Source organism: Mytilus edulis, chromosome 1 (assembly GCF_963676685.1).
Source record: "Mytilus edulis chromosome 1, xbMytEdul2.2, whole genome shotgun sequence".
Taxonomy (NCBI): Eukaryota; Metazoa; Mollusca; class Bivalvia; order Mytilida; family Mytilidae; genus Mytilus; species Mytilus edulis.
The window spans coordinates 58,654,971-58,774,619 of NC_092344.1; the positions used below are offsets into that span (position 1 = coordinate 58,654,971).

At 34.5% G+C, this 119,649-nt stretch overlaps 1 protein-coding gene across 1 annotated transcript; it reads left to right on the top strand.

Moving 5' to 3' along the window:
• The first annotated feature begins 36,651 nt into the window (after window positions 1–36,651).
• On the top strand, window positions 36,652–114,107 carry LOC139514511 (plexin-B2-like). Its single transcript, XM_071303869.1, has 33 exons — window positions 36,652–36,703; window positions 37,022–37,130; window positions 39,064–39,288; window positions 61,132–61,368; window positions 62,294–62,476; window positions 62,759–62,932; window positions 63,746–63,943; window positions 64,311–64,445; window positions 65,980–66,047; window positions 69,436–69,578; window positions 78,354–78,459; window positions 82,368–82,513; window positions 88,001–88,189; window positions 88,981–89,050; window positions 92,059–92,262; window positions 92,850–93,014; window positions 93,655–93,880; window positions 94,593–94,741; window positions 99,175–99,305; window positions 99,714–99,773; window positions 100,920–100,991; window positions 101,150–101,216; window positions 101,675–101,821; window positions 102,323–102,479; window positions 104,075–104,239; window positions 104,914–105,020; window positions 105,560–105,571; window positions 109,433–109,513; window positions 109,930–110,084; window positions 110,926–111,073; window positions 111,356–111,487; window positions 111,906–111,989; window positions 112,642–114,107. The coding sequence occupies exons 2-33, from the start codon at window positions 37,076–37,078 to the stop codon at window positions 112,744–112,746; spliced, it is 4,296 nt and encodes a 1,431-aa protein (XP_071159970.1). The 5' UTR covers window positions 36,652–36,703; window positions 37,022–37,075; the 3' UTR covers window positions 112,747–114,107.
• Window positions 114,108–119,649: the final 5,542 nt, after the last annotated feature.

Below are 119,649 nucleotides of genomic sequence, written 5' to 3' on the forward strand. Positions count from 1 at the left end.
GTAGAAAGAACTAATAATAACTAAATTACCTGCCAAGTGCGGGATTCGAACTTAAAAAACATGTCAAGTTTTGACAGGCTAGTGATACAGTAGTTCAACTTCTCAAACCACTCGGCTAGAGTCCCCGCTTCCCCCTCCCTTAAAAAAAGGCATACAAGGAGATATGGGATGCACTTCAACTTGGTGCATTACATTTACGTGCATCTTTAGATTATGGTTTCATGCACTTATTTTGCAGCTTCAATTAGATGATTATGGATGGAAGCTTGACGTCCAGAGGCTAATTGATATGCATATTCGTACTAGAACATGTTGATGCGATATGAATATCAACCCTGCTTTTATTAGACCGACATCCCGAGCCTGATTTTTAACAGTCTATCTTCAACTTTTTACCTTTTTTGCTCTATACTTATTTTGATCTGAGCGTCACTGGTGAGTCTTATGTAGACGAAACGCGCGTCTGGCGTATTAAATTATAATCCTGGTACCTTTGATAACTTTTTACACCACTGGGTCGATGCCACTGCTGGTGGACGTTTCGTCCATGAGGGTATCTCCAGCCCAGTAGTCAGCACTTCGGTGTTGACATGAATATCAATTATACGGTCATTTTATAAATTTCCTGTTACATGTACAAAACTTTTAATTTTTCGAAAATCTAAGGATTTTCTTATCCCAGGAATAGATTTATACCTTAGCCGTATTTGGTACAACTTATGGAATTTTGGTCCTCAACGCTCTTCAACTTTTTATCTTTTTTGCTCTATACTTATTTTGATCTGGGCGTCACTGATGAGTCTTATGTAGACGAAACGCGCGTCTGGCGTATTAAATTATAATCCTGGTACCTTTGATAACTTTTTACACCACTGGGTCGATGACACTGCTGGTGGACATTTCGTCACTAGTGTGGATCTAGCCGGCGTTAATATTCATGAGGTTAGCCGTCAATAATATTCATGAGATCAAAACCGCGTTCGATGAAATGTTTTGGGTAGTTATTAGATTGTGACAATAAAATAAATTTTGCTGTCAATATCCATTATGGTTATGCTATTTATAGCAATATAAAGTAATTAAGAAATATTAAGCCAATAGGTGTCTTCTGTAAGGTCCGCGTCATTTAAAATGAAAGTAAATGAAAAGTTTAATTGCATTGCCTCGCACAACACAAAACAATTATGATCATTAAAATGTTGTTATTATTGAATCAATGTAAACTTTAGTAATTAAAACAAGATGATTTAATAGAGGGTAATTAAATGGAATTAATTGTCATATGGACATTCCATAATCTGTTCGTTGTCTACAAATATAGTCCAATTCTAAAACTAAAATATACAATACATATGATAGTATCACACAAATAAAAAGATCAGAAAAACAAGAAACATATTTAATTGAAGACATATAATAAACAGAAAAATAGAAACTGTCAATTACTATTTCAATGACATAATTCTTCAAAATTACGGAGATCAATAAGAGTCTTTTATCTTTAATTCATTCCATATTATTGCCTCTAAAATGGCCCATAGCACTTATGCCCTAGACCCGTACGAGTTAGTCAGAAAAGGATAAGGGGTGGGGGGGGGGGGGGGTACCCCGGTATATCACAAATTCGAAAATGAACTATTGCCGGCTGGCCAAACGAAGAGATTCTCCACGAGGGCAATGATACCAGAGGAAGAGGTACTTATTGCCTTTAAAATGGCCCATAGCACTTATATCCTAGACCCGTACAAGTTTGTCAGTAGAGGGTTCAAAGGGGGGATATGGAATCCAAGATACAACGAATTCGAACTGAACTATTGCCGGCTGGCCAAACTAAGAGATTCTCCACACCGACCATTATACCAGAGGTAGAGGTTGGTATTGCCTCTAAAATGGGCCATAGCACTTATGCCCTAGACCCGTACGAGTTTGTCAGTAGAGGGTTCAAAGGGGGGATATGGAATCCAAGATACAACGAATTCGAACTGAACTATTGCCGGCTGGCCAAACTAAGAGATTCTCCACACCGACCATTATACCAGAGGTAGAGGTTGGTATTGCCTCTAAAATGGCCCATAGCACTTATGCCCTAGACCCGTACGAGTTAGTCAGAAAAGGATAAGGGGGGGGGGGGGTACCCTGGTATATCACAAATTCGAAAATGAACTATTGCCGGCTGGCCAAACGAAGAGATTCTCCACATGGGCAATGATACCAGAGGAAGAGGTACTTATTGCCTTTAAAATGGCCCATAGCACGTATACCCTAGACCCGTACGAGTTTGTCAGTAGAGGGTTCAAAGCGGGGATATGGAATCCAAGATACAACGAATTCGAACTGAACTATTGCCGGCTGGCCAAACTAAGAGATTCTCCACACCGACCATTATACCAGAGGTAGAGGTTGGTATTGCCTTTAAAATGGTCCATAGCACTTATACCCTAGACCCGTACGAGTTTGTCAGTAGAGGGTTCAAAGGGGGGATATGGAATTCAAGATACAATGAATTCGTACTGAACTATTGCCGGCTGGCCAAGCTAAGAGATTCTCCACATCGACCATTATACAAGAGGTAGAGGTTGGTATTGCCTCTAAAATGGCCCATAGCACTTATGCCCTAGACCCGTACGAGTTAGTCAGAAAAGGATAAGGGGGGGGGGGGGTACCCTGGTATATCATATATTCGAAAATGAATTATTGCCGGCTGGCCAAACGAAGAGATTCTCCACTAGGGCAATGATACCAGAGGAAGAGGTACTTATTGCATTTAAAATGGCCCATAGCACTTATACCCTAGACCCGTACGAGTTTGTCAGTAGAGGGTTCAAAGGGGGGATATGGAATCCAAGATACAACGAATTCGAACTGAACTATTGCCGGCTGACCAAACTAAGAGATTCTCCACATCGACCATTATACCAGAGGTAGAAGTTGGTATTGCCTCTAAAATGGCCCAGAGCACTTATGCCCTAGACCCGTACGAGTTAGTCAGAAAAGGATAAGGGGGGTACCCTGGTATATCACAAATTCGAAAATGAACTATTGCCGGCTGGCCAAACGAAGAGATTCTCCACGTGGGCAATGATACCAGAGGAAGAGGTACTTATTGCCTTTAAAATGGCCCATAGCACTTATACCCTAGACCCGTACGAGTTTGTCAGTATAGGGTTCAAAGGGGGGATATGGAATCCAAGACACAACGAATTCGAACTGAACTATTGCCGGCTGGCCAAACTAAGAGATTCTCCACACCGACCATTATACCAGAGGTAGAGGTGAGTATCGCCTCTAAAATGGCCCATAGCACTTATGCCCTAGACCCGTACGAGTTAGTCAGAAAAGGATTAGGGGGGGTACCCTGGTATATCACAAATTCGAAAATGAACTATTGCCGGCTGGCCATACGAAGAGATTCTTCACGTGGGCAATGATACCAGAGGAAGAGGTACTTATTGCCTTAAAAATGGCCCATAGCACTTATACCCTAGACCCGTACGAGTTTGTCAGTAGAGGGTTCAAAGGGGGGATATGGAATCCAAGATACAACGAATTCGAACTGAACTATTGCCGGCTGGCCAAACTAAGAGATTCTCCACACCGACCATTATACCAGAGGTAGAGGTTGGTATTGCCTCTAAAATGGGTCATAGCACTTATGCCCTAGACCCGAACGAGTTAGTCAGAAAAGGATAAGGGGGGGTACCCTGGTATATCACAAATTCGAAAATGAACTATTGCCGGCTGGCCAAACGAAGAGATTCTCCACGTGGGCAATGATACCAGAGGAAAAAGTACTTATTGCATTTAAAATGGCCCATAGCACTTATACCCTAGACCCGTACGAGTTTGTCAGTAGAGGGTTCAAAGGGGGGATATGGAATCCAAGATACAACGAATTCGAACTGAACTATTGCCGGCTGGCCAAACTAAGAGATTCTCCACACCGACCATTATACCAGAGGTAGAGGTGGGTATTGCCTCTAAAATGGCCCATAGCACTTATGCCCTAGACCCGTACGAGTTAGTCAGAAAAGGATAAGGGGGGGTACCCTGGTACATCACAAATTCGAAAATGAACTATTGCCGGCTGGCCAAACGAAGAGATTCTCCACGAGGGCAATGATACCAGAGGAAGAGGTACTCATTGCCTTTAAAATGACCCATAGCACTTATACCCTAGACCCGTACGAGTTTGTCAGTAGAGGGTTCAAAGGGGGGATATGGAATTCTAGATACAACGAATTCGAACTGAACTATTGCCGGCTGGCCAAACTAAGAGATTCTCCACACCGACCATTATACCAGAGGTAGAGGTGGGTATTGCCTCTAAAATGGCCTATAGCAATTATGCCCTAGACCTGTACGAGTTTGTCAGAAAAGGATAAGGGGGGTACCCTGGTATATCACAAATTCGAAAATGAACTATTGCCGGCTGGCCAAACGAAGAGATTCTCCACGTGGGCAATGATACCAGAGGAAGAGGTACTTATTGCATTTAAAATGGCCCATAGCACTTATACCCTAGACCCGTACGAGTTTGTCAGTAGAGGGTTCAAAGGGGGGATATGGAATCCAAGATACAACGAATTCGAAAATGAACTATTGCCGGCTGGCCAAACTAAGAGATTCTCCACATCGACCATTATACCAGAGGTAGAGGTTGGTATTGCCTCTAAAATGGCCCATAGCACTTATGCCCTAGACTCGTACGAGTTAGACAGAAAAGGATAAGGGGGATACCTTGGTATATCACAAATTCGAAAATGAACTATTGCCGGCTGGCCAAACGAAGAGATTCTCCACGTAGGCAATGATACCAGAGGAAGAGGTACTTATTGCCTTAAAAATGGCTCATAGCACTTATACCCTAGACCCGTACGAGTTTGTCAGTAGAGGGTTCAAAGGGGGGATATGGAATCCAAGATACAACGAATTCGAACTGAACTATTGCCGGCTGGCCAAACTAAGAGATTCTCCACATCGACCATTATACCAGAGGTAGAGGTTGGTATTGCCTCTAAAATGGCCCATAGCACTTATGCCCTAGACCCGTACGAGTTTGTCAGAAAAGGATAAGGGGGGGGGTACCCTGGTATATCACAAATTCGAAAATGAACTATTGCCGGCTGGCCAAACGAAGAGATTCTCCACGTGGGCAATGATACCAGAGGAAGAGGTACTTATTGCCTTTAAAATGGCCCATAGCACTTATACCCTAGACCCGTACGAGTTTGTCAGTAGAGGGTTCAAAGGGGGGATATGGAATCCAAGATACAACGAATTCGAACTGAACTATTGCCGGCTGGCCAAACTAAGAGATTCTCCACACCGACCATTATACCAGAGGTAGAGGTGGGTATTGCCTCTAAAATGGCCCATAGCACTTATGCCCTAGACCCGTACGAGTTAGTCAGAAAAGGATTAGGGGGGGTACCCTGGTATATCACAAATTCGAAAATGAACTATTGCCGGCTGGCCAAACGAAGAGATTCTCCACGTGGGCAATGATACCAGAGGAAGAGGTACTTATTGCCTTTAAAATGGTCCATAGCACTTGTACCCTAGTCCCGTACGAGTTTGTCAGTAGAGGGTTCAAAGGGGGGATATGGAATCCAAGATACAACGAATTCGAACTGAACTATTGCCGGCTGGCCAAACTAAGAGATTCTCCACACCGACCATTATACCAGAGGTAGAGGTGGGTATTGCCTCTAAAATGGCCCATAGCACTTATACCCTAGACCCGTACGAGTTAGTCAGAAAAGGATAAGGGGGGGGGGGTACCCTGGTATATCACAAATTCGAAAATGAACTATTGCCGGCTGGCCAAACGAAGAGATTCTCCACGTGGGCAATGATACCAGAGGAAGAAGTACTTATTGCCTTTAAAATGGCCCATAGCACTTATACCCTAGACCCGTACGAGTTTGTCAGTAGAGGGTTCAAAGGGGGGGGGGGGTATGGAATCCAAGATACAACGAATTCGAACTGAACTATTGCCGGCTGGCCAAACTAAAAGATTCTCCACACCGACCATTATACCAGAGGTAGAGGTTGGTATTGCCTTTAAAATGGCCCATACCACTTATACCCTAGACCCGTACGAGTTTGTCAGTAGAGGGTTCAAAGGGGGGATATGGAATCCAAGATACAACGAATTCGAACTGAACTATTGCCGGCTGGCCAAACTAAGAAATTCTCCACATCGACCATTATACCAGAGGTAGATGTTGGTATTGCCTCTAAAATGGCCCATAGCACTTATGCCCTAGACCCGTACGAGTTAGTCAGAAAAGGAAAAGGGGGGGGGGTACCCTGGTATATCACAAATTCGAAAATGAACTATTGCCGGCTGGCCAAACGAAGAGATTCTCCACGTGGGCAATGATACCACAGGAAGATGTACTTATTGCCTTAAAAATGGCCCATAGCACTTATACCCTAGACCCGTACGAGTTTGTCAGTAGAGGATTAAAAGGGGGGATATGGTATCCCTCTATACAACGAATTCGAACTGAACTATTGCCGGCTGGCCAAACTAAGAGATTCTCCACACCGACCATTATACCAGAGGTAGAGGTGGGTATTGCATCTAAAATGGGCCATAGCACTTATCCCATAGACCCGTATGAGTTAGTCAGGAAAGGGTAAGGTGGATACCCTGGTATATCACAAATTCGAAATGAACTATTGCCGGCTGGACAGACTAAGAGATTCTCCACATTGGCCATTATACCATACGTAGAGGTGGGTATTTCCTCTAAAATGGTTCATATCACTTATCCGCTAGACCCGTACGAGTTAGTCAGGAAAGGGTAAGGTGGGTACCCTGGTATATCACAAATTCGAAATGAACTATTGCCGGCTTGACAAACGAAGAGATTCTCTACGTGGGCAATGATACCGGAGGTAGAGGTACTTATTGCCTTTAAAATGGTGTATAGCACTTATACCCTAGACCCGTGCGAGTTTGTCAGCATAGGGTTAAAAGGGGGATATGGTATCCTGGTTAACAACGGATTCTCCATGTAGGCCATTATACCAGAGGTAGAGGTGGGCATTGACTCTAAAATGGCATATTGCACTTATGCCCTAGAACCGTACGAGTCAGTCATCAAAGAGAAAGGGGTTTACCCTGGTATATCACTAAGTCGAATTGAACTATTGCCGACTGGCAAAACTAAAAGATACAAACCTTTTTTATGTACTACTTTTGGATATATTATATAGATTAGATGTCTTTAAAAACCTTACTTCCGGTAGAATCCAATATGGTGGACATTGACGTAAATAAGCTTATTTTTTAGGGAGGGTGATTGAAATGTGTTTTAACGTATTGTTACTATTATTAATTTGTGCAGGAACCTTTCTTTGATGCTTCTAAGGGATACAATGTATAGGACATATGTCTTAAAAACCCTTTTTTCCGGTAATATTCAAAATGGCGGACATAAATATATCATTTTTTTATTTTGATATTTAACTTCTTTTCAAAGAGTGAAGAAAGTGGTTTTTTTTGTGGTGGTCATTAACCATATGCTTTAATTTATCCTCTAAACCACTAATCATATTCTGTAGTTGATATTTGAATACAAAGATAACACTTCCGGTAAAAAAAACAATATGGCGTAAAGGTCAAAGATGAGTACTCAATCTATATCTTCGATGTAGAGTTTTGGATAGATTGATTTAAACAAAGAAAATCACTTAAGTACTAAAACATTTTAAAAACTACTACTATTTGGCCAAAAAAATATGTGTATTCCCAGTTACCACCACATGCACACGACGCAGGGCACGGGAGACCTGATTTGTCACATTTACAACAACCGCGGCACCTTTCTTACATCCACAATGTGCAAGCTTCTGACAACATGATGAGGCCTCAGAAAGTTTTTTTTTTTAAAGTGATCCTCTTTGTCCCGTCGTCATCCATTAGCGCCTGGACTTGGTAGCATAAGAGCCAATTTCAGGCTCGTCCCCTTGACACGTGTCTTAGTATATTGTACGTTTTGCATGCTGGAAAAGACTAGACTAAGTTGATAGCCTCAATTAACCTACCCTTTTGCGTAAATAGATATTTCTTGCTTTGTTAACCATGCTAACCCCATATGATAAGTTTGTGCTATCTTACAGTAAACACCGGTGATTGAGGGGGATCAATTATTATTCTTTATGTGAAAGTCACATCTGCAAATGCAATGTCTCCCAAGCAGTCTTTTTTTTCCCTTTTCAAGAAAACAGAGAACCGTATCACAACCGGAAAATATATGGATCACAATATTTGTGTGTGATCACTCATCGCTAGTGCATTTGGAAGGTCATTAATATATATTTATCCAAAGCTTTTCCTCCTCCTAAACACAATCCATAGTTTGTCTACCCCTATCTAACGGAATAGCGAAACAGTAATGACAGCATCATCAGAAACGACTGTTCGAATAATGACTTGTTTAAGTTCGTGTTTCACTGCATCAGACACATGCACCATGATTCTAGTGTCAGCCTTTTAATATGAATATGGTGTTTAACTTGAAATGCATCGTGTGGTGGTAAAGATAGAATATCCTGAACATTTGTTGCTACAACTGTCATATGCATTTAAGACTTCATCATAATAGTTTCATGTTTTTTTTAAGGTAAGGGCATAATGCCCTATCAGCATACTCGTTATGAAACAACTTGAAACTGTAAACAACAGTGGATGAATGCGTATATAGAAAATACCGGTAGTTTGAAGGCTGCCACAAGAAAAAAGAGCTACATTTAGGGGTAAGGGAATACATAGACGAATCCAGAGTCAAAACAAATCTCAAAATTGGTAAAGTTTTCTGAGAGATGACGACATTAAGAAAGAACTTTTTAGTTTTTATTCTCAGGAGCTTGCTCAATAGATTTTGAGGGAGAGTAAGTTGTAGCAACAAATGCTCATGATGTTCTGTGTTATTCACCACATGATGGTGTTTCAAGTTTAGCCCCATGTTAAAATGAAGAGGCTTATACTATAGAATCAATATACATGTGTCTGATGCAGTGATACACAGACTTAACTGAGTCATGACTTGAACAGTCGATTCTGATGCTGCTGTCATTGCTGTTTCGATATATACTTCGTTATTCCGTGACAAAGGGGCAGACGAACTTTGGCTTGTATTTGGAAGTGGGAAAAGCTTTAGATATAATATATCCATGACCTTTCAAATGCACTTTTACTTGAAAGGGAACTTCGTTGTTGACATGGATGTCGTTTGAAGATGTGACTTTATGATTTAGAATGATGATTGATCAGCCAACATCACCAGATATGGATTTGATAATGTCATTGATAAAATGATACGTGGTTTTGTAGTAAGATCGAACAAACTTATCAGATGGGGTTTATGAAGCAAGAAAACATGTTTTTGGAAGTGGAAAGACTTATTGATGCTATTTGAACGACTCGGTCTAGTGTTTTTCAGCATGTAAAACGTGCAATATACCATAGCGGGTGTGGATGAGTAACAAGCTTGGGATTGGTTTCTATGCTTACTATTCCAGACGCTTATGTATGGCGAAAGGAAAAATATGAACCATTGGAACCCTTTTGGACAACTCTTTGTGAGGCCTCTTCACCTTATCAGGAGCTTATACATTATTAATGTAAGAAACAATACCGCTGTCTTTTTAAAGGAGGAAAATCAGCTCTCCAATTGTGAATATTTGCGGCCATTACTCCGTAACTTTAAAGATGTTTTAGTACTAAAGTGATTTTATTTTATTTTCATCAATCTATCCAAAACTCTACATCGAAGATATGGACTGAGGACTCATCTTTAAAATTTACGCAAAATTGGTTTTATTTACCGGAAGTGTTAATTTTGTATTTAATCATTATCTATAGAATAGAATAAGTGGTTTAGAGGAGAACTTAAAGCCAAATCCAAATGTTTACTGACCAGCACAAAAAAAAAACCAGTTTTTTTCATTTTGAAATAAAGTTGAATATCAAAATAAAATAATGATATTTTATGTCCGCCAGTTTGAATATAACCAGAAGTAATGATTTTAAAGACATATCTCTTATTTATTATATCCATTAGCAGCATCAAAGAAAGGTTCCTGAACAATTTAATGATAGTAGCAATACGTCAAAACACGTTTCAATCACCCTCCCTAAAAAATAAGCTTATTTTAGTACAATGTCCGCCATGTTGGATTTTACCGAAAGTAGGGTTTTAAAGACATCTCATCTATATAATATATCCAAAAGTAGTACATAACAAAGGTTTGTACCAAATATTATTATAGCAGCATGATAAAAACCGCTTTTCACACACTAGCCTCTGATATTTGGATGATTTAAGTATGATGTCGGCCATTTTGGATTTTTACCGGAAGTGAGACATTTTTTTTCAAATGCCTCCTTATCTGAAATAAAAGAGTAATAGCTGAGGAAGGTCTATGCCAAATTTTATTCTTGTAGCAGGATTTGCACAATTTTTCACAAAGCTGCCGTATTAATTTCTGGTACATCAGATCATCGAATCAGCTATTCCATAACATACCAAGTACTTTTGTGTTTTGTCCGCATATAGTACTTTTTCTGTCTTAGCTAGCTTACGTATATCCACACTGTTTGACGTCCAGGATCGTAGATATAATCCAGTTTCCTCCATCATCGTTCTCCCTTCCTTATAGTTAGCACACCCTCGTTCTGTAAACTTAACAGAATGTTGTCCACATACAAATCTCTTTCCATCAATGTAGCTGATATAGTGTTATTACGTTGTAAATGTTAAATATCGTGGCGTTTGGTATAAACGGCGAACAAGTCGCTCCGAACAGAACGGATTTGAACTTCTAAGTCTGTAAATAACTTGTTGGGTCGGATGGGTATCTTAGTCACCAGAAACGTGTATCGTCTCGATCACCTTTTTTTTGTAATCCTTCATGTAAAAAGGCTTTTTTAAATATCCGTTGTTATGGCGACAGAATTGTCTGTAAATCTCATCAGAATTTTTTTCAGGTCGTTTAGCTTCGGCGGTGTATCCAAAAGGCAGTCATTTAAACTTGGCGAATTATGCGACTGTCGACAACTGCAGTCGTAAACAATTCTGATAGGCATAGTGCTTGATTCCTTCTGTACAGGATGATTAGGAATGTAGTGATATTTTTCTTAAGTTCAGCTGTTTCATCTACCTTCTCTTTGAATCCTCTTCGTTCCTGTTCTTGTATAATGTTTCCGTACTTCTTTAATATATCTGAGTTTTTAGTAAGTCTTTGAAGGACGTTTTCAGTCGTTCTGTTCGTGACTGCTTAATTTATAGGCAATTCATCATGTTTCCAAGGTAACCTAGCGAAATATTTAGTTTCTCAGAACTCAATTGATCTGTCCTGATAGACTTTAATATATGCATTGTCGTCTTCGTCTACCTCCCTGCTTTTTATTCCTATTGAATCTAAATTCCAAAATCTCTTTAGATTGTATTCTTCAACTTTGTGTGATATTAGAACATTAAACATACTAGTCTTCGACGTGTTTGTTTTCGTACCGTATGTAAGTACCGAAAGCATATATCCGATCTTGGATTTCACGGCGGTCGGATCGTTTCCACGTACTATATAATCGTTAACAATGTCCCCGTAGTGGTATGCGCCTACAAGCAACGATATCTCGAATGAATCATGCTTTTTTCACCGTGTGCGCTAACTTTAAACCACGCAAATAACCGTTCTGTGTATCAATGTTACGTATGTAATTCTGTAGAGGCATGCCGATCAACATGCCGATCATCTGTACTTTGATTGACAAGACGTGTCCTGCAACGGTTTTCAGATAGATTGTTGACTTTTTTATGTGTCTCGCGTTTTTCTCTGCACCTCCAAATGCCGATAAATATATTATTTCTGTTCCCGCTATCTGTAAATTAAGTTAAGTTCTGCGTTAAAAAAGATGTTTGCGCTCCTTCGTCAAAAAGAATATTCGTATCGATAAAGTACTGATTTGAGCCTACTTGTGCTACGGCAGTTTACAAAATTACATTGATTGCAATTCTCTCGATTGAGAATACAAACTAGTAGCATCATGTTCCGTATTACGAATGTCATTCACGAGTTGAACGTTGGTCGAATTCGAAGATAGTGGGCTTAACGGGTTGCTGCTCTGATTTCCTTTTGCGCGAAAATTAGTATGCGCTGAGTTACTACCCTTGTTTCTATGGCTAACCTCATTCCCTTGTTTTAATAAAATTATATTGTTTCTTGGAAGTGCATTACATTAGTTTGTATGGTGTTTCTCATTACAATGTGTAAATGTGTGTTTAGATTTACATTCGTTTAGTCTGTGTATAACAAGGCAGTTAAAGAATAACTAAGCTGTTCATACGGGATTCTGTGTCGGCTATTTTACTGCAACGAGTTGGTGCGTGTATTTCGTGACAGAAAACGCTAGGTCTAGTCTCAATATTCTTGTAAGATTTAGATTTCATCAATTTCGGGTGTCGACTCTATTGTCCTGTGTCCAGTATAACGATCTCATCTTATATGCTTTTACGGAGGTCCCGTAATACCAAGGTTTCTATTCTATGTTCTCGCGCGAGATATTTTCTGACTTCCACGGGTAATTTGTTCACAATAATGGGAACAAGTAGCGTGCCGTATGTTTCATGTGTCTGACCCAAAATTTCTAGACCCTGACTACCTTCAATTTGATCGTAAAAACTTCGTAAGCATGTAAACTGATTTATAGGCGAAGGAATTTCTAAACCTAGTGCTTCGTGTTCTAGCTCATGAGCTTTCAAGCAGTTACACTTTTGTATATTTGTAAGTGACAGGTTCAGATGTGAGGCCGACTCATATGAGTCCCAGAAGGTTTGCCATTCTAAAATGGTGCCTTTGAAAGTTGGAAGCGTAAGTTTTGTAGGCCGTGACTCTGATTAATAGCTGCAGAAAATGTACTTTGTTGCGTGTTGATTGTGAGACTAGCTTGGGCAAACTGGTTTTCAAACGACTGTGTGTTGTGTGGGTTGGCTATGTTGTGCGTTGAAACAAACGGTATAGTTTCTGGATTTAAAGTGTGCGTTTTAGTACTTAAGTATTTGATTCAATATGACGGGACTGCAGGGTTTTGGACATTTTGAATGAACTTACGTACGTGTTGAATCTTCGTTACCATATTAACCGAAAATTCATCTGAATCAAATAATCTAATTTACCACATCGTAACATTCCGTTAACTTTAGAATTTGTTCATTCAAGTCCTAAAAAATGTTTGTTTTTGCACAAGTTTTCCGAGTGTTGCAATGACTTCTACTTCATCGAAATTTGTATTCTCCTTTGCTTCATCAAATCTTCGGAATACCTTGAACTACACGTATTTTGCGACTGCATATCTGAACAACGGAACCGAAACTACGTTAGTGATTGCAAAAAGCAGATTAGAGCAAGTGAAAAACCTAACATAACCACAACTAGAACTTATGGCCGCCGTTATTGGAACTAGACTAGCTTTTCATGTAAAATCGACCTTTGAATGTAAAAACGTGTTTTTTTGGTCGGATAGTTGTATAGTATTGCACTGGTTAAAATCATCGAAACCATTTAAACGATTTATTGTGAATCGAGCGCGAGGAATAACAAAATCTACAAAATCAACATTAATAGAGATATTGCCCGAAAGAATGCAACCCAACCGATCTCTTAACACGAGGAATTGATGTCGATCAATACATCAATAGTGTCATTAAAAAAAGACCGACTTAGTTAAAGGTATTGACAATTACAGAAGAAAACGAAGACGAGGAATTTCTAAACAATGAAGTTCATACTGATCACTATGGTATCAGTAACGTTATAGACAATTCGAAATATGGAACTTTCAGGAAAGTGATTCGAGTAACTGCTTACGTTCAGTGGTTCATATCCAACTACCAATATACCGATATACCAAACATCTGAGATAAAACACAAGGAAATATCCTAGCATTAGACAAGTAGGACTCTTCATAGATGACGGTGGTTTTGTGAGATGCAATTGAAGGATTCACACCGCAACGATTTCAGAGAATATCAAATTTCCGTATTTATTACCTGCGAATCATTTACTTACCAAACTGATAGTGACAGACGCACACGAGCGTTCACTTCATTTTGGACTCAGTGCTACGCTTACTTACGTACTACAATCGTATTGGATACCGATACTTAAACAATTTGTTAAGGAGTAATTGATCAAGTTTTCGCTCCTGTTAATCATTGTTATGTTACCTAAGTGTGACGTGTTGACATTAGAGTCCGAATAGATATACATACATTCTATTCGCTTTTGTTATTGTTAGCTATATAGTTGCCCGATGTATCCACTTAACGATATTGGTGTCAAGTGACCAGGATGAATTTGAAGCTGAAATCGATACTAGCAGGACATAGAAGCGCCGTTTTCAGAATATTCCAGAAATTAGACGAAAATGGGGAGAGCGGAACAGAACTTGTTGATTCCGATGAACTTTCGAAACAGAAATCGTTGACTCTGATGTGTATTTATTTAATTTAGAAACAAAAATACGTTAAATAGCAAAATGTATCTAAGTACAAACATCAACGCTAAACACAAAGTTCACAACATCACACAAAAGTACATGAATGCATTATTTTACCTACCTTCATATAAGAGCTGACGTTATTTTTTACGAGAAAATTGAAACATATGTACGTGGTTTAGAATCTGTTGGTCAGACAGAGAATACATATGGCCCATTATTGGTCCCTGTCATATTAAAAAGTTACCGGGGGACGTACGCATAAATCTAACAAGACACCATGAATCAAATAGTTGGCAATTAAATGAACTACTACAAATACTATCTCACGAACTCTACATAATGGAGGAAGGCAATTCCTCTGCATGATCATACGGAAACGTATACCGCTACAGCAGCATTTCACACCAATGCAAAGGTACGTACAAAATAAATCAACAGACAAATAAACGTAAAACCATGTGTACTTTTGTAACGAATCACATGTCCCCGTTAACTGCACTAAGATAATTGATCACACAGCAATTATTTCTATTGTTAAACGGGATAGTTTATGTTTTAACTGTCTTTGACCTCCCAATATAAATGATTGCAAATCACACCAAAGTTGCAGGAAATGTAAAATATGACACCATACTAGTTTATGCAAAGACGCGGTTGAAAAAGATGAAAAACAGAGTAACACTTATGTAAATATTAACACAATTCAGGAAACACAACACAACGCGAAGAAAACAGGCACAGTTCTTCACTCACAGACACAGAATAAAAACTGCTGTAGCGCAAGTAAGTTCGGGCATTCAATGTAATAACACAAACACATTATTTGACAAGGGCGCACAGATGTCCTTTATCACAGAAAAATTAGCGACAGAGCTTGATTTGACAATTACCAGACAGGAGACCATAAACTTGTCAGGATTTTGTGACACAAGTGAGGGCAAAACAGTTCGACATCAAAATAATGGTACCATTTACTTACTTACAGACAACGGAAAATTACCTATCAACGTTTTGGTTGTACCAGAAATAGCTGTACCAATGAAAACTTATGTACATAATATTACAAATTTAAAGTATTTGTTTGGCTTGAAATTAGCCCATCCGCTCTCACATGACCCAATGGTTGAAGTTTCTCTATTGAATTCTATCTAAATCGATTATTACTGGTCAATTGTCGATGATAGAATAGTATGAGGAGCAGGACCTACTACCGTCAAGTCGGAAATCCGTAACCTTCTGTCCGGCACAATCAATTGAATACCTGCAAATCCAGATCACACACTTACGTCAATGATGAACATATTAGTAGGTCACAAATTTGAAGAGCATATATTGGAGAAATTTTGAGAAGTTGAAGCTGCTAGTATAAATAATACTGACAACAAATCTGAAAACAGACCATTCCAAGATGTATATGAATCAAATAGTAGAGGTTACCATATGGAAACAGAAAGATATATTGCTAAGTTACCTTGTAAGGAGGAACACCACACCTTACTAGACAACAGAAGTGTTGCACAACGGAGAACAGATAATGTCAATAAGCGTCTTAGTCGTGAACTTTAATACATTTTTATAGAACAGCGGAAAAATTATAAATGAACAAGAAAAACGTGGATTTATCGAGAGAGTTGATGAACGATCAACCAAAACAAATGTTCATTCCATACCGCACCATCATACTGTAAAAGTCGTCAACCACGCCCATCAGAATTGTATTTGACTGCAGCTGCAAACCTTCACCTGTTAGTCTAAGATTAAATGATTGTTTGATGGATCTTTGGCCAAACTTTAATGATTTAACCGGAATTTTTCTCCGATTTAGAATGCACAAATACGCCGTGTCGTCAGATATAGAAAAAAGCCTTTCTTAATATGGGTTGGATGAAGAGGATCGTGATGTTACCAGATTCTTTGAACCTAGTAACCCGGATGACCCAAATAGTCAACTAACCGCAAACAGATTCAAGTCAGTATAATTTGGAGCAACTTTCTCTCCGTTTATCCAAAATGCTGTTATACGTAAACATTTGACTGCAATTCCACAGACTTGACAACAATTTTAAAGAAAGACTTTTATGTCGACAATAATATTTCGAGCTTTGATCAACAAAGAGCTTTGTTAGACTTCTTTCATGCATCCCGTTGAGTATTTGTAAATGATTTGTATGATGCGGGAGCATAAGAAATTGAACATTTATCAAAATCATCATATGGAACCGAGAAGCTTAATTCTTATGGAACAATTTTGTTCGGCGGATGGTGGGAGAGATTGAGATGAATAACGAAAAACTGCATTAAAAAAGTATAAGGACGAGCACTTATGGACAATAAAACACTCAACACGATAATTACTGAAGTAGAAAGTTTACTCAGTGATCGCCCACTAACATACGTTTCATCGGATCAAACGGACGACGAACCCCTTAGTCCGTCACGTTCATTACATTGAAAACGGACCAGGACGCTACTGTATAACGGACTTAAAGACTGTAGTTTACAACCAGGAACCAAAGACACTACGCATGAATCAGTAACTGGCTAGACAATCGAAGTTTCTTTCATTAAAACTCGTAAAAAACACATAAAAAGCTGGAAGCAGGAATACATAAATTCGCTTAGGGAACATTACCGATACACAGATCGAAACACATAGAACATTAAAGTCGGAGATGTAGTTCAGATTCAGGACTATGTATCAAGAGTAAATTAGATCATTGACAAATTATTTTACGGCAAAGATGGACTTACACGATCAGTCTTAATCGAACAAAAACTGGTTTGATATCTAGACCAATTATCAAACTTTATCTGTAAGAACTGAATTCTTTGGAACTTGAAAATAGAGCAGCTCAGAGTGAGGCAAAGACGAAAATAAAAACTTGGACTAACATGTGTTAAATGTAAATTGTGAAAAGTAAAATGATAATGTGTGATTAGCATATGGACATTAAAATGAATATAAAAAGTGGGCTGCTAAATATTTTACATATAAACTTTCAAGTTTTAATTTATTTTATTAGAACTTTAATAATTAAAGTTGTGATCACTTTCATTTATTGTAAAGTAATTCATGTGCGGCCCAAGCATGTTGGGAGCAAAATCACAAACGTAACGTTCTCGCTGCCGCTATTCATTGTAATGTCACCTAAGTGTGACATGTTGACATTAGAGCTTGAATAGAGAGATTTGTTATTGTTAGCCATATAGTTGCCCGATTTATCCACTAAACGATAGCCTAGACCCGTACGAGTTTGTCAGCTGTAGGTTAAAAGGGTAGTAACCCGGTTTAACACGAAGTCGAAATAAACTATTACTGGTTGGCCAAACGAAGAGATTTTCCACACGAGCCATTATATCAGAGGGAGAGGTATCCATTGCCTCTAACATGACCCAAATCATTAATGCCCTAGACTCGTACGACTTAGCCAGGAAAGGATAAGGTTGGTACCTTTATATATCTCAAAGTCGACATGAACTATTGCCAGCTGGCCAAACCAAGACATTTTCCACATGGGTCATGACACCAGAGGTAGATGTAGTAGTTGTGTAATGGCCCATATAGTACTTATGCCCTAGACCTGTACGAGTTTGTCAGTAGAGGGTAAAAAGGGGGATGTGGTACTCCGATTCATCACGAAGTCAAAACAAACTATTGCCGGGTGGCCAAACTAAGAAATTCTCCACGTGGGTCATTATATCAGAGGAAGAAGTAGGCATTGCCTCTAAAATGACCCATATTACTTCTTCCCTAGACCCGTACGACTTAGTAAGCAAAGAGAAAGGTAGGTACCTTTATATATCTCAAAGTCGAATTGAACTATTGACGACTTGTCAAACTAAAAGATTCTCCTCATGGACCATGATACAGAGGATAAGGTAATAATTGCCTTTACAATGGCCAGCAAGTAAAAGTATGTTTGAATATTTTGATATACAAGAGTACTTCCCTTACCCTTTTCCTACCAATACGTACGGATCTATGACATACGATATATGGGCCTTTTTAGAGAAAACAAGTACGTTAATCTTTTTAATAGTCCACAAGGAGAATCTCTTATTTTGGTCTTTGTGATATACAAGAGTCCTACTTTCCCTTTGCTGTCCAACAGGTACGAGTCTAGGAGATAAAAACCATGCGTAATTTTCGAGGCAATATTATTCTCTACATCTGATATAATGGACAACGCCATCAGGGTTAGTGCTATGGCAATGACTACCTCTACCTCTGCTAAAATGGTCCACGTTTAGAATATCTTAGTCAGTCAGCTGACAATATTTCATTTCGACTTCGTTGTACACCGGGATATCATATCCGCCTTTAAACCGTCTGCTGTCAAATTTGTACGGATCTAGGGTATAAGTGTCATGGGCCATTTTGGAGGCAATGCCCACTTCTACCACTGGTATAATGGCCCACATGGAGAATTCCTTAGTTTGGCCAGTCGACAATAGTTTATTTCGACTTCGTTGTAAACAGAGGTACCACCTCCCCCTTTTAACCCCTTGCTAACAAAATCGTACGGGTCTAGGGTATAAGTGCTATATGCCATTTTAAAGGCTGGGTCCACTTCTATCTCTGGTATAATGATCCACGTGGAGAATCTCTTAGTTTGGCCAGCCGGCAACAGTTCATTTCGACTTTGTGATATTCGAGAGTACCCCTTTACCCTTTGCTGACTAATTCGTACGGATCTAGGGCATAAGTGTTATGGGCCATTTTAGAGGCAATGCCCACCTCTACCACTGGTATTATGGCCCACGTGGAGAATCCCTTAGTGTGGCCAGCCGGCAATAGTTTATTTCGACTTCGTTGTTAACATAGGTATCACCTCCCCCTTTTAACCTCTTGCTGACAAAATCGGACGAGTCGAGGGCATAAGTGCTATAGGCCATTTTAAAGGCTAGGTCCACCTCTCTCTCTGGTATAAAGGTCCACGTGGAAAATCTCTCAGCTTGGCTAGCCGCCAATAGTTTATTTCGACTTTGTTGTAAACATAGGTACCACCTCCCCCTTTTAACCCCTTGCTGACAAAATCGTACGGGTCTAGGGTATAAGTGCTTTTGACAATTTTAAAGGCAATAATTACCTCTTCCTCTGGTATCATTGCCCACGTGGAGAATCTCTTCGTTTGGCCAGCCGGCAATAGTTCATTCTCGAATTTGTGATATACCAGGGTACCCCCCCTTATCCTTTTCTGACTAACTCGTACGGGTCTAGGGCATAAGTGCTATGGGCCATTTTAGAGGCAATACCCACCTCTACCTCTGGTATAATGGTCGGTGTGGAGAATCTCTTAGTTTGGCCAGCCGGCAATAGTTCAGTTCGAATTCGTTGTATCTTGGATTCCATATCCCCCCTTTGAACCCTCTACTGACAAACTCGTACGGGTCTAGGGTATAAGTGCTATGGGCCATTTTAAAGGCAATAAGTACCTCTTCCTCTGGTATCATTGCCCACGTGGAGAATCTCTTCGTTTGGCCAGCCGGCAATAGTTCATTTTCGAATTTGTGATATACCAGGGTACCCCCCTTATCCTTTTCTGACTAACTCGTACGGGTCTAGGGCATAAGTGTCATGGGCCATTTTGGAGGCAATGCCCACTCCTACCACTGGTATAATGGCCCACATGGAGAATTCCTTAGTTTGGCCAGTCGGCAATAGTTTATTTCGACTTCGTTGTAAACAGAGGTACCACCTCCCCCTTTTAACCCCTTGCTAACAAAATCGTACGGGTCTAGGGCATAAGTGCTCTATGCCATTTTAAAGGCTGGGTCCACTTCTTTCTCTGGTATAATGATCCACGTGGAGAATCTCTTAGTTTGGCCAGCCGGCAACAGTTCATTTCGACTTTGTGATATTCGAGAGTACCCCTTTACCCTTTGCTGACTTATTCGTACGGATCTAGGGCATAAGTGTTATGGGCCATTTAAGAGGCAATGCCCACCTCTACCACTGGTATTATGGCCCACGTGGAGAATCCCTTAGTGTGGCCAGCCGGCAATAGTTTATTTCGACTTCGTTGTAAACATAGGTATCACCTCCCCCTTTTAACCTCTTGCTGACAAAATCGGACGAGTCGAGAGCATAAGTGCTATAGGCCATTTTAAAGGCTAGGTCCACCTCTCTCTCTGGTATAAAGGTCCACGTGGAAAATCTCTCAGTTTGGCTAGCCGCCAATAGTTTATTTCGACTTTGTTGTAAACATAGGTACCACCTCCCCCTTTTAACCCCTTGCTGACAAAATCGTACGGGTCTAGGGTATAAGTGCTTTTGACAATTTTAAAGGCAATAATCATTGCCCACGTGGAGAATCTCTTCGTTTGGCCAGCCGGCAATAGTTCATTCTCGAATTTGTGATATACCAGGGTACCCCCCCTTATCCTTTTCTGACTAACTCGTACGGGTCTAGGGCATAAGTGCTATGGGCCATAATAGAGGCAATACCCACCTCTACCTCTGGTATAATGGTCGGTGTGGAGAATCTCTTAGTTTGGCCAGCCGGCAATAGTTCAGTTCGAATTCGTTGTATCTTGGATTCCATATCCCCCCCTTTGAACCCTCTACTGACAAACTCGTACGGGTCTAGGGTATAAGTGCTATGGGCCATTTTAAAGGCTATAAGTACCTCTTCCTCTGGTATCATTGCCCACGTGGAGAATCTCTTCGTTTGGCCAGCCGGCAATAGTTCATTTTCGAATTTGTGATGTAACAGGGTACCCCCCCCCCCCCCTTATCCTTTTCTGACTAACTCGTACGGGTCTAGGGCATAAGTCCTCTGAGCCATTTTAGAGGCAATACCAACCTCTACCTCTGGTATAATGGTCGGTGTGGAGAATCTCTTAGTTTGGCCAGCCGGCAATAGTTCAGTTCGAATTCGTTGTATCTTGGATTCTATATCCCCCCTTTGAACCCTCTACTGACAAACTCGTACGGGTCTAGGGTATAAGTGCTATGGGCCATTTTAAAGGCAATAAGTACCTCTTCCTCTGGTATCATTGCCCACGTGGAAAATCTCTTCGTTTGGCCAGCCGGCAATAGTTCATTTTCGAATTTGTGATATACCAGGGTACCCCCCCCCCCCCTCCCCTTATCCTTTTCTGACTAACTCGTACGGGTCTAGGGGATAAGTCCTCTGAGCCATTTTAGAGGCACTACCAACCTCTACCTCTGGTATAATGGTCGGTGTGGAGAATCTCTTAGTTTGGCCAGCCGGCAATAGTTCAGTTCGAATTCGTTGTATCTTGGATTCCATATCCCCTTTTGAACCCTCTACTGACAAAATCGTACGGGTCTAGGGTATATGTGCTATGGGCCATTTTAAAGGCAATAAGTACATCTTCCTCTGGTATCATTGCCCACGTGGAGAATCTCTTCGTTTGGCCAGCCGGCAATAGTTCATTTTCGAATTTGTGATATACCAGGGTACCCCCCCTTATCCTTTTCTGACTAACTCGTACGGGTCTAGGGCATAAGTGCTCTGGGCCATTTTAGAGGCAATACCCACTTCTACCTCTGGTATAATGGTCGATGTGGAGAATCTCTTAGTTTGGCCAGCCGGCAATAGTTCAGTTCGAATTCGTTGTATCTTGGATTCCATATCCCCCCTTTGAACCCTCTACTGACAAACTCGTACGGGTCTAGGGTATACGTGCTATGGGCCATTTTAAAGGCAATAAGTACCTCTTCCTCTGGTATCATTGCCCACGTGGAGAATCTCTTTGTTTGACCAGCCGGCAATAGTTCATTTTCGAATTTGTGATATACCAGGGTACCCCCCCCCCCCTTATCCTTTTCTGACTAACTCGTACGGGTCTAGGGCATAAGTCCTCTGAGCCATTTTAGAGGCAATACCAACCTCTACCTCTGGTATAATGGTCGGTGTGGAGAATCTCTTAGTTTGGCCAGCCGGCAATAGTTCAGTTCGAATTCGTTGTATCTTGGATTCTATATCCCCCCTTTGAACCCTCTACTGACAAAATCGTACGGGTCTAGGGTATAAGTGCTATGGGCCATTTTAAAGGCAATAAAAACATCTTCCTCTGGTATCATTGCCCACGTGGAGAATCTCTTCGTTTGGCCAGCCGGCAATAGTTCATTTTCGAATTTGTGATATACCAGGGTACCCCCCTTATCCTTTTCTGACTAACTCGTACGGGTCTAGGGCATAAGTGCTCTGGGCCATTTTAGAGGCAATACCCACTTCTACCTCTGGTATAATGGTCGATGTGGAGAATCTCTTAGTTTGGCCAGCCGGCAATAGTTCAGTTCGAATTCGTTGTATCTTGGATTCCATATCCCCCCTTTGAACCCTCTACTGACAAACTCGTACGGGTCTAGGGTATAAGTGCTATGGGCCATTTTAAAGGCAATAAGTACCTCTTCCTCTGGTATCATTGCCCACGTGGAGAATCTCTTCGTTTGGCCAGCCGGCAATAGTTCATTTTCGAATTTGTGATATACCAGGGTACCCCCCCTTATCCTTTTCTGACTAACTCGTACGGGTCTAGGGCATAAGTGCTATAGGCCATTTTAGAGGCAATACCAACCTCTACCTCTAGTATAATAGTCGGTATGGAGAATCTCTTAGTTTGGCCAGCCGGCAATAGTTCAGTTCGAATTCGTTGTATCTTGGATTCTATATCCCCCCTTTGAACCCTCTACTGACAAACTCGTACGGGTCTAGGGTATAAGTGCTATGGGCCATTTTAAAGGCAATAAGTACATCTTTCTCTGGTATCATTGCCCACGTGGAGAATCTCTTCGTTTGGCCAGCCGGCAATAGTTCATTTTCGAATTTGTGATATACCAGGGTACCCCCCCTTATCCTTTTCTGACTAACTCGTACGGGTCTAGGGCATAAGTGCTATGGGCCATTTTAGAGGCAATACCCACTTCTACCTCTGGTATAATGGTCGGTGTGGAGAATCTCTTAGTTTGGCCACCCGGCAATAGTTCATTTTCGAATTCGTTGTATCTTGGATTCCATATACCCCCTTTTGAACCCTCTACTGACAAACTCGTACGGGTCTAGGGTATAAGTGCTATGGGCCATTTTAAAGGCAATAAGTACCTCTTCCTCTGGTATCATTGCCCACGTGGAGAATCTCTTCGTTTGGTCAGCCGGCAATAGTTCATTTTCGAATTTGTGATATACCAGGGTACCCCCCCCCCCCCCCTTATCCTTTTCTGACTAACTCGTACGGGTCTAGGGCATAAGGGCTATGGGCCATTTTAGAGGCAATACCAACCTCTACCTCTGGTATAATGGTCGGTGTGGAGAATCTCTTAGTTTGGCCAGCCGGCAATAATTCAGTTCGAATTCGTTGTATCTTGGATTCTATATCCCCCCTTTGAACCCTCTACTGACAAACTCGTACGGGTCTAGGGTATAAGTGCTCTGGGCCATTTTAAAGGCAAAAAGTACCTCTTCCTCTGGTATCATTGCCCACGTGGAGAATCTCTTCGTTTGGTCAGCCGGCAATAGTTCATTTTCGAATTGGTGATATACCAGGGTACCCCCCCCCCCCCGCTTATCCTTTTCTGACTAACTCGTACGGGTCTAGGGCATAAGTCCTCTGAGCCATTTTAGAGGCAATACCAACCTCTACCTCTGGTATAATGGGCGGTGTGGAGAATCTCTTAGTTTGGCCAGCCGGCAATAGTTCAGTTCGAATTCGTTGTATCTTGGATTCCATATCCCCCTTTGAACCCTCTACTGACAAAATCGTACGGGTCTAGGGTATAAGTGCTATGGGCCATGTTAAAGGCAATAAGTACCTCTTCCTCTGGTAGCATTGCCCACGTGGAGAATCTCTTCGTTTGGCCAGCCGGCAATAGTTCATTTTCGAATTTGTGATATACCAGGGTACCCCCCCCCCCCTTATCCTTTTCTGACTAACTCGTACGGGTCTAGGGCATAAGTGCTATAGGCCATTTTAGAGGCAATACCAACCTCTACCTCTAGTATAATAGTCGGTATGGAGAATCTCTTAGTTTGGCCAGCCGGCAATAGTTCAGTTCGAATTCGTTGTATCTTGGATTCTATATCCCCCCTTTGAACCCTCTACTGACAAACTCGTACGGGTCTAGGGTATAAGTGCTATGGGCCATTTTAAAGGCAATAAGTACATCTTTCTCTGGTATCATTGCCCACGTGGAGAATCTCTTCGTTTGGCCAGCCGGCAATAGTTCATTTTCGAATTTGTGATATACCAGGGTACCCCCCCCTTATCCTTTTCTGACTAACTCGTACGGGTCTAGGGCATAAGTGCTATGGGCCATTTTAGAGGCAATACCCACTTCTACCTCTGGTATAATGGTCGGTGTGGAGAATCTCTTAGTTTGGCCACCCGGCAATAGTTCATTTTCGAATTCGTTGTATCTTGGATTCCATATACCCCCTTTTGAACCCTCTACTGACAAACTCGTACGGGTCTAGGGTATAAGTGCTATGGGCCATTTTAAAGGCAATAAGTACCTCTTCCTCTGGTATCATTGCCCACGTGGAGAATCTCTTCGTTTGGTCAGCCGGCAATAGTTCATTTTCGAATTTGTGATATACCAGGGTACCCCCCCCCCCTTATCCTTTTCTGACTAACTCGTACGGGTCTAGGGCATAAGGGCTATGGGCCATGTTAGAGGCAATACCAACCTCTACCTCTGGTATAATGGTCGGTGTGGAGAATCTCTTAGTTTGGCCAGCCGGCAATAATTCAGTTCGAATTCGTTGTATCTTGGATTCTATATCCCCCCTTTGAACCCTCTACTGACAAACTCGTACGGGTCTAGGGTATAAGTGCTCTGGGCCATTTTAAAGGCAAAAAGTACCTCTTCCTCTGGTATCATTGCCCACGTGGAGAATCTCTTCGTTTGGTCAGCCGGCAATAGTTCATTTTCGAATTGGTGATATACCAGGGTACCCCCCCCCCCCCCGCTTATCCTTTTCTGACTAACTCGTACGGGTCTAGGGCATAAGTCCTCTGAGCCATTTTAGAGGCAATACCAACCTCTACCTCTGGTATAATGGGCGGTGTGGAGAATCTCTTAGTTTGGCCAGCCGGCAATAGTTCTGTTCGAATTCGTTGTATCTTGGATTCCATATCCCCCTTTGAACCCTCTACTGACAAAATCGTACGGGTCTAGGGTATAAGTGCTATGGACCATTTTAAAGGCAATACGTACATCTTCCTCTGGTATCATTGCCCACGTGGAGAATCTCTTCGTTTGGCCAGCCGGCAATAGTTCATTTTCGAATTTGTGATATACCAGGGTACCCCCCTTATCCTTTTCTGACTAACTCGTACGGGTCTAGGGCATAAGTGCTATGGGCCATTTTAGAGGCAATACCAACCTCTACCTCTGGTATAATGGTCGATGTGGAGAATTTCTTAGTTTGGCCAGCCGGCAATAGTTCAGTTCGAATTCGTTGTATCTTGGATTCCATATCCCCCCTTTGAACCCTCTACTGACAAACTCGTACGGGTCTAGGGTATACGTGCTATGGGCCATGTTAAAGGCAATAAGTACCTCTTCCTCTGGTATCATTGCCCACGTGGAGAATCTCTTCGTTTGGCCAGCCGGCAATAGTTCATTTTCGAATTTGTGATATACCAGGGTACCCCCCCTTATCCTTTTCTGACTAACTCGTACGGGTCTAGGGCATAAGTGATATGGGCCATTTTAGAGGCAATACCAACCTCTACCTCTGGTATAATGGTCGGTGTGGAGAATCTCTTAGTTTGACCAGCCGGCAATAGTTCAGTTCGAATTCGTTGTATCTTGGATTCCATATCCCCCCTTTGAACCCTCTACTGACAAACTCGTACGGGTCTAGGGTATACGTGCTATGGGCCATTTTAAAGGCAATAAGTACCTCTTCCTCTGGTATCATTGCCCACGTGGAGAATCTCTTCGTTTGGCCAGCCGGCAATAGTTCATTTTCGAATTTGTGATATACCAGGGTACCCCCCCCCCCTTATCCTTTTCTGACTAACTCGTACGGGTCTAGGGCATAAGTGCTATAGGCCATTTTAGAGGCAATACCAACCTCTACCTCTGGTATAATGGGCGGTGTGGAGAATCTCTTAGTTTGGCCAGCCGGCAATAGTTCAGTTCGAATTCGTTGTATCTTGGATTCCATATCCCCCCTTTGAACCCTCTACTGACAAACTCGTACGGCTCTAGGGTATAAGTGCTATGAGCCATTTTAAAGGCAATAAGTACCTCTTCCTTTGGTATCATTGCCCACGTGGAGAATCTCTTCGTTTGGCCAGCCGGCAATAGTTCATTTTCGAATTTGTGATATACCAGGGTACCCCCCCTTATCCTTTTCTGACTAACTCGTACGGGTCTAGGGCATAAGTGATCTGGGCCATTTTAGAGGCAATACCAACCTCTACCTCTGGTATAATGGTCGCTGTGGAGAATCTCTTAGTTTGACCAGCCGGCAATAGTTCAGTTCGAATTCGTTGTATCTTGGATTCCATATCCCCCCTTTGAACCCTCTACTGACAAACTCGTACGGGTCTAGGGTATAAGTGCTATGGGCCATTTTAAAGGCAATAAGTACCTCTTCCTCTGGTATTATTGCCTACGTGGAGAATCTCTTCGTTTGGCCAGCCGGCAATAGTTCATTTTCGAATTTGTGATATACCAGGGTACCCCCCCCCCTTATCCTTTTCTGACTAACTCGTACGGGTCTAGGGCATAAGTCCTCTGAGCCATTTTAGAGGCAATACCAACCTCTACCTCTGGTATAATGGGCGGTGTGGAGAATCTCTTAGTTTGGCCAGCCGGCAATAGTTCAGTTCGAATTCGTTGTATCTTGGATTCCATATCCCCCTTTGAACCCTCTACTGACAAAATCGTACGGGTCTAGGGTATAAGTGCTATGGACCATTTTAAAGGCAATACGTACCTCTTCCTCTGGTATCATTGCCCACGTGGAGAATCTCTTCGTTTGGCCAGCCGGCAATAGTTCATTTTCGAATTTGTGATATACCAGGGTACCCCCCTTATCCTTTTCTGACTAACTCGTACGGGTCTAGGGCATAAGTGCTATGGGCCATTTTAGAGGCAATACCCACCTCTACCTCTGGTATAATGGTCGATGTGGAGAATTTCTTAGTTTGGCCAGCCGGCAATAGTTCAGTTCGAATTCGTTGTATCTTGGATTCCATATCCCCCCTTTGAACCCTCTACTGACAAACTCGTACGGGTCTAGGGTATACGTGATATGGGCCATGTTAAAGGCAATAAGTACCTCTTCCTCTGGTATCATTGCCCACGTAAAGAATCTCTTCGTTTGGCCAGCCGGCAATAGTTCATTTTCGAATTTGTGATACACCAGGGTACCCCCCCCCCTTTATCCTTTTCTGACTAACTCGTACGGGTCTAGGGCATAAGTGCTATGGGCCATTTTAGAGGCAATACCAACCTCTACCTCTGGTATAATGGTCGATGTGGAGAATCTCTTAGTTTGGCCAGCCGGCAATAGTTCATTTTCGAATTTGTGATATACCAGGGTACCCCCCTTATCCTTTTCTGACTAACTCGTACGGGTCTAGGGCATAAGTGCTATGGGCCATTTTAGAGGCAATACCAACCTCTACCTCTGGTATAATGGTCGGTGTGGAGAATCTCTTAGTTTGGCCATCCGGCAATAGTTCAGTTCGAATTCGTTGTATCTTGGATTCCATATCCCCCCTTTGAACCCTCTACTGACAAACTCGTACGGGTCTAGGGTATAAGTGCTATGGGCCATTTTAAAGGCAATAAGTACGTCTTCCTCTGGTATCATTGCCCACGTGGAGAATCTCTTCGTTTGGCCAGCCGGCAATAGTTCATTTTCGAATTTGTGATATACCAGGGTACCCCCCCCCCCCCCTTATCCTTTTCTGACTTACTCGTACGGGTCTAGGGCATAAGTGCTATGGGCCATTTTAGAGGCAATACCAACCTCTACGTCTGGTATAATGGTCGGTGTGAAGAATCTCTTAGTTTGGCCAGCCGGCAATAGTTCAGTTCGAATTCGTTGTATCTTGGATTCCATATCCCCCCTTTGAACCCTCTCCTGACTAACTCGTACGGGTCTAGGGCATAAGTGCTATGGGCCATTTTAGAGGCAATAATATGAATTGTTAATAATGACTCAGATTGGTCTCCATAATTTTGAAGAATCATATGTCATTGAAATAGTAACTGACAGTTGTTATTTTTCTGTTATTTTTATTTCTGCAATTAACTATGTTTCTATTTTTCTGATATGTTTAAATAGAAAATACTGTCGTAATATTGTATGTTTTAGTTTCATGATTGGACTATATTTGTAGACAATGAACAAATGACCATCAATTCTCTGTCATTCCTAAATTTCTATATTTTTAATCAATTTTTTAAATTTATTGTGGCTTACATTGATTTAATTATCACAAAATTTTAATAAGAACTGTTCTTTACTTTATTTGTTTGTTGTAATGTCCCGTTTAATTTCTATATTTAATTATTTTTTTTTAAAACTTGTTATTGCTTTAGTTTACATTATTTCTCTAATCACAGAATGTTAAAAGACCATTTCTTTGTTTTATATTTATGGAGGCATTTACATTGTTTTTATTACATTTACAATGTTGTTTAAAGACGCAGACCTTGAAGAAGACCCAAAGTTGATTCAATAAACGCGGACCTCGAAGAAGACACCCATTGACATGCCTATTTGAAGTAATATCAAATATAAATAGGAACGTTATTTAATTATAATTATCGTTCATAGTTTCTAACAACACTTCTTCGAACGCAAGTCATCTCATGAATATTATTGACGGCTCATGAATATTATTGAAGGCTGGCCTCATGAATATTAACGCCGGCTGCTATCGACGGCTAGATCCACACTAGTCATTTCGTCCCCGAGGGTATCATCAGCCCAGTAGTCAGCACTTCGGTGTTGACATGAATATCAATTATATGGTCATTTTTATAAATTTCCTGTTACAAAACTTTTAATTTTTTTGGAAAACTAAGGATTTTCTTATCCCAGGAATAGATTTATACCTTAGCCGTATTTGGTACAACGTTTTGGAATTTTGGTCCTTAACGCTCTTCAACTTTTTACCTTTTTGGCTCTATACTTATTTTGATCTGAGCGTCACTGATGAGTCTTATGTAGACGAAACGAGCGTCTGGCGTATTACATTATAATTCTGGTACCTTTGATAAATTTTTACACCACTGGGTCGATTCCACTGCTGGTGGACGTTTCGTCCACGAGGGTATCACCAGCCCAGTAGTCAGTACTTTCGTGTTGACATGAATATCAATTATATGGTCATTTTTATACATTTCCTGTTAGAAAACTTTTAATTTTCGGAAAACTAAGGATTTTCTTATCCCAGGAATAGATTTATACCTTAGCAACTTTTTGGAATTTTGGTCCTCAACGCTCTTCAACTTTTTTCCTATTTGGCTCTATACTTATTTCGATCTGAGCGTCACTGATGAGTCTTATGTAGACGAAACGCCCGTCTGGCGTATTGAATTATAATCCTGGTACCTTTTTCGACTGATTTTTATTGTTCGTTCTTATGTTGTACATCTTTCCTCGGTTAGGGGAGGGTTGGGATCCCGCTAACATATTTAATCCCGCCACATTCTGTATGTATGTGCCTGTCCCGAGTCATGAGCCTGTAATTCAGTGGTTGTCGTTTGTTGATGTGATATACAAAATGTATATTTGTTTTTCTTTAATTTTTTGTACATATATTAGGCCATTAGTTTTCTCGTTTGAATTGTTTTACATCTTTCATTTCGGGGCCTTTCATACATGTATATTTGTAGCTGACAATGCTGTGTGTGCTTTGCTCATTGTTGAAGATCGTACGGTGACCTATAGTTGTTAATGTCTTTGTCATTAGGCTCTTGTGAAGAGTTGTCTCATTGCCAATCATACCACATCTTCTTTTTTATATGCCACCTTACGTGGTCACATTATTCTCATACCGAGTCGACCAGCCTTTGCTTTTACTCCTTATTTTCTCTTGCTAATGCAAGGAAGCAGCAAATAACAGTTTAAAAGTCTGGTTTTGAACCGGTCGGGTTTCGAACCCACAACCTCCCGCACTCGAGGCGAAGATTCTACTATAATAGCACCGCCACAAGACAGTTAACCGTAATAATTAAAACGTTTCGTGGAAAACCGTTCATATACACACCTCCAGACTCAAGTTATTAAGGACCTGCATTGTAACAACCATTGATTTTTGGTGAGTTAAAGGGGGGGATTTTTTGGTAAAGGTAGCAAAATAATTTGTTTCCATTGAAAAAATAAAACAATAATGAAAGTAAAAAAAACAAAACCAAATAAACCATGTTATTGATTTTTTATTATTATTAAAGTCGAAAAATATGTTTGTCCCAAGTGCAAGGAAATGCACATGCTCCTGTCCACACTAGATGAAGAGTCGGTGCATAACAAATCTGATAAAGATACAATGTGTTAATCAGAATATGTCTAAGCTTTGGTTACAATGATCTGACTACTGTTTCATTTTACTATCTGTTCTGGTAAATATTACTTCAGCCAATGAAATGTCAGCCTTCACATTTTGACGGTGTATATCAATCAGACAAAAGCAGAGAACCCCAATGGCCCTTGAATTGGTCATTACAGATAGATAGATAGACGGCAGTCGCTTTTATTATTTTGCGTTTTAGCTGGAAAACTATAATAGATTTAAAATTAACAAATATATAGTGCACTGTGTCTTAATATATTCTATAGTATGGGGACGAAGTCCCCTATTACCGTAGAAAAATCAATAAAAAAAAAATTCGGGAAAATTTCCGGAAATTTTCATTTAACTAATGAACTCAAAATCGTTAAAACTTTTTTTGTTGTGTTTTGAATTCCCGCATTTGCGCAGAACGCAGAAATCTACTTCCTTTTTCCGGTCTCGTTGTCGTGAGACTTTGAGTAGTCTAGTAAAATATAGGAACTCAAGGAACACAATACCAATATTTCATTTTTAATAATTCTTTGTCTTTGATATGAATTAACTATACCTGATGAATTGCATTTCTGTATTTACATTAAACATAACGTCATAACTTAAATAACGTCACAAGTAAAATCCCTAACAATAGAACCAAAATCGGAAACGTTACGGTATTTCCGTTTCTTTTTTAACAGATTTTGAAGCTACAAAAAAATAATTCATACAGACTTCGTCCCCTTTCACAGGTAATGCCTGCCTCATATTATAGGTCCCATTTGGTCTCTTATTTGTTGATGTTATTGTATTGTCTTTTCTTTGCAAAATGGCGTAGACACGTGCACGAACAGATTTGAAAATAAAAAATCATAATTACAGTCATTATCTATCATTAGGGGTGGGGACGTGGGAGGAAACGCGGCAATTTCTCTTATTCTTCAAGTCAACACCTTGAAATAGGAAAAAAAAAACCAATCAAGACCCTCTTTCCAAAGACATAAACATTTCATCTCCTGAGTGGTCCACCTCCGCCCCCTCCCCCCCCCCCAAAAAAAAAACAAACAAACAAAAACACCAGCGAACAATTACACACAAATTTCTTAATACGATTATTCGTAATAACAAAACAATAAAACGCATTAAATTTCTATTGCATAGTAAGTTTGAAATATTGCCTGAATAGTTAATCTAGAACTTCAAGTGTGGATGTTGTTTGCGACTTCATAAAACTCAATTTGTATTGATATTTACCACACCTTCATTCAATATCAGTTTCAGATGAAAAATACTCTGCAAGAAAAAATTGTTGAAAATAAAGATTTTGGTTTTAACAGTTGAGGCGAGCGGAACAATGCAAAACAATTGATTTCTTTCGAGTCAAAACTATAATTCTTTACTGTAGCAGGAGTCTACGATGAGGGTCGAACCCTGAACAGTTAGGGCAAGTATGGACACACCATTCAAGCTTGATACCGCTCTGAACTTTTATATGATTCAATATCTGACACATCATAGTTTTGTGACACATAATGGATGTGTTCTAAGATTTTAAAAAGTTGAAATTGGACATTTACCTATCATATTGTCCAATATCAACAATCTAATTATATCGTTAGATTCAGCATATAAAAGAACCATAAGACTTCCTTGTTTTGGTCCCGTTTGGTCCCTAATTCGTAAAAAGTTATTTTATGGAAACAAAATATTTACGGACGACGAACACATTGCAATAACATTATACGCCGGCAAATCTAAAACAATAAACACAAAAAAAAAAATTTTTAAAAATGGCTCCCTTAAATTCTTCCTTTTCTCCTCTTTTTGGGATTGCAAATGAACGGTCTATTTTATGAGTCATTACATTATCTATGTCCAATTTTTGCCGATTTTTGTGTCAATCTTGAGAAAAGTAATGTATAAAGAGAAACTTAAACAGCTTAAAGGATAATGAATGCAAAATTAACAAAAAATGAACATTCTGAAAGTTCATAAATTATTTTCTTATCGAAAAAAACGCTAACGCTTTGTATAAAGATATTGATAAATATAATGCCTATTGTTATTAAAATGAGCATAGAGCATCTTTAATTCAATTGACTTTAACCATAAAATTATGTTCATTATTGTAGACCCCGTATGTTCATTATATATATAATAGATTAAAACTTAACTTTGCATTTTATATTTTGACAATTTTCCAACAATGGCTGATATGAATATATCATCTTAAAACGAGGAACCAACATGCCAAGTTTTTGTTATTTTCAAATCTCACTAATTTTCCAAACGAAAGCTACACATTTGAGCCGGGTTTATTATATTCCGCAGAAGCAGATCGGAATCAGTTATGACGTAGACAGTAATCATTAAAATCGTGATCATGTTTATTGACCATAACGAAGATGAAAGCATTTCATATAATGACGTTTCGACATCATATAATGAAGTAAACCCAACCACATAACGTAAAGCCTCGGTCACACTTTACCGGGTAGCACGAACGGACGCCTAACGGATGAAAATAAAAGTTGCCCGTTGACAAAATTGTTATCCGTTGGGAGTCCGTTGATGTACTGACCGAATAAAACGGACGTGTAACGAATGCATAACGGACACACACCGATATGCAACGTACAAGAAACGGAAACGTACCGGAAAGAACGGATGTCGAACGTACATTCAACGGACGAGTACCGCATAAAACGGACACTAACGGAAGCGTACCGGATAAAACGGATGAACAAGATATACGGAAAAATTAAAGGCGTCAAAAATATTTACATGTAAATCGCATAAATATTCAAAATGTTTCTGTGTAACTGGTTTTGGTTTGTTCTTCAAAATTTCGCCTTAAAGGCAGTGTCTGGCCTAAATAAGAGCTGCTTGATTGTGAAGACGTGTTTTACTCTAAGATCGATTATGAATAATAAGAATTCATGAAACTTAAGAAATCTGACATACCAATAATTGGCATTTCTGACGCAAAATTTTCAATTGGCATTTATCCGTTTCAGATCCGTTCATCATCCGTTTTATCCGTTATACGTCCAGTAGAAGTCCGTTTCTCATTCGTTCAACATCCGTTTTGTCCGTTAAACGTCCGGTAGAAGTCCCGTTGGTGGATTTCTCCTCCAGACCTCAAACGGATGTATAACGGACCCGTAATGGATACAAAACGGAAACGAAACGGACGAGTACCGTACAAAACGGACGCCTAGCGGACGTTCAAAGTTTTGAACCCTCTCAAAATTTTCCATCGGACAGAACGGACGTCAACGGATAACATGTACGCTTAACGGACATGCAAAGGATATGGACGGATGTCTAACGGATAAGAACGGACATCTAACGGACATGAACGGATTGAAAAAAAGTTATCCGTTAGGCATCCGTTCGAGCTATCCGGTAAGGTGTGACCGAGGCTTAAGGTTATATGCACATAATTGAATGACACAACCACATCATATAAGGATGTTTGCACATAACATAAAGATGTGTGTACATAACATAATGATGGTTGTACATAATATAATGGATAATGCACTTTAAATAAGGTTATTTGCACATAATATAAATATATTTGCACATCATATAAATATATTTGCACATCATATAAGGACCTTGCACATCATATAAGTACATTTGCACATCATACAAGGATATTTGCACATCATATAAGGATATTTGCACATAATATAAGAATGTTTGCAAACCATATAAGTACATTTGCACATCATATAAGTATATTTGCACATCATATAAGTATATATGCACATCATATAAGTATGTTTGCACATCATATAAGTATATATGCACATCATATAAGTATGTTTGCACATCATAGCATCATCATATAAAGGTGTTTGCACATCATATAATGACAAGTTCACATCATATAAAGGTAAATACACATCCTATAATGAAAATGGTCATAACAATACAGTTTTGGCGTTCCGTAGTAGTACTTGGATATTCATTTTGCGTAAATAGATTATAATAACAGAATGAAGCTTATTAAGTGTAAGACAAAGACAAAACTAAAAGAATGGGATGAACATTAAGATCTGTTTCATTGCGAAAACATGTTAAATCTGTCCTAGTATCCTCGATATGCGATCTTACTCCATTGATGTGTGATATTGAGTAAAAATATGTTCACGAAAAAGAAGAAAACGTTTACTTTTCTACATTGGATAGAGGTATAGGGGGAGGGTTGAGATCTCACAAACATGTTTAACCCCGCCGCATTTTTGCGCCTGTCCCAAGTCAGGAGCCTCTGGCCTTTGTTATTCTTGTATTATTTTAATTTTAGTTTCTTGTGTACAATTTGGAAATTAGTATGGCGTTCATTATCACTGAACTAGTATATATTTGTTTAGGGGCCAGCTGAAGGACGCCTCCGGGTGCGGGAATTTCTTGCCACATTGAAGACCTGTTGGTGACCTTCTGCTGTTGTTTTTTTCTACGGTCGGGTTGTTGTCTCTTTGGCACATTCCCCATTTCCATTCTCAATTGTATTAATCGAAAGAATGTTGTTAAATAAAACTTTGATCAATATATATTTTAGTATATTGTGTCAAATGATTGTGTTTTCATGGATGTAGGGTATCTTGATTCATACATTTTAGTATTAAAGTTTATTAGAAAATAAAAAGAGCGAACAACAACGATTTTAGCTTCAATTCAGATTTTCGACCATTTTACGAACAAACTTTGGTAAGTGTATGTACCCGCAGCGACATTCAAATGAGTAATTTTAACATAGCAGCCATTTTCCTTTGTGATGGACGATATGAAAACACTGTTACATTTACAAGACAGTGTGTAGGTACAACGGGATTCTTACCCCTGCTTCTGTGACATCGTGGCAACACTGCCTGCACTGTGTCAAGTGCACTAGACCACTCGAACATCTAAGCTTTATAAACATAAAGCTTCGTTAGTCGAGCTATGTCTTTCATCGCCAGCTTTATATAGGGTTGTAACACAGTACATGATGTAAAATGACCAGATGCGGATCCATGATTTAGAAAAAAAAAAGGATTGGACCGGGGGCACCAAACAAGACAGCGCTTTAAGTGGAACAAGTAAAAAGTCTGAATTAACCATCAATGTAGCTCCATAAGGGGATCTAGGCACCCTTCCACCACCTAAATCCGCCTCTGATTGCAAGTAGAATGTAAGATGGTATTATCTTTTAGATCAGCTTCATTTATGTTTTGTCTGTCGCAAAGGATGATGACATAATTACCATGCCGTCACATTTAAACATATTGTAATTACCAACCTCTTTTGTAGGGATTTTGTTTTATTCGCAAAATTACGTTTGTAACAATATTATGTATTTTGTTTATAGAAAAAATTCTTTATATGATGTAATTAATATATGTATTTTTCAATAATCTACCACCTGTATTCCTACCCTCTCCCTTTGTAAACACACAAACTTTTACTAGGATACACAAATACGTCTGTTGACATCAAATACAATAAATACCCAAGAAGCATAGCTGTACGGTAATCAAATATGATAAAATGCGTAAAATCACAATACATGGGGTGTACAATTATTATTTATTTTTCCGGTCTCAGTTAAAATATAAGGTTGAATTACATTTTTACATTTAAAGAGGAGAAACACTTCCTGTTTGATTTTTTGTATACACTCTATTAATGGAAGGTATTAGTGAGGCAAGGTATGTTATTTTTCTTTTGTAAATTCCAAATTCGATTTTTATTGTTATGTTGTTGTATGGTATAAATTTATAACGCCTTTAAAACATTTTTGGGAATGTGAAAAATGTACATATTTACGTTTTTATAAACATCTTTGACAAGGTATAATAATTCATTATATATTGTTTATCTTGTTTATTCCATTAATGTATTATAATTCAAGTTTATTCACTCTTTCGTCTCATTAACTACATGTATTAACGAACTCCTTCCTTCTTTGTGCGTACATAACTACACATGTTTATATATTTTTTCACATTTCTCGTTTTGTGTTTTAGAATAAAACATGAAAATATAAAGGAGATGTTTACTACGATGTGGAAACAGCTAATATGATATTAAAGTTGATTATTCTCACAACTGCTGTGTTGACTGTTACAGCACAACGTAAGTCACCACAGAGTGTTCTTTCTATATCAAAAGTACTAGCAGTTTTACTAATATTTTAAGTGCCAGTGAAGTGTATCAAAATATAAAAGTTTTGAAAAAAATCAAAGGTACATCTGTATTTAACTTATTTTTATATTCACACATAAGTGAAATACTGTATAGAATTTTCCCTGTATAAGAACTGACATAACTTGCACAAGACGTGTTACCAAAATGACAACCAGATAAAACGTAAAATCACAAACATATTTAAATCTTAAACATGTACAACTGTCACATTTCTGACTTGGTACAGGCATTTTCTTAAGTAGATAATGGTGGATTAACAGTGATTTTATAGCTAGCCTAACCTCTCACTTGTATGACAGTCGTAAAACTATTCTTCCAAATAAAAAAAAAAAAGGTTTGATACGTTAAGTTTTGAAGCAAAATTAATGTTAATATAAAAAAGAAGATGTGGTATGCTTGCCAATCAGACAACTCTCCCAACAAGCGGTTCACTTTAACAGAATCGACATTCCCTTTTCATATACAGGACAGTTGTAAACTTCATCAAATCTATAAGGGTTACACCATGTTTCTTTAGATAAAGAGCAAAACATTTGTTTTTTTAAATGGTGAGGAAAATGGACACAATAGCTAATAGACGACGTGGCGCTTTATTTTTGTATATCATAGACCCATTTTCAAAATTCAGTTTACTCCGTTGATTTAATAGTCACCAAAGGAGTAGGTCCGGTAAGGGCCGATTTTGGCTTCAAATCTCAGTTCCATCTGACGAAAGATTTCGAACACTTTTAAAACACTTAAGTGTCTATTTCAGTTGATTCAATTAGTTTATTCGAAAGATTTTAACTAACTTAGTCATTACAAATGGTGCGATTCAAGCTTACGTATGACAAATCTATCAAATATGCCAAAAATGTCACTTTTCAAATGTTTTTTTTTGTCCAAAATGAAAGTGGCCGCATGCGTGTTCATCCTCAATCTTTATTTATTTTATGCATTATCATCAAATACAACTTACATTTCAATATTAAAATTTGACACAAATGCGGCCACTTTCATTTAAGACGGAAACTGTCTAAATTTTAAAGAAAATGCTAAAATTTTCAAGATTTCAGTAATTTAGCATGACTTAATGATGCTAGTACCCCATATTTGTGCATTGTATTGTTAAAAACAGCTGATATTTATGTAGCAGAAGCATTCTACTTACCAATAAATAACTAAAAGTTTACATTTTAACAATTTTGTAAAACTGCTACATTTGTATATTTTGGGGCCAAAAAGGGGTCTTACTAGACCTACTCCTCTACAGAAATGGTATGCTAATAATGATCAGACATATATAATCAAACGCAGATTTTATATGGAAAATATTAAGATTATATTCGACATTCCGGCCTCCTGTTTCATGTTTCTATCTCGAGATAGTGTTTATCCCCTGTTTTCGTTAAATATTTTTAGCTCTAACTTCAGTTTAAATTAAAAATGTATCAAAGAGACAACAACCCCAAAGAGCAGTACACAGCCAAAGGACACCAATGGATCTTTAACACATCAAAATATCCAGCACCCTGAGGCGGACATTATCTGGCCCGTTTCGTATTTTTTTTTATGATTGTGATGTCTTTCTGTATATACTAAATTTAGTCCTGGTATCTATGATGAGTTTATTCATAAAAGGAAATAATCCGATAGACGTTATAAATGATCATAATGTGTCAGTAAAATATAAAAAATCAAATATAAAACAAAACAATACAGAAAAGGTGAACATTTGTCGTTGTATATAAAAAGAAGAAAAGGAAGTAAGATGCCTAAATTATGCAATCACAACACCACCACAGTTTTGATGGTTTAAAAATAATATTCACACCGATGTTTAGTTGGGTCTTTATTTTGCATTTTTGTTTTCTTTTTACAGAAAACCTTACTCCGTTTGGCAATGCGACGCAAAGCTCTACCTTTTCAGCTAATAGTAAAGCGGAATATGCTGTAAATCCACCAATATCAAATAAGTTCGATTCTAATGAACCATATTGTTCACACACAAAAACTTATCCGTCTAATATCAATGCATGGTGGATGTTTAACTTTTCTTTCAAAACAGCATACATCACTGACATAACAATATACTACAGAAAAGAATGTAAGTAAACACAATTATTACATAATAACTTATTTAATTCACTTTTAAATAAAGCAATGTTCTCACTGAACATTTTTTTTTTATTTATGTATGTCAAATATTAGAAGACCCGGTAATAATGGTATGCCGCCATTATTACCGATACTACAACTCTTAAAATCGTATATACATGAACTGAAGTTAATTTTTATCAAAGTCACACTATCAAAAAAGTATTTTGATTCAAACCTAAACGTTTACAAAAAAAAACATATGAGATACTGGTTATTAAAACAAACAGTGTGCAATTATGATAATACAAAACTACATGAGGTTACCATGGTCACATTCCCATCACATTAGTACAAAAAGATCTTCAGATACGCACGAAAATCGTCACAGCCTTTCTTTAATACATAATGTTTAATTTCAGAACATTAACCGACTTGCTTTTAAAATTGTCAGTTCAGTATATATCGAAAATTTGAGAGATGAATAAATAGGACACACACAAAAAGTTATGGTGTAAGCATACACTACAAACCATTAAAAGTCTGAAATGGCCTATATCTGTACTCGTCTGTACTGATTTTTACTCGACCAGTCTGAATCGGTCTGAATTTTAATCGACATTACTCAACCCAAGTCTTAACCAGACTCGACTGTACAGATTTGAACTTAAGACTTATATTTGCCATTGAACTATTACTCAACCAGTCTAAAACAGTTTAAACGCGTTCTCGACCTGTACTCGACCTTTTTTTATAGTCTAAACACTACTCGACCAAAGATCTGAACAATACTCGAACAGTCTGAACCATACTTGACCAAATAACCTGTACTTTTTTTTCTAATTTTAACTATTAAAACATATTTTATACAAAAATTCTTATTATATTGATTTTAAAGTTTTAGAGTTTTGTTAAAAAAAGAATTTCTTTTACCAAAAAAACCACACCTATACTAAGAGTGTGGCATGCGCATGTGTGTGTTATTTTTTTATTCTTAATCTTAATTTTCCTAATTAATTATAAAAACTACACAAAAGTTTCATGAATTATTGTAGTTATATAATTATCTTTCTAACGGGGTAAAAAAAATATACAGTCAGCAAAATCACTTATTAAAATTGTTTAACCTTATATCAGAAATACATCTAATAAGACTGTCATTATAATTTGGGATTTATTATATATAATATATATCAAATTAAAAAAAAGAATAAAAAAAAAAACTATAGAAATTAATAAAATTGTTCCTCAGATAAGTGGTATAGATTAAATTAATACATCCTGCTTTGGGAATACTCCTTAAACAGATCACACCTGGTCGGGGAGTATTAAACTCTAATAGATAACATTCATCCAAAATTGCAGCATCCTGTTAAACATAAATCGCAAAGCCTTGAATTCACTTGATATATTCAAGAAATACACGAGTTTAAGAAAAAAAAATGGTTTTCTTTTTACCTGTGAAACACACGTGTACTTAGGTTATTAAACCTTATAAAATTGCCTCTTGTATGCCATGTCATTAATTTTGACAGAAAATATTTTAATCTGATTGAAATAAATATTTTTTACTACGACTTTGGAACATATTTCTTCTTTGAAAAGGTTACCAAGGATTGCTTTGGAAGTTCTAAAATCATGATTATATTGAATTCCTGGTTTTACAAAACAAAGGTGTCAATTTTTTTAAATTCATTAATTTGCTTTATACACTATTTTACCAAAATAAAATGTTCACAGCATTATTAACTTAACTCAACTGACACCATAAGATTATACTAGGCTTAAGTTTGAATGATGAAAATTGTCCAGGAACCATACACTATCCATGAAACGAAACAATTGAATAACATTGAAAATATTAGTCACAATTCAGTTTTGAGATAATTTTTTCAGCTTGTTTTATTTTTATTTTAAAGGGACACTAGCTACGCGATATATAAAAAATCTAAAGTATGATTTGTTTTTTCTTCAAGTAATAATGAAAGTGAAATAGTGAAATAATATTTCTCTGTTAGCAGCTCAATGGTTCAATTTTGTCAAATTAAGCTAAATAACATTGTTAATGAATCACTTGCGCGACCTCATTTAACCCCTTTACTAGAGATGGAAAACGCATGCATTGTACGTGTACTGGTTATTTAAAGGAACAGAATGTCAACATTGAAAGTGAAACAAAGGTAAATCATTTGATGACTGATTGGAACAACAAAAAATATTTCTTCTACAGGTAAAATCGATGAGAAACATATATTTTTAACCTATAAGATAAAATTAAACAGACCTAAAAGAATGCAATTGCACGTGTTGGCTTAATCTTTTTAAATCTATATTTATGTTTACATCACTTTTAAGGTCATCTGAGGTCAACTCGATAGTTAATAAGATGGAGTCTAGACTAAAATACACACGAAACGAAACTACATATTATTGACCCTATGCTCTGTAAATTGTTCACTTTAGACTTTTGATAGTTTGGATAAATGTTTTACATTGTTATAAATAAAATATGAGAATTTGAGTCAAAGCAGTGAACATAAATTTGACAGCTAGTGCCCCTTTAAGGTTAAGATAGATATAATTGTGAGTGTTGAAAAATATGGTATTGAAGTTATGTTATGTTTATGTTGAAATTTTAAATGCTAAATTGAATACATTTTTAAATTCAAATTGTTGTTCAAATGTCTAGCCAGGGGGAAAAGCTGTTGTTAAAAATCGTTCCTAAATTGATTAAATACTCTAAAAACATACAAAATATAGGTCGAGTATGGTTCAGACTAGGTCGAGTATGTTTCAGGCTAGGTAGAGTATGGTTCAGTTTAGGTCGAGCATGGTTCAGACTAGGTCGAGCATGGTTCAGACGCGTTTAAAGTGGTTAAGTACTGGTCGAGTTAAGGTCGAGTACAAGTTCAGACTTTTAAGTATGGTTCAGACTATAGTCGAGTATTATCAAGTAAATTTCAGACCAATTCAGATTGGTCGAGCAAAAATCAATAATTCTGTTGATTTTATATCTGTCACAGTCTGTGATGATCTAATTGAGTTATTTTAATGGGTTGCATTCTTTTCTGGGAACTTAACTCGTGGAGTCTACTTTCTAGCTTGCACATGTGTGAAAAGGTGGGGGAAACAATCAGAAATAGATGATAAAGTCATAAAAGTAGTGGACCTAAAATGCCTATAATGGCGTCTACCAGAATATATTTCCTCACACTAAATGTAGTGTGAAATGATCCGAATAGAACGTTTAATGTATGTCACATATTTTGACCAATGGAAAAGCTCTAAAATTATATAACCAAATAAGGATGTTCATCCCTAAACACAAGTCCGTTTAAGGACTAGTTTGTTTAATCGGATTATGATGACATTGCTAATGCAATACACTCTGAAACCAATGAAAAGATTGCAAGACTATATGACAAAAAGATTCCCTATGCACAAATCCGTTTAAGGACATTTTGTTTGTTTTATCGGATATAGATTATGATGACATTGATGATGCAACACATTTTTCAACCAATGTAAACGCTGGATAATTATGGAATGACCTACGTTTATTTGAGCAATAAAATCTGTTGCATTATAGTCAAACGGTACAAGAATGCCATTATACCCATGCCATTATAGATTAAGTTTTTATATTTATCACAGTGTGGGAACGGAACTGTACGGTTTTTTTTTAATGTTTTGGTCAAGCGGGGCTCCGACATTCGAGAGTTTTTCAGCTACGGAGAAGGTAAGTGTCATATCAGTACTATCTCTGGGCTCACTTTTAATGCTTATGAGAAAACGATTGCATCTGTGAATGATATTCAAACATTCCAGGGGTCAGAAAATATTCTGAAGGCAAGAAAACAGGGGGTGAAAATGGAATAAAAGTAAGAGCTTCGACCCAAATTATACAAATGATTGTCTGAAAATCTGACTTTAAAAGGTTTCTTTTAACAAAACTTAAAGTTGTGTAATAAGAATTATTATATGTTTTCATCATATTCAACTTCACCATGTTTACACTAGCACATATTTCTAAATCTATGAAAACACAAGTCACTAAATATTTTTCACTGTACGATCGTTTGTCGGTTAACAACTTTCGACTGTATTATCACTTGGAACAGTTCTGTAATGTCGCTTGGGAGCAGAGTAATGATTTTGGCTACAGTATTCACGAGAAACCTCGATTTTAGTACAAATGTATATAGAAAAAGAATATTAACAAATTAGTCCGGCGGCTTCAAGCATATTTCAGACGAATTGTGCACATCCTGCTACAAGCATGAATTTTGGCATAGACCTTCCTCAACTATTACTCTTTAATTTCAGATAGGAAGGCATTTGAAAAAAATGTCTTACTTCCGGTAAAATCCAAAATGGCGGACATCAAACTTTAATCAGCCCTATATTGAAGGCTTTTATGCGAAAAGGTGTTATTTCATGCTACTAACATAATATTTGGTACAAACCTTTGTTATATACTACTTTTGGATACATGATATAGGTAAGATGTCTTCATAAACCCTACTTCCGGTGAAATCCAACATGGCGGACATAGTACTAAAATAAGCTTATTTTTATGGAGGGTAATTGAAATGTGTTTAAATGTATTGCTACTATTATTACATTGTGCAGAAACCTTTCTTTTGTGCTTCTCATGGATACAATGTATACGACTTATCTCTTAAAAACCTTACTTTCGGTAATATTCAAAATGGCGGACATTGAAATATCAATGTTCTATGTTAATATTCAACTTTTTTCAAAATGTAAAGAATTTCTTTTTGATTTGTTTTTGTTTGTCATTAAACTATTGGCTTCTAGTTATCCTCAAAACCACTAATTTTATACTGTTAATTTTTAAATAACACTTCCGGTAAAAAAAAAAAAAAAACAATATGGCGTAAATTTCAAAATAGTTATCAAAAGTACCAGGATTATAATTAAGTACGCCAGACGCGCGTTTCGTCTACATAAGACTCATCAGTGACGCTCATATCAAAATATTTATAGAGCCAAACAAGTACAAAGTTGAAGAGCATCCACAATTCCAAAAAGTTGTGCCAAATACGGCTAAGGTAATCTATGCCTGGGATAGGGAAATCCTTAGTTTTTCGAAAAATTCAATGTTTTGTAAACAGGAAATTTATAAAAAAAAAAAGACAACATTATTGATATTCATGTAAACATCGAAGTGTTGACTACTGGGCTAGTGATACCCCCGTGGACGAAACGTCCACCAGCAGTGGCATCGACCCAGTGGTGTAAATAGTTATCAAAAGTAACAGGATTATAATTAAGTGCGCCAGACGCGCGTTTCGTCTACATAAGACTCATCAGTGACGCTCATATCAAAATATTTATAAAGCCAAATAAATACAAAGTTGAAGAGCATTGAGAATCCAAAATTCCAAAAATGAGTCATCAATCCATATCTTTGATTTAGAGTTTTAGATAGATTGATTACAACAAAATAAAATTACTGAAGTACTTAAAACATTTTTCCAACTACTACTATTTTGCTAAAAATACATGTTTATTCACAGTCACCACCACATGCAAACAAAGCAGTGCATGGGAGACCCGATTTTCTACATTATCAACGACCGCGACATCCTCTGTATCTGTATCTGTATGAATATGTTGTCAATACCAATTCTGGCTTTAATATAACGGTTTGAGAAAGCGCCGCCGATTTATTGACGAGGCGTAAGAGCAGATTTGACGCTCTTTACGTTTGATTCGCGCACTACAGTGTCGTCTAGCTGATTTGACGCGATCACTGTCTTTACAAAGAATGAGTTTGAGTATTGTGGTGTTTTGCTTAGTGGAATGTCAAAACACTTAGAGTGTTTTTCCACTATATTTGTTGCGTGGTATTCTTCAAACTTCTTGGCAGTTATGTTTCTTTTAGGACATGCTTTTTTGAGAAATTCGTCTGGTTCAATAGCGGGAATCAGCCTGCAAACCACTTTGTACACAAATACCAACTTCTAGCTTGTTCTTCTTTTGTCAATTGTCTGGAGGTCTTGTCCTCTCTTGACTTGTAATCTATGGTGATCAATCTTGCCGCTAGACGTTGAATCCTTTCTAGCTGAGTTATGTTTGTTACCGTGTAGGGGTCCCATACTATGGCTCCATATTCCATCGTTAATCACAAGCGAGATGAAACTGTTTTTGCAATCTTGTTGGCAGTATTTCAAGTATCCTCTTTGAAAGCATAGTGTTGATTTTGCTTTCTTTGCCAAGTGTAATATGGGGTGGTCCATTTGAGGTCTTCCGAAATTTGTAGGCCTAAGTACGGGTTATGTTTGATTTGTTGTAGTATGTGTCAATTTAAGCTGTCGATGTTATGGCTTTTGTTTCTGATGCTTAGGATGTAGCATTTTTTGGCATTGAATCGCATTCCCCAGTACATCCGGATCCATAATGAACAAGCTTCTGAAAAAATAATGAGGCCTTAGAAAGAGTTATTTAAAAGTGATCCTCTGTGTCCCTTCGCCATCCATTAGCGCCTGAACTGGGTAGCAAAAGAGCCAATTCAAAGCCCGTCCCCCTAAACACCTGCCTTAGTATACTACATGCTGGAAAAGACTAGACCAAGTTGAGGGAATACCCTCAATTAGCCTTCCCTTTGCGCAAATAGTTATTTTTTTTATTCGTTAACCATGTTAACCCCATTTGATAAGTTTGTTTGATCTTACAGTTAAACCTCGGTGATTTAGGCTGATCCATCATCATTCTTTAAGATAAAGTCACATCTTCAAATGCCATCAATGTCTCCCACACAGGTCTTTCTTTTCAAGCAATCAGAGAACCATATCACAATCGGTAAAGATATGGATCACAATAAGTGTGTGTAATCACTCATTGCCAGGTACATTTGAAAGGTCATTGATATATATTTATCCAAAGCTTTTTGCCCTCCTAAACACAATCCATGGTTCGTCTAACCCTGTCATGGAATAGCTAAACAGTAATGACAGTATCATCAGTAATGACTATTCGGATCATGACTAGTACAAGTTCGTCTTTCATTGCATCAGATACATGCACTATTTTATTGTCAGCCTCTTGATGTGAACATGGTGATAACTTGAAATACATCTCGAGGTTGATAATATAGAATATCCTGAGCATTTTTTAAGAGCTACATTTAGGGGAAAGGGAATACACAGACGAGTCCAAACAAAATACTCAAAATTGGCAAAGTTTTCTGAGAGATGACGACAATAAGAAAGAATTTTTAAGTTTTTATTCGCAATAGCAAATGTTCACATGAAAAGGCTGACACTTGAATCAAGATGCATGTGTCTGATGCAGTGAAACACAGACCTAACTGAGTTATGACTCAAACAGTCGATACTGATGTTGCTGTCATTGCTGTTTCGCTTTTCAGTGACATAGGGCCAGACGACTTTTGGCTTGCATTTGGAAGTGGGAAAAGCTTCAGATATATATCTATCCATGACCTTTCAATACACTAGGCATTGAGAGATTACACGTTTCCTGGAAAAGGAACTGCGTTGGTGACATGGATGGTGTTTAAATATATGACTCTATCTTTTAGAATGATGATTGATCAGCCAACATCACCAGATATGGATTTGACAATGTCATTGATAGAATGATACGTTGTTTTGTTGTAAGATCGAACAAACTTATCAGATGTTGTAAGATCGTACAAACTTATCAGATGGGGTTAACGAAGCAAGAAAACATTTGTTTTTGAAGAGGAAATACTTATTGAGGCTATTCCTACGACTCGGTCTAGTCTTTTCAGCAAGTAAAACGTTCAATATACCATGGCAGGTGCGAATGAGTGACAAGCTTGGTATTGGTTCCTATGCTAACTAGTCCATTGCTTATGAATGGCGATGACAAAAATATGATTCATGGTAACCCTTTTTGGACAACTACGATCTTTGTAAATTTGGAAAATAGGGTCTCCGATTGTGAATAAACATGTATTTGCGGCCTTAGATTAGTCATTCTAAAGATGTTTAAGAACTTTAGTGATTTTATTTTGTTTTAATCAATCTATCCAACACTGTACATTAAAGATTTGGATTAAGGACTCATCTTTGTAATTTACGCCATATCATTTTTTTTTTACCGGAAGTGTTAACTTTGTATTTAAACATATAAAGCTGAATAGAATTAGTGCTTTTTTTTTAGGATGACTTAAAGCCAAAAGTTTAATGACCAGCTAAAAAACACATTTTCTTTACATTTTGAAAAAAGTTGAATACTAAAATGAAAAATTATCAATATTCTATGTCCGACATATTGAATATCACCGGAAGTAAGCGTTTTAAAGACATATGTCTTATACATTGTATCCATGAGAAGCACCAAAGAAAGGTTTCTGCACAATATAATGATAGTAGCAATACTTTAAAACACATTTCAATTACCCTCCCTAAAAATAATCTTATTTTAGTACAATGTCCACCATGTTTGATTTTACCGGAAGTAGGGTTGTTGAAGACATCTCATCTATATCATATATCCAAAAGTAGTACATAACAAAGGTTTGTACTAAATATTATGAGAGTAGCATGTTAATAAAACCTTTTCACATACTAGCCTTCGATATTGGGCTAATCTAAGTATGATGTCCGCCATTTTGAATTTTACCGGAAATGAGACATTTTTTTCAAATGCCTCCCTATCTGAAATGAAAGAGAAATAGTTGAGGAAGGTCTATCTCAAATTTCATGCTTGTAGCAGGATGTGCATAATTTTTCACAAAGCCGCCGTACTAAATCAAATATATTTAAAATAAAACCTCAGATTACATTTTATAGTCAATACGATATTTATAAATCTATACATCGACCTGTTAAACTTCTCTATATATTTATTAAATTGACTCCAAAGTAAGAAGTAATCGATACGTCCTGATCATTTACATTAACAGAATTGTGCACTGACACACACGTAAAATATATATTATTATTAACAAGCTAGCTGGCAAATACAAACGCAAGATACATTTTGGAATTTGTTTGATTATTAATGGAGAAAACATAAAATGAACTTATTTGTTAAAACTTCGTTTTTTAATCCTGCAATTTATAGCGTGGTTTGTTCGACCTGCTATGGCATTGTTTATTCTTTTTTTAACGATTTTATGATGATACAAGCATGTAAAAGCATAAATCAATTTGGAGTTCCATTTTTCATAATAAGATAAATAGACTTGTTCCAAAATTTATCGATAAAAAGTAAACAGACAACCCATCGTAATGAAGAAAAAAATACCCCCTCCCTTATTAACTTTAAACATGGTATTTTATTTCGATCCCAATAATTCTGGGATTGCTTTCTACTGAGGGTGGTTTTTGAAATCAAGCGCTGGAGATATAAAAATTCAGAGCCTTTGATTTTAAGTCCAGCGCTGCAGATTTCAAATCCATCCATTGTTAAAGGTTTAAAATCTAGCGATTATGATCCAAAGTCGTGCGCTGTAAATATAAAGTCGACCACTGGATTTGTTACAACCCGAGCGCTTGAGCTGATGATTTATGACGCTTGACTTCAAAACCAGAACTTTTTTTTGTATGAGATAAATATCATAAATGCATCACTTAATTATTAGAATCTAAATGGAATAAAATTGAAAATGTTACTTTTTTAAGTTTAAAACGCGAGTATGTCTCTTTCTCCTTTTCAGCGCTTTAGATTAGTCTATATAATGTATTAGCGTTAAGCGCTAAATATATATCAAAGTATTGTGCTTTAAATTTACATCGCTTGAATTGACATTGACAGCGGCAAACTTCACATTTCCAGCGTTATACTGTTTATATATCTACAACTTTATACTTCAGATCTGAAGCGATCGAGTTTATATCTTCAGCACTGGACTATGTTCAATGCAGGACATTACACCGCTGGACTTTACCTCTACAACGCTTTATTGAAATCTACAGTGCCAAAATTCACATCTCCAGCGTTTAACGTTTTATATAGCTACAGTTACAACTATAGCACTGGCGTTTTTTTTTTTGGTATCTTCATCGCTGGACTTTTTATTTATGTAGCGCTGCACTCAGTGGCGGATCCATAAATTTTCATAAGTGTTTAAGAGGGGATCCGCTCCAGTCATGCTCCAGTGATTTCCCTATATAGTCAACCAAATTTAGACCACAAAATAGGGAATGGCGGGCCCCTAGAAAAACCCTTTAAATTCTATTCTGGGACTTGATTTACATCTCTAACGCTGGACTTTACATCTACAGCTCTTAACATAACATCTCCATGCTGGAGTTTTCCTTCTAATAAACACCTCATTATTTGTTGTATATGGTCTTCATATATGGTATAAGGCGTTGGGAACTTGCATGTTCAGTATGTACAGGCGATACATAAAATAGAAGATGTGGTATAATTGTCAATGCGACAACTCTTCGTAAGAGAATAACTGACACAGAACTTAATAGCTATAGGTCACTGTATGGCCTTCAACAATGAACAAACGTTTAACATGTAAACAGGAGTGTATAGTGCACCTAATTTAATACCTAGATGTCAATCAAGATTATTGAAACTTCAAAGATGGATTTTATTTCATAAATTCAAATCTTCTTGAAACGCAAAACAACATAACTACCTATTTGATTTCATAACACAAAACCATGCAATGAACATAATGTTTCGTTTCTTTCAATTTTCAGAAATTGACCATGGATGACTCTTTTGAAATAGAAGGAATTGATGAATCGCTTGTAACGATTGAAGTGGAGATCGAAAATCATAATGAGTTTAAATGCAACGTTTGTCAATTTTCAAGCAACTACAAAAGAGATTTGACACGCCACATGGATATTAAACATCCAGCTCCTAGACATGAAATAACACCAAAAACACAACATTTCAAAGTAAAACTTTGGTTGGCTTGCTTGCTTTGTTTGCATAATTGTTTATACAAGCTTTGTTAATAAGATTGACACCTTAAACAATTTATATAGGCATAGTTTAACCTGTTTATATCATATTTAAATTTAATTGGGTGTTATCTTAGTGATTGTACAATATACAAACAAAGCAAGCAAGCTAACAAAAGTTTTGTTCTACATGCAATAGGAAATTAGCTGTAATTACTTGAAAATCGTTACCTTGTAACTCTTCAGAATTGGTCATAGTAATTTGAAAAATTTTGTTTATTTTTCAATTTGATATTGAAGTCTTCTTTTAGACTTTGTTCTATATTTTTCTATATTTTTTATTTATTATACAATATATCATTTTACATATATACAATACAAAAAATTATAGCATATTACAAGCAAAGGAATAGGCAGTAATAATATAACATATATTACGACTCAAACCTTTCACAAAACATTTACCTTTTTTTTTTATCGGATTAAAGTTTTACCGTCTATTGAATCACAATGTTTGTATAATATAAAAAAAATCAATCTAACTATTTAGAAAATACATTTTTCAGATATACTCTTTTTACCAATCATTATATTTTTGACATTTCAACTTGATTTTTATAAACACAACTAAATTAAAAATTATCTGCTCAACAAGATTAATAGCGAAATTCTAAAATTTATTCCAAGTAAATACAATTTAAAATCTTATATTTTTTCACATCTAATCGGACACCAGTTACTAATGGAAATTCTTCGTTTATAAAATATTCCTCACTTGTTTGATTAATTCAAATTACGGATTAAAAATGTCAATTTTTTTTAAAAGAACTGCCTCTTTTAATAAAATTATGAGTAAGTTTATAGTTGTGTTGCAACAGTTTGTTACTAGCATATCATAATATGAACTAACATCATTCAGTTTTTTACCGGTTGTTGATGATTCATTTGTTATTATTTATACTTTATTTTATGTTTACCGTTACATTAATAAATGCACTAATGACATGTTTGTTGGCTTTTTTTTATTTATATTATAGAGGATATAATGCTGAAATAAAATCTTAAATTGTAATTGTTAACTGTCATTAAATTATTCTTACTATTGAATATTAAAAATCAGAATTGTTTTTTTTAAATAATGGTAATAATTTAATAACATCATTCACAGTGGTAACAAAATCAAAAGGAAGTGAAATGGTTTTTGGTTGATTTCATTCACAGAAAGTCCCATTCTTACATGAGGAAGTATCTTCGTTTTATCACAGCGATAGTGATCCCTTACTGGCTTTATACCTCTGCTTGGCATACCTGGTCTGCTTATTTCTCCGACTTTCTCTTTGGGTGTTTCCTTTCGCCACGTTCAGATAAGTCGAACATGTGATCTCTGCAACACAAATTGAAACTTGAGAAAATGCCAGTACTCACTTTTAATTTTACCGTGACTCCATATTGATAGTTGCCATCAAGTCTAAGCAACACACCAATATAATTTCTTTTCGAAAAGTGCAAATATACAATTACTATTTTATGGTTTAAAAATTGCACTTTATGTCGTTTCCATTCAGCTGTCAATCGTTTTACGTGTTATATGAGGCAACTAATAACATTAAAGTAAAGTGTAATATTGACCCTTTGTAATGTTGTTTTCGGTCATGAGTAATGGTCCTGAATTGCTATTTGAATAATTTGAATGACCCAAATTAATGAATTAAACTGTAAACTGGTGCCATTTTGAAAATAAAAATTTCAATAATACATGTATACCTTGTATTAACCTATTCACTTGATTGAGTGTAACGTAGTTGCGAGTATCTAGAAGTTCTGAGTTCGTCTGCAACTCTTTTACTGGATATACTTTTGCACGACTTGTATTCATGTAAAATACCATGAAATTAATATGAAATACAATAAGAAAAACATTATTTTTTAAATATTTAAAGTATACATTTTGTACCTGTTATATCTGATTGAATTTTGTATCTGTACATTATATTTGATTTAAATAACAGAGAGAAAAAAAGCTTCTTCTAAGTAGAAAATAAACTGATAACAGCATGGCTGTAAAATAAAATATCACCAGACAAACAATAGTACACAAAACAATAGAGGGTCGGGTGCTTTGTTACACTTGCCAGGTACCTTCTGTTATTTCATTTATAGGTCAATATGTTCTGTTTTAAGATTACTTAATGAATTTTACTGAAATACACTTATTAAACATTAAGCGTTTCGTAAACGAAACGTCGGTTGGCAGCATACCAAATTTATAGCCTGATACTGGTATCTTTGATGAAGTTTTTCTATGTACAGACAAAATAAACATTTCAAATTACAAGTATCTATTTGGGACAAATCTGGCTTGTGTCAGTTCACATGCTGTACTGATAGCAGTTGAAAATCGTCAGGTCTCAATACACCGCTTCCTTTTGGGTCTTAATCCTGAAACCGACCAAAGAAATTTTCCGATGCAAGCCTGACAAGAGCTCGTACATTGTATGCTCCACTCTTAATGAACGGGAAAAGCTGAATTCTTCTCTCAATATTAGTCATTTAACCTTCAAACATCACTATAGGAATCCCTTTCACATGTCGCCCTGGAGGGGGGAATTTGCCAATATCAATCTTGTCCATAAGCCAATTTCGTAAGTTAATTCGGCTTGCACACCGTTCTAAAGCTGCAATTCCATGTTCATCTTCAGCTTGGTACCATTCTCTGATAAGTTTACGAAAAAATTGGCTTCCTCTTAATCTCCATTTTCTGTCATTGCTGTCTCAATTCGTTAGAGAATGTTTTTTTGAGCTTAAACATTTCTCTGTTGTTCTATAAGATCGTCAACGAGTGCACTACTAATGATTTCTTTTCCATCTTTAAATGTTTGCCTTGCATTCTTTGACTAAGCATTACTATGTATGCCTGCATCCAAGATTTCAGTGCTGCAACATTTTATTCTGGCATTTATTAATAGATGATGACAGTCCAATAAACTGTAAAGATGCATAAAACGATTCGAAACGCATTCTGGTTTAGAATACCATTGAATGTTTGTATTCAATCCTTCAAAATGTGAAGATTGAGCAAACGGCATGTAATTTCTCCATTTCAGTTCTTCAGTGGGATAAATGTGTTCTGCATAGACAATATTCAAAACGTCCTTTGAAAACTTAGAAATAGACATCAAGCAAAGAGTTTTTAAGCAAGACAGTTTTTTTTTATTGATCTTGGTCTTGTCATAAGGACTTCAGGTTGATTTATACAAGGTTGAACATCAAGTCTGATAGTTTATATTTTGTCCACAAAACAGCGAACCTAATGTATTGAGCCTTTAAGAAATCAGTAATTGATATCATACAAACTTGAGTTTCAACTCTGTAGAAATGTTTTCTTATTTCTTCAATACTTTTGAATATAGTTTTAAACTCTGACAAACTAATTAATTCCCATTTTTTTAACTTTTCTGTCAGTTTGAAGCGCTGACATCTTGATAAATTCTTCATCTTCAATTGTTCTTTTGTCTTGAATTTTAGGAGTTTGGATGCTATTCTTCATACTTTCGTCATTTAGTGAGTTATTCTCTATATGTTTCTGTATCGCCAAAGCTTCATTTATAAGTAAATGTGAATCATCGTCTTGAAAAAAAGTCCTAAATTCAGCAGAAATATCTGTATGAAACATTGCCTTGCTGAGAAGAGATATCTAGTTCATTTTTTACCTGCTCAAGTATGTAATTTTCTATAAGGGGTGCAATATTTTTCGGAAGATTATGAAGGAATTCTGTTCTTGAATTTTCATGTTCTTCAGTTATTTATCTATATTCAACTGTCCTGTAAGTAAACAATAATGCTGCAACAGAACTTGACGTTTGTAATAGATAAGGGGTTTCCTTTTTCTTCCGTAATGTATAAATTGTGGTCTTCACTTCTTTTCCATTAAGTATTGGTTTTTTTTCTTCCACTTGATTGTCTATCAATTCAAATACTTCTTCCCAGTTACTAAGCCTAGGTACTATGTGTTTCATGTGTTTCAACATGTCAGATTTCTTTATGCTTCGAGATTTTTTATACACATCTTTCATTAGCTGGAGTTTTGTAAGTGGTTTGTTGTTTACTGTACGAACGGCAATTGTATACCATTGGCCATCAAAAGAAATGATAGGAACATACAATCCTCCGTGATAACATTTTTCCAGTATGTCATTTACCATGTTTCGCATTACATCTGTTATCATACTGTACTCTTTCATGGCATATCCGATTGGGACGGAATGTTGCCTTTCTGGTATGTGTGATCGGTTGAGATCGGATATGAGATAAACTACCACTTCGGTTGCTATGTGCCGTGTTAGCCCATATGCTTCTTTGACAGTTTCCATAATTTCATAAACAGTCTTATTAAAATTTAAAACTGTACAACTTTCAGCGGATATTTGCTGTGATGATTTATGTTGATTATATTTTGCGTCATTTTTATCAGATGATACTTCATTATGACCACACGTTTTGGCAACTACTGATGGTACTTCTGCAATTAACCGAACATTGTCTTTACAATACTGTTTAATTTTTTCTTGAAATTCCTTTAAATCACTGGGAAGCTTCGTTATACACTTACTGTCTGGTTTTCCATAACATTGAGTAAGTCTCGACATTATCTGATAAAATCAAAGTCTGCCTAAAAAACTATTGTACTTTCCAAGCTATAGCAGAGACAAAATATGCAGTTAGTTTCTAAAACTGACATCTCAATAAGAATCTTCGGAACATAATAATGCGGCATTTCATAGTAAACCTTCGGTTTGTACACGTTACCAGGGTATGGGCATTTTATTTCCACAGCAAAGCAAGGTTTCGTACCTCCAAATTCACATGATGATCTCAAACTACCATCGGGACTCACAAGGATCATGAAAGTATTATCAAAGTAGTCTACTTTACATCCTTCTTCGAAATATGATTGTGTAGGATAAAAACAGAAAGAACTGTTGACGCCAGAGTCGCTACACAATTTATTTCATTAACAGTACCATGTTGCATGTATTTTTTAACCTCTGGACTAGGTTCTGTCTTTTCCTTTCCTGACAATACATATTCAAAATGTTCTTTTTGTTTCTTGAGTCCACCTAAACCAAATGCATCAAAATATGTGCTTCCTGTAACTTTAGCGAATGAGCGTATAGTTTTCCATGCTGTAGATTTATGTTTAATAAATGTTGTTTCTAATGTAGACACATCGTCTCTTTTGATTGTATCCTTCTGAATTCCTGTCAGACAAACATAGTTGTGTTGCTCGGACAAATAACATTGTTTACCTCTACAGTATAAAAAAGACACATCATTGATAACGGATAATGCATACCCTAACGTATCAACTAAGTTTAGTAGTCTATCAATGCATGCACCAATTCTGTAGATGAAAGTTCTGATAGCGCTAATGGCATTATAATATTTTCGTTCATTTCCGGAGTTCTGCATATTTTTTTAATCTTCTCAAGTGAGATTTCCTTCTTCTGTTTCACTTTACGCAAGGCTGACAATCGTTCACAATGTAAAAACATTTTTACCGGTTTCAATAATACCATCTTTGCAAGATTCAGGCACATATGTCAAATCTGTTATGTGGCGAATATCAAGAGTAGAAATGGCCCTTTCTAACGATGAAATGCATTTTAAATCATTCTCATACCTATTTTTAATATTTTGAAGCGATGGAGGGCCTTCATATCCCCAAAGATTTATGTTTCCATTTTTTTACCATCGATGCCGGCATTTAATTTCTTTCCATCATGACATATTTTGTATGTCTAAAGTTGGTCTTGGTCGTGTTCTTGTAGCATATCAATCATTTCATGGAAAATTCTTTTTTTTAGATTTTTTGATATATCTGATCCATCCAATGATTTACGATCTGAAACGGTAAAGTTAATTGCTGAATCTTCGGGATTCTAATGTCTCTGAATATCTTGACCTTGATGTTTCATGCCACTCATAATTCTCAGAAAACCTTCCCTTAAAAAGTTTGAGGTCTATTCTCCAAAACTGTTTCACCTCCGGGACAAAACGCATTTTATTAGAGTCGTCCAACGAATACCACGAAACAACATCCTCAAATAACAAGAATGCAATATTTTTAAGAGGCAGATTATTTCCGGCCACAAGCCTATTGAACTTCACGTAAGAGTCTATTTACCTTTCATTCTTAAGCGTTGGGATAACGGCCAGTGAAAGTTCATACAACTCCAGTGAATTATCAGTATCTAAAAAATGTTCTTCATGCGTTTCTATAATGTTTACTACCTGTTCATCCTGCAAATCAGATTGTGGTATTGGTAAATCTTGTATTTGGTTGAAAATAAATTCGGTTGCTCTTTCAAAAATTTCTGTTTCTAACGGTAGTTCCATTTTAGACCTTTTATATTTTCTTGAAAGTGCAAAAATGGATCATTATCCTCGGGAAGTCTCGAAAGTTTCAAAGTCATTGTCTTTATATTTGGAATTATAATTTTTCCATCCCTCAAAATTTCGTTTGAAATGATATTTTTGTTTTTCGTTCTTTCCTGTGTGGCTGTTTGAAAATTGTTCACGATTCTAATTTTTAACAAAAAATCACCATGATTAATTATGTTATGGTCTATAATCTCTCAGAAATCTCTTCTCAGTTGGCAATATATACATTTGAAAATTTCGTTTCCGTCCATGATGTATATCCTATGTGAAAAATTGGAGATTGAACGCTAAATTGTATTTAAAATATTATGATGTGTATTTAAATAAATGATATTTGATTGATTAGTGCTTAATTATCGTCCAGTGACAATTATTCGTGCATAATCAGGCCGTAGTATTTATAAGTTTAAAATATAAGCTGTCACAGAAAACAGAGGAAATCTTCGCATTTTTTATATTGTGACCAAAGTTGAAATCAATTCCAAAAACTTAAATATAGAAAATAGTGAAATCTTTGAAATAATGACTTTATTGACTGAATTTTGTGTGACGAGCTTATTATTTTTAATCGAGATTTATTATAATGTGCGCTGTACGTTTTTGTCTTGTATACTGATTTTTGATTTATGTGTCTTTGGTAAAGAAAAAGCTACGTTTGCGTTAGAATGGTGTACTTGACTGAAGCTTAATTGGAAAACAATGACAAAATTTATGTTCACTCTTATTTATATATTTAATACATCAATATTGAGTTAAGAAACAGAAAACATGAAACAGATATGTTATCTATCTTATTATTTTGCCCAAGTGATTGTACAGAAAGGCTCCGAGCGATTGTACAGCAGGCGAGCAAGGGATTGTACAGTCAATTATACTTACCAACATCAAGAAAATTGATTTATTTTATTTTCTACTGAAACAATCGTTATAGAACTTTCAGAATGATTAGACTATATATCACCAAAGGCTTAATTGTAAAAACTGGTGAAGTTATGATTATCATTTTGATTTTTTTTTTGAAATTTTATTCGCTGTTGATGAAGAATTTTGAGCGATTTACTCGGGCTCAACTGTTTAATAGAAAACGCCCGGCTGTATAGTAAGTAAGTAAGTAAGTAAGTAAATGTTTATTATAGTGACATGTGTAATCACATTTCAATAAAGTACAAAAATATTACATACACAATAAAATACACCCGACCCATTGGGTCTATAAGTCACTTTCAAATAATAAAACATAATTCTTTTATCACGGATTTCAAACAAATTAATGAAAAGTAAGATTAAGCTAAATTTCAAAATAATTAATTAATAATGAAAAATTCAAACTTATATAAAAGAAATAATTAAAAATGAAGTTATTGACTGTATATGTCGCTTACATCATTTGATTGGTCTATATATATATGTAGAATGTTTTCGTTACCAAATCTTGAAGCAGAAACTTAATATTGTAACGTTTGCGTTAATCAAAACTTACATTCATCAACTTGTTGTTTTTCGAATGTCGTAGCCCCGCTTGACCGCTTGACAGTCTCCCGAATGACCAAAATATTAAAACACCGTACAGTTCCGTTCCAACGCTGTGTTTATGTTCCAGACAATATGAGTATTTGTACGGTACGCGTATGGTCATGACCATAGAGGTATATACTCATATGGTCGGGGTGATTAACGCCTTTATTTTCAATACCTTTAAACTCTTCATAAGGTATGACCCTTCTAGTTGTCACGTAATTAAAAAGGTCATTTTATTTTATTTTAAGTTATAAAAAAATAACTAAATAAAAAAAAGAAGTTTCACACAGTTAATTTTACTCACTATTTGAAAGAACAATAAGAAGATTTCAAAACAAATGCACATATTGTAAAAGGAAATTTTGTTACTTTTCGTATACCGGTGGTTGACATGGTTGATGTATGAAGTTATCAAATGTACCAGGGTTATAATTTAAAACGCCAGACGCGCGTTTCGTCTATATAAGACTCATCAGTGACGCTCAAAATGCAGAAATGTGAAGATGTTCAATTGCAAGCTAGGTCGAAGCGTTTATTCTTAGCCTCACAAACTTCGACGACATATGAAAAACAAGCATTCCCAGCCGCGGTACCAGAAGCAGCAACAACAACAGCAGCAGCAGCAGCAACAACAATAGCAACAACAACAACAACAGCAGCATTTACAACAACAACAGCATCTTCATCAGAAACAGCAGCAGCAGTATATTTGAATAAGTACGAAATTTCTTAGCAGTAGAAGCAGCAAATGTCGTCTGTCAACTATTATATTGTTAAAACACAAGAATACATTCATAAATAAAAAGCTAAACAAAACAATATACAAGGAGTCATTTTATTTTGATTGATATAACTTAAATTACACTAAATATTTTCAATAAAATGTTGTGTTCCAGCAGGGTTCGTGATGAAAATAAGGCAATCAGTTTTTTTTGTCGTTAGCATTCAGGTCGTCCGAAGAAAAGGCATTTAAAACATCTGCCATCCTTACACTCTGACATCTCATTTTCATGTTATATGCGCAATAAAGTCCATATGTTTCAGAATATTCGGGTTGTATTTTGCATCGGGAAACACACTACTGGGTCTGTTAAAATGTTGCTGATATGTTTCTGTTGCGCGTCCTAGGGAGTAACTCAGGTGGTCCCGATGCAGGAAAGTGAAAGCCACTCAATGACGTCATTTCTGCTCACGATTGATTATGTTGAGCACAAAAGTTTTATGTCTTTCGCTTGTATATGTAGGTGAGTCGTCTGAGTAGCAAACGTCGATCGAGTTTTCCCTTTAAATCCATGGCCTCTCACGATATTGGTAGCTAAATTGCATTGTTCTCTACGCCATGAAGGTGTTCAAAGACTAGTCCACAGTCTCGACAAGCTATCAGTTCTTCTCTGCCATTCTCTATATTTGACGTTATGCTTTCTTTATTAAAACTGCAATCGTCCTTCATCTCTTCTACAGCGACAGGGTGAATTTTTGGACTCCACTGTATGTTTACAAGACATCAGTACGGAGTCTTCAAGACTCTGGCGTACCAAGTCTAATGTCAACCAGTAGGACTCCGAAGGGTCACCCCGTCGACTCTTTTCGTAGAAATAAGTCCGACCTAGTCGGGTGCATCTGTCGTCCTAGCGTCATGACGTGTTGACGATCTACTGGATTATTAAAGAGAACGAGGAAATGAAAGTTTCGTCTCTGGGTATGATTCTTTCTTCAAGTACAAGTTTTGATTTAATTTTACTACCGATGAATTTCTGTGATGACTGCTTTCTGTAAAAGTCTTATATTCATGAATCTTTGGCCGATGTTGACATCAGATCGCCAAATATGATCATCTTTCTCCTACTTGGTCAAACAATTATATGATATGTCATTGCCGACCTTTGTTGTGTGCAATAGGCATTTCACTTTGCTGCAACTACAATATCTTCTGTGAATACCTCCAAACATTAAGTTCAACCACCTTTACATTCTTTCTTATTTTCTCTATGTTGTGTCTTTTTTTCCTTTATAGACAGTTCTTGCTAAGTTTGTCCTCAATCAATGAATCTTGGGTGCGTTTCCGGCAGCGGGTAGCTTGATAATTTTTATCAGCCATATTCACGCCTGGTAAAGCATCAAATCTCAACTAAATGGTAAGCGAGTATAAGAATTACTGAAACTTCCCGTTGAGCTCATCTCATATCAAATATCACAAATAGAAATAGGGTAGGTTGTCTTTTCGTCAATTTATTGTCAATCTATGAGCAAAACAAATTTTAATAAGAGAATGTCATGACATAGATAACTGAACGGGAGCTTGTCTCAGTCATAACTTGGACCAATATAAACTCATTCATGTCTCTATAGTCTGTCGATACCTGTATATTGGAATTGCACAAGGTCAGGTTTTTCTCTTACTTTTTATGACGTATTTACACTACATCCATTGTATGTTGGATAACTGATTTTAGTCTTTTATGTATGATTTATTTTGTATCTCTAAAGTCAGGAGCACGTTATTCAGTGGTTTTCGGTAATTGCTGTTTTTCAAATTTGTTTATCGTTTATTGCTTTGTGCAGTTAGTCTAAGATCACGGGAGGTTTAGCGCCATCAAAGTAGTTGAACCACGCCAATTTTTTTCTGTCCCCAGTCAGGTGCCTGTAATCAGTGATTTTCGTTTTCTATGTTACATATTTGTTTTTTGTTCATTACTTTGTATGAATGGTGACCTGTTTTTGATATGTTTTTGTGTCATTTTGTCTCTTGTTTAGAGTTGTGTCATTGGCAATCATAGAACTCTTTTTTTTAATTCATTGTCAAACAAATAAATGCCATTCGATATGATATTCATACATGTATGTATGAAAACAACATCTTCAGTGGTTTCAAATGGTGAGATGTAATCTCTTTTTGGTGTTGACAACAATCTGCATTAATTTGACACAATTTGGCAAAAGGGGAGATGAAAATGTCACAAATGTCCAAAATATTATATCCAAATAAAATATAGTTTTTTTTGTAGTCGCTCATCGAATGAGCGGATTTAAGCTGTATGTAGCTAACACATCAACAATTCCACCTGGCGGTTACCTATGTTATGAAGATTCTGGTAACGTTACAAATCTTCCAAACATAACTCAGAGTATTCCTTGTTATCAACTTGGACAATATGTTATCTATTACGATGATATAGGATCTACGGAGAACGATAACCGGCACTATGGACCTATTGTTGAGTTGTGTTACGTTGCAATAAATGGTAAGTTACGCACTATATTGTGCATTGTCATTTGCAAATTAACACATGTACAGTTATAATGAAAAGTTTGAATTGTCAAAACCCGAACACCCAAACGAATATCGTAATAAACGAATGCATAATTGCTTCATCTGTTACAAAACGTGTTTTTTTTTATTTATTACATAGTTGTTAATTTTTGCCTATCATCCCAAACCTTGTTATATTAATTCAATGTTTAGGTTTGCTTTGCAAAGCAAATTAAATGACTAATTATATATAAATGTATACCAAGAAATGTCTACTTAAATTGACACATTATGATATTTAACAGATAACAATTGAAAATGGACATGTTATCACTATGTATTGTTTGTTGATTTTCTAACATATATCATAGTACATTTTTTACCTTTGTCAATCACCATGTACCAACCATTACAATTTAAGTTATATTTAAACGGTATTCTTTTTCACAATGAATGAATCAATCATTTTAAATTCTAATGAAATCTTTCACAAGTGAATTAGAAGGAATAGTATATACAACTTTTAATTCTCAATGCAATAATTAGCAGCACAACCTCATGAAAACAGAAATTCATATTGTGAATATCATTTGAACTGTATATCAGATAGAAGATAAAGAGTATTATCATCATGCAACATCCTCGCTTATTAACGACTATCCAAACATGAATAGGACTTATTATATATCTAACGCCTCGATACACCGATATAAACCACATTTAATATTAATGAATAATTAGATAATTGTATAATTTTTCTTCTAAAATCTGTGTTTGTATGTGAAGTTGCAGATTGTAACATCTGATGCACAAAGAATGCCGGCCGAATAGACATGTTTGATTGTAACGACATCTTATGCTACATAGCATTGGCAAATATTTAAAATTTTATTGTTTTTTTTTTTGTTTTTTTTTAGGCTGTAATAAGACTTTTTGGGGTAAAAACTGCTCACAATCTTGTTCAAAACATTGTATAAATCAACATTGCTTTCCTGGAAATGGTTCCTGTGTTTGGGGATGTGAGTGTCCTGGTATTTGTAATGCACTTTGTTTACTAGATGGTTGTAAGGAAAATAGAACTGGATTGAGTTGTAACAAATGTAAGCAGTTTCATATCAATTATTTTTCAATATATTATAACACATGGTTCAGCATTAATGCAAGTTGTTTTGGAGGTGCAAATTAATTAAGATATCATTAAAAACTAATCTATCGTATTATAGTTCCAAGCAATTGACACTAATTTAATTATACACGGGATGTATTCTTTCCTTACGGTTGTAATAATGAACAATCTTTTTTAGTCTCAAGTCGGCAGTATCAACCAACATATCTGCCAAAACAGACAATGAAATATATTTTCGATTTATTTTATATTACAGATAATCTGGCATCTGCAGGCTCAGTTTTGCAGAATTCAAATAGTAGTCATTCGTCTGTTCAAGTAAATGACGGCAATTTTTCATCGTGTTCTAGTATTGAAGGTTCAAATACATGGATACAGATTGATATTCAGGAAATAAGTATTGTGACGGAAATATATTTCATTATCGCTGGTATGTTTAAATATATTTCTTAATATAACAGATAACATATGTAATATTCAGATTTTATATCAATTGTTGAATTGTTTACTATAGACATTCCCTTTTCCCATCATTGTTTACCTTCATTACATTATTTTAAACATTTGCATTGTCACACACAGTACGTGATAAACAAGAATTATGTCAGCGTCTCCCTACAAGGATTTTTTTTTGCTTATTTTTGTGTGTTTTCCTTAATAGTTACAAGCCGAAAACGAATAGAATATTTGTTCTCATAAGCATAATGTTACAAAAAGTGGATGTACAACTGAAATACGAGTGTAATGTCTTTTGTAATTTTGTTTTGGAACGAGGACAAAAGGTTAAACAACTCGTGAGGATTCGATATCAACTCGGATATTTAGTTTCAAAATAATATTAAACGAGTTTTTAACGAGTTTTCAATTGTCATTGAAATAAAATGACTCGAAATAATATTAAGCAATAGCCAATTCTCACAGTGTAAATGAAATCTAAAAATACCACAGTTTTACAAAACATGGAAAACCATTTCTCACAATAAGTTTAGTGCAAATTAATAATGATATATTGAAATAGTAGTATTGATTTGTTGCTGTCCAAAAATTTTATTAATTGACTGTACACTGGTCTTTCCTTTCAATATTATAAATGTTATTTGAAAAGCTTCTTTTTCTCGCATCGAAAAAAAATCGCCCCCTCCAGAAAAAATAAAAAAATATGTTAACAATTTATTGATAGAATGGTTACTGAATTTTCAGTGTCGCATCACATGTACATAAAGTTATAATGTTTATGTTTCAGGTAACGATACACAAGAAGGTAATCATACCATTTACGCGTCAAACTCCAGCGGTTGTATAGCTGATGAAACTATCATATATAGGAATGAATCTTTTCCAATTGAAATTAGCATCAGTCCCGTACGCGTTTTCAGATATCTAGTGTATGCTCCACCTACCGAGAGAAATATTTCTGAAGTATGCGAAATCGGGATTGCTGGTGAGTGTTATACACTACAAAAATCAAATTCAAAACATTTTGTATATGTAATGGTACAAATTCAATCAGTTTGGCGGCTTCTTCAGTTTCACTTGATACATTTTGTTTGAAAGGTACATCATGTATATATTAACTGTTGCAGCTAGCACTTTACACACACATTGTTACCTGAGTGATGTAGAACCGTGACATGACTATTTGAGATAATTATTAACTAGAGTCAAGCTTTTTACATCATTAATAAAAAAAAAAGATGACCTTTGAATAAATAGGCAACAATTATAATACTTTTTCAGTGAATATCTGGTTGGAATCCCTGAAAGACTATAATAACTAAATTATGTTTATATCCTTAATGTGTTTTTAGGTTGCCCCCCTTCAAAATTTGGGTCTCTTTGCACAAAACTATGTCCATTAAACTGTAGTGGACCTTGTGACCTTAAAACAGGACTTTGCATATTTGGCTGTTTAGATGAATGGCTAGGAGACACATGTGAATTAGGTATGAAAAGTATAATTATTATTTCAAATATAAACTAGCAATAAGAATATGAAAAATAGCATGAACTCTATCGCCTCGGAGTCTCTTGGTATCGTACTGGCCCTGAGAGCGGCAGCTTTTTTGTAAGCTCCTCACAAGAACTTGTTTTTTTTATTATCTAAGTCAAACGTGTAGATTTTAATGATACTGAAATACAACAAGATACGTTGCGTATTTCAAACCACTAGTATTAAACGATTCAAAAGGCATTTTAACGAAACAGTAATCAACATTTCCGTGATATTTCAATTAGTTATAATGGTTTTGCAGTATTGTTAACATTATTCCTTTGGTGAAGAGTGCAATGACTCTGGGATTTGTACTCATGGCTGCTCACAAGTTTCATGCCGTTTTGATTTTGATGGTAACAGTCTGTTTCTTTTCTTTTTTTTCTTTATGTTATGAATACACTTTAATTGATAATTGAAACTGCACTTATATACATCATTCACGCACAAGTAACAAGTATTAGTAACGACCTTGAGGTACACAATTTGCATAATCTTATATTTGATTGCTATCACACATGGTCAGTCGGGTTATTGTTTTTACAAAAGTTGTAGGTATTATGTATCTTTGTAATTGCGAAATGAAAATTCTTAAACAATTGAATTTTTATTTATCTAATTTTACCAAACATTCATGTTTTCCCTCATCTTTTGATGAAATACATCTTTGTTGTTTTTTACTGAATCTAAACTTTTCATTAAAACAAAAATCTTTTAATTTGATTCGAGGGATATAAGCACTTCTAATATAAAGTATTGTTAATGTTTGTATCGATCATACTCTTATATAGTATGAAGTAAGAACTGGTTTTAACATTCACTATAAGTCATACTTGTTTTAGTTTAAGTCATTTGTATAAATATTTTATTAATACAAAATGTGATTCAATGATTATATCATCCAGTTTGCGGAACTCAAACCTCCACTGCAAACTGTAGTTTTCAGTTTAGTCCACATGTCATGCAACCCCAAGAGTGTTCTCTTTTCTTACTGATAGATTATTTAAAGTATCTAACTTATACTACTGATAAATTTCATTTTTATCTTTAAATAAAGGCAACAGTAGTATACCGCTGTTCAAAACTCATAAATCCATGGACAAAAAACAAAATCGGGATAACAAACTAAAACCGAGGGAAACGCATTAAATATAAGAGGAGAACAACGACATAACACTAAAATGTAACACATATAGACAAAATCCCACGAGAATAACAAATATAACATATATATATATAACATCAAAACCAAATACATGAATTTGGGATAGACAAGTACCGTGACACGTTTAAGTATGTAATTCAGATTTTCAAAAAAATAACATTTGTTTTCTCTTCTTTTCGGAGAACGGTTTCTATTCCTTTCATCTCTTTCAAATTTGTTCATAAACAGGGTTTTGAAAAATATCAGTAACACGAAGCATGTACATGTACACAGTGTGAAAAATCATAACTAATGATTTGATAGTCAGTGATGTATGTTTCAGATCCTACCTGTTTCTACACCACTTCTACAGACAATTACGTTTCGAAATGTCCACCAGAAATTTATCAGGTACAAGACTTAAAATTAAAGATCAGTCTCAAAGTGTCATTGATTACGTGATGTCCATACTCTTTGACACGATGTCTGATAATTTAGAAACGAAAGATCAACCCCATCGACTTTTATCTCTATCCAAAACATATTCTGGTGAAGCATTCCCCTTTTCAATTTCAAAATGTAAATATTTGATACAGGAGTTTATTCATACACCCATAAGTAAGGTTTAATGTATAAATGGTAAAATCAAAAGCTGTTACACATGTAACGAATGGAAAGCAACAGTCATATTCCTGACCTGATGCAAAAAACGGTTGGTGGATTAAATTGATTTTATTTTCATATTTGTCTATATTTTGTTATAATTAATTCTTATGTTGGGCGCATATGAAAAAATTGACGAACAAAATATCGATTTTAAAGACATTTGATGAATTATAATTATAATTTTTTTTACAATATGTAGCACTTATCCATGATTCTAATATGACGTCCTTATTACGCTTTGTAAACAAAGCCATGTTCTAATGAGCACAAAATATGTTTGACACATGCGCACGAACTTACTGTTTATATTAACGTTATTTCCATCGTTATTCTTTAAAATATATACATTTAAGCAGCTAACATAAACTTTTATTATATATTTTTATGAAACAACATATATTTACCCTGCTCGTAGTTTTTAAACTTATCAAATTTGAAACGCAGACTACTCAAGGAGGAAACGGGAACAGCCAAACATTTTTACGGTAATTTCGTACGCTTCGACTTATAAAAATACTGTTTTTGTCCTATTAGAATCGAAATAATTCCTTCATGTCATGCTCTATGCTCATTTTACCATGGGTAGGCATTATATTTGACCTCATTTTACACCTCGCTAACGCTCAGTGTAAAATATCGACAAATATAATGCCTACCCATGTTAAAATGAGCATAGAGCATGACATGAAGGAATTATTTCTTAAAAATTTAGATTTATAACTTGCAATGCTCGGAAACTGCGCATATGAAAACAGTAAAACCCTTTTTGGCCTTGCCATCAAATGCATTTGACTTACCTATGACATGTTTATTAAAAACAATGATACAAAGAACTTATTTATGTGTTTAAATTTGAATTACACTAATACTACATTAAACTGTTGTTGTTTCTGTTATAAATACACCTACAAAAAATATACTCCTTGCACTTGGAATACAATTTAACTACAGGAAAATTTATCATTTTAGCACATGAATCAAACATATCAGAATCGACATCTTTATTTGAATGGAACAATGAATAAAAAATTATATAGTACACAGTTTAGTTTGACGTCTATTGTCACTGCACTAGTGCACAATATTTTTTAGAGGCCAGCTGAGGACTGCCTCCGTGTGCAGGAGTATTTCCCTGCGTTGAAGACCCCTTGGTGGATTTTCGGTTGTTATCTGATCTTCGGTCGGGGTGTTGTATCTTTGACACATTCCCTATTTCCATTCTCAATTTAAAAAAATCTACACCAATCATTTTATTATATTTCATTTGCCACATGTACAACATGTGTCGCCTGTAAATGACACGGAGACTAGGCGTAGAAATGATACTTTCTCCTGGTGTCATCGTAGTGTTTAATGAAATCAAGGCGTCACAAAGCGGAAACGAGGCGTAAAATTAGGCGTAATATTTAAATGAGTACGCCTGGTCAACAGAATACCAGGCGTCATATGCAAATGAGTACGCCTGGTCAATAAATAAACAAGTCGTTATATCCTTACATACTACTATACCTGAATTAACCTGTTTGTGTGCTTTATTTATATGATACTTTTACTGTTGTTTAAATTTTCTCTTTGTTTGACATAAAACTTGAAATATCATCTGTCATGACTATTGAAGAAGTTATGCCAATAGAACAATGTTACACAGACACTGGATCAAATAAGTTTATATTTAAAAGAAATATGACAGTTAGTTTTTCTTATAATACAAATAGCATTTCGACTAAGTTGGTTTGAAAAGTCATGTCATTTGTGCTAAAACAATCAATGATGATACTACTATTTAAATGTAATTATCTAAGATGAGCGTTTCCAGAAGTTAGAATTAATATTCATTGTAAAACAAAAACATTATAACTTAGTTTAACTCACACATGTATATTCCTTTCCCCTCCTTTCACAATTTCAAGTCATCATTTTGATTGCATAATTCCAATTTTAAATTCTTCCCGAAAGCACAACAAACAAAGCTTATTTCCCTAAAGTATATCAAACTTACATATGTGCAACGCTTATACCAGTTATCCAAATTTAAAAAACATTCCCATGATCTTAAAACAAAGCATTATGGGTATAATGATTTATGCCCTTCTAACAGTTTACGCCAACAGGAAAGTTTCCGCCTTGCTTTTTTCAATTGACTGCAGGTTGTCAACTATTTTCTACGCCTGTAAATGCTACACATTTACGTTTACTGCTCCCTTACCCATAGATCTGGACAAGTCACTACCGGTAAAGCCTGGTTTACGAAGCATTTCTAGATGTAATACACCTTATCATTTTGTACGGGTAGGGATAAACACCACTTGGAAAATTGATGCTGTATCTAACATTTTTCTAAGTGCACATTCCTCTTCATTGCCGTGGACAGTGATGTTACTGTATAACTTAAGAAAAAGAAACTGTAAAAATTAGTTTTAAATACTAATCAGATATAACATTATTTCAAATGTGTTGAAAATATCATTAATTAAAAATAGTTTGACGTTTTCAAGACATTATAAGCATTCGTAAAGAACATCAAGTTTATATGTAATGATATTAGAACATATATAAAATGGTGTATATAAAATAAGAAAATGTGGAATGATTGCGAAAGCCACAAACTTTAAACATACTCGAAATGAAGTGGATTTGAACAACCAAAATTCGCGGTATGTCCTACATGTGTATAATAAAGAGAGCAGTACAATCTACTAAAAAAATTGGTTCAACTTTTTGTAGACGAAAACGTTTCATTACATAATAACTTGAAGATTTCTTTATTTTTTATTAACGAAAGATCGTGTCAAACCTAACTGTTATGATCGTTTACATTTTGAGTCCATGTCTTAATTTTGAGATAAACGGCATTGTAACAATGTTCAATTCTTATAAATACAATATGAAGATATAAGTTAAGGATGTTAAGGTGACACACAAACATGGAAGGAATCGTATTAGACCAATTATGGTTGCATCAACATGTTGAGCGTCTTCAACTATGCATGCACCGTCCATGAGGCAAAACGAAAGTCACACAAAATGCCACAACTGGTAACCTTACAAATCATAAAAGACTCTTCTTCTACCTAAATACTATTGAAACAAGTTCATAGACAACGATTATTAATTTTAATTATTTATAATTCAGGTGTATCCATCAAGTGGTCCAAGAATGGGTGGTACATTGGTGACGATTACTGGAAAATACCTAGGAAATGTCAGTGATAGTATATCTGTTGTTCTTAAAGGGGTAGAATGTCACAACGTAACAGTCCAAAAACCGTTTACAAAGTAAGGACACATAAAGTTTAATACAAGTATATTTCGTATAAATGAATCATGTAGGACTATAAGTTTGGTATACTTATGAGTTGTTCATAACGATTTTTATGATACTGACACCATGCTGCTAAGGCAAGTCTAGCTTCAATAATGAACCAGCACGAGATTGATTCAAATCATTGAATACTACAGTTAAACATGAAGTGCTGACACATTTGGAAGTCTAGTGTCAAATAAGTTCATCAGATACACATGCTCATTAGGTACTGGGTATATGGAATTGCATATTTGTCAAGACAATATATCTACGTTTTTCTTTTCTGAATAATACTTTTTATTGGTGCTATCAGCGTTAAGTAATATGAGGAAGGCGCTACCTTTAATGCCAGCTTTATACTAAGACTATACTATATCCTATATATTGATTGGTTGTTGGTTGTTTAACATCCAGTGGCAAATATTTCATGCATTTTCAGGACGAATGTCCTAGGCTACATTAACATATAGTTTTTGTATAAAATAAAATTATAAGTTCAGATTGAAAATGTTGAGGGAATGATCATTGAACTTCAAAAGGCAGGAGGGGATCATGGTATTTTTCCTAAAAAATATATTCTTATTCCCAAATTGATGAAAAAAATCTGTTCAAGCAGAGGACAAAAAAAATTATTTTGAATCCAGATCTTCACCAAAAATGATTTTATCTTTCAGAAATGCAAAATAAATTTAACTTTTATATATCTAAAAATATTTAAAACTTCTGACTCAAACAAAAAAACATTCGTATTCCTGATCAGTGGCGGATCCAGCCATTTTAAAAAGGGGGGTTCCCAACCCTGAGTAAAGTGGGGGTTCCAACTATATGCTCCCATTCAAATGAATTTATCGTCCAATAAAAAGGGAGGGTTCTGACACCCGGAACCATCCCCCCCCCCTGGATCCGCCACTGCTGATCATCTTCAGTTTGTTAGTTCTACATCAATTTCATGTCCTAATTCAGAGTCAGTTTCATGACATTTCTTGCATATTTTTTTTTTGTTAGCTCACTTTTCAAGTTTTTATATGACAGCAAAATACATTTGAGAATGGAAATGGGGAAATACAAGCATGTCAAAAATTTGCTTTCGAGTAATGCTTAATCATGCCATAGTTGTTTTCAAGAAGACACATTTGGTTTCAAGACAATAACTTTAGTATAATTGAATGGATATCCATGAAATTGTACTAGAAGGTTCAATACACAAAAGAAAGGTTAGAATTGATTTTGGGGTTATGGTATAACATTTTTGGGATTGTTTTTTTTTTTATCAATATTTTGTGTTTTTCTCTAAAAATTTACCATATTTACATGGATTATACTCATCTATAGTATATATAGATGCAACAAATACTGATTTGGCAGGAGATGCACACAAAATAGGATGTTTTAATTATTTTATCTGTAATTTGTGCATTTTTCCTATGATGTGTACTTCTTCATAATGTCGACATGAGTATCATGGTAAAGAAAATATATTTGGTAAGTATATTCACAATTGACATGCGCCAGTGCGAGGCAAAATGATCTTCTTTCCCTTTAATTCCCAAGATTGCACAGGACTTTTTTTCTCACAGAAACACATGAGTTATTTGATAAATAAAACACTTGTCATTGTTTAAAACTTTCAGTAATAAAAATTAAGTTTAGCCTTTTTGAATGTTTCACTGATTGTGTGAAAATTTTAACAGAAAATGTACAAAAATGTCTTGATGAAATTGCAGCAGCATTATCTGCAAAATTATTGATAACTTTTCTCACTATATATTCACAAGGATATAAGTAACATATTGTTCATGCTATTCTGATCTGAGTTTTTATTCATACATATACTGGCATGGCTAGTGCTGTTCCAAGTTGTCTTCTTTTTCTGTTTCTTTTTAAGTATTTGTTTAACCTATTCAGTCACTATAAAGGGTTACAATTCTTATTTAGACGCAGCACATAAATAGTGACCGAAAATGTACTGCTTTCACATGAGAGAAGCTAGAAAAAAATAAATGTACACATTTTCAATATTTTTGTAGGACTTAATACTATCAATATCATATGAAGTTAAGGAGATATGTAGTTAGAGACTTCTGCTGAATAGAAATGTTTGGGTTCACTTGATACCTGTTTTCAAATTAGTCCATATCGAAGTTTGAAGTGTCACAAATTAAAATATCTTTGATTTCAACTTGATTGATTGACTTGATATGACAAATTGACATAAAAAAAATTGGAATGTTTCTTATATGCTAAATATACATTGTACATCTGTGGTCATATCAGGCTGTGCATGGCGAAGCATTTTATTGCCTTTAGGTTTGTACATTTTTAGCTCACCTGGCCCGAAGGGCCAAGTGAGCTTTTCCCATCACTTTGCGTCCGGCGTCCGTCGTCCTGCGTCCGTCGTCGTCCTGCGTCCGTCGTCGTCCGTCGTCGTTAACTTTTACAAAACTCTTCTCCTCTGAAACTACTGAGCCAAATTTAATCAAACTTGGCCACAATCATCATTGGGGTATCTAGTTTAAAAAATGTGTCCGGTGACCCCGCCAACCAACCAAGATGGCCGCCATGGCTAAAAATAGAACATAGGGGTAAAATGCAGTTTTTGGCTTATAACTCAAAAACCAAAGCATTTAGAGCAAATCTGACATGGGGTAAAATTGTTTATCAGGTCAAGATCTATCTGCCCAGAAATTTTCAGATGAATCGGACAACCCGTTGATGGGTTGCTGCCCCTGAATTGGTAATTTTATGGAAATTTTGCTGTTTTTGGTTATTATCTTGAATATTATTATAGATAGAGATAAACTGTAAACAGCAATAATGTTCAGCAAAGTAAGATTTACAAATAAGTCAACATGACCGAAATGGTCAGTTGACCCCTTAAGGAGTTATTGCCCTTTATAGTCAATTTTTAACCATTTTTTGTAAATCTTAGTAATCTTTTACAAAAATCTTCTCCTCTGAAACTACTGGGCTAAATCAATCCAAACTTGGCCACAATCATCTTTGGGGTATGTAGTTTAAAAAATGTGTCCGGTGACCCGGCCATCCAACCAAGATGGCTGCCACGGCTAAATATAGGACATAGGGGTAAAATGCAGTTTTTGGCTTATAACTCAAAAATCAAAGCATTTAGAGCAAATCTGACGGAGTGAAATTGTTTATCATGTCAAGATCTATCTGCCCTGAAATTTTCAGATGGATTCGACAACCGGTTGTTGGGTTACTGCCCCATAATTGGTAATTTTAAGAAAATTTTGACGTTTTTTGTTATTATCTTGAATATTATTATAGATAGAGATAAACTGTAAACAGCAATAATGTACAGCAAAGTAAGACCTAAAGATAAGTCAAACATGACAAAAATGGTCAGTTGACCCCCTAAGGAGTTATTGTCCTTTATAGTCAATTTTTAACAATTTTCATAAAATTTGTAAATTTTTACTAACATTTTCCACTGAAACTACTGGGCCAAGATCATTATAGATAGAGATAATTGTAAGGAGCAAGAATGTTCAGTAAAGTAAGATGTACAAACACATCACCATCACCTAAACACAATTTTGTCATGAATCCATCTGCTTCCTTTGTTTAATATTCACATATACCAAGGTGAGCGACACAGGCTCTTTAGAGCCTCTAGTTTATTTTTGTCATGAAAATAAATTTGCAGTTCTGTTGTGAAGTTGCTAACATGAGAGTTAAATGTACCCAAATTGCACCTATATTATCAGGTTTTTTTTATGAACCAGACAAAAGTTTATTCTGTGCGTATTTTTTTTTTTTTTTGACTATCCTTGTTTACAATATAGCTACACCAATTTAATTTTGAGTCCATGCAGTTCTATGGTCTGAACAATCCATGATTCTGTAATGAGGTCAGTACCCAAATTCCACACATCATTACATGTTATTTCAAATCCTTAAAACTGGAATATAAACAGGTGTTTTGTTTTATTTCTTTAAATATTTCGAACAATTTGACATTATTCCATGCTTCAACTTTTATGTTTTGAAGAAAAGGATGCTGGCAACAAATTTAATTTGCTCATTTTAAAAAGATGATCATAATGAAATAACTGCACATGGTGAAAGAAAACGATTTCCACAGCTTTTTTTTTGTTGTTGAATAGGTGCAATTTTGGTTACTAAGTGCAGTTTTGGTACTGTGATGTTATATAACCATAAGTGTGTATTGCTAAATAGGTTGAAATGTGAACCTGATATTGTGATAAAGTACTCTGTAGAGTGAAAATATTTTTGATCAGGTTTAAACTGATGCATAAAATATACAGGTGACTGTTGCAGCTTGAATGTTTTAGGATGTAGCCCACATACATTACATACTCCCAAGTAACATGCCCTGTACATGTATATACCTATCAAAGTCATGGTATTATCATGGGTTATCATATGAACTCCATCTTCCCATAAAATCCTTTTTTGGACAATATGCATGATATGGGAGCATACAATATATACAGTTAAATTGTTTGTACTTAAATGTACTAGCCAGATTCAAGTCTCCAAGTCTCCTTTTATGATTAAATTTAAAGAAAGAGAAAACAAAACAATTTCCATCTCCTGGGACTGTATCTAATAAAGTGATCTATGTGACATAATCAGTGAAAAGATTTGTTGAGAGTTTGCCAAAGCCTGAAAGGAAGTCATGAAAATAAATGTGTAGCTGTGAAGTTGCTAACATGAGAGTACCCAAATTGCACCTATATTGTCAGTTTTTTCACCAACTTTTTTTAAGAACCAGACTGATTGTGAATTATTGGCGTGGGTGGGCGTAATTAAAGTTTTGAGTTAGTCTATGGGCTTACATGACTTACCGTGATCACATTCAACAGTATAACCAACGTCATTATCACTGTTCTTTGATGTGGGGAATTATGTGGCAGGTGAACATAAGTTCTCTCAGGAAGATTAGTTTTAACTAATGGGATCATCCTCTTGAAATAAAGATTATTTATTTATTTAGTTTTATTTATTTAAGTAGTCATGGTCAACCAGTGCACCGGAGTTTACCCCACATGCCGCATGGCCATTATAAAAAAATCCCGGAATGTATTGCTTGCAGAGTTTTTTTTCTGTGTTCCCATGGCTGGACGGAACTTTTACGCTAAATATGTTATCATCAATTATGATTTTGTGAGTTTTAAATGAAGTACCTGTGATTACTAAGGAACTTTGTTTTGACCTCACTGATAATGGAAAATGAAACAGACGAAACATGGCGTCAGATGTTGTGACGTCCAAACTTCGGTAATTTCCGTGTTACAATAAAGTTTAAATTAACTTCACAAGTTACCAAAATTTCTGAATTCTTGTTTTTGTAAACAAATACAAATTCTTGTCGTATTTCACATAGAAATTATTCCTATCTGTCCGGGTTTTAGCTCACCTGGCCCGAAGGGCCAAGTGAGCTTTTCTCACCACTTGGCGTCCGTCGTCCGTCGTCGTCGTCGTTAACAATTTACATTTTGAACTTCTTCTAGAGAACCACTGAATGGAATGGAACCAAACATGGCATGAATGTTCCTTATGAGGTGCTGACCAAGTGTTGTGACTTTGTAGCCGATTCATCATCCAAGATGTCCGCCAGCGGGGGACTTAGTTTAACATAGGACGCTATGGGAAATGCATACAAATGACTTCTTTTAGAGAACCATTGAATGGAATGAAACCAAACATGGCATGAATGTTCCTTATGAGGTGCTGACCAAGTGTTATTACTTTGTTGCCGATCCATCATCCAAGATGGCCGCCAGCCGGGGACTTAGTTAAACATAGGACCCTATGGGAAATGCATACAAATGACTTCTTCTAGAGAACCACTAAATGGAATGAAACCAAACATTGCATGAATGTTCCTTATGGAGTGCTGACCAAGTGTTGTTACTTTGTAGCCGATCCATTATCCAAGATGGCCACCAGCGGGGACTTAGTTTAACATAGGACCCTATTGGAAATGCATACAAATGACTTCTTCTAGTGAACCACTGAATGGAATGAAACCAAACATGGCATGAATGTTCCTTATGTGGTGCTGACCAAGTGTTGTTACTTTGTAGCCGATCCATCATCAAAGATGGCCGCCAGCAGGGGACTTAGTTTAACATAGGACCCTAGTGGAAATGCATACAAATGACTTCTTTTAGAGAACCACTGAATGGAATAAAACCAAACATAGCATGAATGTTCCTTATGGGGTGCTGACCAAGTGTTGTTACTTTGTAGCCGATCCATCATCCAAGATGGCCGCCAGCGGGGGACTTAGTTTAACATAGGACCCTATGGGAAATGCATACAAATGACTTCTTTTAGAGAACCACTGAATGGAATGAAACCAAACATGGCATGAATGTTCCTTATGAGGTGCTGACCAAGTGTTGTTACTTTGTTGCTGATCCATCATCCAAGATGGCCGCCAGCCGGGGACTTAGTTTAACATAGGACCCTATGGAAAATGCATACAAATGACTTCTTTTAGAGAACCACTGAATGGAATAAAACCAAACATAGCATGAATGTTCCTTATTGGGTGCTGACCAAGTGTTGTTACTTTGTAGCCGATCCATCATCCAAGATGGCCGCCAGCGGGGGACTAAGTTTAACATAGGACCCTATGGGAAATGCATACAAATGACTTCTTTTAGAGAACCACTGAATGGAATGAAACCAAACATGGCATGAATGTTCCTTATGAGGTGCTGACCAAGTGTTGTTACTTTGTTGCTGATCCATCATCCAAGATGGCCGCCAGCCGGGGACTTAGTTTAACATAGGACCCTATGGGAAATGCATACAAATGACTTCTTTTAGAGAACCACTGAATGGAATAAAACAAAACATAGCATGAATGTTCCTTATGGGATGCTGACCAAGTGTTGTTACTTTGTAGCCGATCCATCATCCAAGATGGCCACCAGCGGGGGACTTAGTTTAACATAGGACCCTATGGGAAATGCATACAAATGACTTCTTCTAGAGAACCACTAAATGGAATAAAGCTAAACATAGCATGAATGTTCCTTATGGAGTGCTGACCAAGTGTTGTTACTTTGTAGCTGATCCATTATCCAAGAAGGCCGCCAGCGGAGGACTTAGTTTAACATAGGACCCTATTGGAAATGCATACAAATCACTTCTTCTAGTGAACCACTGAATGGAATGAAACCAAACATGGCATGAATGTTCCTTATGTAGTGCTGACCAAGTGTTGTTACTTTGTAGCTGATCCATCATCCAAGATGGCCGCCAGCGTGGGACTTAGTTTAACATAGGACCCTATGGGAAATGCATACAAATGACTTCTTTTAGAGAACCACTGAATGGAATGAAACCAAACATGGCATGAATGTTCCTAATGTGGTGCTGACCAAGTGTTGTTACTTTGTAGCTGATCCATTATCCAAGATGGCCGCCACCAGGGGACTTAGTTTAACATAGGACCCTATGGGAAATGCATACAAATGACTTCTTTTAGAGAACCACTGAATGGAATGAAATCAAACATGGCATGAATGTTCCTAATGTGGTGCTGACCAAGTGTTGTTACTTTGTAGCCGATCCATTATCCAAGATTGCCGCCAGCGGGGGACTTAGTTTAACATAGGACCCTATGGGAAATGCATACAAATGACTTCTTTTAGAGAACCACTGAATGGAATAAAACCAAACATTGCATGAATGTTCCTTATGAGGTGCTGACCAAGTGTTGTTACTTTGTAGCCGATCCATCATCCAAGATGGCCGCCAGCAGGGGTTAGTTTAACATAGGACCCTATGGGAAATGCATACAAATGACTTCTTTTAGAGAACCACTGAATGGAATAAAACCAAACATGGCATGAATGTTCCTTATGAGGTGCTGACCAAGGGGTGTTACTTTGTAGCCGATCCGTCATCCAAGATGGCCGCCAGTGGGGGACTTTTGAATGAAATTAAACATGTTCCTTTCCTTATAAATGAGGTTGTGTTGTCACTTTTAGCCAAATTTTTATATTTTTTTATATGATTTCAAAAACCCAAGTAGAATCAGGTGAGCGATACAGGCTCTTGAGAGCCTCTAGTTTCAAGTTTAATCATGGAAATCTGAAAGTAACATTGACCAAATCAGACAAATTAAGACATTTTGCATGTTATTCTGTTAGATGATCTTTTCACACTTTGAACATTTGTGTAAATGACAGATTTTGGTATTCCATAATAAATAAATTGTAGCTTGTGTTCTTTATAAAGACAGCAATAACAAAGCCTTATCGAAAGACAATATATTTTAAAAAAAATATAAAAAACCAGGACGGGGATACAGAGAAAATCTAATCTAAAATCATAAGTCTACTATCCCCTTAAAATCAGACTATATAATTATCATATTTTTAAGGGAAACAGACAATCGTCTATGAAAAAAAAATAATATGTGACTAGTGTTCACTCTGTTTCATAGCTTTGCATTCATCAAAAAAGATTCTACAGAGTTAAATCTGTAATGGATGTTCTTATCAAGCTCGATACTTAGAAACAATATTTACATGAGTTTTATATTAGAATTGTAATATTTGGTTATATACTGCTTTTTTAACGATCTTTATAACGAAAAAAAAACAACATTTATTTTCCCATTCAGAAACAGCTGTAGTGTGTACCTCGTCTACACTTTATCAATGTAAACACGTGTACATAAAACAAAATGTTTTAAATATTTTCATCTTGTGAACCTTTCTTGTTTTAAATCTGAACAGGTTGACCTGTGTTACTGGAAAGTGGGACGCTTCAAACTCAAACATAACATATGTTTCAGTTAATGGAAATAAAAGCAGTTCCGATAGCATCTACTTCAGTTTTAAGGTATGTCAAAGAAGGATATTGTGTTCATTCTTTAGTAATAAGTGTTTTAAGTTGCTTAAACATAAGATGCATTATGCTCGATTCTATGACTTCTGAAAAGAGGTAAGTTTGGTCTGGGTCATTTTGGTAATGAATATTAATATTAAGTCCATTTTATAAAAAGTTTAGACATGTAAGAAAGTAAAATATTATGGGTTTTTTTAGCAGATTTTATCGTAAATCATTAACATTATGCAATATACCAAATACAGTTATTTTATATTATAAATTTATAAATCAAATAAACGTATTATTAAGGTGTATTTTACGCTATTTGTGTTATCATAAAAAGAACGTCAAAATGTTAATTTTCAGGAAAGAGATGTATTTAATAAATGTTTTTGCTATTTTTCGTTGTGATAACGGTAAATGAATCGTTATGTAAGCTCTAGCTAGAAATAGAAGCGATAGTATTAATTTAATATCATATTTTATTATGCACACCAACAAAGTTGATATTACCTTTTCTCTAATTCTTGGCCTTCGGCTGTTGTCTGCTCTATGGTCGGGTTGTGGTCGCGTTGACATATTCCCCATTTCTTTTCTCAATTTTATTTGTCAATTTATCACTTTTTTGCACCCATTGTATGAAAAAAATGTAATCAACGTGTGGTTCGTTTGATCTCTGTTCTTCATTGGTTAAAATCCGATTAGGACGTCGAATTATCTTGCTGTTCTCTGAAAATCCTATTGTGACGGCATGCAAAAAGGCGACTCTGTCTGATGACGTCACATAGAAAGAACACACCTTTTTGTAGATCATTCAAAAAAGAGGAATAACTTTGCCTGCATATTGTTTGATAATCATTAGAGAAACAGATTCCACCACAAAATCTCGTGTAATATGATATTTATTCACTCTCGACAGTTACATTTTAAATATTTAAAACGCTCGGCAAGCTTCGCGTTTTAAATTTGAAAAATTAACTGTCTCGAGTGGATAAGTATCGCATCACACTCGTTGCAGTGGAAGAATCTGTATGTGCAAGTTTCCAATCATGATTATATTTATATAAATTTAGATTTTTTATTAAAGTGTCACATATTCATTGCCATCAAAGATCTACAACATTTATAGTATTTTCACATAAAACAATCAAAATCCATCCAAAATACTGACTTATGAGACATTAACAGTGTAAAACTTTATACAATAATGATATAGGTTAAAACAACTAAGAATTACTTGTTAAAATTGTTTCTTATACTTTTTAAATTTTCTTGTATCAAATTTATTCAAAACAAAAATCAAAATACATGAAAATATCTTAACTAATAGTTAAATTGACGTTTACCAAGCTTTACAATCATATCTTGATTTATCACTTCATAAACAACAAAACATGGCCATATATTTATTTTAAAGATTTTCCAAATTTCACCCTATACAGATGTAAATAGTTTTTTTTTAAATAGACTTTGTGCTTATAAAAACAATAGACACAATGTTTGTAGTATCCGTTTATGACCCAAAATCAAAACATGTAGTAGATACATGAAAACATTGCTTGAAGAATATCAATTAACGTGTTCAAAACCCCCAAAAGTGAATTCTGTATTCTATTCACGCCAAATAATAGTATGCGGATTTTGAAGCAGTCACAGCTTCTATCAGTATTATTTCCAAAATAAAAAATCATACTTTGGAATTCGTTATCGAATAAAACAGAGTCGAAATATACCAAAGGAACATTTAAAATCATTCGTAGCAAATATACTGACACCGTCATGGCAAAAAAGGGAAAATATCATAAAAAACAATAGTACAAAAAACACAACATAGAAACACTAGAGACTACATAACACAAACACCACCACCAAAACGGGGCTGTCTCAGTCCTAATGCAGCATAAGCAGACCATGCTCCGCAGGTGGTTTCCAGCGTTTTGATTATGTAAGTACAAACCTCGGAATAACTAAGAATTTACAAAAAATACCGAGATCCCTTATATACTATACACTGGTCCTAAAAATAACATGACAAATTCATAAAATTTCATAAAAGAAACCTAATGCCGATATTTTGCCTATTTACTTGAAAATTACTATTGAGGTATATTAAACCAGTGGAGTCAAACAAAATTGAGAAAGGAAATGGGGAGTGTGTTAAAGCGACAACAACCCGACCATAGTGCAGACAACAGCCGAAGGCCACCAACGGGTCTTCAATGTAGCGAGAAACTCCCGCACCCGTAAGCGTCCTTCAGCTGGCCCCTTCAAAAATGTATACTATTACAGTAGTGATAATGGACGTTATACTAAACTCCGAATTATACACAAGAAACGTAAATAAAAAAAAACCGTACAAGACTAACAAAGGCCAGAGGCTCCTGACTTGGGACAGGCGCAAAATTGCGGCGGGGTTAAACATGTTTATGAAATCTCAACCCTCCTCCTATACCTCTAACCAATGTAGAAAGGTAAACGCATAACAATACGCACATTAAAATTTAGTTCAAGAGAAGTTCGAGTCCGATGTCAGAAAATGTAACAAAAGAAAACAAATAAAATGACAATAATACATAAATAACAACAAACTACTAGCAGTTAACTGACATGCCAGCTCCAGACCTCAATTAAACTGATTAAAAGATTATGTCTTCATCATATGAATATTAGGCACAATCCCTTCCTTGGGGTTTAGTATCATACTATCATAAAATATATGAGAAGAACATAACCCGTGTCATGCCGACAACTGTTTTTTTTTAATAAATGTGTTAAGTTCCGATGCAAAGTCCCTATAAGTGAATCAATATTAAAGCCAAAATATGCAATCTTCCATGACCTGACAACAGTATCGTAACTATATCCCTTCTTAATAAATCTGTTTAAAGGTTTTGTAAGCTTTTGAGGTGAATACTGACATTTTTGTACTTTGTAAAGAATATTACCATAAAAGATTGGATGTAAAATACCTGAACGTATAAGATGTCTGCATGTTGAATACTTTTTGAAAAATTGAAGAAAAAAAAATAATGAATGAAAACCATTACAATTTGAATAATTAAATTTATAACAAAATAATATAAAGTTTTTATGTTTTGCTATACACTGCTAATCCCTGTGCCCAATTGAAAGGTCATTTAACAGTGGTTTTGCTACAACAATTTGATTTTAAATACAAGTTCATCTTGAAGGTCATGAAAAAACTTACTTTGTGAAGAACAAATATTTTACCTACAAATGTCCCACATCTAATTGCAATGTTTTGTCGAGTTTTTTTAATTATTTTTCAACTGACAGTCAGCATTCAAATTGGTAATAATTGTGTAAACTTTCTGGTCGAGTTAATATTTTAAATCATATGAAGTTGAAATCATGCAGAACTTTCTTTTTTACAAAATGAAATGATATTGAAAAGTTCTTTACTTTCACTATAAGATTTATTCATTCTGTTATGTCCCTTAATAAACACATTTTAGTGACTGCTTGTATCTCGTATATCCCAGTGAATCTACAGTATAATACCGTCAATAGAAGGTCTGTTTCATAATTGATTTTTTCTTTGACATTGACACAGATTAGTGACTTCATATAGAATCTATGACAATGATTGCCGCTTACCAATTGTCAAATTGTTATTACTCAGCAGTAACGCAAAGTCTGTCCCGTTTTACTGCTTTTTCATATTGAAATTATACGTTAGACTCGGACATTTTGACATCATACGAACTTTATTAACATACGTATGGTGTTACATAAAACATTTTGAACAGAGTTTTAAGCAGATTGTCAGATATTGATATTGAATATGTTTTACTCTCATATTAAAACGAAATCAATTTAAAATAAATTTCAAGTGATATTTAAAAGAATCTTTACAAGAAATAGTAATAGAAAGAAACATTTTATTCATTTTCTTTCAGGAACCTAAGATATCAGATTTCTCACCAAAGAACGGCATCCAATCCGGAGACACAACAATAACAATTAAAGGTTCTGATATTGGTTTCGAAGGACAAAATAGATATAAAATTTCGTTTTACGACGATACGTTTCCTATTGAATGCAGGTACAGTAACATGTATGGTGCTGATTCTTTATTGCAATTTGGTTGATAATGATATGCTTACGAGGCGTATGACTTCGCATTTACCAATTGGTCCAAAATAACGATTATAATAGTTATCAAAAGTACCAGGATTATAATTTTATACGCCAGACGCGCGTTTCGTCTACATAAGACTCATCAGTGACGCTCAGATCAAAATAGTTAAAAAGCCAAACAAATACAAAGTTGAAGAGCATTGAGGACCCAAAATTCCAAAAAGTTGTGCCAAATACGGCTAAGGTAATCTACTCCTGGGGTAAGAAAATCCTTATTTTTTTGAAAAATACAAAGTTTTTTAAACAGAAAATTTATAGAAATGACCATATAATTGATATTCATGTCAACACCGAAGTGCTGACTACTGGGCTGGTGATAAACAGGGTCATCTCTGACATCTCAAACTGATACGAAACTACTGGTAATGATAATCACGTCAATACACAACTGACACCTATTTCTATGTTCAGTAAATATCTTCCAATAGTTTCATTTTGTTTTCTGAATTGACAGTGCAGCCAACTACTGTCTATTGCATTTATATATATATTTGATAACGAACTCCAATAACAGAATATCATTTCTAAATCTTGTATGGCGGCAAATTAAGTAAAAAGTATCATATTGACTATTATCCAAATCTATGTGTTGCAATAAACTGATATCTGGTTTATCTTAAGAAATCAGAAGTTTTCAGATATCCTTCATGAAATTACAATTGTAACCCCTTCTTTTGCAACAAAAAAGCATAGAGTCTTGCTGCATTTTGGGGAATTCACAAGCCTTGTTTACAAACGCTGTAGATTCGCACTTGATTCCTTAATGACCCCGTTACTTTGTAACCTTCTCCATGTTGTAGAAAAACAAATAAGTGCATTTAGCATTCAGTTTTTAATTCCTTTTTTTCACTCTAGTTTATTCCATTGATCACAAAATATTTTTTATTAACATTATCTACCAATTAGGAGAGCACAGGACTTTAGTCTTATACAAAAGCTTTACATTTTTTAATTAACATAATTTAAAATAAAGTATAAGAATAAACAGATATGTTATGTTTACCAATGAGATAACTATTCATCAAAGACAAAAAACATGACTTTAAACAGCTACAGCTAACTAGATGGCCTTCAACAATGAGCAAAACCGTAAAATACATTACGCTATAAAGGTCCTAGCATATCAAACTATGAAACAATTGAAAAGAAAAAATAAGCAAAGAAATGTGAGATTATTAATTGGAATTTTAGAGAAATCTGCATACAGTTGTATGAATTATATTTTAGAAGTTCTTTTAATTGAATACTCGATCACACAGCCCCAATATTGGCAATAGTGTTGAACAAACCGATTTTCTCATGTAGAACACAAACGGAATGAACAAAGTATGGCTGCGATGGCCTTATATTGACCAAAACAATTAATATCTCTAATTTTATGTGTAAAAGTGTTTTTTTTAAACTTATAAATTTGCATAAATTTGCGAATTAAAATACATTGAATCTTTTTATAGTCAAATATTTGTTTAAAAAAGGTTAGCAGCTGCAAAGTATGAAATTTAACAATTTTGTAGCAAAATTGCCAGTTTTAACTCATTTATGATCGCTACACCATAGGATAAAAAAAAGACTTTGCTATAAAAACGCTGTATATGGATTATATACACATCATAATTAAATAGTGTGATTCCTGCAAAGACAAGACAAAGACAAATACTTTATTAGAGTCTCACCTCAAAATTGACATACATTTATACATTTATAAAATTACAGTAATATTTAAAACAACATGAGCCACTCTAAAAAGAGTTATGAGAGACTATAAAATTTCTACAAAACACATTATAATTATCTACAATTATATAAAATACCTTTTCTTTTTAATAATACATCATAGCAGATTTTGGCTAAAAAGTAACACACATTTTCATCAGTGAATAAAAATTTGAATTTATCATCATCAGACAAATTAACAAAATCACAATTAAAAGAGCTAGCATGTCTAAATAAAATAGCTCGTAAATCTGCATATACTGGGCAGTTAATTAAGACATGTTTCTCATCTTCAATAATGTTATTTTTCTTACATTGCTCATTAAAACATAATCTATTGTCAACCATAATGCCTTCATATCGGCCAGTTTCTATTCTCAGAGGTGCAACACCACATCTAAATTTAGCATATGCACTCTTATATTTTCCAGGCATATTAATACATAAATATTTTTCTTTATTAAAACATTGCTTAAACATTCTATACGTTCGCAATTTACTTCTTTCATTGTACATTAAGTCAGAGTACCACTTCTCTTTATATCTACAAAAATTTTCCTTTTCAATTTGTTTAATTGTATTTTTATCAATAGAAAAATCAGTATTACATAAAAACTCCATATCCATTTCTTTAAATTTCACATTGACTCTATAATTCCAATTTCTAAATTTACTATTACAGCATTTATTGCCCCATAAGAAAACCTTTTTATTAACTCTACAATGAGACATTTTAGTAAGTCTCGACCATAATCTAAAAATACATGTCCACTGAGATATAATACTGGGCATCCAACCCATATCTCCATATAAGGCTAAGTTAGGGGTGTATTTACCCACACCCATAAAAAATCTCATTGCTCTATTTTTTACAGCATTAATACAAGAAAAATCCTGGTGACCCCAAATTGAGGCACCGTATTCAATGACAGACATGACAAGTTTTGTAAATGTATCAAATTGAAAACCGCCATTAGCTTTACATTTAGCTATTAATAAACCTAAAGACCTACTTGCAGATTTAGCTACTGCCTTAGCCATACAATTGTAGTCTAAAAATTCTGACAACAGTAAACCTAGATAAGTATAACTAGGAACAATTTCCTTATCATTATTATTAAGTACAAAAGTAAAATTTGTCTTTGGTGTAGACTTAGTTCTGAAAAGTACAATTTTTGATTTCTCTAGATTTACAACTAAATCATTTTTACAACACCATATATTTAAAGTATCCAACATTTTTTGTAGATCTTTCTCATTTTCTGTTATAAATACAAGATCATCTGCATAAAGTAGTACACAAATTTTTTCATCATCAATTTTTACTCCAGTATCTAATTTTTTAACTTCATCTACAAGGTCGTTAATAAAAATGTTAAACAAAATTGGAGACAGAATACACCCTTGTTTCAAACCATATTTAACCTCAAACCAATCAGTAAAATTACCATTTACTTTTACACATGAATATACATTTCTATAAAGTGAAAAAATAGCATTTAACATTTTACTACTTATACCTAAATTTTCCAATTTACCAAAAAGCAAATCCCTGTTTATCCAGTCGTAAGCTTTTTTAAAGTCTATAAATGCTACAAATGTTGATAATTTACGCAATTTACGTGTTTCTATGACAGTAGTCAAAGTAGAAATATGGTCTATAGTATTTCGTCCCTTTCTGAAACCATTTTGTTCATCATGGAGAAAATTAAGTTCATCAAGTTTAACGGTTAGACGAGAGTTTAATACACCACAGTAAAGTTTATAAGATACAGGAGCCAAAGTTATTCCACGGTATGCCATAGGGTCTCTTGGATCTGCAGTAGAGCTCTTTGGAATCGGAGTAATGATACCTTTCGACCATAAAGCAGGTATCTTACCAGAGTCAAAGCAAATATTAAAAATTCGAGTTAAAGCTAACAATGCAGTTTGATTCTTAAAAAGTTCAACCGTAATTTCATCACAGCCAGGCGATTTACCATTTTTTGAAGACAACAGTACATTATACACTTCTTCATATGATATAAAGCTATCAAGATAATCATCATACACATTTTCATTACTATGAATATATTCAACATTATTAAGATTATTTCTATTTAACATATTAGAAAATTCACATTTCCATTTATCTAATACTACATTTTTATCACATGATACTGACTCATCACTTAATTTCACTTCCATTGGGATAAAACTTCGGCGTTCACTACCAACTCCTATTTTACCAATTTTCCTCCAAAATTCCTTTGGATTATCACAAGACTTTATTAAATCTTCTTGTAAGGAATACCAATATTTTCGTTTAGAACTTTGAACGGCCTTATCGAATATCCTACGTTTATTCACAAATATATGTCGCAACTCCCGTTTATTACGCTTAATTTTACATTTAATCCACACTTTTTCGGCTTTACACACTTCATTCCACAATAAAGTAAGTTCCTCATTCCACCATTCTTTTTTACACCTTCTTCTTTTATTAATATTAAATCCATTTGATAGAACAATATTTTTAGCCGGTAATTTATTACACATTTCGGTTTTAACGATTTTCACAAAATTTTCATACATGTTATCAATATTACTTTGATCGGCAATTGAATTTTCTAAAAAACAAATAGCATTATCAATTTCAGCGATAGTAGATTCTTGACACAACCAATCTTCCGGTAAATTTCTTGTATCATATTTTTTCTTTGTCTCAGAAGTTCCTCTTGTCTGTGTATTTATACAGCAATTTGAGTCAAAATTCAAGGTAAAATCCCAAGTTAGTAATGAATGATCGGGCATAGCTTTCTTCAAGTCGTATTTTCCCAATGCATTAATTTGTTCAACTATTGAACTTGTTCTGATTACATTAAAATTGTTAAAATTATCCAAATGTTCGTATGGCAAAACACAATAATCCACCACACTCATTCCTCTAGTGGATACAAATGTAAAATCATTATGTAAGGTTTTTCGACCATTCAAAATACAGCAATTTACATCTGTTAAAAAGTCACAAAAAATATTTCCATATCCATTATGCTGAAAGTCTACCACATTTCTTTGTGGCAATTTATCTATTCCTTCAATAGAGTCCGGTAAATCTGAACAACGACTGCATGTGGCTATTGTTTTTGAAGCAAACACTATTAACACTTTGGCAAAAATAAGTCAAACTTATGATTTGTTTTACATAGGGGAGAATAGTTCTGACACATAATCACGTCTCAATTGTTCTTTTGTGCTTGTTGAATTTATATTTGTTAGATATTTCTAAATCACAATGTCGCTGATGACGTATTTTTATTGAATGAATGTACCGCGTTAGAGAGAAATTGTTTTCATTTAGATTTATTTTCATAATTTGAAAATAAAAAAATGTAGAATTGTTATGAGTGCCAATGAGACAACTCTCCGTCAAAGTTGCTATTTTGTTTAAAAACTATTGCCAATTACATGCATAACAGCAATAATTGTGTGTGTGATGAGTTTTGTTTGTCAACAACGTTCGCCCATGTCAATGAAAAACATAAAGGCAATAGGTTCCATATGAGTAAGAAAAATCGACCATTCTGTCCAAAAAACAAAATTTTGCTTCTGTTAATATCGTGTTTCAATATTTGATCTTTCTTTTATTGCATCTTTTTTCTTTATTACTGTTAATTATCAAGTGTTTCTTTGATTACAGTACTTTTGAAGATATAACAAGTGAAAATCGCATCAAGTGCAAGACTGGCAAATCAGATGGTGATCGAAATATGAGTCAATTGCAGGTTGTTATTGATGACTTGACCGTACTATCTTTAAACAAAACTTTTAAATACTTACCAGATCCAACCTTCAGTCTTTCAAATAAATCAACGAAAGCTCAACAAAGGTAAAAGTATACTTAAATATATAAAATGAAATAAATAATGAAATTATGAAATGCATTAATTACATTAAACGGTACCTCTTTTACTGCACATGATGATCAGTGATCTCGTGGCTGATTTCTATTTAATTTCATAAATAAAACAAATCGTAAAGCGCAAAAGAAAATCATTCGTCAATTTGAAATGATTAGACATTATATAACAGAAAATTGTTATAAATCGATTTCCGAATTATCGTGCAAGTACTTCGTACTGGGCTTGTGTTCCCTTCTGTTGGTAATAATCTACCAGTCAAGATATCGACCCATTGGTATTAAAAGCATAAGCGGTGCAAAATTTCCTTCACCAGTTTATCATTTCGACGAGTAATGTCTCTTTCCTCATTCTCGAGTCAAAAACTATATGAACACCCAAAACCTAAAACAAGTAGATGGAGATTTAAAAAATACAACGAATCAGAGCCATGAATAAGGACGACACTTTCCTTAATTCAATTGATTTCTAAGTTTTATTACAGCTAAAGCAATGTCCGATTTATATGCAAACACTTACACACTGGCTTCTAGGCTTGTGGCAAATAGATTTTTGACTGGAATTAATGACACATCATTCTACTGCTACATGTTACTTGTTTTCTGTGAATTTTGCTTATGTCCAATATGTTACTGTTTTGCTGAGATTAATAACTCATAAAAAATCAAACAACACATTCCAATATTTGTTTTTTCATTATCAATTGAAAAAAAAACGTTAAAAAAATCTTTACTGATAATGATTTTGTCTTACTTTTTAGTGGCGGTGCAACATTTACAATTCAGGGCGAAGGATTTAATAATGTAGGACAAATAGCTGTTGAAAGAGTTGTGAGTTTATTTTAGGAAGAAACCTGATATCGTTAAACTAACTTGCATGTGCTCTGATGAAGAAAAATATATATATATTACACAAATTACAAGAGATGTTTTGTCAAATGTATAGGAAGGGAATTCCCTATATACAATGGCTACATTGTTTTATAAAATTTAAACTCGGATTGAATTAAAACATTCTTGTGATTTTGTATTGCTCCGTTTTTAACCGGACAAAAATGTCGGTTATTGATTTGGGGATGTACGGCGGGCGGTCGGGCGGGCGGGCGGGCGGGTGGGCGGGCGGCAATCAAATGTTGTCCGTGCATTAACTCATGAACCGTTCAACCAAAGCTTTTAAAATTTTAATATGTTGTTACTGACAACTAAATGAAGGTCAAGTTCAATAATGGCAATTTTGACTTTTACCGTTCAGGAGTTATGGTTCTTGAAAGATTGAAAAATGGAGTTTCCAGTCTTGTCCGTGCATTTACGCATGAACTGTTCTACCTAAGCTTCCCAAATTTGAATATGTTGTTACTGATGACAAAATGGAGGTCAAGTTCAATAATGGCGATTTTGACTTTTACCGTTCAGGAGTTATGGTTCTTGAAAGATTGAAAAATGGAGTTTCCAGTCGTCAATAATGACGATTTTGACTTTTACCGTTCAGGAGTTATGGTTCTTGAAAGATTGAAAAATGGTGTTTCCAGTCGTGTCCGTGCATTTACGCATGAACTGTTTTACCAAAGCTTCCCAAATTTTAATATGTTGTTACTGATGACAAAATAGAGGTCAAGTTCAATAATGACGATTTTGACGTTTACTGTTCAGGAGTTATGGTTCTTGAAAGATTGAAAAATGGCGTTATCAGTCATGTCCGTGCATTTTCTCATGAACCATTCAACCAAAGCTTTTGAAATTTTTATATGTTGTTACTGATGGCAAGTTAGAGGTCAAGTTCAATAATGACGATTTTGACTTTTACCCTTCAGGAGTTATGGTTCTTGAAAGATTGTGAAATGGCGTTTCCATTCACGTTGTTGCATTTACTCATGAACCATTCAATCTAAGCTTTTCAAATTTTAAGATGTTGATACTGATGACAAAATGGAGGTCAAATTTGATATTGACGATTTTCACTTTCACCATTCATCAGTAATGGTTCTTGTGATATTGCCAGGACACAAATAAATATTAATAAATCCGGTTTGCTGTCGTTGTGACAGCCTCTTGTTCTATATTGATTTTGTTTCGTCAATTATAAGCGTAGTATCTTCGACGAGTTAGAATTAATTGCATAACAGTGTGGTCGACAGTAAAACGTTTGTAGGTTGTAACTTGTTTGTTAACGGCTATGATTTTATGCTCACCCAGTCTGTCAGAGGCCTTCCAGTGGGGATTGAAATTCACTTGTTACACATTCCGATACATAAAATGAAACTTTCTTTTTACAAAGCTTGAAAGGAATTTGTTTTAAATATTTATTATAATCATCACATACAACCGTGTCATTTTTAAGAATAATAATGTTCAGAGATGATATTATTTAATAATAATAAAAAAAATAGGTTTATCCATTGTAAAAAAAACTATTAAGTTGATGGGGTTAATTCACAAAATATCTCATTGATTAAGAGCACAACTACTTCTACGGTGTGATCATTTAAGAATGGCCTACTATTTATTCAATGCGTATACATGTGGGTTTTGTTTGTGAAGAGTTCTGGATAATTAAAAAATCATTTGATTTCTTTGTTTAATACCATAAAACGATTCATTCTTTCAGATATTTGTCACTTTGCCTCATCTTCAAGTCCAACACAATTTCTCACGTTTCTTACAAAACTTATATTCTTGTGATGTATTCTTTTGTTGAAAAATGTATAGATATAGATAGATATAGGAAGATGTGGTATGAGTGCCAATGAGACAACTCTCCTCCCAAGTAATAATTCATAAAAGTAAACCATTATAGGTCAAGGTACGACCTGCAACACGGAGCCTTGGCTCACACCGAACAGCAAGTTATAGAGGGCCCCAAAACTACTAGTGTAAAACCATTCAAACGGGAAAACCAACGAGAAACGAAAAACACATATGAACTACATAAACAGACGACATCATGCATTGTAACTTTTAAAGCCAATTAAGTAAAAAAAATAATCTGAAAGAACGTGCGATATCATATTAGGAAAATTGATGGTCAAACCATAACAAAAAATCAAGTAAAGAATTTTAAGTATTCAACCTTTATAGCTTGCTGTTCGGTGTGAGCCAAGACTCCGTGTTGAAGGCCATTTTTATTTATTTTCAAATTACAAAGGTTATTCCTGATTAGTATTTTTAATTATTTTATTTAGGCGTTTAGAACCTTTGGTGACCTCACAGTTTAAATTTCTATGATAAGTACGTCGTGAGCAGTGGGCATTACAGACGAACGTTCACCTAATTTTCCCCAGTCAATGAATGGTCATAGCTACACTGTTATGAATTTCATTCTATATACATTTCCAGTTACTCAGTCCCGTCGTTTTTTGAAGAATGTAATACCTATATATATTTTCATCGTAGCAATGATAATATGTTGTTTATAAATGTAACTTTTTCAAAAACCAGTCATTTCTACAATAAAAATATATCAGCAAATAACTGAACCTATATCAAATAAAAATATCTTAAATCAACACCTGTAATTGATGGTTAATTAAAGATTCCTGTAACTAAGGTAAGTGTAAAATTACAAAAATGCCCAACTGACGAAAAAGAACACTGAAAGTCCCTAATCAAATGACTAAATAATAGTTCCAAGGAAATTGAAACAGTACAACATGCTAGAACTTAATACATAATATGTATCAATATTTGATTGTTATTTGTTTTAAGTATCCTTTCTTGAGTATTACTTTTCGTAACTCTGATACAACGAATTTCTATTAACAATGTTTACATTATCATCCAAACAAAACATGGCCTTTAACCTTGAACAAATATTCATTTTTTTATTTGCTATCGTTAATTAGGTCAAACCTTGCCATGTTCCAGAAGATACATCAGCTGTCTGTGAAACGCCACCAAAATTGGACAATCAGCCAAACAATCAAACTGTTAAGGTTCATTTTGATGGCTTGATACTTACAGTCACTATAGAATATGTGGACGATCCCACATTTGAAAGATTTTCAAGCGTTGTAGAGTATGACAAGGAGTCTCCTATTCAAATCAAGGTATATTTAAAAACTATTCATATAGCACGTGCAAAATGTTTTAATTAGTTCATATACTGGATTCACTCCCCTCACCGTTGTATACACTTACACTAAATTCGTTCATTTCAAACATATTAGATCGGTGAGTCAACATCATAGGTTGGTATAGATGTATAAATGGTTTTGAGACAGTATGATGGCAAATTGCAAGCTAAAGCTGAATACCTTAAATTTATTGTAAATTGATTACTGTTATAATGAATAATGAAGAAACTTGTCAAGATTGTTGCAGAGAGGAAATAAACACTATAGATAATAATATTATTTAAATATATGAACAAATCCTTTTATAATAGGCTTGATGTCAGATTCGATTATTTGATATCACGTGTTTTGCTATGCCTTTGCTAAAGGGCATTCAAAGTCACTTGAAGTCAATTTAAAGTGGTCCATACGGTTTTCGGTGAGCCACATTATTGTGATGTATCAATAACTGCATGAATCATTTGCTTTACAACCAAGATTTTCAAGCAAATAAATAACAAGCTGTCAGTGTATATTTCAATTTCATCAGATTATCATTTTCTATTGATTTTCCTGTGTAGGGGGCAAATATTTTAAATGGAGCTGGACTAAACGACTACAGTATACACATTGGCTTGGATGGAAGTTGTCCCATAACTGATATTGCTATGACATTTATCAAATGTTTACCTCCAAAATCAGTACCTCGGACTGATAAAGCAGATGTAAATACGGTCAATGTACTTGTAAGTATAGTATCATATATGCATTTAAATGAAAGCATTCTGAGTGTCAATAGATTTAAGGGGAATGTATCAAACAGACAACTACCCAACCAATAGGTAGAAAACAGTTAGAGCCAACTAACGTTTTTTTTTAATTACTCGATGATTTGCTTTGGAAAGAGGGAGGTATTCTTTTGGCAGAAATCATGATAAATAGGAATTTTATTTTAATACATGTTAATATGCAGAGAAAATTAGATACGCTGTTTTGAACTATACCATGAACAATGTTTTAAAGCATTACTTATTTCTATGTTAGGAATGACTGTTATATATATACTGTCTGTAAAAAAAATTACTAAAAAAACTGTATAGCACACTGAATAACCCGCGAATCATGTCCTTAAAAAGTGTGCACCACAATTTTTGCATTATTTCGAATATATAGAAAAAAAGTAGTAAAGTATTCCTTATAACTTAATTCTAACTCCGATGAAAAAAAAATTATGAATTCATGGTCACATTGTAAAATAATTTAAAAAAAAAATCACCATATTAAAAGTGTTACATCAACAACTCAACTATAATAATATAAGTCTCATTCTGTTTTATGTGGATATATACAAGTTCTTTTACACTTTTACTTGTTTTAAACACATAGGTCTTTGTTGGAAGGATCGAAGAATACATTGGTGATTTAAAATATAAAGAAGACGTCGAAATATTAGCCATAGTAGTTGGTATTTTAGCTGCGGCTTTAGTTACAGCCGTTGTCATTGGCGTATCGGCTGTAGTTTTTTTAAGGAAGAAAAGGAAAAGAGTTATCAAAGAATTCAAAATGGAACTGATGACAAGGGAAGAAATGATACGAAAAGCCAGTAGAGAAGGTTATTTGTTTTTGTAGTATTAAATAACAATTATTCTTAATTAGTGATACATATTATGCAAAGTTGTTCATCATCATTTTACACAAATAGTTTTCCACGTTTTTTTTAAGAATAACGTCTAAATAAAACGAATGAAAAGGAACAGTTCAAAATTCCCGATGTGTGTTGAAATAGATATAAAGTATACAAATAAAGTTACAAACATACCAGAGTTATCATATTGTACTCAAGACGTATTTTTGGTGTACAAAAAAGCATCAAATAAAGTACTAAGTTTGAGAGCGTTCAGGACTCAGCAGAGCAAAAAGATTTGATTGCTTGATACAAAACTTTTAACTGTGGTTCATTCTGCGAAGTAGTCCTTGTATTTTTTCAGGAAGATGGAGTCAATATTGTTTTTTTTATTAATGTTTGTAATTTTTAAGTGGTTCTTTGAAGACGTTCGCCATAATCCTATTGTTTTTGTCGTTAAGCTGAGTTTAAAAAGAATGGTTGTATGACCTATTATTTAAGAATAAGAATGTCGACCTAGAGTAGATGAATGAACCAGTGGTATCAATCACATTATCTATTAAGGGATAATATGAATCAAAACATTGATGTGTTCTATATATCTACACACTTTTCCGTCGTTCTCTTTGCCTGGTTTTTGCAAAATTGTGGTTGTCATTCTAAAATTATTATATCATCTTGCTATATTTTTATTTTGCAGAATTTGCTGATGCTCAGATGAATATTAGAGACATCAAATCAGACCTTGTTACCACAAAAGTGCCATTTTGCGACTACCAAACTTATGTCCTTCATCTCCTCTTTCCAAACCAAGACATAACATCGAATCCGCTTCTTCACTATTCAGAGGTAACATATTTTCATATTTATTAACAGAAAATCGTAATGCATATAATGACAATGGTTTTCCCTAATTAGGTTTAATATAGCTATTACTAGAACAGATACAGAAGGGTTTCTTGAACTTTTTGACATTTTGTCGTGGTAATATACAGTCAGAGATCTGATATACTTAAAGAAAGAAGATGTGGTATGATTGTCAATGAGACAACTCTACACAAAAGACAAAATGAGACAGAAATTAACAACTATAGGTCACCGAATATATTAGAGCAAAGCCCATACAGCATAGTAAGCTATAAAAGGTTTTGAAATGACATTTGTAAAACAATGCAAACGAGAAAACTAACAACCTCATGTATGTACAAAACAATGAACGAAAAACAAACATGTAATACATCAACAAACGACAACATTGAATTACATGCTCCTGACATGGGACGGACACATACATACAGAATGTGGAGGGGTTAAACATGTAAGCGGGATCCCAACCCTCCACCTAACCTGAGAGATTGGTGTAACAGTACAACACATGAACTAACTAGTAAAATCATTTGAAGAAGGCTTAACTCATCAGATGGATACAACTATAAATTCATTTGATAAAAAGTGAAGGTGGCCGGGTACATGTATATCCCAAAAAACAACAACAAAACACTAAAAACAGAAGATCTGAGAGTACTCGCAGTTACGATTCATTAGATTTTCTTGGAGGGACGAAACACATAGTAAGCAAATACATAAGATGTATTATGTAGCGCTTCTCTTATAGTCTACTCGTTTTATCGTATAATTACGCTTATTCGTCAGATATGAATTGAACAGTTTACCCAGATGCTAAATACGTTTATATACCTCATTGGTTTTGATTTGTCAGGCTTTAGACATCTTAATTTTCAATAACTGATAATAAAGATGAATGTGTATGTGAAGCAGTACCTGCCTATTATTCGGGAGTACCCAAGATTTTAGTGGGATTCTTTAGTCTTAAGTTTCTTTATTTGATTGTTTAAACTGTTTATTGTCTTTTTTGTAGTTTCGAAGGGGAATTCATTTTGATAAATTCGGCTTTCTGTTGGAAAACTTAAGTTATTAAATCAAAGACATAATAGTATACAAACAAATGTTAATTTATTACATTTGAAGCAAGATGTGCTTACCACCCAGGAGGACCAAAGATCCCAAACCCTCGTTTTTTTGTTGGGGTCGTGTTGCTCAGTGTTTGGTTTTCTAAATTTTGTTTTGTAAACTTTTGTTCGTCATTTGTTCGTTTTACGTGTGTTTTTTTTTTTATGCCATCATGATTTCATTTTGTTTTCTACACTCTTGTTTGAGTTTGAATGTCCATATTTTCGTATCTCCCGCCTCTCTTTTTCCAAAATATAAAAAATGTAGTTATTTAAGAAGTTATAGTGTACTGAGTAAACAATTGCATCATTCTAGGAACACGATTTTGGCAAATGACAATTATAATTAATTTCCGAGTTCTATTTTACATACCACCTTTTAGCTCACCGAGCTTATGCCTTCACTTGGCGTCCGTCGTCGTCCGTCGTCTGTCTTCGTATACTATTTCAAAACATTTCTTCTCTGAAACTACTGGGCCAAATACTTACAAACTTTAACTGAATTCTCCTAAAGGTATCTGAAGTTGTGATCCATCAATAAACTTGGCCGACATGGCTAAAATTTTAACATAAGGGTAAAATGCAGTTTTTGACTTATATCTCAAAAACTAAATTAGCTTTGAGAGCAAATCTGATTGGGGTTAAAATTTTCGATTGGTCTGATCTATCAGCAATCAAATTTCAGACAAATTGAGCAACGCATAGTTGGGATGCTCCCACTAAATTGGCAACTTTAAGAAAATTTGCAGTTTTTAGCTCACCTCTTCTTTGCCAAATACCTTCAAACTTTAAATGAATGTTTCTTAGAGTATCTACTTTATCCATATACAAACATGGCCGCCATGGCTAAAAATAGAACATAGGGGTCAAATGCAGTTGTTGGCTTATATCTCAAAAATGAAAGCTTAAAGAGCAAATCTGACTTGGAAAAAATGTGCAGTTGGCCAACATCTATCAGCCCTCAAATTTTCAGACGTTTTGAATAACCCATTGTTGGTTTGCCGCCACTAAATTGGTTATTTTAAGGAAATTTTTTATATTTATCGCAAAAATATAAAAAAAATTGGGTCGTATATTGGTATCACGTCGTCCGAAGACAGATGGTTTCCGGATAATAACGTGTGTATAAGTAAATAGAAATCAATAAAATTTTAACACAGTGTTAATAACCACAAAAGGAAGGTTGGGGTTGATTTTTGGGGCTATGGTCCAAAAGGTTTTGGAATGAGGGGCAAAAAAAGGGGCCCAAATAAGCATTTTTTTAGTTTATTTTGTAGTCAATAACTTGGGTTTGAGTGTATAAATCTCTCAGAAATTATACCACAAGTTTCCATAATACAAAGGGATAGTTACGGGAGTTATGGATCAAATCATTTAGCAGTTAAGGGCAAAAAAGGGGAAAAACAAGGGGTTTTCTGGTTAAAGGACAATTTGGACAATTTAAAATCAGTGTAAGAGAGGTAATCCAATTAAAATTTAAAGAATACTGTTATATATGTGTTTCATCACTTGATTACCTCCCTTTTTTTAAATTATGTATTAAGAAATTATGATTGTCTTGAGATGTGTATCTGCAAATTTATTGTTAGAAGTAACTATTAATTAATATTAATTTTAACCATGTCTGTATGTCATTTTAATATTTTATAATGTATTTGAATGAGTAGTTATTGATGCCATCCCCTTTAGAAATTTGACTTGAGATTGTTTTTGGAATAAGGGAAAGTGAAAACAAATTTAGTGGTGGGAAAGGGGGGGGGGGGGAGGGGGGTAAAAATTTTCTCATTTCAGATTTCAGAAATTAAAAAGGATTTTTCTTCAAATATTTTTTTTGATGGGGATTAATTTGCAATGCTCAAAAGCAACAAACTTTAAAGTTCATTAGACCACATTCATTCTGTGTCAGAAACCTTTGCTGTGTCAACTTTTAATCACAATCCAAATTCAGAACTGTATCAAGCTTGAATGTTGTGTCCATACTTGCCCCTAATGTTCAGGATTCGACCTGTTTGGTCGTATAACATTGTGCCCTGCGGAGCATCTGCTTTGTTATTATCTTGAATATTATTATATATAGATAGACTTTAAAGATCAATAAAGTTCAGCAAGGTAAGATCTACCAAAAATATAATATGATCAAAATTGTCAATCGACCCCTTAAGGAGTTATTGCCCTTTAATGAGTTGGTTTACCGTTATGGAATAACCGTTTCGCAGATGATATCGGATATGTTCCTTATATCGAAACTAATATACCCTTCCCTTTTCACGAAAGTGACCTACCGAATTAGACTATTTACCGGATTTGTAATAACATAAGTAACACGACGGGTGCCACATGTGGAGCAGGATATGCTTACCCTTCCGGAGCACCTGAGATCACCCCTTAGTTTTAATTGGGGTTCGTGGTGCGTAGTTTCTAGTTTTCTATGTTGTTTCTTCTGTTCTATAATCTGTCTGTTTGTCTTTTTCTTTTAAGCCATGGTGTTGTCAGTTTATTTTCAATCTATGATTTTGACTATCTTTTTGGTATCTTTCGTCCCTCTTTGAAAGACAATTTTTTCACAATTTGTTCTTCAAGTTTGCTTTCATTTAAAAATCTTCTGAAACTTCTGTGACTATTACTTCTAAACCTTAAATGAATGTTCCTTTAGGAATCCAGTTTATAAATTGTATCCGAATTTTGTATTCATAAAAAAACATGACCGCCACAATAAAATAGAATATAGGGGTCAAATGCAGGTTTTGGCTTATATCTCAAAAACTAAAGCATTTAAAGCAAATCGGACATGCGGACAAAATGTTAATGTTAATGTTAGATCTATTTGCCATGCAATTTTCAGACGCATCAGAAAATTTGCAGTTTTTGATAATTATCTTGAATATTTTATAGATAAAGGTAAACTATAAACAGCAAAATTGTTCGGCAAAGTAAGATCAACAAATAAGTCAACATGACCAAACTTTCACTTGATCACATAAGGAGCTATTACTCTTTAAGGACATTTTTACACAATTTGTTTGTGTTCTAACTTTAGAAAATCTTCTCAGATGAATGTAGTATACATTTTGTATTTTATTTCCTTTTATAGCCACTTTGATTAAAATGGAACTTACGATTAACATGCATTTATTCGCTTTTGAACATTAAAATGTCATTTTTAAGCCACTCATATATATATCAAAAAGCAAAAATAATCATTAATGAAAGATTGAAGCAACAAATAATAGTGAGCGATTCAGGCTCTTGGGAGCCTCTTGTTATATATAGGTTGATTTGGCTGAAAACCGAAAACTTTTTTTCCTATTGCAGATAACAGACGCAAAGAAAACCAAAATACAGAATTCAATGGAAAAATTTGAAACATTGTTGTCGAATAAGCTTTTCTTGAAGTCACTAGTTCAAACATTAGATCGGCCGAATATGCTGACAATGCAAGAAAAGTATTATAAATACATTTTTTTATCTTTAATATAATGTTTATATAATAAGGAAGATTAAGTAAGTTGGTGGTATATATTATTTAGCTCAAACAGCAAATATTTACCTTAAGTGCATTGAATATTGTATTCATGTTAGGACACTCTAAACTCATATTCTGACGAAACTACTTTTTTGATAATCATATATATTTTAATCGCAATACTTGTAGATATCAAGCACATTGTTTTTTTTTCTCTTATTGTAATTAAATACCCTTAAGCACTCAGATTTCTATTTTAGATTATAAATCATTATTTGATTATTCAAATTTTTGACATATTACCATCTGTCGAATTGATGAATTATTATTAACTAATTGATTTCGATCATAAAGGATATTTCACAAGTCTTCCTTTTGTATTTTTCAGGGCTCATTTTTCTTCAGTTTTGTCGATTTCATTGCTTGGAAATATGAGACTCTTCTTTGAGTAAGTTTATTTGATTTCGATTACTACACATTTTCATTCGATACTAACAGAAACAAAGTGTGCATTTGAATGATGCAGATGTGTATGTCGCATGAGACCAATTCCATTAAACATAAAATGTGTATTGATCGGTAGTTGTAAGTAAACAACATATCATTGGGAAGCTTTTTGTGTGTGTCATGTGCTAACTTCGGATTATTCACAGGTCTGGAGTAACCATCTCTGAACTGTAAGAACAATTTGTTATAGAACTGTTATAAATGACAGTTTTATCCCAGACTACTTCTAACCTTGAATACTGTCAACGTTTATATGGTTACGGTTACGATATCGAGTATAAGTGTTTAAAACTACTTTATGTACGAATCTTTTCTAGTTTATATCCGTCTAAATATGTTGAAGTTTACGGTAAAAATCAAAATAGTCTTCATTTTTCATTTTTGAAAAACTTCTTTGCAAAGACACAACTTGTTTGTTCGGGTTCATCTTCATTGTCTAAAATATTTGAATCAGACATTTTTTTCATTTTAATATCATAACATGGAAAACATGTCTAATATGTCAGAGAGTAGTACGTATTAACTGATCTGCATAACATATAACTATATCGTTCATGTAGCACAGTGATATTTTCTATAACGTTTAGATTTAACATCATGACCATGCTTGTTCATATACCTTTATTTATAACTTATTTTAAACATAAGCTTACGTGTGGAATATATCGACTTTAACTATTATGTGTACTATTCCTTTTTAGCTAAAAATATATATATTGCTATATGCAGAAACAGCAATGTTTATTCCAAAGACTAGTTAGAAGATTATTCTACAATCTGAATAAATTAAGGTCTTCATCAAATACTAGTTATCGATTGATAATGAATGAATTTAAAAAGATGAATAAATATAACTTAAATGAATTACTAGGTTCGTCTAATAATTTTCTGGAATTTCACTGCCAGATTTTAATTTGTTCTGTTCTAATTTTGTTATGGATTAAACTGAAATAATCTGCTTTATGGTGCATCAGAGCACATAATTTTATTTAACTGTTCTTCTGTTTGTTTCTGCACAAAGTCAAGCAATGGCACATTTACCTGATACTATCACATAATTTTTTTTTTTTTTTTTTTTTTTTTGTAGATTGGTTCATTGTTTGCTGGTAGACCTTATTCGGACCTCAACTAAGAAGAACCATAAAAATTTATTTAGAAGGTAGTGTAGTTATTTCTGGTTTAAATAAAAATCTCTCCGATTGCAAATTCAAATTCTAGAGTATTTACGACATGAACTCTGTTATATTGTGATAAATTCAATTTCATCAATTGTATCACAATTTCCCGAAAATATAGTATCGGTTTATTATTTTGTAGGTTAGATTCAATAACCATGAGATTAATGGTAAACTGGCTACAGACGGGACTGTATAAGCAATTAAAAGTAGGTATTGAAAACTTCATGAAAAAAGTAAAAACAGGCAATTAAGTTTGTGTCTATCTACTTTCAATTATGCTACATGCATTTGCATAACATTTTATTCATGAGGGTTAGCTACGTGGAATGTTTTAGAATATTGTTTATGTTTAACTTATACTGTCTGAGTACATACTTTTCTTTACCATATGTAAATATGCATACTATTTAAGGCTTGAGATATCAGATTTTTTAAAAATTTTATTTCAATATTCCTAATATTAAAGGCACGAAATCTTAGATGTATAACCGTTATCACTATTCATGTTTCAAACGAATATTTATGAAATAAACAATATACTCATAGTTTATTCATGTTATTGTATATATGATCAGAGTTTGAAGGTGAAAACGGAATGGATGACATATTAACTTATGTTGCTTACTCCCTGTCGAAAATATTGATTTTTCATTCATGTTTACAGTCACACAGTGGTATGCAATTGTTCATGTTATACAAAGCAGTACAGACAATTATTGAAATGGCACCAGTTGATGCACTTACGGCTAACTCTAAAAACACCATTGCAGAGGAAAAACTACTTAAAATGAGGATTGAACATCAAACTATTGTACGTATATGTTTCCACTCACTTCATTTTACTTTGTACGTAAAACTGAAATTATATTTCTAGGAAGACTGAGGAAAACCTCTTGCGTGATTTCAAACACAGTTTATGTTTTTAATGTTTCCGATTGCGTTTAGATTAAATTGTGTATTTATGAATCAATGGATTTAATTTATGCTATTCCTTATTTGTATGTATAATTAAACAATGTAAAACAATAAGATTGAAAGTTCAACTGAACTCATTCTTAATCTTTTTAGTTTTTTAGACACAAAATAAGAAAATAAGCAGATCACTTACAAGTCGTTATAGAAGAAAGATTGATAACATTTTGCCAAACAAGGTAAAACAGACATATTCATTGCATCTTTTTATACATGTATATGTGAGTCTGTATCAAAAATTCAAGGTCTATCATAGAGTACAAAACAAACTGTTACTGGACTAATATGGATTTGTATTACCATGCCATCATAAAGTCGAAGAACGTTTTTTTTTATTTAGACTTTACAAATAGATTTGAATGGAAACAGTGACCAGCATTATCCTGTTAAAGTTCTTGACTGTGATACAATATCACAGGTAAAACAGAAATGTTGTGCGCAGATATATAAGAATAAACCTGCTTCAGAGATTCCACACAATGATGAACTGTCTTTAGGTACGTAACTACAAATGTATAAGCACATAACTTTTTACAAAACTATTTTTCATAAATATTATTAATTTTTCAAGCCTTCAAAGATGTCTGTTGCATACAACTTTTAGTAAACGTAGATTACAAGGAACAACACACAGTATCACTGAAATATCCTATTATTATTTGTTTAATCGTACTTAAAGAATCGGTATTGTCATGTTCATATGAGCAGGAAAAAATACAAGATTCACATCTAAAAGAAATAGAATAACTTCTTTGAAGTAACGAGAACTTTGGAAACTACATTCTAAGTTTGGGGGATTATGCCGACATCAGACCAACGGAAGAATGCTTGTATAGAATTCTTACCACAAGACTACCACCGTATGTTTGTTTTGATATATATATATATACTTCTCTTGAACTGAATTTTAATGTGCGTATTGTTATTCTTTTACTTTTCTACATTGGCTAGAGGTATAGGGGGAGGGTTGAGATCTCATAAACATGTTTAACCCCGCCGCAATTTTGCGCCTGTCCCAAGTCAGGAGCCTCTGGCCTTTGTTAGTCTTGTATGATTTTAAATTTTAGTTTCTTGTGTATAATTCGGAGTTTAGTATGACGTCCATTATCACTGTACTATTATGCATATTTTAGGGGCCAGCTGAAGGACACCTACGGGTGCGGGAATTCTCGCTACATTGAAGACCCATTGGTTGCCTTCGGCTGTTGTTTGCTCTATGGTCGGGTGGTTGTCGCTTTGACATACTCACCATTTCCTTTCTCAATTTTAAATACGTTATGATTATCCATGATACACAAAGTAGAACAAACCATCTTGCAAGTTGGTACGCTATCATATATTTTTCATCTTCTTGTATCTAAACATTTCGTTGTTCAACGTTTTAACGTACATAAATTATTCTAACAAAAGCGAAAAAAAAACAACCTTGTCGTAAAGTCAGTGATGCTAATGAACGATATTTGTTTTCACATCTTTAGTAATATCATTTTTATATCATTCTTTATTATTGTTATTATTATAATTATTCATAAAGTTAGTTATTCGGTCGACTGAAATCCTAAAATTGTGTTTGCAGCGTGTGGGCATAGAAATATACAATTAATTCAGAGGTGTTTGTAATCATTGTATATAAACATAGAAATAAATGTTACTCATTTAATACATGTCATACCTGAACCATAGATTAAAATGTTTAAGATTGCAAATTTAAGCATCTAGTAATACATGAGGATGTTTAAATAATAAGTTTACATCTGCTTTATGCTATATTGCCTTTCCACTTTTGATAACAATATAATTTGAACAATATGTGAGTAGTTATCAGGCATATGAACATAGTATATTTACATTTTGTTCAATGACAAGTGTTCTAAGTATGTTTGTGTTTAGGCAAAATGTTTGATAATTTTTTTCGAGGTTTACGATTGTTGGAGATACATTTGAAAGTTTCCTTTTCTCCAGATTAAATGTGATTCATTTAGATGGACACCGTGTGCATTTTAATCTTATACTGAATGACTATATAGATATTACGGTACGTTAGATATTGAGATATACCAGTAGTAGAACTAATTCAATCTCTATATCGTAGAATGGCAAGAAGGAAGATCAGGCAAACTTACATTGAATGATATCGACACTACGAGTGACAGAAACAATGGATTGATCTGTCTAAATACCTTAAAACATTATATGGTTAAGGACAACTGTAGAATGGCCCTTATGTACAAGCACATTGACGAAGAGGATGTCTATGGTGAATATATTTTAATGTTTTTACAGTTTTCAAAACAGTAGCTGTGCACAACTTTTCATAGTGTTATATTTTAAATTCCGTCGTTCAGTAGTGTTATTGTCAAACTTGGCGTTAATGCAATGTTATTGTGTTTTGAGATTTGTGTACCACATTATGGATCCATTTTTGTTGACAATTTCTATTTCAAACTTTGTTGATTTTCATACTGTTACATATCAACGGTAGTTTCTAGTTCTATATGGCTTTATTTACACTTATAAGCATACAGAATATTTAGAGACATGTATTGTTTTCGATAGCAAGTACGTTATATCATAAAAACATTGTATTATATGTTTTTGCTTATTTTTTTTCTTATTTTTTCTAAATGCTTACAACAGAGCATTTCAATCAGTTTTTAATAGTTTTCTCGTTACTGTGCCTATGATAGGTAAAAGTGAAATTTCATTGAAATATTTCCTTAAAAAATAGGAAATGTTTCCGAAATATTTGTATTTTTCATGAAACATTTAAATCTACAAAGGCAAGGACTTACTCGAGAAGTGCTTTACTAATAACACGAATAATTTGTATTATAGGATATTTAAACGCAGTTCATATATTATTATTGGATTATGTTAAATTATGATGTATTAATCTAGATTGGTATTTAGAACTTTTTTTATATTTACTAGCTAATTCATCAGGAGGTCGAACAGAAAGTGTAACATCAGAGGATATTCAATTACTGGTATCGGGTAGTGATGAAGGCGAGGATACAGAAACGCAAAAATGGCACTTGGTAAATGTACAAGTATATTGAACTGTTGTATTTTGTTAATACATTTTTGCAACTTAAAACATGAGAAAATGTTATTCTAATGTACATGTTTTGAGGAATATAAGTTCATAAATATAGAAAGTTCAGAAACATTTATGAATAATTCTTAGAAATAAACATACTTAATATAAACTATATTTGATGTAATATAAATATGTCTTGACACATTTGATAATATTAAGTGAAACATCATGTAATTAAGGTGCTACTAAAAAATAAATATAAAATAAATACTAATTAAGTGTGGTTTATAGTTTAATCCGAAAGTAAATAATCAGTGCAAATTTATGTTTAGAATAAGAATTTGGTAGCTTTTTTCTCTAACATAATATATCCAAGCCTTCAACAATGTGACCGAGTTACGAAGTAATAACAATTAGCAAAGCAAAAAAAAAAAAACCAAAAGTGACAATATCTGCAATGCCTTTTCCTCATTGATGTAATTTTTGTAGTAATTTTTTATGATTATAATTTACATTTTGCAATACATTTCTTTACAGGAAACCTGTTCGGTAAGTAAACTGATGTCCTGATTGTCATGTTAACATATACATATTAATTTTTGCTTATTAATGATAAGTGATAGGAAATGCTCACTTTAAAAGCTCTCCATTTTGAGAGACCTCTTATAGTTACTACTTCAATATCACATCTATTGATCGATTCACTCTCGTGTTTCCCCATTTTACTATGTATCTATATTCACTCATTGATTGTTTCTTCATAGTTTGCTTCTGACCATCGCATTGCCATATATGTATAGCCTGAACTAGAAAATATATCAAATCAAGGCGTGAGTACTTTTGGTTTACCGATTGCCAAATAGTATGACTCGATAAGCGTAAAATAAAAAATTAAGGTAACAAACAAGGACTTATTGAAATCAAAAACCAGACTGGAAGCATCAACAAGCAGGTGTCTCTTTGTATACTACATCAATAAACATACAAATTCACACCATATCAAAATGTCAATTTTGTAAACACATTTTTTGAAGGAAACTTGTTTACTAGGTAAATCGATGTTCTGGTACGATTATGAGTTAAGTTCATATACATATCTTTATTCCCCCTTTTAATTACTAACTTATCGATTTACTGGTTTTTGAGGTGTTTTTTTTTTCATTCCACTCTGGTTTGGTAATCGTATATTCATTCATGGTGTGCTGGTCGTTAGATTGAGGAGTCATTGACTTTGAACCTAGACTAAGAGAGTTTACTGATGTTCAAATATTTAAAATCGATTAAGAAGAAACAATTCATAGTAAAACATATACACTTATTAAACTCTAAACCAACTACCACCATTAAGTCTCAGTTAACATGCCTTTTCAGTCTCAGTTAATTTTCAATAACTTTTTGTTGATGAAACCTTTTCAGTAAGTAAATTGATGTTTTGATCAGTTGATAAGTTCATAGCGTAAACTAAGTGTTGGTGCTTATTAAGTTAATAAATACGATATAATCAGTATAACACGTTTCAATTGAAGATATTTTGTGGAGAATGCTACTTCAATAATGTACTAATGTATCGGTTTATTGTATAGTTTTAGTTTTAAGCATTCAACTCTGTATAAATTCCCCTTCAATCATTGATGGTTTGTTTGGTGTTAGTCTAATGTTAAATCGTGCAACAACTGTCATATTTCATTATTTTGTGAATAACATAGAATACATATAGTACTTCTAATACTACAATTTAGTAAATTCTTCGCTTCTTCTTGCGTTTCTGCTTTTAATATACATATCTCGTGGTAAACGATAACAATAATATATAATCCAAGGCAGCAATGGAAAAAAAGTTCTTGGTCAACAGATCTTTAATCGAAATGATAGATATTATTAATCGAATTCTTGACATTTGAAGACCCATAAATGTATATAATTAAATATTTCAGATACATCTGATAACGCCGTTATTTAAGAAGGATCTTTCTAATATATTAAATAACCGTAAATGAAAAGGTCTCATGCTCACTATATGTTAGACTTTGATGTTGTTGACACTTGGTTAAAAGAGTGTTTACTATAAATAAATACTTAAATACGGGTCCAATTTTCAGCTCGGTTGCACACATGTGACTTTCAGTAGAATGAACTAGAATGAACTGACGGTCCAGTTCAAATCATTGGGAATACAAAATATAAACTTCAATTGTGTGAACATCTCGCTTTTACATTTCCTCACAGATCCTTAATTGTTCATGTCTTATTTAGTACACTATTTAGAAGTTGTATATATCTCATCATTTGAGTTGGTGAAATATGTGTTTCCCGTTTTTGTTAACTGCTTTATTTAGTTAGTTTGCAATTGAACTTTCGATATGCCGCTTGAAACTTTTATGCATTTTACATTTTATACTGTATACTGGGTAAGGCAACAGCAATATCTTTCTTCATGTTTGTGTCGTGTTCTGAATGAAGTATAATAAAATTGAGAATGGAAATGGGGAATGTGCCAAAGAGACAACAACCCGACCATAGAGCAGACAACAGCAAAAGGTAACCAACAGGTCTTCAATGCAACGAGAAATTCTCGCACCCGGAGGCGTCCTTCAGCTGGCCCCTTAACAAATATATACTGGTTCAGTGGTAATGAACCCCATACTGAACTCCAAATTGTACACAAGAAACTAAAAGTTAAAATAATACAAGACTAACAAAGGCCAGAGGCTCCTGACTTGGAACAGGCGCAAAAATACCGCGGGGTTAAACATGTTTGTGAGATCTCAACCCCCCCCCCTAATACCTCTAGCCAATGCAGAAAAGTAAACGCATAACAATACGCACATTAAATTCAGTTCAAGAGAAGTCCGAGTCTGATGTCAGAAGATGTAACCAAAGAAAATAAATAAAATGACAATAATACATAAATAACATCAGACTACTAGCAGTTAACTCACATGCCAGCTCCGGACTTCAATTAAACTGATTGAAAAATTATGTCTTCATCATATGAATATCAGGCCCAATCCTCCCCCTGAGGGGTTTAGTATCATACCATCATAACAAATATAAGAAGAACATAACCCGTGTCATGCCAACAACTGGTTTATTAATAATAAATGTGTTTAGTTCCGATACAAAGACCCTATAAGTGAATCAATATTAACGCCAAAATATGCAATCTTTAATGACCTGACAACAGTATCGTAACTATATCCCTTCTTAATAAGTCTATTCAAAGATTTTGTTAGCTTCTGAGGTGAATACTGACATTTTTGTGCTTTATAAAGAATATTTTCATAAAATATTGGATGTGAAATACCTGAACGTATGAGAAGTCTGCATGTTGAGCTATATTTACGAATGATGTCCTTATACCGATGATAAAATTTAGTAAATGTTTTGACTAGTTTGTGATATCGAAAACCCTGGTGTAATAATTTTATAGTAATACATAAATTTCTCTCGTTAAAATCTAAAACATTGTTACATATATACACGAGCGAATCATACAAGTTCAGATACAAAAACACCGTAGGATGGTGACAAGGGAATGTCACCATCTAAAAATGGATAATTAACGATAGGAAATGAGAAATCATCTCTTTTATCATAAATTTTAGTATTAAGCGTTCCGTTAATGATATATATATATATCAAGATCGAGGAAAGGGCAGTTGTCATTGTTAGTATTAGCTTTATCTAAAGTAAGTTCAACAGGATACATTTCTTTAGTATACATACTGAAGTCGTCATTATTGAGAGCTAAAATAGCCTCCAAATATGTAAAAGTATTATTAAATTTGTGTATCAGATGTTGTTTCGATGGGTCTTTGCTGATTTTTGTCATAAATTTGTAACTCATAGCAATACAAAAACAGGTCCGCAATACGTGGTGCATTGGAATTTCGATAACCTGACGATATACGGAATCTCCAAAGCGAACAAAAATGTTATCTAGTAAAAATTCAAGAGCAGATATAGTATCAAAGCATGTCCAATTGACACAGTTTTTTTGTTTATTGCTACTTAAAAATGACCTAAAAGAGTTTGAACATATATATTCACATTCTGACTTTTTAAATGCCCATTTAATTAGGTGTGTGAATTTTTCCTTGATGAGAATGTGAGGCAATGTGGTATATAGGGTAGAAAAATCAAAACTTTGAACAGATTCAAAATCACCAGTATAAGCATACAATTTATCAAGTACTTCCAACGAGTTTTTGACACTCCAAAAGTAATTAATTCCACTATTTTCGAAGGCCTTTTTTGAACAATTTATTATCAGGTTTTTGATTGTACCAAGTGTACTGGTAAGAAGAATAGATAATTTAGTAGTGGAACAATGGTTTGATTTTTCAGACATAATTTAGAAACAAAAGCAAACCATTGCGTACAATTTAATGCGACTATACATATTTTCAGCCAAACCTTCCTGATGACATAAAGTCTAATAAGGAAACTGACTTTGGTGACATATTCTTGAATAGATTATTCCATACAAAGGTAAGATTAAAATAAAAAATCCTTTTAATTTGAAGCCAAAGTTCGCAAACAAAATTCTTAATATAATGAACCCTTTATCATTCAATTCCGTAGTGTCGCAAAAAAATAGCCCTGTGCGAAACGAACTGGTACGTTTCTAAAATTTCCGTAATTTGGTCATAATAACAAAAAAATTATTGAAAATTATTAAAAAAAGGTTAAGTAAATGAACGTGTACTTATACATCTCAAACAAATAACACCCTGATTAAACTGGTATCTTTTTTAAATATTGTTGTAGACTTTAGGCGTTTATGTAAATGTTTTATTGAGTACATGTATAGTTACTCGGATACGCCGTTGGAAGAAAGATCGTACAGTTATATGTAGGGGTCTTAAAAGAAATATTTATATAAATAAATGATTAATCATTTCCAGTTGCTTCTTTCCGACTACATTGATTCAACGTTTGAAGGATTGATAGACTCGCAATCACTGTCCATACCAATTCGATACTTCCTCTGCATGTTAGACAAGTTTGGAAACGACTATAAAATTGAATCAGATGTTTTACAAGCATGGAAAAATGAGTGGTGAGTGTTCCTTATATTAGTTCACATAAGCAGTTTCCCTCAAAAAAGATTATTCCAAATTTAATGAAAATTTTAGACATATGAACATTCTTTTAAAGGTAAATTCTATCGGCTTTATTTTTCTTGTCTTATATGCTTAAAAAAATATTATCATTTTATTTTAATGTCTTATTGAAGTTTATCTCTTGTATTGTGAGAACACTGCTTGATCAATTGTATACGTCCAAAGCGTTTTAATGGATATATCTTCATCAGAAACGCCCACGGACGAATATAAGAGAGCTAAAAAATGTATAGGAATTGAAAGAGTTGAAAGATTTATATGACAACAAAATACATAAATATATATACGATCATTTTTGCCTGATGCAGTTGAATACTTAGTTTCTGAATAATATTGAATTTATGAACAAACAAGCTATAAAGAAGGTCTGGTATTAATCATTTCACTTCCAAATGATTGACTACTGAGCTGTTGATACATTTTTTACAACGGGGGACTGACCGTCAACTAGCAGGGTATCGACCAATTATTAAGAAAATAACAACTAAAACAACACAACACTGCACCAGAAGCTTTTTTTTTGGGGTGGGGGGGGGGGGGGGGATCACGAAAATTGGAAAGCCAAATTTTTTTTAGAACCGACAGTTTTAGCAAATGCATAAACCATATTTGTTATTTGCATATTATATATGTGCATGATACTAGGAAGATACTTTATGAACTATATTATTTAATCAAAATACAATTTCGTTTCCTCCAAAGAACTGAAAACAACATGATTAATGTATATTTTTTAAAACTGGATCTTTATTTCTTATTTGTTTTTTTCTTATTTAGTTATGCCGCGCGAGTTTGGGCTCCGTTCATTGCAAAACCAGACATACTGTTTGACGTTAATGTCCCTGGTCATGTGGAACCATGTTTGGACATTCTGAGACAAGTTTTTGTAGAAAGCTTCACACAGACAGCTCACAAAGTAAACAAGGTCAGATTTATTATTAACTGAATAAGCAGATTTATAGACAATTTTAGTTTATGCTGTTGTATTTCATTTATTCACTTAGATGATGCCATAAAATAGTTTTCACAATATACACGGAATGACACGAATAATTGTGTTGTGGAATAGGTTAGATTTGGAATTAAAAATTGTTGGTAGCATGCAACACTTATATTTCAAATAAAAATATATGCACGCGAATATTTTATTACTTTTTTAAGAGAAAGGCAAGTATAAGTAATCATTATTTAACATTGAATTAAACAGGAGTCACCACCACAGAAACTATTGTTCCATAAAGATATACCAAGATACAGAAAACTTATCGCTCCTTTCTTCGTACGAGTAGAGAAAGTGAATGAACAAGAATTCTGGAGTGAATTAGAAGAAATATCAAATGTAATTAGTATTTTATTTTATTTTATCAATTTCATATGTTACATTTGTATATTCCAATTGCTCATTAAGAAAAGATGAAGGACAATTTGAGATGTACAAATATTGTTTGACATAATATATAATTTACCAACTTTTGTTGTGTTCATGTCACATTAACGTCTATTCTATATATGAACAATTATAAAGGTATACTAAACATCTTTATGTATGTTTTATTGTAATATTTGTTGATGTGTTTGAGCATGTCATTATGCCATTTGATAGGGACTTTCCGTTTGAATTTTCCTCGAAGTTCAATATTTTGTAAAGTAACGTTTTTTTGTTTGTTTGTTTTTTTGCATGAGCGTGTAAATTCGGAATTAAAATCTGTTATATAATAGTCATCAATATCATGATTTATTAACATGATTAATTTCAGGCACAAAAAGAAGAATTGAAGTTCAGTCGACAAACCACTCTTCATCAACTGTATAATTTATTCATTGGGAAGTATAGATCTGATGTAAGCAATTTTAAAATTAGCCTTAATACGAATATCCCAAAAGGAACTGATCAGTGTCGAAGTAGCTTAGCTTTTTTTTGAATAAAATTATATGTTTTGTTTTCCCAAGTAATAAATTCAATCCATTTCACAAGATATCTAACACTACTGTGATAGCATAATTCGAGTAGTTGCACGCGGAGATGTTTCTTCCTTTTTTATGCGCCTTAGAGAAATCGTAGTTTATTTGGCTTTTTTTTTTTTTTTTTTTTTTGTTTACTTTTTTTGATTCGAGCATCACTGATGAGTCTTTTATAGACGAAACGCGCGTCTGGCGTACATAAGATTTAGTCCTGGTATCTATGATGAGTTTATTTTCAATGTGTAATGTTTATATAAAGGTAATGTTAAAAAAAAGATTACAAGACAGGACAATTTATACGATAGTTTAAGTGCTTTTTAAAATCTATCGTTTCCTGGTGTGTATTATTGATTATTGTAAGATTATTGTAAGTTTTCGGAATGATAAAAAAATATTAGTCACAGTTTGACAGGTCATACATTGTCTTCATTTTACATATGCATAAAAAAAACTTTACCAATTAAATACCATGTTAGGATATATTTTATCAGCTCGGTTTTAACGTACAAACATGTATGGTCTTTGTTTCAGATTATTGATGATTTTGAGGATATGGAGCAAAGTAAAACCCTGCAATTCGCACATAAACTCGAAGAAGTGATAGATTTAATGGAAGACTTTTCAAGCGATTCTTGAATAAAGGAATATGTCACATATCACCGAAAGTTTATAACATTTACTATACAACAGATTTTTAACATCAAATTCTGTATTCGTGTATTCGTGAATGTGAAATACAATTACAATTGTAACTGACTTCTTACGAATACAAGAGCACATACATTTTGGTAACTTATGCATTGATTTAACTTGTGTTCACATTATGTCGGAAATATAAGATGCTTTTTTCTCTTGCATTTCAGGTATCAAATGTCTTGTATCATACTTTATTACTTGTAGTCAACCTTCATGACATATTTCTTATATTTACTACATTTCATATATTTCTAAATAGCTATTTTGTTTGAAATTTGCATGTATTATATTGTTTCTGTATATTTACATGTACATCAAAAGGTATTTTGGTGTATCATTAATACGTTAACATAATTGACTGTACATAATTTTTAAACAATAGTTAACACCTAGCTATATATAGATTCAAGCAGTTGAATGTTTTCATAGTCAAATACATATCTGATTTTGCCTTGTAATATGATAACACAATTTATTCGTTTTTCTTTGAGGATTGATTGACTCCAAATGTTTTAGAAGTACTAATACAGGTCATAGTATCATATTTAAGAGTATACATTTCTAATTTATTGGGAAAGAGGACATACACATTTAACGTGTAGTATTAGGTGGATATTTTTTATGCCCCCCTACGATAGTAGAGGGCCATTATGTTTTCTGGTCTGTGCCTCCGTTTGTTCGTCCGTGCGTCCGTGCGTCCGTTCGCCCCACTTCAGGTTAAAGTTTTTGATCAAGGTAGTTTTTGATGAAATTGAAGTCCAATCAACTTGAAACTTAGTACACATGTTCCCTATGATATGATCTTTCTAATTTTAATGCCAAACTAAAGTATTGATCCAATTTCACGGTCCACTGAACATGTAAAATGATAGTGCGAGTGGGGGCTCCGTGTACTATGGACACATTTTTATTGTATTTTTTTTTTAGAAATACCGACTTATGATATGTTTAACGGTAATCAAATCATTATAATAACAGCTATATCTGTTCTGAAAAAAAAAATATTTACCTAAACTTTTTTTTTTTATTTTGTTGATGCCATACTTGTGACATATCTAGCATACATTTTTTTTAAGTTACTGAGAAAAACGTGCAGTTAGTTTGTATGTGTTGAGCCTTCCTGGCTTATGAGCTGTAGTCTGTCATAGTTCCCAAAAAATGTCACACAGTATATTCATTTGCGTGTGGTCTGTAACTTTAATTTATGTTATGAGTTGCATTGTAATGATTAAACTATAAATATAATAAATGTCCAGACATTGCTTAATAAAGATGTAGGATATCTTACTACAAAACTCGCATTGACCTAGAATATTACATCCGTTTTTTCCATCTATATGGTATACTGTCAATTTCCCTCCCAGTTCATTATTTTGTAAATTAACGTGTTTTTATAAAAAAAAAATCTAGTTGTGTTTTAATTCAATAGCCTCTGATTTTCAGAATGCCTCGAGTTGCTTTCTGAATCAGGTTCCAAAGATCTCCAAAAAAGCTATGAGTATTATAATGCAAAACATACGTAATGTAAAAGCAACAAACAGCTGCTTCTTTGTTTTGCTGTTTTGAAGACAAACAAAAATCAGAGAGATTTAATTAAAATGAAATTGACACTCATCGATGTAGGTTCGATGTAGCGCAGTAAGCAAAAGAAAGCAATCGACAGATTGATGCTTTCATTCATAAATACAATTGTTATGAAGTCTTTACAGCAACAGGATGACTTATTTTCTGGTTTGAATAGTTTTGTGTCGGAATCTTCTTAGAGCTTACTATTCGGTATGGATTTTCTGTATGATGACTTATGGTTGCTTTCATCCGTCATTTACTCTGGTTGATAGTTGTCTCGTTTGAAATCATACCACATATTTTTTTATTTTAGATTTCTGTTATTCTCTGTATAAACGATCAAGCTATTCATTCTGAGTATATAAAATTAACGAATATTAATTATATGTCATTTTGATGTTACCTTGTAATTATCGCGGGATTTAAACTCAAACGTGCATAGGATTTCGAGACGGTGACCTTTAATAATTCACATCTATACAAACTGGACTCCTGTTGTGTTCACCTCGAAGTGCTAAGCTACATGTATAGATGGAAAGGCGGACCAATTTAACATCTATAAGTCATTTTGTTTCTTATGGATAGTAACTCGAATAATTCAAGCCCTTTCCGTGTCCGATTTTCTCCCACACGTTAATGTATCCTTCGTAGATCAGCGGAATATAACGACTGAGTTATTCAACTAATTTGACTGTGAGACAAGTCTTATTAAACATCATTAGAACTACAGTAAATTGCTAAAATGGCGGGAGTTCTTCATGTTATTGTGAGTGAAGTTCTATTCAAACATTTGCCTGCATTTTTAGTATTTTTGGAAGATATATACAAAGACTAACACAATTTTCTGACAGAAATAAGATTATCTATAGATAATCGAAAAATAGAAATCGGCAAAATTTAAGACCTCAACTTATTTGACTGTGAGACAAACATGGCGGGAGTTCTTCGTGTGTTTGTGAGTGAAGATCTATTCAAACATTTGCCTGCATTTTTAGTAATTTTTGGAAGATATGTACAAAGAATTACACAACTTTCTGACAGAAATAAGATTATCTATAGATATATAGATACATTAAGCGCAGTGTGTACAGTGTATGTCGTCGCGAGTATGATTATCATAAGGGCTAAACAAGACCTTTCGACTTATCAACGAGCTTGTTCTACTATGAGCAACACGAAGAGTGTCACATAGGGATCAGGATACTTTTAACTTTCTGGATCACCTGAGATGGGTTTGTGTTGCTCAGTATTTATGTTTTCTATGTTATGGTTTGTGTTCAAATATTTGTCTGTTAGTCTATTTCTGTCAGAATTATAAGTATTGTAATGCAAAACATACATAATATAAAAGCAACAAACGGCCGCTTCTTTGTTTTGCTGTTCTGAAGACAAACAAAAATCAGAGAGACTACAACTACCAAACAGACATTTCAACTCATTAGTCGAAAATAAACTGACAATCACATAGCAAAAAAGAAAAAGATAAAAACACAAACAAAAACCAACTGGTAGAAATTCCAGGTTCTCCGTAAGGATAAACAAATCCTACTCTACATTCGTGTTGAGTTTTATGATCCAAATGATTTAAAGAAAATTATGAAAGTCATAACTTTTAAATCATAGATCACACATACTTTCCATCGTGTTTTTTTTTTTTTTTTTTTGTTCAATTCATCTGTAACTTTATTTAACTCACTTTATTTGAGATGTGTTTATTTATCTGTTGAGTAATGCATGTTTGGTTAACATGGTTTTGTTATTTAACAAAGCTATATTATTGTCAGTAATAACTTATTTTATCATGATATTTTATGTCAGAATTGACTTTAGCCATGGTGTGTCTATTTATTTTCGACTTATGAGTTTGCATGTGCCTCTGGTATCTGTTGCCTCTCTTTCGACATTGTTTTGGCAAACATGTAAATGGCACTATCAAAACATGCCCAATTAACTGTTAAGAAGTAGAAAATACTTTTGATTTGATTTTTTTAAAGTACACATTATTAATGAAATTTGGTGCAAAGCCTATCACAACTAATAGATAAATGATGCTTTCCAGACATGAATTTTAGTCAGTTCACCTATAAGAATTTAGTTTAAAAACTTTGTCAACAACTTAAAGTGCTTTGCTGATTGCAGCTGAATTTGCCACACAGAGGTTCAACCCTGAACAGTCGGGGCAAAAATACACATAATATTCACGCTTGATAAGGATTTGAATTTGAATTATAATTAGATAGTTGACATAATATAGGTTTCTGAATAAATAGAGTCAAAGAAATTGAAATTGGTTATATGAATTGAATTTATATTCAACTAAAGATTTGTTGCTGTTGTGCAATACACTGTGATGTTGCGCAATACTTGGTAAATCTGTCAGACTATAAACAAAAACGGGAGCTAAAATCAATAGATATATACTCGGAAACGTAAAATCTAAAATTTCTAAAATCGAAAGGGAGCTCTTGTTAATAGATGTAAACAATTCACACAAATGTCTTGCAAGTTGGTGAAAGCATTCTTGAGGTATTGTCCGGAAAACTAAAAAATCCAATAACTCGGAAACGTTAAATCTAAAATTTCTTATAACGAAAGGGAGCTTGAGTGAATAGATATAGAAAATTCAACAAATTTTATGCAAATTGGTTTTAGCGTTTTTGAGTTAATATCCGACGAACGAATAGACGGACAGACAACGGTATACCACAATATGTCCCGTAAACGGGAGTATACAAACTAAATTGAGGTTGTCTTAATACATATAAATCAGTCTTCAAAGTTTAATGAAAACTGCTCTATCTCATTTCTTGAATACATCAGATTCTAGAAATTGACAATGAGTGTCGGTTGAACACAAAACTTTACTACTAAAGAGAGGATTTCAGATTCAAAATTGTGAACTTTCCATTTCTATGTAGCGACATTTCAGCGGCTCCTGCATACGGAGTATATATCTCCCAATGGACACGATATTTCCGGGCTTGTATTTCCAAATATGATTTTCTTGATAGAGGGTTGCTGCTCACAAGAAAGCTATTAAACCAAGAGTTCAAAATGATGTAGTTGAAATCATCCTTTCATTATTTTGCGGACGCCATCACGAGTCGGTTGACCGTTTTGGAAAAAAAAAACGTTTCACAGATGAAATAACATATGTTCCTTGTGTCCTTATCATGCTTACTACAACCATCTTACCTTTTCACGAATTTGACTTACCGAAATAGACTATTTACCGGATTTGTAATATTTTAAAATGATCAACAAGACCGGTGCTACATGTAGAGCTAGATCTGCTTGCCCTTTCAGAGCAAGGTTTTGGTTGGGCTCGTATTGCTCAGTCTTTAGTTTTCTATGTTGTGTCTTGTGTACTGTTATTTTATCTGTTTGTCTTTTTTTTTTTTAGCCATGGCGTTGTCAGTTCGTTTCGATTTATGAGTTTGACTGTCCCTTTGATATTTTTCTCCCCTCTTCTTTAAGGATATTGTCCAAAAACTTGAAAATCACCCCATTTTATGAATAAAATCTTATAACTCGGAAAAGTTAAATCTAAAATTTATTAAAATCAAAAGGGAGCTAACAACAATACATGTAGATATAAACAATTTACCAAAGTTTCATAAAAAAATGTTGAAAATCCTCCTTTTTTGTAATGAATAAAGCCACATCAATCAGAAACATATAGTCTCAACTTTATAAACTTCAAAAGGGAGCTCATGTCGATAGAAATAAACAATTAACCAAAGTTTCTTGCAAATTGGTGAAATTGTTTTTGAGTTGACACAATGTCAATTACATTAGAAGCAATACCAAAATGAAACTAGTGAATGAGCTCGAGGGTACATGAAAATGTAACTGGTTTGAAAAAGTTAAGATATAAATCCCCCACATATCCATTTATCCCTATAAGTCTAATAACCACTAGATGCTCTACAGAGTCTGTAAGTCTCATCAACTCCGTGGCCATCTTCAATAATGACAACTTTCAATCATTATAGACAAGAATATGATTGTCTTTTTTCTAACTTCCGCTTTTAATTTTTAGATTTCAAGAAAACATGCGATAAAATAATAACTATAAAACTGTCTTTAAAGGACAATAATTCCTTCAACTCGTATACGTAGTGTTATAATAGTTTTGGTAATAAAGAACGGTGGGTAATTCTCATCATTTTGACACTTTCTGATCCTGTCAGAGTTCTACTATCTTTATTGATTTTTCTAAATAAAAGACAGAACTTGCATTTTACCGCTATTTTATATGTTCAGCCTTTACGACTGATGTTGGATGAAAGACTAAACTTTTGTGCACACTTTTTAAACAAAAATATCCAAGGTAATTGGAGCCTTATTTTGGTTATGGACGACATTTTTTAAAACGTAAACGTACGAAGAACGACGACGAATGACGGACCATAGACGATAGACACTAAGTCATGGCAATAACTCGTAGTGTTTCTTCGGACCAGGTGAGCAAAAACTACAACATATGAACTGTAATGGAAATAACATTGTTGAAGGAAATGATATGAAGTGGTGCATTCGTGAAAAAAAAAACGCCGTTCTAACTTCATATTATTTTTAGCATGTTTATAAACAACGAATAATAAGAAATTACCACGCCTGAAATCGGATGTAAGATAAGATGTAAACATCACTACCAAATAGTATATGTATAAACATAAACTTGATAAATGTTATCATAGTCCATCGTTCGCTTAAACTTAATAAAAGTTATCGAAGATCGTGTTTTATATATGCAGACTAAAAATAGCTTTTTTTAAATGTGCTAATCCTGTTATAATTCAAATAAAGAAAAAAAATGAATATGCTGTATACACCTAAATTGAAAATAAACTGACAACGCCATGGCTAAAGATAAAAAGACACATAGACAAATAGTAGTACTGAAAACTTAACAGAAAACTAAAGACTAAGCAACACGAACCCCACCAAAAACAGAGGGTGATCTCACGTCCTCCGGAAGGTTAAGCATATCCTGCTCCACATGTGGCACCCGTCGTGTTGATTATGTTATTGCAAATCCGGCGTAGACAGTCTAGTTCGGTAGGTAACATTCGTGAAAAGGGAAGCGTATTTTAGTTACGACATAAGGCACATATCAGATATCATCTGTGAAACGAATATTCCATAACGGCCAACCAACTCGTGATGGCGTCCGTAAAATTGACAAAGGGATGATTTCAACTTCACCATTTGGAACTTTTGGTTTACTAGCTTCCTTTTGAGCAGTAATCCTCTATCAAGGAAATCATGATA

What these genes read in the sequence shown, in the direction of transcription:
- LOC139514511 (XM_071303869.1), top strand. Translation starts at nt 37,076, where the DNA reads ATGATATTAAAGTTGATTATTCTCACAACTGCTGTGTTGACTGTTACA. An exon ending in TAAATACGGTCAATGTACTT is followed by an intron (nt 93,015 to 93,654) that starts GTAAGTATAGTA and finishes TTAAACACATAG; the next exon opens with GTCTTTGTTGGAAGGATCGA. An exon ending in CGCTTCTTCACTATTCAGAG is followed by an intron (nt 94,742 to 99,174) that starts GTAACATATTTT and finishes TTCCTATTGCAG; the next exon opens with ATAACAGACGCAAAGAAAAC.